Source organism: Phoenix dactylifera, chromosome 3 (assembly GCF_009389715.1).
Source record: "Phoenix dactylifera cultivar Barhee BC4 chromosome 3, palm_55x_up_171113_PBpolish2nd_filt_p, whole genome shotgun sequence".
NCBI classification, from domain to species: Eukaryota; Viridiplantae; Streptophyta; class Magnoliopsida; order Arecales; family Arecaceae; genus Phoenix; species Phoenix dactylifera.
Window position 1 is genome coordinate 18,185,514 of NC_052394.1, and position 142,528 is coordinate 18,328,041.

At 41.5% G+C, this 142,528-nt stretch overlaps 9 protein-coding genes and 2 pseudogenes across 16 annotated transcripts in view; 4 read left to right on the plus strand and 7 right to left on the minus strand.

The window, feature by feature from the left end:
- Positions 1–9,130: 9,130 nt before the first annotated feature.
- On the plus strand, positions 9,131–12,815 carry LOC103717905 (probable leucine-rich repeat receptor-like protein kinase At5g49770). The gene is made up of 13 exons (XM_017845386.3): positions 9,131–9,676; positions 10,326–10,449; positions 10,524–10,595; positions 10,984–11,058; positions 11,141–11,212; positions 11,328–11,489; positions 11,646–11,720; positions 11,805–11,876; positions 11,999–12,070; positions 12,166–12,234; positions 12,323–12,397; positions 12,487–12,558; positions 12,677–12,815. The coding sequence occupies exons 1-13, from the start codon at positions 9,592–9,594 to the stop codon at positions 12,813–12,815; spliced, it is 1,164 nt and encodes a 387-aa protein (XP_017700875.2). The 5' UTR covers positions 9,131–9,591.
- A 7,817-nt stretch (positions 12,816–20,632) lies between these two features.
- LOC103717903 lies at positions 20,633–21,899 on the minus strand (annotated as a pseudogene).
- Positions 21,900–27,183: 5,284 nt separating this feature from the next.
- On the plus strand, positions 27,184–30,354 carry LOC120110121 (annotated as a pseudogene).
- Positions 30,355–35,589: 5,235 nt separating this feature from the next.
- LOC103717890 (protein KRTCAP2 homolog) lies at positions 35,590–43,914 on the plus strand. Of its 4 annotated transcripts, none has more exons than XR_005511160.1 (7): positions 35,590–35,717; positions 36,473–36,638; positions 39,244–39,295; positions 39,383–39,449; positions 41,861–42,519; positions 42,642–43,123; positions 43,590–43,914. XR_005511160.1 is itself a non-coding variant. In XM_008806445.3 (5 exons), exons 2-5 carry the CDS (start codon positions 36,483–36,485, stop codon positions 41,949–41,951), a joined length of 366 nt encoding a protein of 121 aa, XP_008804667.2. In that variant the 5' UTR covers positions 35,590–35,717; positions 36,473–36,482; the 3' UTR covers positions 41,952–43,312. The 4 variants fall into 4 exon arrangements, 2 of the variants coding, with proteins under 2 accessions (XP_008804667.2, XP_008804668.2); XR_005511161.1 differs by having other exon boundaries at positions 42,652–43,123; XM_008806445.3 differs by lacking the exon at positions 43,590–43,914 and having other exon boundaries at positions 41,861–43,312.
- A 1,784-nt stretch (positions 43,915–45,698) lies between these two features.
- Positions 45,699–52,136, plus strand: LOC103717891 (probable leucine-rich repeat receptor-like protein kinase At5g49770). Its single transcript, XM_008806448.4, has 19 exons — positions 45,699–46,179; positions 46,818–46,941; positions 47,016–47,087; positions 47,454–47,528; positions 47,611–47,682; positions 47,795–47,956; positions 48,083–48,157; positions 48,242–48,313; positions 48,436–48,507; positions 48,603–48,671; positions 48,760–48,834; positions 48,924–48,995; positions 49,114–49,248; positions 49,350–49,822; positions 49,896–50,051; positions 50,604–50,743; positions 50,837–51,056; positions 51,150–51,385; positions 51,633–52,136. Exons 1-19 carry the CDS (start codon positions 46,095–46,097, stop codon positions 52,134–52,136), a joined length of 2,889 nt encoding a protein of 962 aa, XP_008804670.3. The 5' UTR covers positions 45,699–46,094.
- An 8,506-nt stretch (positions 52,137–60,642) lies between these two features.
- On the minus strand, positions 60,643–70,004 carry LOC103717892 (methylenetetrahydrofolate reductase 1). The gene is made up of 12 exons (XM_026808768.2): positions 69,610–70,004; positions 68,586–68,768; positions 68,151–68,211; positions 67,977–68,059; positions 66,354–66,527; positions 65,616–65,789; positions 65,441–65,541; positions 65,221–65,332; positions 63,782–63,862; positions 63,453–63,630; positions 61,217–61,551; positions 60,643–60,971 (listed from the first exon to the last, which is right to left on the minus strand). Exons 1-12 carry the CDS (start codon positions 69,826–69,828, stop codon positions 60,888–60,890), a joined length of 1,785 nt encoding a protein of 594 aa, XP_026664569.2. The 5' UTR covers positions 69,829–70,004; the 3' UTR covers positions 60,643–60,887.
- A 2,915-nt stretch (positions 70,005–72,919) lies between these two features.
- Positions 72,920–75,590, minus strand: LOC103717889 (L-ascorbate oxidase homolog). Its single transcript, XM_008806444.4, has 4 exons — positions 75,477–75,590; positions 75,053–75,396; positions 73,569–74,681; positions 72,920–73,493 (listed from the first exon to the last, which is right to left on the minus strand). Exons 2-4 carry the CDS (start codon positions 75,295–75,297, stop codon positions 73,196–73,198), a joined length of 1,656 nt encoding a protein of 551 aa, XP_008804666.2. The 5' UTR covers positions 75,298–75,396; positions 75,477–75,590; the 3' UTR covers positions 72,920–73,195.
- Positions 75,591–76,929: 1,339 nt separating this feature from the next.
- LOC103717888 (probable galacturonosyltransferase 7) lies at positions 76,930–88,724 on the minus strand. Of its 3 annotated transcripts, none has more exons than XM_008806441.2 (10): positions 88,232–88,724; positions 87,863–87,891; positions 87,710–87,769; positions 87,465–87,521; positions 83,946–84,066; positions 83,788–83,843; positions 83,173–83,468; positions 79,192–79,549; positions 78,561–79,106; positions 76,930–77,876 (listed from the first exon to the last, which is right to left on the minus strand). In XM_008806441.2, exons 1-10 carry the CDS (start codon positions 88,371–88,373, stop codon positions 77,595–77,597), a joined length of 1,947 nt encoding a protein of 648 aa, XP_008804663.2. In that variant the 5' UTR covers positions 88,374–88,724; the 3' UTR covers positions 76,930–77,594. The 3 variants fall into 3 exon arrangements, with proteins under 3 accessions (XP_008804663.2, XP_026664568.2, XP_038980804.1); XM_026808767.2 differs by having other exon boundaries at positions 87,721–87,769; positions 88,232–88,454; XM_039124876.1 differs by lacking the exon at positions 88,232–88,724 and adding an exon at positions 86,082–86,226 and having other exon boundaries at positions 87,863–87,892.
- Positions 88,725–114,958: 26,234 nt separating this feature from the next.
- Positions 114,959–120,063, minus strand: LOC103717887 (pentatricopeptide repeat-containing protein At4g21190). The gene is made up of 9 exons (XM_008806439.4): positions 119,644–120,063; positions 118,427–118,448; positions 118,196–118,330; positions 117,515–117,628; positions 116,829–116,972; positions 116,483–116,695; positions 116,084–116,294; positions 115,765–115,871; positions 114,959–115,667 (listed from the first exon to the last, which is right to left on the minus strand). Exons 1-8 carry the CDS (start codon positions 119,715–119,717, stop codon positions 115,831–115,833), a joined length of 954 nt encoding a protein of 317 aa, XP_008804661.1. The 5' UTR covers positions 119,718–120,063; the 3' UTR covers positions 114,959–115,667; positions 115,765–115,830.
- A 4,298-nt stretch (positions 120,064–124,361) lies between these two features.
- LOC103717886 (calcium uniporter protein 6, mitochondrial-like) lies at positions 124,362–128,004 on the minus strand. Its single transcript, XM_008806437.4, has 2 exons — positions 127,396–128,004; positions 124,362–125,129 (listed from the first exon to the last, which is right to left on the minus strand). Exons 1-2 carry the CDS (start codon positions 127,867–127,869, stop codon positions 124,641–124,643), a joined length of 963 nt encoding a protein of 320 aa, XP_008804659.2. The 5' UTR covers positions 127,870–128,004; the 3' UTR covers positions 124,362–124,640.
- Positions 128,005–132,268: 4,264 nt separating this feature from the next.
- Positions 132,269–142,528, minus strand: part of LOC103717885 (TLC domain-containing protein 4-like) — a 10,714-nt gene continuing 454 nt past the window's right edge. For 2 of the 3 annotated variants that reach the window (XM_008806434.4, XM_008806435.3), the window contains 8 exons: positions 142,279–142,391; positions 140,689–140,777; positions 140,418–140,556; positions 134,722–134,796; positions 134,399–134,520; positions 134,247–134,322; positions 133,813–133,872; positions 132,269–132,756 (listed from right to left, as the gene is read on the minus strand). In XM_008806434.4, the coding sequence (XP_008804656.2) occupies positions 132,619–132,756; positions 133,813–133,872; positions 134,247–134,322; positions 134,399–134,520; positions 134,722–134,796; positions 140,418–140,556; positions 140,689–140,777; positions 142,279–142,356 (777 nt within the window). In that variant the 5' untranslated portion in view covers positions 142,357–142,391 and the 3' untranslated portion in view covers positions 132,269–132,618. Of the gene's footprint in view, positions 132,757–133,812; positions 133,873–134,246; positions 134,323–134,398; positions 134,521–134,721; positions 134,797–140,417; positions 140,557–140,688; positions 140,778–142,278; positions 142,392–142,473 lie in introns of all 3 variants that reach the window. The other variant, XM_008806436.4, reaches the window with a different exon arrangement.

Here is a 142,528-nt window from a genome sequence, read left to right on the forward strand (position 1 = left end):
CAACAAAGGCCTGTCAGAATTGTGGATAGGCTGCTGGTTAATCCAGCTTATAATGGTACTAGAATCACCTTCCAATATAATTTTTTGTGCAATTAAGAGTGACCACTGCGGCATGGATTCCCTCGCAGGCTGCTCTTAACTCTGTTGTCATCATCAAATTGGTAATAAAAAGCTTTGTTCCAGCAAGAATAACGGCGTCATTATGATCTCTTATAATGAATGCTCCACCTCCTGAGTGGTTGCTCACGGAGCCATCAAAATTAATCTCCAGTACCTAAAAAGGAGAAGATATAGCCATATAGGGGGGCAACATCCATAGTGCAATCAATAAGTTTAGGAGCAAATGGTACGTTCACCCATGGAGGTTGGATTTCCCTTTTACCAGTGCTGCCCGTATCGAAGCAAAATTAAGCACCAATTTGGCAGCCGTGCGAGCAAGGAAAGTGACACACCTGGTTCTTAAGTCATATGGCCCAAGGCCTCCTTGATTCTTGGGTTTATAGAGAGCATTTCATGATACTAAATGTAGACCCTTTCGATCCAGAAAGGATTTGAGCTATTGCTGAATTTTACCTTTGAGGATCCGTGCGAGCGTGTGTTTAATCCCACATTAGATAATTTATATTAGAACTCAAAGTAGTTCTACAGCGGTTTCAAAGAGAGAGAGAGAGACACACACACTTGCTCATGAAATAGTACTGAAAGATGTTTTCGATGCCTTCTTTTGAATCAACTCCCTCGCCACTTTCATTTACGATCTTGCTGATTCTATTCCTTCCTCTCCGTATAATACTTGACTGATGGAAAAAAAAGTAGTGCTCATGTCACCCTCTCTTAGCCATAGAACCCGGGACTTTCGCCTCCATAGATTTTCCTTCTGTCTTGGGATATTGTTATGCCCCTGTAGTTTTTTTCAATATTATGACACACCTATAACCATCAAGTCCATCACATATAATGTCCTCCTCTTGCAGATCTTGAATTTCCTTCTCAAGAGCCTCTTTTCCAATTAAGATTTCCAGCTTCCTTTTTGTCCCAATTAAGAAGAGATCTTAACAACTTCATAATTCCGAGGGCTGAGGATAAGCCCAAATAACCCCTCCAAGCTCTCTTGACATCTTCATGAACCCCCCAACAGCTGAGCCAAAGATGCTCAAACCTAAAAGGAGCTGGTCTTCTATTCCTATCATTCTGCAATTGAACTAGAATAGAGTAATGATCCTATCCTAATCTAGGAAGATGTGACACTTGGATTTCAGGGAACAAATCTAACCAAGTGGAGCTGGCCAAGCCCCTTGTCCAATCTTTCCTAAACCCATGATAGACCTCGCCGATTATTACACCAAGTGAACGGCATATCAGTAAAACCTAGATCCATAAGGCCATTACCAACTATAAAATTCTAGAATTTCCTAACATCCCTATTAAACTGAAATGATTTGCCTCCTTTCTTCTCAGAAGAGTCTCTGATCGCATGAAATCTTCCAATAGCATTAATGGAATCTGCAATGATATCACTTTAGAAGCCATTTCAGTCCACTTGAGATAGGCCCTTTAATTAAGATACCACCTAGTAATCTGTCAGCCGAAATAGCGAAGCATTCCATCCTTCACCAATCATACCGTGGGCTCGACTCAGCAAATCACCAAAAAGACGAGTCTCCAAAATCCAGCAAATAACTGGATTATAAGTCCGAACTATCTTCTTAAAATTATTTACAAATGAAGGCTTAGCAGCACCTCGACAGTTCTAGGATAAAATTGACATGAATAAGGAACATAGGGAGAAACAACTGAGCTGACCCAAGCCTGATTCTTCCCATCCAATCTAATCGCCAGTGCCTCAGATTCCAGCTGTGGGATGTTCCATGGGATTGGAGAATTTATGAAAAATGTACCAGAAAATTAAGATACACCAAGATCTTTGGTCTTCACTTGGATTTAATTTTCATGGATTTGCTGTACCTACCTTTTTTTTTCTATTTTCACTGATCTAATTATAATAATATTTAATAATAATATAATATAATCTATTATTAGTTTAGATTCTAATCAATTATATTCTATTATATTGCTATATTATATTACAGTATTATTATATTATATTATTATATATATATTATGTTATAATTATAATAATATTATCTTATATTGTAGTAATATTGTACTGCTAATAATGCATTACTATATCATATCATCTCATATCATATTGTGTTATTTTATTATGTTGTAGTATTCAATATTATATTGCATTCTATTATAATAATATTATACAAAATAATAATATTTTCATATATAATAATATATAATTTTATATTACATTATACTCTACTATGCAATACTATGCAATATCCTTTATTGTCATTATATCATACCAAAAGTACTTTCTTATTTTGGTTATCAAACATATGTTAAAGTTTCATAATATTTTAGAAATATAGTTACCAAACAGTAAATAGTTTTTAATAAAAACTCTACTTCTAAAAACTCTACTATCAGTAGCAATCCCGAATACGGCCTATGTTGTTATTTTGGAGATTCCTGGGAATTTTGCACATATTCTCATGGTTAAATAAGTAGTCTCAGGTTCATTTTGTTTGGCATGACAATCTTTATTTCCAATCAGTAGTTAACTAAGAGACAAATAAAAGTTTATGAACCACTGACCAGATTCATTAGAAAATATGAAAACTTTCGGCCAGCAGCAGCCGGAATGTTTAAGTAATAACCTAATTAAGCTTCAGCAGGACTCTTTATAAATATAACCATATTCTGCATTGATCTTTCGTCCAATAAGAACTTGTTTAACCATGACATACTTTTAATGTCTCTTAGTTTTTCATAACTAACAGAAGTCATTTTAAACTATTATGAAGGGATGAAAATGTCCATCTCTATATGTCCTGTCAAACACCAACACTGATAAAGCCACCAATAAATCTAATAGTAAGAAGGCATATAAACCTATACTAAAATTTGACCTTGAAAGCTGTAAATTATTTATAACAATACCATGCTCAAAATAGGTAATATAACACTCCAACTAGAAAATATTCTTTAGTAAACATCTACGTGAACATTAGAGTTCTTTTTTTTTTCCATCCCCTTCTTGCTTCTGTGAAAAGTGATACTTAAGATGTGATGTGAGAAGTTCCAAAGGTGAGAATATTGCATAGCCAAGAGTCCAAATGATGGTGATAACAGCAATCTAGGTTGCTCCTTGATGTGCTCATCTTTGAAGGTTTGAAGATCCAGCAAGAAAATAATTACTCGAATTTGACCATATTGGTCTTAGCACAACAATCCTTTGCTTGCTGTTTAAGAACTCTTTTTTGGAACCAATAGTGTTAGCTTAATTGGTGAGTACCTTCATCTTCAAGTAAGAGAGCGGCCGTGAATAACCACCATATTTTATGAAATATATGTCACAATTTTGTCATCATAGGAAACCAACATCATGAAAGTTGGATTCTCGCATCCCAAGTTTTTTCTTTAATCCAATGAATACTCATGGTAGTTTGGTGGTCCAAGAACTAAGAGAAATTACGGGCTTCCTGTAGAGTGGCATCTCCATGGAACCCATGAACAAAAATCTGGTTGTTCTTACGCCCTTGATATCAAATCTCGCCTTCGGAGCTCCCCCCTAGAGAAAAGATTCCTATTAGTTTACACTTCTTGTTGTCCTTGGGCTCCACCAACAATTGGTTACTGCATCTTCATGCTTTTCATCAGAGCTGAGAACGACTCTAGTCCAAGAATGGGTAAATGAAAGATCCCACATTGGCTAGATTCGTTTTAGAGCTCGGGCATATGAGGCAGGTGTCTCCAAATCTTGCAGATGCGTTTTGATGGAAAATAAAATCAGGAAGGAGTCTGAGCGGCGCGTGTGTGCGCATGCGGACCCCAGAATCGAACAATATTTGGTAGGGGAGTCCCATGTTCCCCCCTAATATGGCTCCCACGTGGGCACTCGGTGCCTCACCTGCCCCGCGCAGGCGGAGGCATGATATTTGGTATCAGAGCCGAGGACGATCTAGTCCGAGGATGGGTGAATGAAAGATCCAACATCGGCTAGACTCGTTCTAGAGCCTGGGCATATGAGGCAGGTGTCTCCAAATCCTGGAGACACGTTTTGGATGGAAAACAAAACCGGAGAAGGGTCTGAGCGGAAAAAATTGGTTAGACCTGAATCAGGAATTTGACTAGACCTAAACCAGAAATTAAAATTAAACCAGGTTAGGAACCCGATAATGAAATTGAGTCCTATGGATGGGTTGTAAACAGGTTAATTAATAAACTAAACTGGAATCAAGCTTTAATCCAAAATTGAACCAAGCTTGGACTAAGCTTGCATTTATTTTCAACCTATTTTTTAAAGAATTTTAAGCTAATCAATTAGGCTCATTTCCAGCTTTGTTCGAAATTAAGCTCAAATCAAGCTCAAAATAGCAGTAAAAAAAATCAAGTTTGTTCTCAACTTTCGAGCTTAAGATTAATTTTAGTCACACTCGATCAAGCCCAAGCTCAATCAAGTTTAGTTTGATTACACCCTTGTCACATGGTTGGAAAAATTACCTCAAATTTTCTAGTTGAACATTAGATTTACTAAGAAGCTTCTAGATTGCAAGCTTCATAGGAAGTTGATAGTGCCTTGTCAACTTCGCTACATAAGAAAACATGTTGTGAAAAATTTGTAAGAAAAAAAATTTGTTCAAGCAAATCTTAAATTACATCTAAATATATCTGACATGGCCATAAAAATTATTATAATTGTGCTGCTTTTTTAACAACCCAGGACCTCACCTAAAATGGCTAGCCGAAAGGTATTATTTGGGTTCATTAATCCTGTATAAGTACCTAAAATCTATTCAGTGAATAACCGATGTGAGACTAAACACACGCCCACACGGATCCTCACATACTCTCCCCGTTCAAGCTCTGACGTCTTCATGAGGCTAAGGGTTCAAATCCATTCAAATCGAATCCCAAACACCATGATAGGCCCGTGGTCAGCTTCCATGAACCCGGTTGCAGTGTCTCCTAGTCCGCATAGGTTATGAGCTGGGTCCACTCTGAAGTAACAATCCAGGACCTCATCCAAAATGGCTAACCGGAAGGTATTATTTAGGTTTTTCAATCCTGTATAAGTATCTAAGATCTACCTAGCGAATAACCGATGCGGGATTAAACATACGCCCGCACGGATCCTCACAGCTTTCCTTGGTCGCTCTCCCACTTGGAATTGTAGATTATCTACTGCAATTTTCGTTGGTCTCTTTTACTAAAGTAGATCGACAGTAACCTGGTGGAATTTACTTGGTTCAGCAGAAAAATCTCTTCATGCGCTTCCAAATACCGAACCTGGTAGTGGCATTAAGAGATCGACAATCAGATGGCTTTAAGACCAGACAGTTTATTTGAACAAATCCTGTCTATGTACAAGCTTATACACATCTTATTATAAATCATATCATTAAAAAAGGTTACTCCTAGAGTAAGAAATATTGTTTGGGAACTTTCTCAGAGAATCTTCATGGCCGAGTGTGGCTGAATAATTGACACCTCTACTCTGATGTTATGTGTTTAATTCATAATTTAAATATTTAAACTCTTAATTATATATTTTTGGGATGCAGGAGGTCGGTTCATACCTTAGATCTGTACTGGGTTAGAATATGGTGGCCCAAACGGACCCAACCTAGGCTCATGATGGGATCGGTTTTAGAAGATAACTTTCACAAGGACCATCCAAATTATAAGTAGGGGCAAATCTTGCTTGATACTACGCCATGGACTATTTGGAAGGCGCGAAACAAAACTTCCATCAAGGTATTTGGTGTCCAGATGGCCTGTCATGTCTCTAACCTGAGCATGCGACATGGCCACATATTCCGAGACTCGGGAGAATATATATGACCTACAAGTACAAGTTGAATGCAACCTTAATATTATTCGACGGTGCGGTCCTCATTTCAAAATAAAATAAAATAATTTTATTATTAATAAGTAACAAAAATTATCTAATTGTAGTTTTCAGTTATTTGATTGGTATAAGTGATGCTCTAACTATTTCCCCTCTTACCTGTAAATCCCAACCAAAACTGAGTGCCAAGTATCCTCGACTCTAAAAAAAAATATAATAGAACAGTACGGGCTAACAAAATAGTAAAAATAGTATTAATGCTAACATAATAATAATAATAGCAACAATACTAAAAATGGTAACAACATAATTATAGTAATAATACTAATTATCGTAATCATATTAAAAATAGTAATAGTACTAAAAATAGTAATACCACTAAACAGAGTAATACTACTAAAATAGTAATAATACTAATAATAGTAATAATACCAATAATAATAATGATACTAAAATAGTAATAAAAGTAATAATACTTTAATAGTAATAGTACTAAAATTATGAAAATACTACATATAGTAATAATACAAAAAATAGTAATACTACTAAAATAGTAATAATACTAATAATAGTAATAATACCAATAATCATAATGATACTAAAATAGTAATAAAAGTAATAATACTAAAAATAGTAATAGCACTAAAATTATGAAAATACTAAAAATAGTAATAATACTAATAATAGTAATAATACCAATAATCATAATGATACTAAAATAGTAATAAAAGTAATAATACTAAAAATAGTAATAGCACTAAAATTATCAAAATACTAAAAATAGTAATAATATTAAAAATAGTCATACTACTAAAATAGTAATAATACTAATAATAGTAATAGTACTAAAAATAGTAATAGACTGCACACCAACGTGCTACTTGCTAAAAGAAGGTTAGACTATTAGCTTCCGTTGCCCATTATGCAGTTTCAAGTGTCGAAACTGCAACTCATCCTCTTATCAGATGACTATTGACTTAAGAGATATTTGGTCTTCCATGATCTCTTCTCTAAACTTGAATGGAGAGGTCCTGGAATTTTCATAAGATGTGGACAACCTGGAGGAGGAGGAAACTCAAAAAGGGCAGCTGAGGGAAGCATGGGACAAACCATGGCACTATGTTGGCAATTTGGCACGAAATAAACTGGAGAATTTTTAGGGAATGTCTCTATTTGCCATTGCTCTTTGGCTTATATGCAAGGCCGGTAACTGTTTTCTTTCTGAAGGCACCTTGTCCTTAGCCCCTTATGTGCTCTGAATTTTTAGGCCATGGATTACAAGTCCTCAAAAATGTGCCTCCCACACAGGGAAATGAAGAGGATTCTTGGTTTAGATGGTAGCCTTCAGATGACGCATTCTTTAACTTGAACACCGATGCTTCTTTCTTGGATGTTGACAGATTTGCGAGAGCAGGTATTATTTGTTCAAGGCTGAAGCCATCAAAGCCACATCCTCACTAATGGCTGAAGCATGAGGAAGCCTTACTTCAAAGCAAAGCTTGATGGGTACTCGACACCACATTATCATTGAGAGTAATCATGCTGCTCTCTAATACAGCTCCTCAACAACTATAGCAGATGCTATTAGTTCTATTATCACATACCATGTATGGATCCCTATTTAAGAAATTTCAAGCTATAACTTTTGTACGGGAAGGTTTTTATCCTGATCAGTTGAGGGAGCTGCTTGTTTTGATGTTACTCTTGGTTTTTATGCCCAGAGAAAATTTTGTAACTCCGTGGTATATTTTAATCTATATTAAAAAAAATCAAACAGCGTTTCTTTTGGACGATTTATATGCTTCATCCAGTCCCGTGTAGGCCTGTGCATGCCACCGAGGCCCCGACCCTATAAAATCCGCTTCGTCTCCTTGTTTTCCTCTCTATCTCATCAATCGGATACGATAGAATGTTGGAATTAATACATGATTGTACTCGTTGACAGGAGCTTGAATTAAGATTTTTATAATGCAATATTTTTGTCGTAATATCCTATTCACCAATGGGAGTGGATTTAGATCACAATACATTATGACCGTGATCTCCTCCTTGATGTCAAACATGTGGCTACAAAAAAAATATCCAATATTCTCAAAAAAAGAAAAAACTCCAGTAGTTCATAAAGTTAATAAGGGATTAGCGGCAAACATGGAATAGTTGTGACTGAGAGAGTCATAGTATTTTAATCCACCTCTTCATCTTACCATCCACCACATATTGGGATGACATAAATTATTAACTTGCCTAGGGGGAAGAAGAATGATCAATTTGATAAAAACGACTGAAGTTTTTTTTTTTAATCCTTTTTATGTGATTTTATTAAGTAGCTAGTGCTTTCTTGAGGTTGCTCAATACGAGAAGGAAGAAAAGGTCAGAAGAAAAATTATAATTGTTTCCCTCTTGCCCCTTCTCAGGGATTTCCCTAGTTCACCTGGCGTAGCATGTGTGACAAATTCAAAGATTAACACCCGAAATCACAGAACTGCTGGATACCTGGGGAGGACAAAAAACAGCAAAAACAAGGAGAAAGATGAAGGGATGCTTGACTGCTTGTTAACCAAGTCCTAATTCTTTGCCCCCTCTTTTCAAGGACAAGATTGGCCGGCCCAAAGAGACCCATGCCATGTAACCGCTATACTAAATCTATATTACTGTTGAAATATCCATGTAACATGCCAATTTGATATTCAGCTGATGTACTCGAGCCAAGTTCGCCATGCATGCAGTTTGCATCCATGTTTTCTTTCTGTGAATTTGCAGTTAGTGATATGAGAACTGAGATTGACGAAAGTCTTAGCATATTTTCTGTTGTTTCTTGTAATCACCAAGTTAGTTCCTTTTTATAGTCACATTGCGGATCGAGCAGTTAGTTAAGTTAGTTCTAAGTTTTGTTTCGTAGCTATCCATGAACAGCTGATTCCTGCACCTGTTGCCAAGCCTTGACTTTGTCGCCTGGTATACCAAAGAGCTCAACCGGCAGTTCCTTCAAATTTTCAGATTCAATAGAGTGAATGACTCAAAAAATTAATATATGATACAGAAGAACAGCTCGGGGTCCACACAACTGCCTACTAATAACATTTATTAGAAGCTAAAATAATGGCAATAAACACTGGATCAATTCAAACACCCTTGCAATTTGATGTTTTTTTTCTGATTTCTTTATTCGCGTCCTCTTCCTTGATTACATCCAGCATGATCTCCTACCGAGGGACGGCAGCAATTCAAACACCCTTGCAATTTGATGTTTCTTTTGATTGCTTTATTCTCGTCCTCTTCCTTGATTACATCCAGCATGATCTCCTACCGAGGGACGGCAGCAATTCAAACACCCTTGCAATACGATGTTTTTTTTTATTTCTTTATTCGCTTCCTCTTCCTTGATTCCATCCAGCATGACCTCCTACCGAGGGACGGCAGCAGCGTATCGATGATGACGAGGAAATGGTAAGAAGATCCATGGGCAGACTACCTTTTTAAACCTCCATCCTCATGATTCAGCATCCCAGACGCATTGATGAGGGTGAATTATGGCATGTTAGTTGCTAGCCTTTTCTCTGCCAACTAAACAGCTTCTAATACAAGGTGCTGATTGGAATAAGCTGCTCTGGTGGTTGGCTTTGCCGGCGAGAGACCGGGCGTGTTCATTTTATCTCCTTCAGGCTACCATGGGGACGACCCTGCGGTTCTTGCTGTTGCTCATGTGGCTATCAGGTCTTCAACTTTGTTCATGCGACACCGATCCACAAGATGGTAATTCTCATCCTGCTGTTTGTTTGTCCACTGATTTGAAATAGATTATAGGAAGAGATTTCTTCTTTGTTGGATGAAGCAGTTCATAGAGACGTGAGGTGGTCCCATATAAATGCGTTTTGATGAGCTTTGTCATGAGTATCATCATATTTTGGGCCGAAAAATCAGTATGTGGAATGAAAATCTCAAGTGTACGGATAATTTCCCAGTCTATCTAATCTAAATCAATATTCAGCGTCCTTTCTCTGCATATTAGAACCCCCAAGAAGATTAAATTCCACTTAATATTTCATCACATCTCTAGTAATATTATGTGAACCACAAATTTTCACCTCTTGATGCATAAAAGTTTAGCAGCAAGATATTTCTTTCCATTCTTACATTCTGAAGGATTGCTGATAATAGAGTTCTGTTTTGGATCTTTCATCGTAGAGTTCTCTTCCGAACTTTTTGTTATCTCATCAGATTTCTAGTCCCTTGATTATGAATAACTGCGTTATTGTTTGCTGTTTTTACTGTCATCAGTATTTGTTTCTTCCAATCTGTACGAGGAGGAAAAGAACTGACTCAGAAGACAGAATCTAAAATTAATAAACAGAGTTAATTATATTATTATTGGGCTAACAATGAAGTGATTTAACGCTGACAGCTGCTGCACTGCGATCGCTGATGAATCAATGGCAGGCTGCGCCACCAAGCTGGGGGCAGTCAGATGATCCCTGTGGGATGCCCTGGAATGGAGTTATCTGCAGCAAATCCAGGGTGACAATACTGTAAGTATTTAATCTTCTCTTCTAACATGTTCACTCTCATGCCATTCTCTACTTAATTGTTTTGGTGTTTGCAGGAGACTATCAACAATGGGCATCAAGGGAACATTAAGTGGTGACATAGGTCAACTCACCAAATTGCAATCCTTGTAAGTTTTTTCCCTTTCGAGGTTTGCTAGAATCTGGACTTCATCATGATGTAGGCATGGCAATGCCACGTAGGGGAAACTTTTTTCAGGATGACAAAATTTAGCTGAGCATCCCCTTCACAGTTACACACAGCACTGAAACATCTTAAAAAGTATCAAAAGATGTCTCCTATACCTGTATGACCAGTTTATCTTTCTCCAGTAAAAATAATGAATTAGATAAATCAAGAACTTTACGAAACACTACACCGTCTAATCTACTTGGCAAGTCTTGCTACTCATGTCTGAACTGCCAATGGATAAGCATAGTGGAATCATGCATCATGATGAATATGAGGTTTGATCGTATTTTCTGGATCCGGTAGAATCTAAACCAAACCACCTGCAGGGACCTGTCCTACAACAGTGATCTTGGCGGTCCACTCACTCCAAATATTGGGAACTTGAAGGAGCTCACCACCCTGTAAGTCCAACGGCATTATTACTTGCCCATCTCTCTCTTACTAATTAACATGACCAACAATACTGGCTGTTGTACTTCTCAGAATCTTGGTTGGTTGCAACTTTAGCGGTACCATTCCATCAGAATTAGGCAATTTAGCAGAACTCTCATTCTTGTAAGTCTTGCTCGATAGGGCTTAACAAAATTGCATCTTGTCGCTCCAGATCTTAATTTTTCATTGGTAAACAAGGATCTGATGATTTTTCTTTTCCACCAACCATAATTTCCAGGGATCTGAACTCAAATCAGTTCACTGGAAACATACCTGCCTCGCTTGGGAACCTCTCCAATCTCTACTGGCTGGACCTGGCAAACAATAAGTTGACTGGGATGCTCCCCATTTCAAAAGGAACAACCCCTGGTTTGGACCTGCTAATCAATACGAAGCATTTGTGAGTGCTCCTTTCGAATCTCTTCATCATCTCTCCAGAAAAAGAGGGAAGAAGACAATTTATGTTGCGTCTGTTCGAGTCAACCAATCTAAGCAAGTGCTATTATATGCTTCCTTTCACATGAATGATTCCTCTCTTCTTTGGGTGATTTGACAGCCATTTCAACAAAAACCAGCTATCAGGTCAAATTCCAGAACAACTGTTCAGCTCTCAAATGACACTGATACACATGTAAGCTTGCTATTTCTCATTGTTTTTGTCAGACTTACCCTCTTAGCTCTTCATTCCTTGACTGCTTTTAGCTATATGTTGCAGACTCTTTGATGCAAATCAATTTACTGGGCCAATTCCGGAGTCCTTAGGACTCGTGAAATCGCTCGAGGTTCTGTGAGTATCTTCTAACCACAAAGTGGCATGGCTCTACTGTCCTAGTCACTAGAATGTTTCTATATATTTACCTCTTATCATAAAGGAAAGGTTCATAACTATAATTTACCATGTTGCAACAGTCGTCTTGATCGGAATTTCCTGTCGGGTTCAGTTCCTTCCAATATTAACAATCTTACAAACATCAATGAATTGTAAGCGATCCCTATGCTAATCGCAATCAACACAGGTCCATAACAAGTGTTTGCAAGTGCCATCTGTACTAATTTTCTATTGCCATCATTTTCAGGAGTCTAGCAAACAATAAGCTGGATGGGTCAATGCCAGATCTGACTGGAATGAACAACCTAAATTATGTGTAAGAAGCCGTTCAAACTCCACTGCTAGTTAAAAGCTTCAAATTATCATATGACTGGTAACAGGAAATTCCTTAATCTGGTCTACAGGGATTTAAGCAACAACACTTTTGAACCTTCAGAAGTTCCAGCCTGGTTTTCAACAATACAATCTCTCACGGCCCTGTGAGTTCTCTCAGTTTTCACTAGAAATACGATGCACTTTTGTTTAGTATCAAGTCGGCTCATTTAAAATGTGTTTGCTGGTTATCCAGAGTCGTAGAATCTGGAGGTCTTTCTGGGCAAATCCCAGAGAAGCTATTCAGCCATCCTCAACTGCAGCAAGTGTAAGTGTGTTGCAACAATCTTTAATCAGAATATGAGAGGAAAAAGAAAAATTCTATTGATGGACCAGTGTAAGAAGGATCCTCTTATATCTATCTCATTGCTGTAAATCTTTCACAGGATACTGAAAAACAATGAACTCAATGGCACCCTTGATATGGGAAGCAGCATCAGCTCCCAGTTACAGATTGTAGATTTCCAAAACAATTCTATTGCTTCGTTCATACTGACTTCCAAGTACAACAATACTGTAATGTGAGTTCTTTTCTCATTCCAATTCACTATACACTAGAATCCACATTGCATTTCCATCCTGCACATCCTCATCTATAAATCATTTGGTTTTTCCATCGTAGACTTGTTGGCAATCCTGTGTGCAGTTCTCAGCTATCAAATACCATCTACTGCAGCCTTCAGCAGCAGAACTTAACACCATATTCTACCAACCTATCTCAATGTGGCTCCAAATCATGCCCCAGCGATCAAAGTCTCAGCCCTCAGAGTTGTGCTTGTGCCTATCCATACCAGGGGTCGATGATTTTTAGAGCACCTTTCTTCCGGGATGTGACTAATAGAACCCTGTTTGAAGAACTGGAGAGGAGCTTGTGGACAAAAATTAACCTTACTCCGGGTTCAGTATATATTGCAGACCCCTTCTTCAACAGTGATAACTATCTACAGCTGCAACTCAAACTCTTCCCATCCACTGGAATGTACTTCAACGGGTCAGAAGTTCTAAGAATCGGGTTTTATCTTAGCAACCAGACTTATAAACCACCAAGCATATTTGGACCGTATTATTTCATTGCATCTCCATATCCCTTACCAGGTATCTGCTCCATCCTCATATCAATATACGAAATTTCCTTGAGAAAAAAACTGACAATAACCACTGCATCGCAGGTGGGGCTGGTGGGAAAACCTTGAAGAGCACAGGCGTTGACATGGGTGCCTAAGAAGAGTCTTTTTCAAATGGGGGAGCCAAAACGAAATTTTGTTTATAGCGATTTTGACACGGGTGCTTAAGAAGAGTCCTTTTCAACTGGAGGAGCTAAAAATTTTTTTTTTAATGGTAATTTATTTTTGGTTTATGCCTAAGGAGAGGCAAATTTTGGAACGCCTATTTATGGTGTTTTTCCCCCAAGTTTAGGATGCTTTTCCTTACGTTTTTTGTTATGATCTTTTTTGTTATGGTGTTTTTCTTTCTCTTCACGTTTAGGATTATTGATTATAATTGCTTGAAAAGCATTCCAAACGTGCCTATATGAAGGCATGCCTTATGTTATGTTTTCAGAGAGAATTTAATTCGAGTTTGAGTGAATTAAGGAATTAAGTATTTGGCTTATTTTTTGTCTCTTGAAGTGCTTCATCCTCAACTCAGTTTTGAAAATCTATACATTGATTGAAGGTTAAATCATTTTACAAAATGTGCCCAGTCCGTCATTCTCATGTTGATTGCGGCTACATGTTGGACATGTTGGAAGGAGCGGAACACCAGAATTTTTCTAAATAAAGATCTTTAATTGCCTCAATTACTGTAGAAGGACTTAGAATTTTTAATGATTAGTCGGGGCTATGCGATCCTATTACGCAGATAGAGCTGGAAAGAATTTGGTCCAAAGTGAAGAATACTGACTCTAAGCTTATAGATGACTAATGCAGTTGATTTTTTTTCTTTTATTTTTTTTTTCGGGGAATGTTTTCATTTCAGATTGCTCGAGCAGTGGGTCTTGTTTTTCCTTGTCAGCATGGTTCTGTCTTGGTTATATATGTTGAAGTTTCAGCCAGTTATATCTTCTCTAAGGCCTTCCAGCAGATTGTATTATGCTTTAGAGGAGGTACCATACATGTCTCATTCGGATGTGGAAAATGGTACAACAGCTTAGTTTTCGAAGATCAACAAAACAGAGCTCTTCACGTTCAAAAGAGGATGGTATAGCAGGAAAGTGTTGGTTTGGAAATTTTTGTAAAATCACTTGAAACTTTCAGGCAATGAATGCTCCTGCTTATAGGTTTGGATGAGGTCCTTTCCTTCACTGCTTGTTCTTATGAGGATTAATATTTTCTGTTTTGATTATCAGACACTTGGTTTGGGGCCATTTAGCTTCTTTTTATAGCATTTGTTCCTCTCCTCTCTCGATAATTTAACTCATCTCTGCCCCTCATCTTTGTTGTAAATATGATTAATCTTCAATAAAAGTTGGATGGCTTCTTTTTGCCTCCCTTTACATCAAAAAAAAAGAAGAGAGAGTCCAAATGATGGTGATAACAGCAATCTAGGTTGCTCCTTGATGTGCTCATCCTTGAAGGTTTGAAGATCAAGTAAGAAAATAATTACTCAAATTTGACCATATTGGTCTTAGCACAACAATCCTTTGCTTGCTGGTTAAGAACTCTTTTTTGGAACCAACAGTGTTAGCTTAATTGGTGAGTACCTTCATCTTCAAGTAAGAGAGCGGTCGTGAATAACGACCATAATTTATTAAATATATGTCACCATTTTGTCATCATAGGAAACCAACATCAAAGTTGGATTCTCGCATCCCAAGTTTTTTCTTTAATCCAATGAATACTCGTTGTAGTTTGGTGGTCCAAGAACTTAAGAGAAATTTCGGGCTTCCTATAGAGTGGCATCCCCATGGAACCCATGAACAAAAATCTGGTGGTTCTTATGCCCTTGATATCAAATCTCGCCTTCGGCCCCCTAGAGAAAAGATTCCCACTTGTTAGGAAAGACCTCTTTACTAGATGAAAACTTTCCTATCTTTGTGTGAGTAGAATGAGAATACCACAATAATTAATCAATGTAAGAACCACCAAAAACAAACTACAAGAAAGAGACAAGAATTTTTAGGTGGAAAACCCTCCAATATGAGGGGAAAAACCACCGGACCTAAGTCCACCACAAACCTCCACTATCAACAATAATGGGCTTACAAAGTATCTTCTCTAGGCTAAGCTAGAGAATCACATACATCAAGGATCTCTTCCTTGGATCACAAACAAAGAGTTTATATGAAAAGAGTTTAGGCTCCAATAATAAAATGAGAACAATCTCACCGAGTGTAGGTTTGCACAAGGTTCTTCTTCCTCTTGAAATGCCTTGAATAAGATCTTCACCTCCTCCTTGAGATGGATTCCACAAGCACTTCTCCCAAGACGGCTACCCTCTTTTGTTTTCTTCTCATCCACCCTCTAATAGAATAATTAACCCTAACCCCTCTTTTCCCTCTTTTTGTTTCCTTTTTTTTTCTTTTTTTTTAATTTAAATTGCTGGGTCCCACCTCACATAAGGTGGGACTCGGCCAACAATTCTCCCCCTCCCATCTTATGTGAGAGGCTCCACCAAGCTTGCCTTAAGCATACAAATATCATGCTTCTTCTTAAGCAAAATTTTAGTCATCATATCCGACCCATTCTCATCGGTATGGATTTTCTCTAGATGCAAAAGTTTTTCTTCCAACACATCCCGAATCCAATGATACCTCACATCAATGTGCTTCGACCTTGAATGAAAGCTGGGATTCTTGCTAAGATGAATGGCACTCTGATTATCACAAAAGAGAGTATACTTTTCTTGTTTCAAGCCCAATTCTTGGAGGAATCTTTTCATCCACAACATTTCCTTACATGCCTCTGTCACCGCAATATATTCGGCCTCTGTAGTGGACAAAGCAACACATTTCTGCAATTTGGACTGCCATGAAACAGCTCCCCCTGCAAAAGTCATCATGTATCCCGATGTAGACTTTCGAGTATCAATATCACCAGCCATATCTGCATCTGTGAATCCTTCTAGCATAGTTTTTCCATTTCCAAAGCATAAGCAAGCTTTGGAAGTACCTCTAAGGTATCTAAGTATCCATTTGACTGCAGCCCAATGTTCTTTGCCAGGATTCGAGAGAAATCTGCTCACAACACCAACTGCATATGCTATGTCTGGTCTTGTACACACCATGGCATACATCAAACTTCCTACTGCTGAAGCATAGGGTACATTTTGCATCTCCTCTTTCTCCCTTTCATTTGTAGGACATTGCTTGTTTGTGAGTTTGAAATGATTTGCAAGTGGAGAGGAAATCGATTTAGCCTTTTCCATATTAAACCGCTCGAGCATCCTTTCAATATACTTTTCTTGTGATAGCCAAAGCTTCTTGATCTTTCTATCACGAGAAATTCTCATGCCAAGCATTTGCTTTACGGGCCCCATATCTTTCATGGCAAACGACTTGCTTAAGTCTTTCTTCAACCTATCAATTTTGTTAGTATCACGGCCAATAATCAACATATCATCTACATAAAGCAATAGAATGATAAAATTACCATCACTAAACCTTTGTACATAGACACAATGATCGGATTTTGTCCTCTTGTAGTCGTGGCCCATCATGAAAGAATCGAACTTTTTATACCATTGTCTTGGTGCTTGTTTAAGCCCATATAAGCTTTTCTTCAACTTGCAAACAAGATGTTCTTTGCCCTTAGTTTTAAACCCCTCAGGTTGCTCCATATAAATTTCTTCCTCTAGGTCTCCATGCAAGAAGGCTGTCTTCACATCAAGTTGTTCAATCTCAAGGTCCATACTAGCTGCCAAACCCAATATAATCCGAAGAGATGACATTTTCACAACCGGAGCAAAAATTTCATCAAAATCTATACCTTTCTTCTGACCAAAGCCCTTCACAACTAATCTTGCTTTGTACTTAGGTTTTAAGCCGCTCTCATCCTCCTTTAATCTGTATACCCATTTGTTCTTGAGTGGTCTCTTACCCTTAGGAAGCTTTACCAAATCAAAAGTATGATTTTCATATAAGGATTTTATTTCTTCTTGCATAGCTTGAAACCATTTATCTTTGTCCTTATGATTCTGCACTTCTTGTATGCATTCTGGCTCCCCCTCATCTGTAAGAAAAACATACTCTGAAGCAGGATATCTAGATGATGCTCTGTGCTGTCTAGTAGACCTTCTGACCTCTGGTTCTGTCATTTCAGACTGACTTGATAGCTCACCATGTTCTGAAGCTTCACTGTGACCATTATCACCTGTAGAATCCTCACTAGCACCTGTATCACTATGCTCACTGTCATCCTGCACATCTCCTCTATCATCATCATGTACCATAGGTGGAGGAACTGGATCAAGATTAATTGGAGAACTGTTCAAATACTTCGGCTTCTCTTGCTTTCCAAAGTCTTCAATAAATTGATCTTCAAAGAAGACAACATCTCTACTCCTGATCACCTTTTTGTCTTTTGGATCCCACAACCTGTATCCAAATTCTTCATGGCCATAACCTAAGAAAATACATTCTTTAGACTTTCCATCAAGCTTAGACCTTTCATCTTTTGGAATGTGAACAAATGTCTTGCATCCAAACACCTTCAAATGACTATAGGATACATCTTTTCCTGTCCAAACTCTTTCTGGCACATCACCATCCAAAGGAGCCGATGGAGAAAGGTTGATCAAATCCACTGCAGTCCTCATAGCTTCACCCCAAAATGGTTTTGGCAACTTTGCATGAGAGAGCATACATCTGATTCTCTCTACAATTGTTCTATTCATTCTCTCTGCAACTCCATTTTCTTGCGGTGTTTTAGGAACTGTCTTTTGGAGTTTAATGCCATAGTCTTTGCAATATTTTTCAAATGGCCCTCTATACTCACCTCCATTATCTGCCCTGATGCACTTTAGCTTCTTGCCTGTCTCTCTTTCAACCAGGACATGAAAGTGTTTAAATATATCCAAGACTTGATCCTTGGATTTCAAAGCAAAAGCCCATACCTTTCTAGAATGATCATCAATAAAGGTAACAAAATAAAGTGCACCACCAAGAGTTCTACTATCCATCATGCATACATCACTATGTATCAAATCTAGAATGTTAATTTTTCTAGATATAGGTGTTCTATGAAATGCAACTCTATGTTGTTTTCCGGCTAAACAATCAACACAAGTTTTCAAAGACACACCTTTGGTATTTGGTAGCAACTCCTTCTTGGCTAGAATTTGAAGTCCTTTCTCACTCATGTGCCCAAGCCTTTTGTGCCAAAGCTTTGTAGAGAAATCATCATCAATTGTATTCACCTCTCCTTTCTTTAGCTTTGCTTGCATCATATAGAGAGTATTATTTTTCTTTCCTCTTGCTATCAACAAAGAGCCTTTTGTGAGCTTCCATTTTCCTTCACCAAAATGATTGCTATAACCTTCATCATCAAGCTTGCCGGTGGAGATTAAATTGAGGCGGATATCCGGAACATGTCTAACATCTTTGAGTAGCAACTTGCACCCTGTATTGGTCTCTAAACATACACTCCCCATGCCAACAATTTTGGATAAACCATCATTTCCCATCCTAACACAACCAAAATCACCAGAAGTATAGGATGTGAAGAAACCACCATGTGGAGTGATATGAAAAGAAGCACCAGAATCAATCACCCAGTTACTATCTTCATATGCAAGGTTGACACAACCATCACTAACAACAATGACATCTGCATCAGCTGCAACTGCTGTAACATCCTTTTCCTCTGTCTTTGCTTCACCTTTTTCTGTGTTCTGCTCTCTTTTCAATGCTCTGCACTCTCTTTTCATGTGTCCTAGTTTGCCACAATGATAGCATTTTATGCCTTTCCTTGACTTTGACCTGCCCCTGGATTTATCTCTATTGTAAGGATACTTGCTTTTGCTTCTACCTCTTCTTTCTATCATAAGAGCCTCAGCTTCAGGAGATATTCCCTGTTCCTTTCTTCTAACCTCTTCATTTAGCATGCTATCCTTTACCATATCCAAAGTGACCTTGCCATCAGGTGCAGAATTGCTTAGAGACACCACAAGAGTCTCCCAACTGTCTGGCAAAGAACTAAGAAGTAACAAAGCCTGCAACTCCTCATCTAGGACAAGCTTCATAGTAGTCAACTGATTCACCAAGCCTTGGAAGTCATTCAAGTGTTCTGTCACACTTTTCCCATCTTTATACTTCAAGTTGACAAGCCTCCTAATCAAAGAGGCTTTATTCTGTGCAGTCTTTCTCTCATACATGGCCTCTAATTTCTTCCACAAAGAGAAGGCATTGATTTCTTGAGCAACATGATGAAATACAGTCTGATCAACCCATTGTCTAATTTGTGCAACTGTCTTTCTATTCATTATCTCCCATTCCTTGTCAGTCTTCTCTTTTGGCCTAGCCTCATCTCCATGGATAGGTTCATACAAATCCTTACAATAAAGGATATCCTCCATCCTAGGTTTCCAAATGGCATAGTTGGAAGATGTCAATTTAATCATACCTCCCATAGAATCCTCCATTCGAGTCACACAAGAATTTTATCAAACACCTTGTAGGCACAAAACCTTGCTCTGATACCACTTGTTAGGAAAGACCTCTTTACTAGATGAAAACTTTCCTATCTTTGTGTGAGTAGAATGAGAATACCACAATAATTAATCAATGTAAGAACCACCAAAAACAAACTACAAGAAAGAGACAAGAATTTTTAGGTGGAAAACCCTCCAATATGAGGGGAAAAACCACCGGACCTAAGTCCACCACAAACCTCCACTATCAACAATAATGGGCTTACAAAGTATCTTCTCTAGGCTAAGCTAGAGGATCACATACATCAAGGATCTCTTCCTTGGATCACAAACAAAGAGTTTATATGAAAAGAGTTTAGGCTCCAATAATAAAATGAGAACAATCTCACCGAGTGTAGGTTTGCACAAGGTTCTTCTTCCTCTTGAAATGCCTTGAATAAGATCTTCACCTCCTCCTTGAGATGGATTCCACAAGCACTTCTCCCAAGATGGCTACCCTCTTTTGTTTTCTTCTCATCCACCCTCTAATAGAATAATTAACCCTAACCCCTCTTTTCCCTCTTTTTGTTTCCTTTTTTTTTCTTTTTTTTTATTTAAATTGCTGGGTCCCACCTCACATAAGGTGGGACTCGGCCAACACTATTAGTTTACACTACTTCTTGCCCTTGGGCTCCACTAACAATTGGTTACTGCGTCTTGATGCTTTTCGTGCACTTGCAGTTCACAAAGGTTAAGACAGTAAAGCTATGGCTTATTACTGCATTCCTTTCATTCACAGTATAATAGCTATTACATTTAAGGTATCTACTCTGATACATTAACTGGGATCGAAATCAAGTTGGAGACAATGGCCATTTTGCGTTCATTTATTCCCTTTTGCTAAGGAGGTTTCACGCAGTGCTTGATACCTGAGGAGCAACTTCTCTCCAGGTGGCAAGCTGTCTTTGACGACTGGAGAATTTAAGAACTCTTCCATCCATGCAGAAAGTAATGGAAACCTCTCGGTGTCGATCATTTTCAGCTTGGTGATCTCCTCATAGATTGGGATCACATATGCAAGTGGACCAAATGATATATCTGCAAGTCCAATTGTTTCTCCACAGAAAAATTTCTTTCCTTGAAGCACTTGTTCCAATATTTTAAGGTTCTCAATAGCTAATGCATATGCTTCCTCTTGCTCTTTCCCTTGTGTGGTAAAAAGATGCCAAATTGGAGGCGACAACTGCAGCATAGATCGAGCATCATTTCACAATAGTGATGCAAGCAAAGAAAAAAATTGAGGATTGGAGGCAGAAATCGAGCTTAAAAATTGTTAAGTTTGAATCATTCTTCCATTCTTCGTAAAGTCAATCCTAACGAGCAGGTAGAATGAAGAAATAATGCAATCAATGCACACTTCTAACAAAACTTTCGGTGTTCAGTTATGAGCTGTTTTTTACTGTCACCATTAGTGCTAAATTAACTAGTTTCTATCTTGGTATTCTATCCAAATTTATGGAGTCTTTGAAATTTTTTCTGCGAATGTTATTTTCTTGTTCTACTGTATAGCAGCTTGAGAAGACATCTCCAGCTGAACTGAGAAGAATATCAGGAAGGAGATGTCTCTTCTACGTATTGGAAACAAAAATCTACAAGTATTGGAAACAAAAATCTACAATTATTGGAAACAAAAATCTACAAGTACTGGAAACTGCAAGCGGTCTGTACCTTGTCCTCGCCAAATTTGCACCAGAAGCGGGCCATGGCTTTCTCGTAAGGATCTTCAGGCAAGATGGGATTGTTCTTCCAAGTTTCTTATATGTATTCAAGGATGACAGCTGATTCAGCTATTGGTTTTCCATTGTGCACAATCACTGGTACCTTCTTATGCACAGGATTGTATTCCAAGAGCAAATTGCTTTTGTTGGAGAGATCCTCTTCTATGTATTCGTATTCCACTCCCTTGATTCTCAGCGCCCATTTGATTCTGATTACAAACGGGCTCGACCATATCCCAAATAACTTCACCTCTCCCTTCTCCATTGCTTTGCTGAAGGTTCCAACTGTGCTGGTAGAGTTTTACAGAGAGGAACGCATGTTCGTAGGAAGCTTCTTTCATGGAAGTCAGTCTTGCTTGCTTGTTTTTTCTGATGACTGCTAGTTTGGTCCTTGCCCATCTCTGTCAGAGAGGAGTTGTTTTGGTTTGCTTCCTCATTTTTCCGTCACTTGCAGGGGTGGCAAACGATTTGGACAGTTTAAGCTTGGCACAGAAAAAACTTTATTTAGGCTTGGTTTGGAATTAAACTAGAGTAAGAAATATTGTTTGGGAACTTTCTCAGAGAATCTTCATGGCCGAGTGTGGCTGAATCATTGACACCTTTACTCTGATGTTATGTGTTTAATTCATAGTTTAAATATTTAAACTCTTAATTATATATTTTTGGGATGCAGGAGGTCGGTCCATACCTTAGATCTGTACTGGGTTAGAATATGGTGGCCCAAACGGACCCAACCTGGGCTCATGATGGGATCGGCTTTAGAAGATAACTTTCACAAGGACCATCCAAATCATAAGCAGGGGCAAATCTTGCTTGGTACTACGCTATGGACTATTTGGAAGGCGCGAAACAAAACTTCTATCAAGGTGTTTGGTGTCCAGATGGCCTGTCATGTCTCTAACCTGAGCATGCGACATAGCCACATATTCCGAGATTCGGGCGAATATATATGACCTACAAGTACAAGTTGAATACAACCTTAACATTATTCGACAGTACGGTCCTCATTTCAAAATAAAATAAAATAGTTTTATTATTAATAAGTAACAAAAATTATCTAATTGCAGTTTTCAGTTATTTGATTGGTATAAGTGATGCTCTAACTATTTCCCCTCTTACCTGTAAATCCCAACCAAAACTGAGTGCCAAGCATCCTCGACTCTAAAAAAAAAATAATAGAATAGTACGGGCAAACAAAATAGCAAAAATAGTAATTACACAAAAAATAGTAATAATATTAATAAAATTTAAAAAGTAATAATATAAAAGAGTAATAATTCTAAAAATAGTATTAATGCTAACATAGTAATAATAATAGCAACAATACTAAAAATGGTAACAACATAATTATAGTAATAATACTAATCATAGTAATCATATTAATAATAGTAATAGTACTAAAAATAGTAATACCACTAAAAAGAGTAATACTACTAAAATAGTAATAATACTAATAATAGTCATAATACCAATAATAATAATGATACTAAAATAGTAATAAAAGTAATAAAACTAAAAATAGTAATAGTACTAAAATTAAGAAAATACTACATATAGTAATAATACGAAAAATAGTAATACTACTAAAATAGTAATAATACTAATAATAGTAATGATACCAATAATCATAATGATACTAAAATAGTAATAAAAGTAATAATACTAAAAATAGTTATAGCACTAAAATTATCAAAATACTAAAAATAGTAATAATACTAATAATAGTAATAATACCAATAATCATAATGATACTAAAATAGTAATAAAAGTAATAATACTAAAAATAGTAATAGCACTAAAATTATCAAAATACTAAAAATAGTAAGAATATTAAAAATAGTAATACTACTAAAATAGTAATAATACTAATAATAGTAATAGTATTAAAAATAGTAATAGTACTTAGAACAGTAATAATGCTAAAAATCGTAATAATACTAAAAATAGCAACAATACTAAAACTAATAATACTTCTAAAATAGTAATAATACTGATAATATTAATAACACCAATAATAGTAATGATACTAAAATAGTAATAATAGTAATAATACCAATAATAGTAATTGTACTAAATATAGTAATAGCACTAAAACTAGTAATAATATTAAAAATAGTAATAATACGAATAATAGTAATAATACTAAAATAGAAATAATATGAATCATAGTAATAATACTAAAAATCTAATAAAACTAAAATAGTAACAATACTAACAATAGTAATCATAATAATAATCCTAATAATAGTAATAGTACTAAAATAATAATACTAATAATAAAAGTAATAATAGTAATAATACTAAAAATAATAATACTACTAAAATTGTAATAGACTGCACACCAACGTGCTACTTGCTAAAAGAAGGTTGGACTATTAGCTTCCGTTGCCTATTATGCGGTTTCAAGTGTCGAAACTGCAACTCATCCTCTTATCAGATGACTATTGACTTGAGAGATATTTGGTCTTCCATGATCTCTTCTCTAAACTTGAATGGAGGGGTCCTGGAATTTTCATAAGATGTGGACAACCTGGAGGAGGAGGAAACTCAAAAAGGGCAGCTGAGGGAAGCATGGGACAAACCATGGCACTATGTTGGCAATTTGGCACGAAATAAACTGGAGAATTTTTAGGGAATGTCTCCATTTGCCATTGCTCTTTCATCTTTGGCTTATATGGAAGGCCGGTAACTGTTTTCTTTCTGAAGGCACTTTGTCCTTAGCCCCTTATGTGCTCTGAATTTTTAGGCCATGGATTACAAGTCCTCAAAAATGTGCGTCCCACACAGGGAAATGAAGAGGATTCTTGGGTTAGATGGTAGCCTTCAGATGACGCATTCATTAACTTGAACGCCGATGCTTCTTTCTTGGATGTTGACAGATTTGCGAGAGCAGGTATTATTTGTTCAAGGCTGAAGCCATCAAAGCCACATCCTTACTAATGGCTGAAGCATGAGGAAGCCTTACTTCAAAGCAAAGCTTGATGGGTACTTGTAAGGACCTGAAATTGGGCCCATTCTTGGGCCCAATGAACTGAAGTCGGCATCCCCATTCTTGGGCCCAATGAACTGAAGTCGGCAATGGATGCCGACTTCAGTCTGTTCATCGTGGTCTTCCCACGATGAACACGCCGGCCGAACGGCCAGCGTGATCTCCGCAAGCCCCCCCCCCCCTCTTCCCTCTTCCCCTCCTCCCTCTCCCTCTCTCTCTCTCACTCTCTCTCTCTCTCCCTCTCTTTCTCTTTTCTGAGAACCCATCCCTTCCTCTTCTTTTTCCCCTCTTTTGAGAAGATCGCCGGAGCCCCGTCGTCGCCGGAGCCGCCATCGCCGCCGGAGAAACACTCGTCGACGACCGGAGGTGAGCAAGACAACGTAGGCCTATTTTTTTTGGATTTAAGGGGAGAGAAACGATGAGAATCAATGGGTTTTACTTCCCCTGTTTCGGGGAAGTTCCTTTTTGGGAGATTCGGCCGGCCGACGGCGGCCGGCCGGGGTCAATCCGGCCGAAATGGGTTCGGCCGGAGGTGGGTGAACGGGGGCCGGGCTTCCAGCCCCGGTTTCCCTCTCTTTCCTCCCTTTTCTTCCTCTCTCTCTCTCCTTCTTCTCTTCTTCTTCCCGTTCGGTGCCGCCTGTGAAGGTGGGGTAGCCGACGGCGGCTGGCCGAGCACCGCCGCCGAGGGCCACGGTCGGCCGCCGAGGGCCGACCGGAGCCACCAGCCACCCCCCCTTCTTCCTTTCTTCTTCTTCTTCTCCTTCTTCTTCCTCTTCTCCTTCTTTTTCTTCTTCTTCTTCTTCTTCCTCTTCCGGCTGGGTGCTTGTCCTTGCTTTGATTTCCGTGCCTCAAGTGGGGATCAGACCATGAACCGGTTTAGATTATGAACCGGTTCCACCTAATCCTTGTATTGGGTTTGATCTGAATTTGAGTGAATAGGTTTGGGTTATGGTTTGGATCTGAGTCAGAAATTGGGGTTAGCCTGATTTGAGTGTAATCTGGTTCGTCAAGATTTAATCTAATCTGGTCTGGTCAGACCTGATTTGGGTTGGGCTAGGGACCTGTTTTTGGGCTGAGTTGGGTCTGATTGGATTTGTGGGCTGGTTTGGTTTGGGCCCGAGATCTGATTTGGACCTGTAATCTGGTTTGGTTCATTTGGGCCTAATCTGTGTTGGGCCACAATTGGTTTGGGTCTAAAGAATTCTGATTTTTGGGATCTAGTTTACTTATTCTTGGATCTATGAACTTAGGAGTTTAGGGGATTGAAATTAGTTTAAATTATGTTTCTTAATTAATTAAATAATTAATATTTATGTTTAATCAGGGGTTCGTGATATCTGTGGCAGGGATTTTTAAGCGAGCCCAGGTAGGTAACCTTGCTCAAAGTATGATTTACATGTATTATGCATATATGTATGATTATTTCCAGCATATTGATATGTTTTATATTCTTGGCATCATTATTATTTAGAAGCATGTTTTTGACTGGAAATCGATCATCTGAAAATCTATTATGTAGATATTGGTTTTGAAAACTTATGTTTATATTAAGTTTGATTGTTGGAAATTGTGGATGTGATTTTGGAGACCGCGTGACTATTGTCTAGGATTCCCGCCAATGGGGTGGAAACGTTGGCCCTGTCGACTTGTATGAGGAACTAGTTCCGGCACTATGGGGTGTTTTGGCTCTGCGGAGCATGCTCTGAGGAGCAGAGATTGGGCACCCTGGGGTGCAGCACTGCGGTGCAGGGCTCCATTAGGAGCAGAGTGTTGACACTTCGGTGTGACCATGCCACTGGGTGATGTGGCCGTAGTCATGCAGTTTGATCTGTGGATTATGTTATGCGTGATGTGATAGACTGAGATGGTATATATATTACTTGAGTATCGGACTGGTTTGCGGATCATCATATTTATTTTGTGCACATGACCTGTAGTTACATTGCATATGCTTTAATACATGTTATCGTGACTTTATGCATGTTGTTACCTACTGAGCTGTTGTAGCTCATACTTGTTTTTGACATAATTGCAGGAGATGATTGATGGGGGATTCGGGAGGAGAGGACTTATGACACTGGACATAGATAGATTTAGATTCATTTTGTCATAAGTAATTGATCTTGTAAATAAATGTTATCAACTTTATTTGAGACATTTGAAATTGAATTATTGATTTGATTATCATAAATGATAGATTTTTAGTATTGATATTGTGATCTGATGTTGTGACTTGAGTGTCTGATTATTCAGCCTTGCACGCCCGTGCGGTCCGCCGTGCGGGTGTGCGGCGTCTGGCGCGTCCCGGGCCTAGGTTCGGGTTCGGGGCGTGACAGATTTAGTGGTATCAGAGCTTAGGTTAACGATCACTAGGGACATCAGAACAAAAGAACAATAACTAATGAAAACCCTAGGAGCATAGGAACACATGTGAGGAAATGAGAGTGGGGTAGTAAACTCATAGGATGATTTTTGACTTAACCCTAACTTGTGGTATTATGTCTGTATCAGGATGCCGCCCCGCCGTGCTCGTGTACCACCTCGTCGTCTGATTGAGACGATGGGAGATGATCCGGCGACTCCTCGCCCAGCTGAGCGAGTTCAGGAAGAGGAGATTGCTCCGACAGTTTTAGACCGACCAGAGCAGGATCAGGCGGGAGGATCGACCCCAGTATTGGAACTGGTCAGGGAGGTGATTGGGCTGGTCAGACAGCAGAGGGACCCACAGCCACAGCATCCCTCTGCTAGCTCGTCGGATCAGGGGAGGAGCATTGCAGAATTCCGGAAGTTGGCTCCTCCGGCCTTCAAGGGAACCACAGATCCCCAGGAGGCCGAACACTGGCTTGACGAGATGGAGAAGGCCTTCAGGGCCATGGGATGCACCGAGGAGGAGAGAGTCAGATATGCTACTTATATGCTCCAGGACCGGGCACACCACTGGTGGGAGTCAGTGGAGCGGACCATGATACAGGATATCGGGACTGTGACTTGGGCTGGATTTCGGACGGCTTTTTATTCCAAATATTTTCCGTCCAGCCGTGTCAGAGAGTTGGAGAGAGAGTTCCTGAGTCTCTCTCAGGGGAGTATGTCAGTTGAGGATTACGAGGCAGAGTTCGATAGACTGTCTCGTTTTGCACCCTCCCTCGTCCAGGACCCTGTAGCCAGGATGAGTAGATTTGAGGAGGGATTGAGACCCCACCTGCGTCGAGGCTTGGCTGCTGTCCATTGGACCGACTATGATGATCTTGTAGACAGAGCGAAGAATATGGAGATTATCTGGAAAGAGACGCAGGAAGCACATAAAGGGAGGCTGAAGAGGGCCAGAGATTCTGATTCGGATAGTGAGCGGCATGTACGCCGACCCGTGCAGATCCGTCACGGAGCAGGACAGCGAGCTCCACCTGGGAGGACTGCACCAGAGCACCGGGTGATATCAGGAGCCTGTTATTTTTGCAGTCAGATTGGACACAAGGCCATTGATTGTCCCCGGAGACGGCTCAGGGTTGGAGCATGTTACAGATGTGGCCAACAGGGCCACAAGATGGCTCAGTGTCCTCAGACCCAGTCTAGGACTATTGTCTGTTATGGGTGTGGTCAGCCGGGCCACAGGATTTCTAGTTGTCCCCGGGCCGGATCTGTGCAGAGGCCACCGAGCGCTAGGGCTCCTCAGCGACATATTCCCCCTGATCCAGCACAGATTTCTCAGCCAGCCGCTCCCAGACAGCAGACAGGAGGAGGGTCTCGCACCCAGGGACGGGTATATGCACTGACACAGCAGGATGCTCAGGCATCCAACACGGCAGTGATAGGTACCTTATTAGTACATTCTACTTATGCATATGCACTATTCGACTCAGGGGCCACACACTCTTTTATTTCATCTACATATGTGCATAAGCATGATATATTTTGCTCACCCTTGGAGAGGGAATTATGTGTTAGTACCCCAGCTGGGGGTAAGATGATCATCTCACTGATATGCAAGTCTTGCCCAGTAATTGTAGAGGGTAGAGACTTGAAAGCTGACCTTATTGTCATGGACTTACATTAATTTGATTTAATTCTGGGTATGGATTGGTTAGCTATATATCACGCTACCATTGACTGCTTCTCGAAGCGGGTGACTTTCCGAATCCCTGACATTGAAGAGTTTTATTTTGTGGGTGATGGAGGGTGTGTCTCCCCTCAGATAGTGGCAGCCTTACAGGGTATTCGGTCTCTCAGGAAGGGGTGCTCTGTGTATATGGCAGCCGTCATAGATTCTGAGCAGTCGGAACAGAAAATTGAAGACATACCCGTGGTCAGGGAATACCCTGATGTTTTTCCTGATGAGCTTCCTGGTTTACCACCAGTTAGAGAGGTGGAATTTGCCATTGATCTAAACCCTGGTACGGCACCCATATCTAGACCTCCTTACAGAATGGCCCCTGCTGAACTAAAAGAACTGAAGGAACAGTTGCAGGAGCTATTGGATCTGGGTTTCATTCGACCCAATGTCTCTCCTTGGGGTACACCAGTGTTATTTGTGAGGAAGAAGGACGGCAGTATGAGGCTATGCATTGATTTCCGGGAAATTAACAAAGTGACTATCAAGAACAGGTACCTCCTGCCCCGGATTGATGACTTGTTTGATCAGCTTCAGGGTGCCCAGGTGTTTTCAAAGATTGATCTGCGATCTGGATATCATCAGTTGAGGATAAAGGAGTCTGATATAGCCAAGACTGCCTTCCGCATCAGATATGGCCATTATGAGTATCTGGTGATGCCTTTCGGGTTGACAAATGCTCCAGCTGCATTTATGGATCTGATGAACAGGGTATTTAAACCTTTCTTGGACAAATTTGTAATTGTGTTTATTGATGACATCTTAATCTATTCCAAGAGTCATACTGAGCATGAGCAACACTTGAAAATTGTTTTGGAAATTTTGAGACAGAATCAATTGTATGGAAAACTGAAGAAATGTCAGTTCTAGCTGGATCAGGTGATGTTCTTGGGGCATGTGGTATCTAAAGAAGGAATTATGGTTGACCCGAAGAAGATCGAAGCTGTAGTTGACTGGAGCAGACCGACAAATGTATCAGAGATCCGCAGTTTCCTTGGATTAGCCGGCTATTACAGAAGATTTGTAGAAGGCTTCTCTAGTATTGCTGGGCCCTTGACTCGACTCACTCGCAAAGAAGTGAAATTCGAGTGGTCGGATCAGTGTGAGAAGAGCTTCGAGGAATTGAAGCGCCGGCTAGTGTCAGCACCTATTTTGACTCTGCCAGTCACGGGTGTTGATTATACTATTTACAGTGATGCCTCCAAGAAGGGTTTGGGCTGTGTGCTGATGCAGAATGGAAAAGTTATTGCCTACGCCTCTAGACAGCTCAAGCCTTATGAAGAAAACTATCCCACACATGATCTCGAGCTTGCAGCAGTTGTATTTGCTCTGAAAATATGGAGGCACTATTTGTATGGAGAGACATGTCAGGTATATACTGATCATAAAAGCCTGAAATATCTCTTTACTCAAAAAGAGCTGAACATGAGACAGAGGAGGTGGCTGGAGTTGTTAAAAGATTATGATCTGACTATCCACTATCACCCTGAAAAGGCAAATGTAGTAGCAGATGCACTGAGCCGGAAATCTTCAGGGAATATTGCAGCCTTGATTACTACTCAGAAGGATATTCTGGAAGATCTGAGGAGAGCAGAGATAGGGTGTATCTACATGAGGCTACTATGAAATTGGCAAACTTGCGAGTCCAGCCTACACTTATTGATAGAATTAAGGCAGCGCAAGTTGATGACCCTCGACTCTAGAAGATCAGGAGGGATATCGAGTCTGGTACACAGTCAGATTTCCGTATACATGAAGATGGCTCTTTGAGGTTTATTAATAGAGTCTGTGTTCCAGATAATCCTGGTCTGAAGAAGGAAATCATGGATGAAGCTCACAGTACGGGATATACAGTGCACCCAGGCAGTACCAAGATGTACAAGGATCTGAAAGCAGTGTTTTGGTGGAATAACATGAAGAGGGAGATTGCCCAGCATGTATCTCAATGCTTAACTTGTCAGCAAGTTAAGATTGAGCATCAGAGACCAGCAGGTATGCTACAGCCTCTGCCGATTCCAGAGTGGAAACGGGAGCATATCACTATGGATTTCGTATCAGGGCTACCTCGTACCCTTAGAGGTCATGATTCAGTCTGGGTGATCGTAGACAGACTGACCAAAACAGCTCATTTTCTGGCAATCAAGACTGGGATGACACTGGAGAAGCTGGCAGAATTATATATCGAGCAGATAGTACGGCTGCACGGAGTTCCAGTATCCATTGTATCAGACAGAGATTCCCGGTTTGTGGCACATTTCTGGGGCAGCTTGCACAGAGCTTTGGGGACCACCCTTAGCTTCAGTACAGCCTTTCATCCACAGACAGATGGACAGTCTGAGAGGACCATCCAGATTCTAGAGGATATGCTGAGAGCCTGCTCTATTGATATGAGGGGCTCTTGGGATCATCACTTGTCACTGGTAGAGTTTGCTTATAATAATAGCTACCAGGCAAGCATACAGATGGCTCCTTATGAGGCTCTATATGGTAGGAAGTGCAGATCGCCTATCTGTTGGGATGATGTGGGGGAGAGGAAGATCTTGGGCCCAGAGATGGTGCAGCAGACAGTGGAAAAGATTCAGTTGATCAGAGAACGACTCCGAGCAGCTCAGAGCAGACAGAAAAGCTATGCAGATATCAGGAGGCGGGAATTGGAATTTCAGGTCGGAGATCATGTGTTCCTCAGAGTATCCCCTTCTAAAGGGATCATGCGGTTTGGAGTTCGAGGCAAGCTCAGTCCGAGATATGTGGGACCCTTCGAGATTCTCGAGAGAGTTGGATCTATTGCTTATAGACTGGCACTTCCACCTGCTCTATCGGGAGTTCATTCTGTATTTCATGTCTCCATGCTGAGGAAGTATATTGCTGATCCAAATCATGTGATTGATGTGGCACCTTTGCAGCTTCGCGCCGATCTTACATATGTGGAGCAGCCTGTCCGTATAGTGGATAGGAAGGGCCAAGTCTTGAGAAGACGCACTATCCCATATGTCAAGGTCCAGTGGAGCAATCATAGTGAGAGAGAAGCCACCTGGGAGCTGGAGGAGGAGATGAGAGAGAAGTATCCAGCCTTGTTCTCGGATTGAGGTATGTTTTTAATTTCGAGGACGAAATTTTTTTTTAGTTGGTTAGAGTGTAAGGACCTGAAATTGGGCCCATTCTTGGGCCCAATGAACTGAAGTCGGCAATGGATGCCGACTTCAGTCTGTTCATCGTAGTCTTCCCACGATGAACACGCCGGCCGAACGGCCAGCGTGATCTCCGCAAGCCCCCCCCCTCTTCCCTCTTCCCTCTCCCTCTCTCTCTCTCTCTCTCCCTCTCTTTCTCTTCTCTGAGAACCCATCCCTTCCTCTTCTTTTTCCCCTCTTTTGAGAAGATCGCCGGAGCCCCGTCGTCGCCGGAGCCGCCATCGCTGCCGGAGAAACACTCGTCGACGACCGGAGGTGAGCAAGACAACGTAGGCCTATTTTTTTTGGATTTAAGGGGAGAGAAACGATGGGAATCAATGGGTTTTACTTCCCCTGTTTCGGGGAAGTTCCTTTTTGGGAGATTCGGCCGGCCGACGGCGGCCGGCCGGGGTCAATCCGGCCGAAATGGGTTCGGCCGGAGGTGGGTGAACGGGGGCCGGGCTTCCAGCCCCGGTCTCCCTCTCTTTCCTCCCTTTTCTTCCTCTCTCTCTCTCTCCTTCTTCTCTTCTTCTTCCCGTTCGGTGCCGCCTGTGAAGGTGGCGTAGCCGACGGCGGCTGGCCAAGCGCCGCCGCCGAGGGCCGACCGGAGCCACCAGCCACCCCCCCCTTCTTCCTTTCTTCTTCTTCTTCTCCTTCTTCTTCCTCTTCTCCTTCTTTTTCTTCTTCTTCTTCTTCTTCTTCCGGCTGGGTGCTTGTCCTTGCTTTGATTTCCGTGCCTCAAGTGGGGATCAGACCATGAACCGGTTTAGATTATGAACCGGTTCCACCTAATCCTTGTATTGGGTTTGATCTGAATTTGAGTGAATAGGTTTGGGTTATGGTTTGGATCTGAGTCAGAAATTGGGGTTAGCCTGATTTGAGTGTAATCTGGTTCGTCAAGATTTAATCTAATCTGGTCTGGTCAGACCTAGTTTGGGTTGGGCTAGGGACCTGTTTTTGGGCTGAGTTGGGTCTGATTGGATTTGTGGGCTGGTTTGGTTTGGGCCCGAGATCTGATTTGGACCTGTAATCTGGTTTGGTTCATTTGGGCCTAATCTGTGTTGGGCCACAATTGGTTTGGGTCTAAAGAATTCTGATTTTTGGGATCTAGTTTACTTATTCTTGGATCTATGAACTTAGGAGTTTAGGGGATTGAAATTAGTTTAAATTATGTTTCTTAATTAATTAAATAATTAATATTTATGTTTAATCAGGGGTTCGTGATATCTGTGGTAGGGATTTTTAAGCGAGCCCAGGTAGGTAACCTTGCTCAAAGTATGATTTACATGTATTATGCATATGTATATGATTATTTCCAGCATATTGATATGTTTTATATTCTTGGCATCATTATTATTTAGAAGCATGTTTTTGACTGGAAATCGATCATCTGAAAATCTATTATGTAGATATTGGTTTTGAAAACTTATGTTTATATTAAGTTTGATTGTTGGAAATTGTGGATGTGATTTTGGAGACCGCGTGACTATTGTCTAGGATTCCCGCCAATGGGGTGGAAACGTTGGCCCTGTCGACTTGTATGAGGAACTAGTTCCGGCACTATGGGGTGTTTTGGCTCTGCGGAGCATGCTCTGAGGAGCAGAGATTGGGCACCCTGGGGTGCAGCACTGCGGTGCAGGGCTCCATTAGGAGCAGAGTGTTGACACTTCGGTGTGACCATGCCACTGGGTGATGTGGCCGTAGTCATGCGGTTTGATCTGTGGATTATGTTATGCGTGATGTGATAGACTGAGATGGTATATATATATTACTTGAGTATCGGACTGGTTTGCGGATCATCATATTTATTTTGTGCACATGACCTGTAGTTACATTGCATATGCTTTAATACATGTTATCGTGACTTTATGCATGTTGTTACCTACTGAGCTGTTGTAGCTCATACCTGTTTTTGACATAATTGCAGGAGATGATTGATGGGGGATTCGGGAGGAGAGGACTTATGACACTGGACATAGATAGATTTAGATTCACTTTGTCATAAGTAATTGATCTTGTAAATAAATGTTATCAACTTTATTTGAGATATTTGAAATTGAATTATTGATTTGATTATCATAAATGATAGATTTTTAGTATTGATATTGTGATCTGATGTTGTGACTTGAGTGTCTGATTATTCAGCCTTGCACGCCGTGCGGTCCGCCGTGCGGGTGTGCGGCGTCTGGCGCGTCCCGGGCCTAGGTTCGGGTTCGGGGCGTGACAGTACTCGACACCACATTATCATTGAGAGTAATCATGCTGCTCTCTAATACAGCTCCTCAACAACTATAGCGGATGCTATTAGTTCTATTATCACATACCATGTATGGATCCCTATTTAAGAAATTTCAAGCTATAACTTTTGTACGGGAAGGGAAGCTTTTTATCCTGATCAATTGAGGGAGCTGCTTGTTTTGATGTCACTGGTGGTTTTATGCCCACAGAAAATTTTGTAACTCTGGGGTATATTTTAATCTATATTAAAAAAAATCAAACAGCGTTTCTTTTGGACGATTTATATGCTTCATCCAGTCCCGTGTAGGCCTGTGCCACCGAGGCCCCGACCCTATAAAATCCGCTTCGTCTCCTTGTTTTCCTCTCTATCTCATCAATCGGATACGATAGAATGTTGGAATTAATACATGATTGTACTCGTTGACAGGAGCTTGAATTAATATTTTTATAATGCAATATTTTTGTTGTAATATCCTATTCACCAATGGAAATGGATTTAGATCACAATACATTATGACCGTGATCTCCTCCTTGATGTCAAACATGTGGCTACAAAAAAATATCCAATATTCCCAAAAAAAGAAAAAAAACTCCAGTAGTTCATAAAGTTAATAAGGGATTAGCGACAAACATGGAATAATTGTGACTGAGAGAGCCAGAGAATTTTAATCCACCTCTTCATCTTACCATCCACCACAAATTGGAATGACATAAATTATCTTTCTGTCGATGATTAGTGCTTGGTTGATATTTTTTTTTGATTGTTGTTGTTGTTTGCTGTTATTATTGTTAAAAAATTTGAGAAAGTTGAAAATAAAGAATCTCCCCCAATAGATAAAAGGGATGACCATTTGTTATAACAAAATCTAGTTCATTATTTTTTTTGTTACAACAATAATGATTGTTATTACAACCATTCTTCATTCAATTCTATTCGAATTGAGATTTTATGAAATATAAATATTAACTTGATGATGTTCTTCATCTCTATCTCTATACTTATTAAATAAACGGGAGAAAAAGAAACTTCACCCTTTCTAAAATTCAAAAATAATCTAACAAAATCATAGAAAATTCTAGCACGACAGTAGTTTTAAAACTAACTGGAACCTTACCAAAATAATTTTTTTCTAATTTATCTTTACTTATCTAATTTTTTTTGTTCTTATTTAGAACTAAGCTTCTATAACCTGAAAAAAAATCATGGATTAAAAATATAAACTAATATATATTATTTTTAAAATTAAAATATATTTTATAAATTTTTTTATCATTGCATCGCACATGTAGAATTAAAATGGAAAAAAAAAACAAAACATGTTAGTAATTAACAAACGTTGTCCAAAAAAAAAAAAAATCATCGCATCTTTGCATCTTATCAAGCCATTATACATTTATTAGTTTTATATTTTAAAGCAGGTTGCGTCGAGCCAGGTCAAAATTCAATCTCCGGCCCGCTAAGTCCGCACTCGGGGTCCGGGACGTAGTCACGTAGCAGAGTCACCGCTGTTAGGGTTCCGGGAAGACATTTTTCTCACGCTCGCTGCCGCGCTTCGTTCTGCCCCGGCAATTCTTCCGCAGAAGGTCAACGAGATCGAATCGTTACTCCATTTTCCTTCTCCTCATCTCTCTCTCGATCTTCGCTCTATTCGATTAGAAAAGTGGCCGTTTCTCGTGTTCGAGGAAGGCGAGCTGTGGTTTCGGTATTCTTTCTTTACCACGGGCATCTCCATCGATCTGGTAGCTCTTAGGATCCGAGGATGCTATTGTTTACCATTGATCGATGCATTGCATGGACTTTTACGTCCAAAAAACTCGTTCATTCATCAATTTCACTCACATAGGTGTATATCGTTCAGCCTTGATGGCACCTTCGCTCGCATTATTGTAGATCAGTCATGCTTTATGGTAAAATAACTAGGGTAAGGGGAGGCTGGGGTTTTTGGGTAGAAATGAGTGGTGCCTTTTACTCTGATCCATTTATTCCGAACACAATCTGATCTTTCGACAAGAAAGGTGCCTTTTTCTTTCAGTATGTTTGAAAAATTGTAACTTGGTGGGCATGCAACAACCTTAGACAGCGGCACCTCAATCTTTGTCAACTTATAGACTAGAATTATATACTGGTTTCCGGATGGAAGGTTTTCGTGCTGCCTAAAGTTTTTTTGGTCCCTTCAACTCTTTTAAACTTTGTTATGTTCATGATTTCTGGAGATGAATGCGTTCTTACGTATCCAATTGCTGTTGGTTTAATGCAGTTAATATGTGTCACTATTTTTGGAGAATTCGTTCTTTTCATTTTAGAGTGGATCTATGTCTGACATTCTTTTGTTAATCAGGCTTGAAGTCATGGCGGGTCCTGGCAGATCCATGCTGTATTCGCTCCTTCTATTTTCCACTATTCTCTCACTTCTTGAAATGTATAGAGGGAAATTGGCATCTTCTGAGTTGCTGACGATTTTTGGTGGCTTTATCAGCTCCCTTTTATTTCTCGTGCTGCTAACAGTGAGTTCTAAGTGCCTTAGTTGTTATTTTATCCTCTGTATGCGACTCTTTGCTCTGATGCTAAGTGCATGCCATTTTTTTTCTTCAGTTGTACAATACTATATTTTTCTAAGTTTGCCATCATTCCCTTCTTTTATGTGAATCACCTCTCTTTGCTCATGCCTATAATCTATGATCTTTTACTGCAGAGCATTGTAGACGAATGTATTACCATGAGGCCATAATAGAACCTCCTCTCGTCAAGTACATACCTGAATAACTGATAAGGTCATTCAATGTCAAGAGTGGTCAATGACAAGTATATCTTAATTCTTGATTATAAAAGTTGTTTTATAATCAAGAAAATGATAGCTCTTGATGGAAAAGAGGCTCACCATGTATAGATACATTTGCATGTATATAAACATACATACCTTTTTCTTTAGAGCGTACCAGGCCCTTTTTTTATTGCTGCATGGATGGAGCTGTCAAGGAGGGATTACAGTTTGAGACAACTTGCTTGAACTCCACAGCTGTTATTGATACTGTAGAGAATGTGATAGGATGGGCTACAAACCATTCTCTTTGAGTTGGAACTCTATTGCCTCTTCTTGCACTTGGAGAGGCAATAGCCATTACATAGAAATATATTGTTTCTGTTTTTGGTACTCAGTTTGAGTTGAATGTATCCGATAATACACCAACTTCCTAGTATAACTAGAGGCATTTGAATAGAAAGAAGGTTAAATGATTCAGCAAATGACATAGATTCTCATGTGCTGTGATTTCTAGCTATCCTATTACCCTTAAGATTTATATTCTCATTGGAAGCAGGAAATTCTTTGAAAGATACCTCATTTCAACAAGACAACCACTCACTTGTTTTATTCTTATGCACTGTTAGGAATGCCTTCGGTTTCATCAAACATGACCAGATGACTACTGGGTCATAGGTACAGTAAGGCAAAGTAGTTTGAATATCTTACCTAGGGTGCCACACCCACCTTGGAATGTCTATTTGCAATCTTCTACACTAGCTTACTAAGTGCTTGTTACACAATATTTTTGAGAGCACTCTTTCCCAACTATTGCACCCAAATCCATGCACATAGTCCAAGTATCATAGTAGATCAACATTTTGGCATTCTCCACAAGAAGACCAACATATGGTCTAAAAGTTACCTAAATAACAATATAATGTCATAATAATAGACTTAGGCCTACATAGTCTCAAGTGTCAAAGTAGATCATTGTTTTGGCATTCTCAACATGAAAACCTTCATAAAGTCTATATGTTCCGAAACGGCAATATAACTTTATAATAATATACTTAGGCCTAAGGTTGGCCCCCAAGATTGTAGGATATTGATATGGATGCTATCTAAGAAGATTAATTAGAGATAATTATCCTATCATGAAGCTAAGAAGCGATATCAATAGAGGATAATGAGAAGAGAAAATGCTTGAGATGGTTTCTGCATGTGCTACAGTGGCTAGATACTAGCTGTGTCTGGAAGGAGTCTCTAACATGGGCTGTCTGGAAGGAGTCTCTAACATGGGCTGCATGGTTTTCAACTGAAAACAGGAGAAATGTCATATGGATAAAGGCTTAAGGCTGATCTTGCGTGCAGACCAACCTTGATTGGGGATTGACTTGCTAGAATTAATTTTTGTCTCTATCCTTTTCTCAATAATTTTAGTTTCTCTTATCAACAATGTTTTTGTTTTTGTTCTGACCCTTTCTGCAATTTCCTAAAGCTTCTGTGATCAACCTTTTGCAAACATCTAGGTTGTGTTAGAGATTAATGTAAATTATCCAAACATTTATCAAATCATCCTCATATAGTATTGCTCTTAAGTGTAGTTCTATTAGTTTGGGGTCATTATGACTACTATAATCTTGGGATAAATCTGGAGGGAAATGGAAGAAGAAGCAAAAAGAAGGAATAGAAGAAGGGAGGGTGAACGAGGGTGTCTCACGATTGCTATACAAGTTGGGAAGAGTAAGCCTGAGCCGTAGCTCCCTCCATCCAACTTATGAGCTTACTGATTTGATGAATCTCTCTGGTGTTAGATAAGCTAATAAATGTGTTAATTTTGATCTATCATTTTCTAATAGCCTTACATAAGAGTCACCTAAACCAGGTGTCAGATAGCCACAGAAGTCTTGAAAATAGGATAATATGGAGCTTCCATTGGGAAACAAATATGCCCGTATAATCAATTTGCTTATGCAGGCTAAACTAACATACTTACGTGTCTAACCCAGCTCTGTACTTTCTAGTTTGGATTGAATTTTATACAAATAATAAATATGAAAAAAATGTGTATGACATGCAAACCGAATGTTATGGTGATGCGTTTTTCTGCTGTCAATTATCTTAGAATTATAACCTGCCTGACTTGAAGAGAATAGTAGTAAACTTCTAACACATTTTTTTTTGCAAGAATGATATCCTTATTAAAAGATCTGGTAAAGAACTTTTTTTCTACTGTTATAAAATTTCAGAGGCCAACTCCTTTTTTAGTATTTGTTATATACATAAAAATTTCAGGAGTCAAGCAATGTAGCCTTAGCTAAAGAGCAATGACTTATCAAGTTATGTTGACTTCACTTTTTCTGCAGTTCATCGGGAATTATCAAGAATCAAGTGGGACAAAAACAGGGTGGAGTGCTGGTAAGTATAATAACATTTTACAGGCATTTCTGTTTAGTGACACTCTATTCTTCTTTTTTTTAAAGGAAAATTGCATTTTTTTGGCAGTTGCACCGGCAGAAATTGTTGCTCTTATTGCTGCTAGTACAGTTCATCGTGTTTGTGTCACAACATGGTATTGAATTATCCTATCTCTCATTGCAGCACTTTTATTTTTTAATATTATGATGACGTTAGGGTTATAGGATGGATAAATCTCTGACAATTCTTTTAGATGTTTGCATGATAAACAAAACATAGATACTGACAGATTGTTTAGTTTTAGTTGTCAAGACACAGATAAATGAATTCCTAGGGTGTAACTTCATTTCCATATAAGGAATTTCTGCCTGGAATTTTATGATTGCTCTACAGTTCTAACTATTCCTGGCTGATAAGGTTGGTCCTGTTCCATAATGCTGAAGTGGATTAGGTTAGCGATGTTAAAGAAGGAAGAGGAAGAAGAATATCTATTTGGATTTTGAGCCCTGGGAATCTACCCTATTCTTTCTTTTAGATTCCCCCCCCCTCTTTTTTTACATTCCTTTGATTGACTGCTTTTGTCATTTAATTAATCTACTTTCATCGACAAATTCTGAACCTTTATCATTTTCAAGAACTTCCGTATCCGTACTGTTGTGTAGTCCGGGGCCCCGAAAGTTCGCTTTAGTGATGCCACCATTATAATTTCACTCAATTTTAAGTGTTATCTACAGCTCACATTCAAACAGAAATTTCTTGTCTTCACCATTATGCACCTTCACAGAAAGATAAGATTGCCATCATGCCATGTCATTTGAGCTGGTTACTTCCATTCAAATAGTCCTCCGGTTGTTTGTGAACTGAGGTATGTCCTACTGCTCTACATGTTATAGACTAGTCACAGGTACCCATCCTTGGTGGCGGTTCACCTAATAAGGTTTCTAGGAGGGGCTTCCATCTACTCTTGTCATCGAGCTTTAAGATGATTATGGACATTTATAGTGATAATCCTTCATAGCAGATGTGGTTGAAGAGCAGATTACTATTTTTTCTTGGATGCTGTGAATCTGCACAGGGTTTTGCTGCTTTATTATTCAGGTCTTGACTTTAGAACATGTGACATTTGATGAAGATTATCCTCTTTATCCCACCTTCATTTTAGACTATTACTAACAGATAGCACCAACAGAATCGTGAGTCAGCCAAGCATGACATTATCATATCATCTAGCTGATAGCACAACTCTTCACAAGGCCTACGCAGTTTCAGCTATCGGCCCCTGTGCTGACTTCATGACAGCTCCAATATGCTTTTAGCTCTATCAAAATTTTTTGTTTAATAACTCCCATCATGATAGTGTTTTTTGATAAAGATCATGATGGTGCCATTACACTCCTTTTGCTCTAATGATGCTCATATAAATAAACATATGTAGGCAAAAGCAAATTTAACATTTCGCACACCTACTTGAAAGGACTACTTTTGCACTACATTAAAATCAAGGCTTAGAAGTTAGAGCCTTGTTCTCATCCATCAAATAGAGCACTACCAGCTGCAGATGGGTGTACATGATCAGATCTATGTTTGTTGCTTCTTTTGGGTTGATGGAATACAATAACAGTTCTACTTGAAAATTTCAGAATCAACCTTGCAAAGAAGTCCTATACGTATTTCTAAATGGCCCTTTTTAGCTTGCTGAGATGAATATGTCATTTTGTTAATGGTGTATCTTAGAAAATTTTGATGGTCAGCTCCCCAGTTTTGCTGAAAATGGTATCTGACCTTGGTCGAACAATTTATGGGTTAAACAAACTTCACAGGCATTATTGATTGTATGGAAAGTTGTGGTGATCAAATAAGCCCTAGTGGTCATCCCTTTCTTCAAGCAAATGCATATATTTCTTCTATTATGTATGGATATGTTGATGGTGTTATGATTATACTGCAAGTGGATCTTATTGTTTTCGCGGTATCAAGGTCCTTTAGACTTCTAAGGATATCAAATTGTCTGAACTCAAAAAAAAAAAAAAATAGTTTCTGAAAAGATCAAGCTTGCAGAACAGCTTTTTGGAGTACGAGTCCTTAAGCATCATCTTTTTTACATATTTGATGGTGACTGATCCACAAGCCGAACAGCAAGATTCTGCTATATTTGTATCTATCTCTTGTCAAATAACTTAACCAAATGTCAGACCAGCTCTGACCTTTTTAGAGATCGTCGCAGGTCATGTGCTGTCAATCATTTTTTTCTTGTGAAAACAACCATGTATGACTTTATCATGCTATAACCATGACTTGCATTTTCAGGTCAGTTGACCCAGAAAAATGTCAAGTTGAGACATCAGCTAAATGTTCTTACCATTTTATTTTCTTTGTTTATATGTATATATTTCTCTCTCTCTAAAAAAAAAGGAAAGGAAAGAGAGGAGTTTTTGCATCATATCTTTTAAAACATACCGCTAGTTGTTATTGCTAGTGTACTTATTTGTTTTGGTATACATCACAGGGTTGCGAGATTTAACCTTAAGCTTAACACTGTCTTTCCTTTATTCCCGTTGTTTGCAGTTTCTTATTTTCGGCTGGACTTCTATACAAGGTTAACAAACTTTCGGGGATGATGCTTGCTAAAAGTGAATCAAAAGTGCGGCGCTATTGAATGAGTGGCTCATCAATTGCCTATCAGTAGAGTGGAAAGCCTATAATTGTGCAAATATGGGGCTTTGTTAAGATTAGACTCTTCAACTTTACATCTGGATACACAGATTATTGAGGATGATGCCTTTCACAAAATGATGTTTACTAGTCTAAAATAGGTGAGATTTGGTACATTGTTACTGGTCTGGGTTGATGCCCTCATTGAGGGGAGACCATAAAGAGGGCACGCATTTCTTTCCATAAAGATGGATCTTGATGTTTTTTTTTCGACCGGATGATAATGTCATGCTTGTGATTTGAAAAGCCGGGTTGTATACTTCTTATTCAATTTTGCAGCAACTGGGACATCAATGCTTTTTCAGAGAGAGCAGGTTGTGATTGATACATGGAGCGTGGACCCAGGCTATGGCCTACTGTAGTGCACGGGTGATTCAAATGACAAGGCCCTTGCATGCCAAGTGGCAAGGGTCGACATGAGGACATTATGCCGGCACTGTAAAAATAGCTATTGCATGAGTCATAGGTTAGGGATTTTCACATACAGACACTGTAAAAATCCTCCCTTTCTGGTAATTACATACATGCACTTTAAGATTTGTGGCTGGATTTCTATGTAGCATCTACCACCTACAGTTGATAATCTTTTAAAAGGATCTATTTGCTGATTTTTTTTTTTTTTTTTGTTGCCAAGCACATAACAGCTTCCAGTGGACTTTCGTCCTGAGAGATATTTTGGTTGAAGACAGACAAGGCATGATGGTCATTTCATAATTTATGGCGCAGATTGGGATTTGTTATGCTTGTGCATGTAGCTGTCGGAAGCTCAGGTTTTGTTTGTAATAAAAGCTCGACGATTATAGACGGGAAGGCTCTTGGACTTACAAAGGGCCGAGCTGGTCGTCCCTATCTCTGTTCTTTGGATGCTGCAGTCCAGGTTCAGCCAAATTTTTTTGGAATCTCCAACGTCCACATCTGCTGGCCTCCTTCCAGGATCCTCCTCAACCCATCCATGGAGAAATTATAACCTGCACCATGAGCATCACACGACTGAGACAAGGTGTGCAGGGCGGCAATCCAGGACCTGGTCTAGTGGACCTGGTCCATCACCATGCACGCCATGTCAACGGTCCAAACCGGTTCTTTCTGCAGGAGGAGCCAATTTGGACCAATATGGTAGATGAACTGCCCCCTTTTTTTATCCAATTCATTTAAATTATTAAAGTGCAGATGGACCTTCTTAATTTATTTGAATTACATGATGCTTGCTTTGAAACCCAACAATTTAAAATATTTTGGGTTTCATTTGCGCATGCCTTTGACATCTTCAATACTATTTTAAGAAAACTTCTTGAGTGCGATATCGGTCAGACGTGCAGGAATAGGAAGGCTCTTGTGATATTTTATGTATTTGGTGAAGCCCCGTTCCTCTCGCATTGACCATGCACAATGTTTAGGCCATGCCAAACTTGCCTAAGGAGGAGAAGAATGATCAACTTGATAAAAACGACTGGAGTTTTTTTTTTTAATCCTTTCATGTGATTTTATTAAGTGGCTAGTGCTTTCTTGAGGTTGCTTAATTCGAGAAGGAAGAAAAAGTCAAAAGAAAAATTATAATTGTTTCCCTCTTACTCCTTCTCAGGGATTTCCCTAGTTTACCTGGTGTAGCATGTGTGACAAATTCAAAGATAAACACCCCAAATCACAGAACTGCTGGATACCTGGGGAGGACAAAAAACAACAAAAACAAGGAGAAAGATGAAGGGATGCTTGACTGCTTGTTAACCAAGTGCTAATTCTTTGCCCCCTCTTTTCAAGGACAAGATTGGCCCAAAGGGACATATGCCATGTAACTGCTATACTAAATCTATATTACTGTTGAAATATCCATGTAACATGCCAATTTGATATTCACCTGATGTACTCGAGCCAAGTTTGCCCATGCATGCGGTTTGCATCCATTTTTTTCTCTCTGTGAATTTGCAGGTAGTGATCTGAGAAGTGAGATTGAGGAAAGTTTTAGCATATTTTCTGCTGTTTCTTGTAATCATCAAGTTAGTTCCTTTTTCTAGTCACATTATGGATCGAGCAGTTAATTAATCTTGTTGCGATGACGGAGAATGTTATTCTTAAGGTTGGTTTTTAGTACCACTTTGGAAGTTCATATAAAATGTCAATAACTTTCTGCATGTATTATGTACTTGTATAGCTGAGGATGGTTGGTGGCCTTGTCAATTCGAAGAAAATGCACCAATCTTTTTCATCCGAGTTCGGTGAAGAAATGTCAGCTATGAGTTGAGGTTGGATAAGAACCACACAACACATCCAGTTTTTCTAGTGGTATCTGTCACCAAGCCACCAACCATCACCCCGTCAACTTGGTACAGCTAAAATGAATACGGAAAGGACGCCGTACATTTCTAGACTCTTTATCCCCTTTGGAAAGATTTTATAAATTGCTAACGCCTAACCAAGACCCCGGAGGGATAACCAGGAAAACACATAATATATTACCCGCCTTCGCAGATAAATTTCAACATAGATTTTGGTTGTTCATTTTGAGGACTGACTCTTTTTGGCATCAAGACTCATTTGGTTTGTAGATTTTTTTTTTTCTTTCGAGAAGTCCATTCTGTTGACAATAAAAAAAAGTGGTACATTGCATAATGATTTATATTTAATTAAGCATCTGCTTTCTAAAAAATTTTGGTCAAATATATTTATTATACCCTGAATAAAATAAATTGATAATTTTAATGACTTAAAGTAGTTTTGAAAAAAAAATGATGTCAATTCTCAAGTGATGAAAAAATAAATCTTTTATGTCCCTTATTAATTTTTTAATAAAATATATTTATCTTATTCCAATATAAATATTATTTTTTTATCGATCTCTTGAAAATTTTAACTAAGCTGGTTTTTTTTTTTTTTTTTTTGGTGGCGAGCCATTCAAGTCCTGAGGCCTCATAGCTGAGAACCCGGGATAACAGTTAGGAAACCGTATTGGATTGGATGGGAGCTTGTAGCAGACTAAGATACGACGTCCATCAGCAAGTTATTCGTACTGACCAGCCAGGGAGGGATGGTAGTTTTTTTCTTTATGAGAGAGAGAGAGAGAGATGTTACGTTTTCTTTTTGATGAGAGAGAGAGATATGGTACTTTAATGTGAACAGCTTCTGACATCCTCCATCTTTAATGGAAGGGCTGATTTTGATAGGTGGTCCAAGCTGTTTGAGTATTCTCTCAGTCAGACCCTATCAAGAATTAAGAGGTGGTTGCATAATCTAACCATCCAACAGCAGCACTTCAAAGAATCAGGCACACTTTTGTGAACCAAACAGCAAATATCACTCCTCTGCAAATGGGCAGACGGCATATAATAAGAACTCATGATAAAGTCCAGGGGTATTCGCCGGAAAAGCTTTGCCTTGTGATGGCACCCCTCTCCTTTTCTTTAAACCAACCCTTGATACCCTTCTAGTTCTAAGTTTTGTTTTGTAGCTATCCATTAACAGCTGCTTCCTGCGCGTGTTGCCAAGCCTTGACTTTGTCGCCTGGTATACCAAAGAGCTCAACTGGCAATCAAAAATTAATATATGATACCGAAGAATAGCTCGGGGTCCACACAACTACCCCTACTAATAACATTTATTAATTAGAAGCTAAAATAATGGCAATAAATACTTAATCCTGGATCAATTCAAACACCCTTGCAATTTGATGTTTTTTTTTTGATTTCTTTATTCGCGTCCTCTTCCTTGATTACATCCCGCATGATCTCCTAAAAAGGACAAGGTAGGAAGTCTACTCCGGTGCCGATTCAACGTATTGGCAGCTGAGGAGAAGCAACCAACAAGAGATGAGTGATTGCCGCATCATGGTGATTGCTGCATCACACCGATCCATCATTGTTTGGCTTCCAAGATAAGGCAAGTCCTTGGGCAGGCTACCTTTTCTAACCTCCATCCTCATCATTCAGCATCCCAGAAGCATTCATGAGGGTGAATTATGGCATGTTAGTTGCTAGCCTTTTCTCTGCCAACTAAACAGCTTCTAATACAAGGTGCTGATTGGAATAAGCTGCTCTGGTGGTTGGCTTTGCCGGCGAGAGACCGGGCGTGTTCATTTTATCTCCTTCAGGCTACCATGGGGACGACCCTGCGGTTCTTGCTGTTGCTCACGTGGCTATCAGGTCTTCAACTTTGTTCATGCGACACCGATCCACAAGATGGTAATTCTCATCCTGCTGTTTGTTTGTCCACTGAATTGAAACGGATTTCTTCTTTGTTGGATGAAGCAGTTCATAGAGACGTGAGGTGGTCCCATATAAATGCGTTTTGATGAGCTTTGTCACGAGTATCATCATATTTTGGACCAAAAATTCAGTATGTGGAATGAAAATCTCAAGTGTGGATGGATGATTTCCCATTCTGTCTAATCTAAATCAATATTCAGCGTCCTTTCTCTGCATATTAGAATTCCCAAGAAGATTAAATTCCACTTAATTTTTCATCACATCTCTAGTAATATTATGTGAACCACGAATTTTCACCTCTTGACGCATAGAAGTTTAGCAGCAAGATATTTCTTTCCATTCTTACATTCTGAAGGATTGCTGATAATAGAGTTCTGTTTTGGATCTTTCATTGTAGAGTTCTCTTCCAAACTTCTTGTTATCTCATCAGATTTCTAGTCCCTTGATTATGAATAACTGCGTTATTGTTTGCTGTTTTTACTGTCATCGGTGTTTGTTTCTTCCGATCTGTAGGAGAAGGAAAAGAGATGACTCAGAAGATAGGATCTAAAATTAATAAACAGAGTCAATTATATCATTATTGGGCTAACAATGAAGTGATTTAACGCTTACAGCTGCTGCACTCCGATCGCTGATGAATCAATGGCAGGCTGCGCCACCAAGCTGGGGGCAGTCAGATGATCCCTGTGGGATGCCCTGGGATGGAGTTGTCTGCAGCAAATCCAGGGTGACAGTACTGTAAGTATTTAATCTTCTTTTCTAACTTGTTCCCTCTCATGCCATTCTCTACTTGATTGTTTCGGTGTTTGCAGGAGACTATCAACAATGGGCATCAAGGGAACATTAAGTGGTGACATAGGTCAACTCACTAAATTGCAATCCTTGTAAGTTTTTTCCCTGTCCATGTTTGCTAGAATCTGGACTTCATCATGATGTAGGCGTGGCAATGCCATGTAGGGGAAACTTTTTTCAGGATGAAAAAAATTTAGCTGAGCATCCCCTTCACAGTTACACAGAGCACTGAAACATCTTAGAAAGTATCAAAAGATGTCTCCTATACCTGTATGACCGGTTAATCATTCTCCGGTAAAAACAATGAATTAGCTAAATCCGTCCAATCTACTTGGCAAGTCTTGCTACTCATGTCTGAACTGCCAATGGACAATCATAGTGGAATCATGCATCATGATGAATATGAGGTTTGATCGTATTTTCTGGATCGAGTAGAATCTAAACCAAACCACCTGCAGGGACCTGTCCTACAACAATGATCTTCGCGGTCCACTCGCTCCAAATATTGGGAACTTGAAGGAGCTCACCACCTTGTAAGGCCAACGGCATTATTACTTGCCCATTTCTCTCTTACTAATTAACATGACCAACAATACTGTCTGTTGTACTTCTCAGAATCTTAGTCGGTTGCAGCTTTAGCGGCACCCTTCCATCAGAATTAGGCAATTTAGCGGAGCTCTCATTCTTGTAAGTCTTGCTCGATAGGGCTTAACAAAATTGCATCTTGTCGCTCTAGATCTTAATTTTTCATTGGTAAACAAGGATCTGATTTTTCTTTTCCACCAACCATAATTTCCAGGGATCTGAACTCAAATCAGTTCACTGGAAAGATACCTGCCTCACTTGGGAGCCTCTCCAATCTCTACTGGCTGGACCTGGCAAACAATAAGTTGACTGGGACGCTCCCCATTTCAAAGGGAACAACCCCTGGTTTGGACCTGCTAATCAATACAAAGCATTTGTGAGTGCTCCTTTCGAATTTCTTCATCATCCCTCCAGAAAAAGAGGGAAGAAGACAATTTGTGTTGCGTCTATTCGAGTCTTCTTGCACATGAATGATTCCTCTCTTCTTTGGGTGATTTGACAGCCATTTCAACAAAAACCAGCTATCAGGTCAAATTCCAGAACAACTGTTCAGCTCTCAAATGACACTGATACACATGTAAGCTTGCTATTTCTCATTGTTTTTGTCAGACTTACCCTCTTAGCTCTTCATTCCTTGACTGCTTTTAGCCATATGTTGCAGACTCTTTGATGCAAATCAATTTACTGGGCCAATTCCGGAGTCCTTAGGACTCGTGAAATCGCTCGAGGTTCTGTGAGTATCTTCTAACCACAAAGTGGCATGGCTCTACTGTCCTAGTCACTAGAATGTTTCTATATATTTACCTCTTATCATAAAGGAAAGGTTCATAACTATAATTTACCATGTTGCAACAGTCGTCTTGATCGGAATTTCCTGTCGGGTTCAGTTCCTTCCAATATTAACAATCTTACAAACATCAATGAATTGTAAGCGATCCCTATGCTAATCGCAATCGACACAGGTCCACAACAAGTGTTTGCAAGTGCCATCTGTACTAATTTTCTATTGCCATCATTTTCAGGAGTCTAGCAAACAATAAGCTGGATGGGTCATTGCCAGATCTGACTGGAATGAACAACCTAAATTATGTGTAAGAAGCCGTTCAAACTCCACTGCTAGTTAAAAGCTTCAAATTATCATATGACTAGTAACGGGAAATTCTTTAATTTGGTCTACAGGGATTTAAGCAACAACACTTTTGAACCTTCAGAAGTTCCAGCCTGGTTTTCAACAATACAATCTCTCATGGCCCTGTGAGTTCTCTAAGCTTTCACTAGAAATACGATGCACTTTTGTTTAGTATCAAGTAGGCTCATTTAAAATGTGTCTGCTGGTTATCCAGAGTCGTAGAATCTGGAGGTCTTTCTGGGCAAATCCCAGAGAAGCTATTCAGCCATCCTCAACTGCAGCAAGTGTAAGTGTGTTGCAACAATCTTTAATCAGAATATGAGAGGAAAAAGAAAAATTCCATTGATGGACCAGTGTAAAAAGGATCCTCTTATATCTATCTCATTGCTGTAAATCTTTCACAGGATGCTGAAAAACAATGAACTCAATGGCACCCTTGATATGGGCAGCAGCATCAGCTCCCAGTTACAGATTGTAGATTTCCAAAACAATTCTATTGCTTCGTTCATACTGACTTCCAAGTACAACAATACTGTAATGTGAGCTCTTTCCTCATTCCAATTCATTATACATTAGAATCTTTATTGCATTTCCATACTGCACATCCTCATCTGTAAGTCATTTGGCTTTTCCATTGTAGACTTGTCGGCAATCCTGTGTGCAGTTCTCAGCTATCAAATACCATCTACTGCAGCCTTCAGCAACGGACATTAACACCATATTCTACCAGCCTGTCTCAATGTGGCTCCAAATCATGCCCCGGCGATCAGAGTCTCAACCCTCAGAGTTGTGCTTGTGCCTATCCATACCAGGGGTCGATGATTTTTAGAGCACCTTTTTTCCGAGATGTGACTAATATAACTCTGTTTGAAGAACTGGAGAGGAGCATGTGGACAAAAATTAACCTTACTCCGGGTTCAGTATATATTGCAGACCCCTTCTTCAACAGCGATAACTATCTGCAACTGCAACTGAAACTCTTCCCATCCACTGGAATGTACTTCAACCGGTCAGAAGTTCTAAGAATTGGGTTTGATCTTAGCAACCAGACTTATAAACCACCAAGCATATTTGGACCGTATTATTTCATTGCATCTCCATATCCCTTCCCAGGTGTCTGCTCCATCCTCATCTCCATATACGAAATTTCTTTGAGGAAAAACTGACAAGAACCACTGCATCACAGGTGGGGCTGGTGGGAAAACCTCAATGAGCACAGGCGTTGTTGCTGGTATAGCAGTTGGTTGTGCTGTTCTTGTCGTTGTACTCGTTGCTGTGGGGATCTATGCCTTACGACAAAAGAGAAGGGCTGCAAGAGCCATGGAACTAAGCAGACCCTTTGGTAATGCTCAAAATATATAACAATCATGAACAGTGCATGTCTAGTTTGATAAATTCATTTAGCATTTGAAATAGTCTTCAGAAGAGAATGCAGGAAACATGAAATGCTGTCCACATATCAATACCACCAAGAATATGCATATATGCTAGCTATATAGGTTATGGTCATAATCAAAATTTGATATCTCAGTACCGGACCCCGTACTGGTGCCACACTAATATAGTATCGGTACGGTATGGTATGAAGCTTTTTTTGGCGTATAGAATACTCGGTACGTCACCTGTACTAGATACCGATACCGAACACTCGGTATGCCATCCGTACTAGATACCGATACCGAACTAGTATAGTACGGTATATCTCGTACCGTCTAGTTCAGACCGGTACGACATATCAGGGTCATAACTTCTCTCCTTCCTAAAGAATTGATTGAAGGGAAAAAAAAGGAACATAGAAATCAAGAGAAAAAAAAAACTTCATAATGCACTGACATGGAAAAAAAGAGTGAAAACATTTCTGAGTTTCCCTTTGGTATTTTTTTCAACTTTTCAGCTTCATGGGCACCCAGTGGCAAAGATAGCGGTGGTGCACCACAGTTGAAAGGAGCAAGATGGTTTTCATTTGACGAACTCAAGAAGTGCACTAACAATTTCTCAGAAACAAACGAAATTGGATCCGGAGGCTATGGAAAGGTAAACAAACTGGCAGGTCATCCATTTATTAGTGCTTCTAGGAAGAAGAACACGAAGTGCTGAGTGTTGTGACTTTATCTTTTCCCTCTTAAGGTTTATAGAGGAATGCTACAAAATGGGCAAATGGCCGCAATCAAGCGAGCAGAGCGAGGATCCATGCAAGGTGGAGTTGAGTTCAAGACTGAGATAGAGTTGCTGTCTAGGGTTCATCACAAAAACCTTGTAGGCCTTGTCGGTTTTTGCTTTGAGCAAGGGGAGCAGATGCTGGTATATGAGTTTATTCCAAGTGGAACATTAAGGGAAAACTTGATAGGTCAGTACTCCATCGGCATCTCAAAAGGTTTCTGTTCCATAATGTCTTACTTTACATTAAGATGTATGCTTTTGTTGTTATTTCCAACTGCAGGAAGAGGTCGCACGCAACTGGACTGGAAGAAGAGACTAAGAATTGCTCTAGGCTCAGCTAGAGGATTAGCTTATCTTCATGAACTTGCTAATCCGCCAATAATTCACAGAGATGTCAAGTCTACCAATATCCTTTTGGATGAATCTTTAAATGCAAAGGTTGCAGATTTTGGTCTCTCAAAGCTGGTGTCGGACAGCCAAAAGGGGCACGTTTCTACTCAAGTTAAAGGAACACTGGTGAGTATCTTTGCTCCACTAATCAGCATTTACCAGTGCTTCTTACTTCTTTTGCAATTATTAGATGGCACTTCTGCATGTAATCACTCATTTGAGGGTATTAGAATATATAATTGATGATTTGCATCAAGATCCATTTTGATCTCAATCTAGTGCAACTAAAATAACTACTTTGAATATTAGAATTGGCATCTTTGGCGATGAACGTTTGCTGTCTTTAAAAATTTTCTTTGGTTCTTCCTTACAGGGTTACTTGGATCCTGAGTATTACATGACCCAGCAGCTCTCAGAGAAGAGTGATGTTTATAGCTTCGGTGTGGTCATGCTAGAACTGATAACTGCCAAGCAACCAATAGAGAAGGGCAAGTATATTGTTCGTGAAGTGAGGACGGCAATTGATAGATATGATGACGAATACTATGGCCTAAAGGAGATGATGGATCCTGTCCTCCAAAATACAGCAATTCTTACAGGTTTCAGGAGGTTTGTAGAGTTGGCAATGCAATGCGTCGAAGAATCGGCTGCAAACCGTCCCACAATGAGCGATGTGGTGAAGGAAATTGAAATGATATTGCAGCAAGATGGATTGAACACAACCTCAAATTCAGAATCTTCATCTGCCACAGAATTTGGGAACACAAAGGGTACGCGTCATCCTTATGACAATCAAGTATCAAGAAGAGACGAAGGCGGCAACGCCTTTGAATACAGTGGTGGATACTCGTACCCTGCAATAATTGACCCCAAGTAGCTGCCATTCTTTTTATTTTGTTTGTTTTGCCTTTTCCATATTTGTTTGATACATTTTTCTTTATGCCTATACAAAATCTAAATGATATTTAGAGTTATTGTAACTTGCAACTCTAGAAGATATTTTTTTTGCTCTTTGTTCTTTAATATGTGCAGGGTTTCTTGATAGCCCAAATGACCAATATTGTGTTGTAAAGGAAAGCTTCTGATACACTAAATAAGCACCAAATCATCGTCATAGCAATGATAGATCACAGGCTCAGGGAAAAAAAGACTTCTTTTTTGTTTCAAAATATAGACTTTTCAACCTATTTTACCAGAAGATTTGTAATAATCCAGAACCTCACTCAAAATGGCTAGCTGGAAGGGATTATTTGGGTTTCTTGATCCAAGATCTATCCAGCGAATAACCGATGTGAGACTAAACACACGCCCGCACGAGTACTCACAAGATTCACTTTTTTTTCCTTTTTTGATACTAAGGGAGGGAAAATCCACCCAAGACTTTATTAAAAGAATTGGTAATTACATAGCAGATGAGTTAAAGGAAGTAGAGAGTCTACCAGATCAGAACTGCAGGTATCAGTTGTAATCGAACAAACCCATTAGAAAGGGAAGAGGATATCTACTCTATCTTTTAGCTAGCTGTGTATAAGCTAAAATAGAAACAAAAAGAAAGGATTGTGACATTTTTTGAAGAGCATAGCAACCACTTCAGCAAAACCAAGGAAATCTTGTTGATTGCAAAGTATAGATCAATCCTTAAACAGATGATGCATCACCTTCCAAAATACCGGTTCTTCCATCAAGCTTTTGTTGAGGAACATCCTAGATTTCCTTTCCTCCCAGCAACACCACACAATTTGCTGCCGCCTGCATAAAAAAAGCCTAACGAAGATCTGATTTGAAATGTTGTTTGCACCATGAAGAACATATGTCAGCCAAGCTAGTATGCACAGAAGGGACCCTTAACTTGTTTGCAAAGCCAGACCAGGCCTGGGACATCAATGGATGGTTAACAAATAAATGGTCGGTTGATTCATTGGCATATAGCACTAGGAGATTTGTGAGGACCCGTACAAACATGTGTTTAGTCCTACATCGATTATTTGTCGGATAGATCTTCGGTACTTATATAGGATCTATGTAAGGACCCATACGAGCGTGTGTTTAGTCCCACATCGGTTAAAAAATACTTAGCTCATAGCTTATGTGGATAGGGGACACTGCAATACTGGTTCATAGAAGTTGACCACAGGCCGATCGTGGTGCTTGTAAATAGATTTGAATGAATTTGAATTCTTAGCCTGACGAGAACGTCAAGGCTCGAATGAAGGAAGTATGAATGTGTTTAGTCCCACATCGCTTATTATGACACTATGATGCTTCTAATATGTTCAAAGGAACATTTGGTAAATTCTGCTGCTGTTAAAGTCCAAAACGTCTAAAATTTCCCAGCCCTTTGTAACGATGTATAATACTAAAATGGTTCACATGCATGTAGTTAGGTGTTTCTTTGGTTCACAAGGCTCATTTGTTAGTATATTACAAATTAGGAACTAAATGAAACGCTACTGTATGATAACTAAACATAAAAATGTACCAAAGGACAGTGTGTTGGCCCATGCGTTGCAACGATATTTTCATGCCAAGGACAAGTTTTGTAACAGTGTGGCCCCAATGACAATACTCCAAACCAAATACAGGCGGAGATTACGAAGGTTCAGAAACAACAGGCGGAACTTCTTTGATGGTTCCCTGTTGTTTAGTGAGCGGCGAAACCTTCTGGAATTAAAATCACGAATCCTCTTTAGATATCCACACTGCGTCCATGTCCTCTAATAGATTTTACCAGGCTGCTCTTGTTGACAAAATAATGGATGACAAGGTTGGATTGGCATAGGTTACCTGTCAGCCCACAGTTACCGGTGAAAATGTGGAGAGTAAAAGCAGGGTTGCAGGCGTGGGCCTTGGGGGAGTAGGGGAGAGCGGGTGCATCAATGTTCGCGCTTTCGGGTGGGTCTTTGGGGTATTGTGTCGAATAGGTTGAGGGTGTGGGGATGTCCGGCGTGGGGGGTGGATCTGCGGCCCGAGGATCGACGGGAGCTGGGACGGATTCAGGCGAAGGGAGGAAGGATTCAGGCGCTGGGATCGCGGAGGTGGGCCGCTCTTGGGCGGATGTGGCGAAGGGTGAGCAATGTCGGCATGATGGACCCCCTAACCGCTCCTCCCCTCGGGTGCTGGAACTGTTGCAGAAACGGTTCTCCGAGGTGGTCGACGTCCCGGAGGAGGAGTTAGAGGGTAACCGGTCGGAATGGCGGTCCTCCACGATTCTGGTGAGAAGTCTTGGGAGGTTCGTGCCGGCGGAATGGGTGGCGAGGGAGATCAAAAGGGTGGGGCGTTTGGGATACGAAGTGGAGTGCTTTACCTTGATGGATGGGTTCCTCGCCGTCCGGTTCGCGAACGAGGCCGATCGGGAAGCGGCGATGGCAAGCGGGCCGTGGATGGTAGCCGGTCAGCTCCTAGCTGTAGACCGGTGGCGCCCGAACTTCATTCCGGGCGATGTCGGGCTGAGCCGAGTGGTGGTGTGGCTGCGCATGCCAAGGCTTCCCTTGGATTACTGGAAGAAGACTACTATCATGCGGATTGCTGCCTCTGCCGGCACTCCTTTGGCCTTGGATGGGGTCACAGAGCAGGGGAGGCGGTGTGGTTTCGCCAGGGTGAAGATAGCGATGGACTGCTCTGCTCCTCTCAAGCCGGGAACGCTAGTGAGGGGTTCATCGAAGGGGGTGGCGGAGGTCTTCTGGCAGGATTTCGTTTACGAGAACCTGCCGGCTCCCTGCTCCAGGTGTGGGCGAATAGGGCATGGGTCAACCGGCTGTGCTTTTTCAATGGCGGAGGCCGTGGTGGCGGAAGAAGGGGAGGTTCACGGGGATGGGACAGAGGCATCGAGGTCGCCGTCGGTCCAGGAGAGCAGGGGCAGTGATGTTCCGGAGGACGTGGCTATGTTCGGCCCGTGGATGGTCACTGGCCATTCGCGGGCGCCGCGGGCGGCTAATGTGCCGGCTCGGAGGAAGACGACGGGCAAGTCGGGGGCTGGCCCGAACTCTCCGCGATCCTGTATGAAGCCAGGCGCGACCGGGACTGAAGCGGAGTCTTCCCCGGTAGATCTCGATGGATGGCAAAAACCCTCCAAGGTCGCTCGCCGTCGAACGCCGGAGAAGGATGTCTCCGAAGCCGGCGGGGGCGGGATCAAGGGTGGGCCGAGTCACTCTACTCAGGTCGCAGACGCGCCAGCCGAGTTGGAATCGAGTCTGAGTTCTGGGGGGAGTGATCCAGGACCGACTCGGGCTGGTGTCGATGGTGTGGGTGAGGCGGGACCTGACCCTGTTCGGGTGGTGGCTGAATGTGATGTTCCTGTTCGGTCTGCGGTCAGGGACGTCGCCGTTGCTCGTGGGGGAATGGGTCGGAGTCAGAAGCGGAGCAGAAGCCCGGCAAGACAGAAGGGGCTGATCCGTTCGATTTCCCCCGGGGGAGGTGCTGGGATGTTGAGGAAGGAGCGGCCGGGGGGAAGCCATCGCTGGAGGAGCAAGAGCTCCCCTCCGCCTCTCTCGGCGGTGTGCGGGCGACCTCCCCGGGCGGAGCGGGACTCTAAAGGAGGCGGTCCATCCCGGTGCGGGGTCGGGGGGCGACAGTGAGGACGATGGCCCGGTCTCTCTCAGGGGCGGCGCTGGTCTCGGAATCGGGGGTTGACTCGGGGGTATGGCCGATTGGGTCGAAGGGAGAAGACAGCTGTGTGGTGGGGTTGGGTGGTGCGGCCGGGCTGCACGATCTGCCATCGAAGGTGGTGCCCGTAAAAGTGGTACCGGAGGCAAGGGGGGAGCCCTCTCTGCCGCCGGCTGCAGAGTCTTCTTCTAAGCCTAGTGGAAGGGGTTGCGGCCAGAAGGTGGACTATGGGAGTGGGCAGTCTAAGGGTCGGGAGAAAGGTGAAGCTGACCAGGGGGAGGTGGCGGGACAGGGGGCCTTGCCAGTGACTTGTGATGTTCACCTCCGTGCCTTGGATCAATTGAAGGTTGCAGTGGGGAAGGTGAACACTGGAGGATTGGGTTGTGATGGTGCTGTGAATGAGGTGGTGTTTCATGATTGCAACCCCGGGATGGCGGGTTGTGATACTCCCATGGGTGAACAATGAAGGTTCTCCTATGGAATTGTCGTGGTGCGGGGAAGCCCTCTTTTGCCCCGGCGTTCCGAAGGTTTGTGCAACAGAACAGACCGGATATTTGTATTTTGTTTGAGACCCGTTTATCGGGTATGGGCCTTCAGAAGGCAAGGAGGGTGCTCCCTCGGACATGGGGTTTCTATGCTGTGGAGTCCCGTGGGTTGTCGGGCGGGATAATTGTCACGTGGAGGTTGGAGTCGTGCAGATTGGATACTTTTCATGTTTGTGGCCAAGAGGTGATTCTGGTGATCTCGGAGGGCACGAACGATCCCTGGGTTCTTGCGGCGGTGTATGCGAGCACTGACTTCAGGGAGAGGCGACGGCTGTGGGAGGAGGCTTCACAGTTGGTTGATCAGGGTCTCCCCTTTCTGATGGCGGGTGATTTTAATTGTATTGTCGACCCTCAGGAGAAGATGGGGGGCAGGCCTTTCTCCCATGAGAGGAAGGTTAAGGAATTCCAGGATTTTATGACTACAAATGGGTTGATTGATTTGGGCTTCTCTGGTCCAAGATTCACATGGTGCAACAATCAACAGGGTCCGGCTAGGGTCTGGGAGAGACTTGATAGAGCTTGTGCGACAGCGGGGTGGGTCCAGAGATTCCCGGATCATCGTGTGTCTCATTTACCCAGGATTGCATCTGATCACTGTCCCTTGCTGTTGAGTACTGATGCCTTTGTTCCGGTGCATCCCCTTTCAGGTTCGAGAAGATATGGCTTTCTTACCCTCGTTCATGGGAGATGGTTAGGGAGGCGTGGAGCACTCCAGTGAGGGGTGATGCCATGTATCGGGTGTCCCGGAGATTGGAGTTGGCGAGGAGGAGGCTGAGGAGATGGAATCGAGAGGAGGTGGGAGACATCTTTAGGAGGATTGAGGAGTCTGAGGTGGCCATTGTTAGGTTACAGGATCAGGAGGCTCGAGGGGGGGGTCTGTCAGATGAGGAGGTTGGGGAGCTTAGATCCTTACTTGCTCTGCATGATGGTCTACTTAGACAGCAGGAGATATTCTGGAGACAGAAAGCGAGGGTACAGTGGATCATGGAGGGGGATAGGAATACCAGATATTTTCACCAGGCGACAGTGATTAGGAGGAATCAGAACAGGATCAGAGTTATTAGGGATGAGGAGGGGCAGCAGTCGGAGGAGCCGGAGGTGATACAGAGGATTCTGGTGAGCTTCTTTAGGGGCAGATGGACAGAGCAGATTGGAGGAGCGAGTCTAGCAGAGATCCCACTGCCAGGGGTGATGGTCACAGAGGAGGAGAATTCTGTTTTGATTAGTCCGGTATCAGAGAGGGAGATTAGGGAGGCGGTGTGGTCCCTCGGAGGGGACAAGGCGCCAGGGCCGGATGGGTTCCCACCGGTGTTCTTTCAGCGATATTGGTGGATAGTTGGACGGGATGTGATGGCAGCTATACAGCAGTTCTTCAGCACGGCTGTGATGGCTGCTGAGTGGCAGAGGACCTTCATTGCCCTGATTCCGAAGCGGCAGGATGCTACGGAGCCGAGTCATTTTTGTCCGATTAGCCTCTGTACGACTTTGTACAAGGTGACGGCGAAAATTCTCACTATCAGATTGAGGGGGGTTCTCCCTAGACTTATTTCCCCGGAGCAGGGGGCTTTTTTGGAGGGACGGAGTATATCTGACAATGTGCTCATTGCTCAGGAGTTTATGTTTGATCTTAGCAGAGCACCGATGAGTAGAAGCTTGATGGGGGTCAAGCTTGATATGGAGAGGGCTTATGACAGGATGAGGTGGGACTTTGTGCAGCAGTCCCTGCGGATGTTTGGGATACATGAGACTTGGATCAGGTGGGCGATGGGCTGTATGAGGGTGCCCTCCTTTGCTATTTTGGTGAACGGTACGCCCTCCCGTTTCTTTTCGTCTTCTGGGGGTTTGCGTCAGGGATGTCCCCTCTCTCCTCTGTTGTTTATTATTTGTGCGGATGCATTGTCTCGATTATTGCGGCAGGCAGTGTCGAGTCAGGAGCTGGAGGCTTACAGACCGGTGGAGGGAGCAGTGGCGATCTCCCATTTGCTATTTGCTGACGATTGCTTGCTTTTAGCCAGGTCCTCGAGGCAGTCGGCTCGAGCTATTGATCAGACTCTTCGGGATTACTGTGCTCTTTCTGGGCAACAGGTCAATTTGGACAAGTCTTCTGTGATCTTTAGCCCGAAGACGCGCGGGGCGCTGAAGCTATCTATACTGGAGGTTCTAGGTGTGGGAGAGCAGGGGGGCATGATGTCCTATCTGGGGGTGCCTTTATGTGGACGACGACTGAGGATTAGGGATTGTGTGTCCCTTGTGACTAGAGTCAGATGCAGGCTGGAGGGCTGGCAGTCTCATTCATTGTCTATGATGGGGAGGATCATTCTGGTGCGCTCTGTACTTTCATCTGTTCCTATTTATCTTCTATCCCATGTCGATATTCCGGTGGCAGTCTTGAGGTCCCTTGAGCAGCTGTTCAGGGAGTTTATCTGGGGGAGGAGTAGCGGCAGAGGCGGGATCCACCTGGTGGCCTGGGAGAGTGTATGCCAGCCGACCAGTGCCGGGGGGTTGGGAGTGCAGTCCTTGATGACGAGACGGGAGGTGTTAGCGACTAGGCATGTAGTCAGATTTGTGCTTGAGCCAGAGAGTATGTGGTCCTCACTGATGAGGGCCAAATATGGTGTCTTGGTGCCTGGAGGGCGGGTGGAGCGTCACCACTCTCCGATATGGCGTGTGATGTGTGCCAGGGCTATGGTGGTGCTTCCGGAGATTAGATGGGTGATCGGTGATGGGTGCTCGATAGATGTGCTGGAGGACAGCTGGGTGACCGATTGGCCGATATGTCGTCTGCCGACCATGGTGGACTCTGCGAGATTAGCTGGATGCAGGGTCAGGGATCTGCTGGATTCTGAGGGGAGCCATTGGAGGGTGGGGTTGATCAGGGAGGTGTTTGGTGAGCAGTTGGCGGAGTTGATTCTGGCCCTGCCTATTCCCTCTGGAGGGTCGTCAGATAGGCTGCTCTGGACACCGACGGGGCGGTCGCGGGTGAGGGCCAGGGATCTTTCGGCGTTGTTATGCAGGACGCCAGCGCGACAGATCGTGGGAGGATGGATATGGAGATTACGGATTCATCCACGGGTGGCACTTTTCATCTGGAAGGTGGCTTGGGGATGTCTCCCGACTAGGAGTTTGCTTGTTCGGCGTGGGATGGGGGTTTCTCAGTTTTGTGAGACGTGCGGTGATATCGTGGAGACCACCGAGCACGTTCTCCTGATGTGCCCTAGAGCTCGACAGATATGGCAGTGCTCTTCGTTCCCCATGCTTGATGTGGCAGTCTCGACTCAGGATCTGTTGCGGATGTTGGAGATTCCATGGGTAGGCCCGGGCTGGCAGCGGAGGGTATATTGAGGGCGTACCTGTCTTATCACATTTGGTTGGATAGGAACGCACGCATATTTGAGGGGAGGCGGGTGCCTCCGAGGATGGTGGTGGACAGAGCGGCACGACATGCGAGGGAGGTTATGGCGGCTGCCACTGAGATTTCTTCTGGGATGGTCAGGGACACTTGGGGTACTTCTTACGCTGTTTCAGCGCCCCTTTTCGTTACTGTCTCTTGGGTACCCCCACCCCTTGACTATCTCAAAATAAATTTCGATGGCAGTAGGTCACTAGACGGTTTGACTGGAAGGGTCGGCTTTGTGATCAGGGATCACGGTGGTAGGCTGGTGGCTGCAGGTGGGCGTCGGACTCCTGGGATCACAGTGGTTGGTGCGGAGCTGCGGGCTGCTTGGGAAGGCTTATCCTATGCCAGGCAGGTCCTTGGAGCCGAGCGAGTGTTCCTCGAGGGAGACTCTGCGGTGGTGATCGATTGGATCCGGGGAATGGACAGGTACGGTGACGGTCACCCTCTGATTCGGGAGACTCGGAGGATGGCTCAGATGATGGTCGGTTTCCAGATTGGTCATGTGTTTAGAGAGGCGAACAGGGCCGCCAACTGGGTCGCCTCTTTTGTGGCCCGGCATTCCGGAGATGTTTTGTGGACGTCTACTATAGACGCTCCTTCTCCTTTGTTGTCTTTTATTTCTTCGGACATGGCGGGTTGTACTCATGTTAGATCTATTTGAATGAGTAGCCGTTTTTACCCAAAAAAAAAAAAAAAAAAGCAGGGTTGCATGGAAATTTTTCGTGCCCTTACGAGTATTTATTTATTTATTTTTCAAATAAAGTCTGTAAGGAACAAAAGCACCTGTCTCATGAAAAGAAATAAATATTCACAACATGCAGCAGATGGAATGACATAAGAGACCAAAGTAGCAGACATGAACTCAACGGCTCATTGAATTTATTAATGAATTAAAATAGCATGACTGACATGAACTTGCATGTTCTGAAAAATTCAATTCATTCCATTTGCAGAATAAAACTGGATATTCAAAGCCATGTGCTGAGCGACTTCTGGCTCTTGAACTGCCTTTCAATCTGTTTTAACTGTAACACGCCGTAAATGAAGGAAGTTGCTAGGCCTTGAGTAAAAGAATTGTCTTAGTTCATATATCCTTGAAAGCAGCAAAAAGATCTCCATGAACATAATCATTGTCGACAAGACTAACCAAAAAGTAATTACTCTGCACCTGAAAACATGAAATGATCAACTTGTTCAGCACCTAATGAACTTCCAAAAGAATAACTAATAAATGAAAGTGTGTGTGTGTGTGTGGAGAGAGAGAGAGAGAGAGAGAGAGAGAGAGAGAGAGGCCTGCTGAACGTCTAAAACTGCCACTTGAAAGTAAAAAAAATGGAAGGTGTTTAGGAAAAAAATCTACACAACCTTCAATCTAATATCTCGTATACAAACATGATTGTGTGTCCAACGTACCTGCTCTAATAATTCCCTAGATGGGTCACCGTGAGGAAACAAGCATGCCCATCCCTTCGTCCAGATCTCAAATGCCTCATCCTTCCAAACCATAAAGCTTGCAGGATCAACAACAGTTGGTTGGACGATCTCTTTGGCAGGGAAAACGCCCCATGTCACTGCATTGACTGCATTTGGGGCAACATTGGAGAGACATTCCCCTTCTCTGTTCACAGCAATATATGTGAGAGATGGAAATCCCTTGCACTTTTCAATCAGTAAATTTATCTTATCTTTTGAACAGAAGAATTCAAGATAAGCCTTCTGATAGACGTATCCCCCTGGTCCACCCCACCCTGACAAACACAATAAACAAAAGCATTATTAGAATGTGCCACGGAATAGTAACATGTATGGGAAAAAATGTTACTCAGAAAGCAAGGACTTTGCATTGAAACAAAAATCCAACACCAGATCTAAAATTCACCTTCTTACCCAACAACCCCCCACCACCACGATGAAAAAAAAAGAAGGAAAGAAAGGAAAGGCTTAAGAATGAACAGTCATATATGTTACTAGAAAATAATTTATATATACTCAACTAAGTCTTAATCCCAAACTAGTTGGGTCAACTACATGAATCATTTTCCTCCATTTTGATATGTTTAGGATCATAGTTTCCTCCATGAATCCTTTATTAAAGCAGGTTGGATAAAATGAAAAAATAATTAATGCACAACCCAAAATTCAGAGTGATACTTCTAGTGCTTCATTCTGAAACCTTGACAGTAGCTCAAGGTTTAAAGATTTGCAGAAACCCTTTCTGTTGTAACTAATAGGAGTCTCCAAATTATTGCTGTTAGTTATATAAATTTGCCTAGCTACCTCCATGCTCATAAGCTCTATAAGTTTAGCTATATACAGTTTCCCTCATTCCCAACACTTAACAAATCCAATCCCCTTCCTCAAGTGGGGCCTCTTCTAATCTCACAAGAAAGCGATAATGCATGAATACGACAAAAATACAAGCATTAAACAGGAATATGTGAAAGTCCGAGCTACTTAGTAATGATAACTTTGCTCTCTGGTTCTTCCAAGTGAAAACTTCTAAAAACTAAAATTTTACCACATACTAGCCTTTATATTCTAATTTGTGTTATGTTAATAATAATGTCATGCAATCTATTCATTGCCCACCTTCTTGTACATATAACAAGTTTCAGTCCAATGTCTGGTGAATTAGTCTCCTTGGTTGCCATTATCTTGTGGTTATCCTCAAAAGCACATGGGCACATCTCCTCTGCCATCAGTGCTGATCTGCATATGTACCATATTTTTCGCTTATATTTTCATTCTTTATGATACCAAATCCAAGGTGAAAAAAATAACCAGTCAACATCTTAGAAGCAAGGATCACTAAAATTGCCATCGATCCTCATTCTTGAACAAGATCCCATTCTCTCTTCTGCTCTGTTTTCTGTCGCACACTGAATTTTGAACAACATAATCATTTCCTCCAAATATCATTCCTCTTTAGGCCCTAAATTCTAAAATCATCCCTCTCTAGGTCCTATTTTCACAATGCACATCTAAGAGGAATTAAGTATGAAACCATTCCTAATCACGAATAGCAGGTTTAGTTCATCTATGATAACTAATAAGTGCAAGGAGAAGGTGGCTTATGCCCTAAAATAACTTATGGCCGTGACTTATTCATATTTATAATTATATGTTAAAGGAAAGTTAGAACAAAGTGCAAACATTTACATGTTTATATTAAGAACTCAAATTGTAGTAAGAGCCATCCATATGCAATTTGAGCATGCATCATTGCTTTGAACAATATGCAAAATTGCCTTGAACAATTTAAGTTGAAGTACCATAAGTGATATCATTTCATAGAAAGCAATAATGCATTTTCCTGCAAGCAATTCAAGTCCTCTGACAAATTTATATTGAAAAAATAACAGAAAAAATGGTGTTTGGCCTACAGTCGTTAATCGTTATCTATTCTCTGGCTAAAAGAGGTCACAGGTCACATTCCAAAAAAAACCATATTAAATTTCTCATTTCTCAAGGTCCTTAAGATAGATGAAAACAAGTCTGATCAAATAAAATAAATTGAATTTTATATGCAGAAACATGATTTCATTTTCAAAAAGGAAGTCATGCTTTCCAAGTCAGGGACCGGCTCAGAGGTCATATAAGAACTAACAAATACTTGACCTTGAAGACGTTTAGAATAAATCTCACTTACCAACAGTGGGAGAATCAGATTTCTCTCCATTAATTGCAGGTTGGCTATTGATGGTGAGAAAACCCTTTAAGATGATTTCTCCCAGATGTTCATCAATTATCTTTGTCTCTGGCTGAAGCCCATCTAGCTCCGACCACGGGCTACTTCTAAGTTTTCCCAGGCAGAAGTTCATGAACCTCTGTCGAATGTATTGTGGGAAAAAGAGTAAGATCAGCCTTTCATGTCCACAAATATGCAGATATTCTTCAAGCAAGAAAGATGTAAGAACCATCTGAAATAATTCATAAAGAAGTGTTCCAGAGCAACAATAATCAACTATAGAGGAATACCTCTTTGATGTCATTCAGAGATTTCAATGGGATTGCCCATTCCTCTTGAAGCTTCTTGTCCCGTGCACGTGGGCGCATGAACTGTCAAACAGATAATAAGTTTTAGATATAATTACCCTGACACTGACATACAGTGTGAGTAAGCAGACAAAGCAAAATATTAATCATTTAAATAGCCCTCGGGAAAAAAATAAATTTAAAAATAATAGGTTAATCTAACAGCTAAAGAGCATTACCATCTACCATGAGCTAAAATAAAGAGACGGTGTCTTGAAACAAGCTTTAGCAATGGTTTAATATCTTTCACTTATACTTTGAGCTAGTGTTGTTATCAAATCCCCAACCAAAAACGCGAAGAAGAATAAACATTCTGAAAAAAAAGGACTACTCTAGAAGGGGCTATATGCCAGTTCGTTCTTCTTAATGCTAGAAGGGGGAAAATTTGAAGGAAATAAAAGAACCACCTAATAATAGTACTGTAAGTCAAGCAAGTGAACAATTCTTTCGAGAATGGCATGTCCAGAAGTTTCTGATTTATAAAATTCTAGAACATTTAAGTTTAGCCTAAGTTAGACGATTCACAGGCTTTGATCAAGACTGTCAAAAGTTCTAATGGTAAACCATGAAAGAGATGACAAATAGTGGAGAAGATAACCAGGGGTTGAGTTGTATATGGTTGGTGTCTGCCAGAAATTTTAGTGCTTGATGTGGGCTAAATTTAGGACATATGAATACTGTCAGGAGCAGTTTTTCAGCATGGCTATGACTGATCTGCGTAAGATCTCTCTAATGCAGATAAGAAAAGGAAAGCATTAATGGGAAAGGGCTTTTGGCAGCTAGACATGATAAATCATACCGTTGGTGGACTTTTATTGGGTTCTGGAGAATCTAAGGGGGTTTCAAAAGCCAGTTAAAAACAGGTCCACTTTTCAATTTTGTAACAGCAGACATGGAGAAAAGTTGGGAAACAAAGGAAAAGTTGGAGAAGAGAAAGAAAGAACATGAAAGGAAATAAAGAAGAGATTATAGGACTCCTACATTTATCTTTATCTGAATCAACTGAACCAGTCTATATTCTAGCCCTCATCTTATCTTCGATGGGGCTGCATTGGCTAAACTACTTCAGTCCATATAGGACTAGAAAAACGGGGAACTAATAAGCAAATATAAGTTATTTCTTTTAAGGTTACAATTTTTTCTAAAGACTCAAAAAGTCCTCATCTGGTAAGTTGAACCCTGCATGAGGTCAACATTTTAAGTTATTTTGGACCCTGTATGAGGTCAATATTCGAAGTTTCCAGCACCCAATCTATTGTTGGCTGCACTATATTCCTATTTATCACATATCATTTTGACAAGGAAAAGTCAAAAAATACTATACAGATACATTCTAAAAGTGCAAAATGTTGTGATTGGAAATTTAGAGATAATTTGGTGACCTGGTAGTCTGTAAGGGCTCCATATGATGGGTTATGAGAATCTCCCCACCTCCCATGTGGGTACTGGTCCCAACCAAGAGTCCTTGCAATGTAGCTTTTTGGACGATTAGCCCTGATCCATGGTACAGAGAAAGTTAGAATGCGATCATGACTGAAGAATATCATTATTATAACATTCTCTGTTTACAACAACCATGAAACTCTGAAAAGGAAAGCATACCAAAAGATAGGTCGAACATCTTCTTTAGCACGAAAAACATTTGTTGGTCGCCTCCATGGTAAGGACCTTGAAATCTTAGATTCCTCAATTAATCCAAGGTTCTGCAAACATATTTTCTTGAGTAACTCAAAAGAAAAAAGGGAACATGAAACCGTGATATCAAACAAAATATCACCATTAATATGGCCAATGCAGACTTCTCCATGTTTAGCGTGTAAAGATGCAATGTCTTGATCCCGTGAGCTAAAATCTTCTTGCACATCTCGGTTCCAAGGTGGATTCCATATGCCTTGACAGCCTCTTCATTTTCTTTAATAGGCTCTAGGGCAGCTGTAATCTCAGGTGGTATCTGCAGAATACCATTAGTCATATCATCACCCAACAAAAATGCAAATTTACATGTACCCTAAAGGCATTACTCATATATGTTGAACTAGACCACTTAAACATATGATTAAAAAGCAACATCAACAAATTCAGATATCATCCAATAAAAGATAGAGACAGCATGTTTAGGTGCAGAATGTGAACTTGTTGGCTTGGCTTAGAAAGAAGGCAAATGGAATTATCTCTAAAACTCAGGACTCTGTGAAGAGGTTTATTGTGCAAAACATTGGTTAGGTTATTATTTTCTTTATGTGTGCAAACCAGTCACCTGACTCCATCACTCAGCAAGCCCTCCGGAAAATGTAACTTTGTAAACTTTGCAAAAGGACTAAATTGTTTAAAGTAACAAATAATGCAGGAGTTCAACTATTAAAATGAAAGGAACATCTACAAAATCCCATTGATGAGCATAAATGACACTGATATACCAGATTCAGCAACTAATATCATGTAACTTGATATCTGTATGTCCAAGAATAACTTAAATTTATAAAGAAATAAGTAAATTCTGTAAAAGGGAACTTACCCTAGTTTTACAAAAACCAGTCATACGCAAGAAGCCCTTATAGTTGTTTATTGGCATTATACCAGGAACGATGGGACAGGTTATCCCAATTTGACGGCAATCATTCACAAACTTCAGAAATATGTCAGTATCATAAAACAACTGGGTGATAATAATATCTGCACCAGCATCCACCTGTCAAAGAGAACAAGGGAGTTGGGAGAGAGCAACAAATCAATGCAATGAAAGAACAAAAATGAAGCAAATAGAAATAAATTAACAATTCAAAACTTGAAACATGATTAATAAGTATCTTGAAGCATTTAGACAATAACTATATATTATATGAGTGTGTTAAATTTCTTGATGCACCATAATATAAAATGGTTGTGATTCCACAAGGATTATTTAGCCTCTTGGTTCCTTACAAGATTTAATGATCTAACATGTATACAAATTTAGACAAATTTTACACTCTTTCATAATAAGGATGTTCATAAAATGACAAGAACAACATAGACATGGTTATGTTGGAGGCATGCTAGAACTTGGATCAATATGATCTTTTATGCAATGACAGTGGCAAAAGAAATAATTGCAATAAAGGAATTGCATGGATATACTATGTAACAATGCAAAGCCTCACCCAAGCTAAACACAGACCTGCACGAGTCCTCACATACTCCTCCCGTTTAAGCCTTGACATCCTCATCAGGCTAAGAGTCTAAATCTAGTCAAATCCAACTACAAACACTACGATCGGCCCATTGTCAACCCCAAATTGGCATGTGCTGTGGTCCACGTAAGTCATGGACCAAGTCTGCCCCAATACCATTTGTAATAAACCAAGACCTCACCCAAAAAAGCTGGCCGATGTGGAAGTAAACACACGCCGGCACAGATTCTCGCATCCTAGCCATTGCATCACCAACCAGACCCAACCAACATCATAATGGCATTGCAATAAACAATATATCAATTTTTTTTCCTACCAAACCATGAGAGAGTTACAAGCGCTGAGACAACCATAGGCCCTAAACACTAGCCCAAATAAATGACAGCACTGTTGATATTTCAACAAATCACTTGTTATTATTATAGCCCCACTAGCACCAAAATTACACCAATCTATTAGCAGATTCGCTATATTGACTTCTTGAACACTACTAATCTTTGTCATGAAGCTAAATTACAACCATCAGTATTTACAGGACCGCAGAAACCACCTGGTGCCACAACCATAAAAATAAAGCCTCTCACTTAGGAACAGCCTAGTTACCCAAATACTGCCCGGGCACCATTTAGTGTCCCAGTTGCCTGCATACAAAAGGATGCTTTCTATAACCTCATTCATCTAAAATAAGAATAATGACTTCCAAGTATGAATGCGATGGCCAAACATAAGCAACATGAAGAATACTTTTTTAGCATGTAATAAAACCACAGCTGATCTGTTTTCATATCCATTACAACTCTAGCCTTGTGTTACATCATAACTATGTTTCTCGATAGTATCTTGCTATCATGCCAGATTGTCAAATGCATTTAATTTTGCAGCTTAAAATAGCAAAAGCATTTAACAGTCAGTTGAAGACAAGATAGCATATGAACCAAATGAGGAAACTGAAGAAGGAGGTAACACACCTTTCTCTTCAAATAAGCAAGATCATTGCTGTAGGCTTCTAATGTAGCACCTCCTTCACCTTGTATCATGTCGGGGTGTGCCTCTGAGATGCAAGATTTGTTTTTCAGAACAGCTCATAATTAGCAATGCAACAGCATGTACTGATTGTAGTAGTTGAATCTATAAACACTCACCTGGATAGCCAGCAACAGTTATGCCAAAATATTCACCATACTTAGATCGAATGTGCTGCACCTGCAAGTTAATTGAAGTGACCATGCTTTAGTACAAGATTTTCTTTCTGCAAGGCAGCTCGAAGAACTAGGCAGCTAGTACAAGTTCTAAAGGGAAAAACATCATAAGATGTCAAAGCTCAGCCTTATAGAAAGTGAAGTAAATATTTCAGAAGTCCACAAAGTGCCGGTAACGAATAGAATAGTTTATAAGTCGAAGCTATAGGCGGTTTGGCACCAACGGTGAACATGGATTTTTTTTTCCTCTACTAAGGTAATGTCTCCAGAAACCAAAATTAACTACATATATGAGACAATTTCCATAATTGAACTCTCACTCCAACAAGATGGAATAGCTTTTATAAACAGAGACTGAAGACGATAAAGGAGCATTACCAGATCAAGGGCGCAGGCAAATCCACCAGCAACCTGAACAAACTTATCCTGACCATGAGGAGGATCCCCTCTTAGAGCCAAAACATTCTGAATCCCATTGGTCTTGATGGTGTCTAGGGCATGGTCGATCTTCTCCACCGGCATGTTAGTGCAAGTTAAGTGCATCATTGTTTCCACGCAGATCTGGAAAAAAGAATCAGCAAACTCATAAATGATACAACATTAATCCTCATCCGTAATATTTATGTTCAGTACACATTAGATTTCCTCTATCCTTTTAACAAGTAGCCAAAAATTCTCTCAATATTTTAATTGGATATATAGATTTTTCTTTAATTTGATTTTCAGGATTCATATCTCAGTTTCGAAAGTATTCTACATAAATGTCTTAACAAGCACTGATATTAGTAACACTGTAACACCGTTAGTAGTTATTTAGTGGTGCCACTCCGCATCAAGCAATCAAACCCCCTTATCACATATGCTAAGTAGTCCAAAGACAAAAAAAAGACTTTAATTAAATGCAGCTAATAAAAGCAAGCCATGATAAGCATCAAAAAACAACAAAACAGAACAGAGGAAGCAGCAAGATATCTCCAGTTCAGAGTCCTTCATACTCAGATCTGCAATTCAAACAATAAAATGGAGCGAAAAGAACAACTTCCAAGAGAAGGTGGCAGCGAAAGTTCGGAAGCGTGAAAGACAGCAAAATTTGAACAGCTTAAGTTTCAGATCGACGAATGCCAAGAAGCAAAAAGTCCAGATCTGAATCTTATCCACCATATCTTGAAGAAAAACACCGTTAACTACAAAAAGAAGCAACTTTAAGCTACAAAATTTTCTGAGAGATCCGAGCAGAAGGCAGCATCAAATCACCTTCAACTACCCGATCAAGAATGTATCAAAAAAAAAAAAAAAGACGATCAAGAACAATAACAGATCCAAGGAAACAGGATCCTGACGAGTAATAGAAGAGTAGCAAGAGCTAAAGAGAGACAGGAAAATGACAGGCAGGATCTGATACCATGTTCTGCATGCGGTTGGCGATATCGAGGGTGAGATCGGCGGTGGAGCCGCCGGCACCCCAGGTTATGTCGCAGAACGAGGGGTTGTGGGCGACCATGCGGTCCATGCGATCGAAGAGGTTCTCCACCCCTTCCTCCGTCTTCGGGGGGAAGTACTCGAAGGAGAACACCGTCCGGCCCTCCCCCTCCGCCGCCCGGATCTTCTCTATCACCTTCATCTCTTCTTCTCTTCTGAGCTCTCTCTCTCTCTCTCTCTCTGCTGCCGTTAACGGCGTTTGGGCGTCGTCCGAGAAGCGAGGGGGCGCGCAGGCGAATACCTACCGATGATGGCTTTATAAAGCCGAAATTTAGAAGGCCGAAAAAAAGAAAAAAAAACAGAGAGAGAAAGAGAGAGAGAGCCTTGGATTTGGATCTGCCTGCCTCCAACTACTGCAGTGGATGAACAGTCTCTCTCCTTTCGGCGTCGCAATCACACACCAACCCACTCTAGTTTCCTCCATCCATTGGACAAATACGAAATGGGGTAGGTCAAGGTCCAGGGTGGGTTTGGTTGGGGAGCCCATGATCACTGACCCGTTGTTACTTGTGGGTTAAGTGCAACTGCATCGGTGTTACACTTGAAAGGCTCAATCTGCATCATGTTAGGTGCAATTTAGCTTCTACATAACTATGATCATCCAATCTTTTCTCAGCTATTTGTAGTTTAGATTCTAGCTTTATGAAAAATGCTAAAAGATCATTCATCCTTTCTTATGTGACAGTCAAATGACTGACCAAATATGCTCTCCAAGTATTAATTTATCTATGATTGTTGCATAATGAACTAAGTTGTGACTAGACAAATGATCTATGACGATATGACGATGTTCATGAACTCAAGCCTCGAATTAATGGTCATACCCCTCTTCTTGGCAACTAGAGATCATAGATTCGAGTCTTCAGTATTGCATCTCAAGTATTTAAACCTAGGTAATCATAGTGCAAGCAGGTCTCTCTTGTTTTCACCCGGAAGAATTTGTAATGACACTAGCTTTACATCAATCAGCTGAGGGAGCGAATATCAAAATTTATGGAAATTCATTGTTCACCTACCCAGGTTGACTAATTTTTTTTCCAAGGCGAAATTTGAATTGATAATTAATTTACTAGTGAGTACACGATCTTTTGACCTTTCAAGGCAGATCATGAATATATATAGTTGATTTGGTCCTGACCAATAGCAATCATTTTCATGTCACTATAGGTAGTAGTTTGCAATAAAATGGTTCCTACTATATATTTTCTTAACTAATATTATAAGCTGCCCTTCATAGGTGCGATCCATGGGCAGATGATCAATTATAACGTTTTGGTCATGTAAGCGCATTAGTTGGTGCACATAATTGGATATGCGTGCGCACCATCTTTATATTACTTTATTTTATACACTGAAAAGATTGAGTCGTCTTTGCATGATGATTTAAAATGCTCATGGACTCCTCTTTACTAAACCTGTAAACCATAGCCTTGATCCACTCTAGGGACAAGTGCAGTATCAAAGTAACACAACTTGGAAGACCTTCAGCACCGATCTCTCTTGCTGCAACCTGCTTTTGTGGAGGTTGCCACCTAGCTACGTGACACTTCCATCCAAACATGAATCACTTAAGGTGCCAATAAATTTGTCTGGTTATGCTTGTTATCCTATTAATAATCATCCTTAAAAGTAGACGGCTTTGTCGCAGCCACTGTAGAATTGTCATTGGACACAGATTTTTGAAGAGTAAAACCACTCCATTACATGCCCACGAATAATTTCATCAAAACTCGAACTGACTAAATCTATTGTTGCCATGCGTATGTTGTTGGTTAATTATGAAGTTATCAAATCAGTATTAATATATCCTATAGACCTAAAGTATTCTCTTTAGGAGGTTGTGTGCTGAAGTATGATAATCCGAAAAAATTAATGGCACCTAGCTAGCAATTGTAGAACTGGTGACATTGGCTCAGTATCTTCTTTGAGCAAAACATGGTCTCAATATATATCGTTTTCTATGACAATTCTTGGGCTGCCAAACCTGGAGACTTCTCCCCTAGCTCGCTCACCAACCGCAGGGCGACTTTACCATGCTTTTTGGCTTAGAAATGTAGGGACTTGGTCGTCATGTAAGCGTCACTTTTTTCACTGGCGAGTGATGCGAACGTTGCTGAAGACTATACTTCTATTTGTTTGCTCATAAATGGGTGAAAGTAATAGAGTAATCCAGCTATTTATTCTCAGACGGAGACCCCATGCTGAAATTTTTTTGTTCCGGTTCACCAGACCTGCTTGATCACCGAAAGATCTGCAGATGTGTCCTCCAGCATGGAACCGTTGCATGGGGTCATTCTTTTTTCCTCACAAAAGAACGAGACCCCACATGATTTGGTGTCGGCGTAGAATTAGTTCATTAGAGCCTCTCAAAGTGTATGCATGGAAGAGCGACATCATAGTAAATTTCATTTTGAAGTCACTTTTTGCAGTCTAAAATTAGCCAACTATTGTCAGATCAAGTGTTTCGATAGATAAAAAAAATGTGTGTTGATTGGTTTATGGACAAATAGTCGATAGATTCAAATAGCCAGAAGGGCCAGATGCATGTATAATTGTCAATTTTTAAGTATCAAAATATTTCGGTCTGCGCAGTTTTGGACAAATAATAGCACTTAATAGCACTTGACAACAGTTTTAGTGGAGCTCGGTTATAGTTATATATGAACTGTTCTTGTTGAAATTTCATCCTGTCAAGATAACATGGGCATTCTGGTGCACCATCCTTTGTGTCTTATCTTGCTGTAAATAATGTTCCTGTCGGTCATTTTTCAGCAGTTCAAGTCCTCTCGATCGATCCCCAGTCTAAATTTTACAAAATTCGTGCAATTTAGTTGCATGAAATGTTTTCAGAGAAACCAAGCACCCGATCCTTTGGGTCCTTGGTTGCCATGTTATGTTTGATCCCAGCATCAGAAGTCTATTTTAAAGCTGTTCTAAATTTGCACACCGCATTAAATATGGTCATGATAATGCAGGTAGTAACTCTCAACGATCGATCATGGAATTCAGCTAAGGTGAACAGTTTGGGAAGTAAAATGGGAGATGTAGAACATCTAGCGATCCCGTTCATCATGCCTTCACCAACATGCAGAAGGCTGACTAAATCTACGTCCCTACCATGCTTGGCATGCAATAACGCAAATAAAACCTCAAGCGCGCGCACATATTCATACGTGCATGCATACATACATCAATTCAGAGCAAAGATATCTAAACCTTCAAGGAAACACAGATTGTAGTCACAAGTATATACTATTTTTATTTTGATGAATGTGCATATTATTCATATATGAACCATAAGTTAGGAGAGAGCTTTGCTTATATAGCACACGACCAGCAAACCCAGAGAAAAAAGAACCACGAGAGGAAGAGAAGAACAAGCCCAACAGAACACCCCATAGATAGCACTCAATCTTACCCCCTTTCAACACCACCCTTCCCTCCGTCCTCTCCTCACCAAAGAACGGGGCTCGCTGGTCGGCGGCGGCACAGCTCACCGGCCGCATGCTTTAGGTGTAGGATGGCGGCAGGGGAAGCCCAACCACCGCCCCGCAGCGGAGTGCATTAAGAGGCATATTGTATTCATCCCTTAACGATCGTTCTGGCGAGGTCACACTGACGTACAGCTGCTGCCCCAAGTATTTATTCTCCCAATTCATGGATCTCAAATTCCACATTCCAGCATTGTCGAAGGTCAGCAAGATCGCCGTCCATGACTTGGGGAATACATGGACACTGTGCCGGCTCACGGTGTCCAAAAGATTGTAGCGTTTTCGGCTCTCCGGCGACCACTTACCTGGCCCCATCCTGACATCAACATTGATATGAGAAGCATCAGTAGCTGCATATAAGTTTCATAGCATCAACATTGTGTACACTTACCCGGCAGGGAAGAAGGCGTAGCCATCCAAGTGGTAGGACTGGATGCTCTTCTCCGTGTTCTCGAAGATGATCTCGATGAAAGTCCTGAACTCGACGGCGATGACATTGGGTGCAAGTGTCACCGGAGTATCAGGGGCCGGGGGAGCGTCGCCCATGAGACTGTACTTGAACACCGGGTTGCTGAGGTTGAAGTACTCGGCGAGCTTGAGCGGCGTGTCGGGGTCGACGTGGGAGACGCCGTTGATGAAGTTGCGGCGCTTGCCGTCGACGATGCTGTGGCCGTTGACGAGCCTGATGGAGCGGGTGATGTTGATCTGGCCGTAGTGGTAGGAACCCTGGGGGTTGGGGCGGGCGGCGCTGGCGGTGAGGTTCCACCGGAAAGTCCGCCACTGGTTGAAGGACCAGGCCCAGCCGGTGGGTCCCTCGGGGATGACCGGGGATGGGGGGGTGTTGGAGCCGGCGTAGCGGAGGACGGCGGTGGCGGTGAGGACCTTCTTGGTGAAGCGGGTGGAGGCGACGAGGTAGTAGTCTCCAGGGGCCTGGTCGGCGGTGACGAGCACCGACAGGCACTGGCCAACGTGGACGTCGAGGGAGGTATAGAGATTCTGGACGGTGTGGGAGCCCTCCATCTCAACGAGCTTCAACGGATGCTTCTGGATGCGGAAATTGAGAGACGTTTTGAGGCCAACGTTGCAGAAGCGGAAGCGGTAGACGTCGCCGGCCTGCATGGTGAACATGGGGGGCTCGTCGTGGCCGGCGGCGTCCTTGCCGCGGCGGCCATTGATGAGGACGCCGGCGGGGTGGCCGACGCTGCGGCCGGCGTCGAGCTGGCCGGCGAGGACCTTGTGGCTTTTGGTGAACCAGTCGCCGGCGAGGACGTTGAATTCTTCGGCCGGGGGGTCGAAGGGGACAGGGATGAGGAGGCGGCTGTGGACGCGGAGCATGCCGAAGCCACCGGCCGCCTTCTGCATGCCGAGGGAGGGGAAGTAGAAGAAGCTGCCGATCTGGTCCTTGGGCTGGAAGTGGTAGGTGAAGTTCTGGCCCGGGAGGATGGGGCAGTTGGTCCCCGGAGCCCCGTCCATCCATGAGTTCTTCCTGTGCTGAATGCCGTTCCTGCCCAATATGGCATGGTTTGAACATAAACAAATTCTGATTAGTAGTATATCAGCTTATCCAAGGCGAATTATATTTAGTGCTCTATGGGTTCTACTTATGAAAGGAAGCATTGAGGGTTCTATAAAACTAGCAATGCTGCCTAGTAGACTCTAATTTAAGATGAAAATGGAACAACTTATGTGATGCCTATACTAGCTCTTTGATTTGTAGGGATAATTGGTAGGTGGTGGATCCTCTAAAAACCAAAGTTGCAGGGAATTCCAATAGATCAAAACAGGACACTTGAGCTTTAATTGCCGAACGACTAAAGGAAAAAAAAAGCGTAAATTATGCATGAGAATGTTGTGTGTGAGAGGAGAGGGACGAACCATGTGAGGAGGAAGGGCTCATCGAGGTTGTTGAAGACGTTGATGACAATGTTGTTGTTGGAAGTGCAGTTGATTTCGGGGCCCGGGAACTGGTTGTTGATGAGGATGACTTGTTGGGGAGTGCCAAAAGGGGCGATGGTGCCGTATGTCACGTTCCATGTGAAGAAGAGGTATGGGTCTTCTGCCCGGACGGTCGACAGGCCCAAGAGCGAGAGGAGGATGAGCACGGCGGCGACACGCGACATTTCTTTACCCACTCTTCGCGTCTTTTGTTTCTCTGGTTAATGCTTTCTCTATCTAATCTAACTACTAAAAGCAAAAAAAAAAAAGGGAAAAAACAGTGCCTGTACAATATTATGGAATCAGCACAATGCCTGAACTCCTAGAAAGAAAAAGAGAAGAATTGATAGGATGCGGAGCTTACGGTAATGAAATTTAACCGGTGCCCATGGGAAGAGCCCGGCTGAAGTTTATTTGGGGTTCCTCTGGGTTTAGCCGGGGGGTGCTTCAACCGGGGCAGGGAGAGGCAAGCCCCATTTTATAGTAGGGATGTGTTTTGACTTCCAGCGAGGATGGACGGATTTGGATGTCAATGGCCGTTCCAAGCCCCTCTCTCTCCTTCACTCGTTCTCCATGCGTTGCGGTTTTTCCCTTGTAGGCAATGGATGGGTAACTGAGAGAGGGGAGAATTAACTGCAATGCCGGAGGGAGGAACAGCTTGGATCTCTGTTTTGTGTCTGTGAATCGTGATGCTTGAATTTTGACCGATTCTTGATCGGTTTTTAGGCACAAACGGTTCAAACGTCCGTTTAAAATTTTGCTAATCTTAGTTTCTGCTACGTTTCCGCAAGAGCCTCCACAATGGGTGCGGACCTCGTTGTCAGTGCGCCACAGGGTTTCCAGAACAAATTTTGTGCTAAAATGCTAGCCTCATCGTTTGTGGTTCTTAAATGCGATGGTCAGTGGCGTCAAGGAGCATTTGCGAGAGCCATAGCATGTTCCATCTTTTCGATACAAATAAGCAGTCAACCATAAGTATTGACGATACAAATAAGCAGTCAACCATAAGTATTGACGATACTCTCACCATGCAGCAGAATTTAACGCATCAACTGATTGCAAGACTTCCATGTAACCATTCATGATGACATTCTCTTTTCATGTAAATGTTACCAATCCTTCTTGCATGTGTGCCAGAGTTGTACGAGAATTTGTCGCACATCATCTGATTGCAACTATGGTTGCAGAGGATCACACCATAGAATATCTATGGTACCTAAATGAAAAATAAAAAGTTCCTTCATGTCACGGCATGCACCTGATCACTGAATGTAGTAGGTTGAATTCAATAAGGCTATTGTTTGGCACATGAATCACAATAGCGTAGGGCACCAGCGATGCACCTGAGAGTAACCTTGGATAGCTGTGACAGCATGAAGTGCATACTAAGACTGGAGGATGGTTCTGACAGTAAACGTGTTTTGCATGTCAAACAACGTACATATTATTCAATATACAGAGTAGTCCCTAGCAAAAACATTGTGGCCCGTCCAGCGATGACCCGTTTGAAAGCTGTGCCACGTACTTCTTCCTACATAGCCAACAAAACACACCAGGTCTTTCCATAATTACCATCCTAAAAATCCATAGAATGGCTCTATTATAATATCTACCATTCAATCAAAATATAATTCCAGATACAAATGCCAACTTGAAACCACTACTGATCTTGGTTACGCTGTAACCAACTACCTAAACATTTCCCCACATATTACAATCTTACAAGCAAATCAATGATTAATTCGATTCAAAAATAATAACACCTTGAACAGAATATAGTTTTACTACATACAACTCTAATTTTCAGGATCATCATGTAGAGCAACACGTACCATTACTTCACCGTAGGGTGGAGAGATAAGAATTCTCATCAAAATTAATAGACATGCATGGTCCTTGAACTAGCAGCACATCTTGTGAAAAACATATTCCATTACATATGCAGTACTTGACATTAAAGAATCACCAATAGAGAGATCCCAGCTATACCCTTATTGTGACAGAAAACTGATCAACAAGGGTCAAAAAATAGAGGAAAAAATCAATCTACATCCAAGGTATGATGACAGCAATCCAATTTGATGTGCCATCTCAATAATTGTCCAACTATATCACAAATGAATGATGCAATCAACTAATACCTGGACTTACCTGCAATACCGCTTTGCAAAATCAACTCTCCTAACCTGTCCGTTGTACATCTCTCCTGCTGCCATTAGGAAGCACAAAATTAACATCCAAATTTTTTCTGCTGAAGCGCCTCTGGCTCTTATCAGACATGATCAACCCATAATGCTGCTTCACCCATTTATTGCCTTGACATCTCAACCATCTCAGTACCTGACAAGCTGCTCTTCTTGTAGAGGAATCTTCTTCAAACCTAATAATGGGGACATTCATCAACTCTGAAGCAACAAAATTGTGTTCATCCCCTTGTCTTGAATTTGCATAGTCCGAAGTCCTACACCTCATACAAGTGCCGCTATGGATTTACATTGCACTCATCCATAAACCGCTCTTCTTTAGTGAGAAATTTCTTCCAGTAGCTCTTGTATTTAGGTATACCTAGTTCTAGCCATGGTTTCATATTGCCATTATAATGCAATGCGGCAGCATTCTTAATGGCATCTGCACTAACTCCATAATCATGACCCAGTCTTGACTGAACCCAGGTATCATCTAGTGCATAGATCAATTCTTGAAATGCAAGCAAGCTTATGGGCAGTGCTGAAGCTCTCCATGATGCTTCACTCCCGTTTTGAAACTGACATTGGCAAAGCATGACAAAACACTCAGAAAGTCTTAAAATTAATGAGGCAATTCCTCATTGCTTATCTGCCAAACTTGAATAGCATAGTTTTTCTTTTCATTTCATTCATTGAAAAAAAAAACATGTGACTCAAGCCTCAAAAATCTCATATACACTTCTGAAAATTCAAAACTGCATAGCAATAATAGAAACGTAATACAAAGCCATTTATAGGTATTCCAATATGGGGGCAGAAGCCACTAACCAAAACTTATATCCAAACAAGCTGATAGTTCAAGAACAGAAATTATATTTGACAAGGTACCAAACAGCCAACACAGGTCAAAGAAAGTCTACAACTACTCAATTCTGACAACCAATCAAATTGCAGCTGAATTATTAATTATCAAGTTCACGATAGTTTTGTTAATAACTATAAGTAAAAATATTCATTTTTCTATATATATGTATATATGTGTATATGTATATATATATGTATATGTGTGTGTGTGTGTATGTATGTATGTATATAAGTGTATATGTATATATATATATATGTATATATGTGTGTGTGTGTCTATATATACATATATATATGTATGTATATATGTGTGTGTGTGTGTGTCTATATAGATACATATATATAATCCTTGCATACTGCAAAATGACAAGACAAGACTAAAGATTAATGCCACTTACCTTTTGGAGCAGGCCTAGGTAATTTCCAGTAATGTTGCGGTCTCTCCACCTTTCCAAATCTATAATGTTCAGTCCGGACATCCAGGCACAAGAATTTCCGTTATAGTTATATCCTCTCATATACGTTTTCAACTGACCCAATCTAATTCCACAGAACTGAACAGCACCATTCACCTTGCCTTCCAAGTCAAGGTTCCATAAGGATGACAAGTCCTGTTGAACCACGACATCATCATCCAAAACAATCACCTTTTTCAGACTTTTGAATATTTCAGGTACAAGAAAGTGTGAGTGACCAAAAACGGATATATACTCAGTTCTCATCTGCATAGGAGATGACTGAGCAATGTCGCGGATGGAAACACGGAATTCCTCAGAAGGTGATAGCTGTCGTGGGCCCAAATTGTAGACGTTGATCAGCTTAAGATTGTCAAAATTCAAGACACGAACAGTTGCCTCCTTGTAAGAATTTCTGGCAAACCAGTGTTTCATGGCATAAAAATTTTGCCCATCAGTGACCAAATGGAAAATCATCTGTCCACTTTTCTGTGAAATTACAAGACAAAAGTCAACGACACCAGTCAAACATGAAATTATTTTGATATCCAATCATTACAACAAAACAGTTTACCTCAGCATTCATCACAGCGGAATTGATGGTAACAGATGCTGCAAGTACGTTTCTTGAGAAGAGCACATAGTGCCGAAAGCTTGGGTTGTTGAGCTTCTGAGCATGTAATTGCTCTATATCCTGCAATGATGTTTTGAAATATTCGACTGTCAATCTCATTGACAAGCAATGGAGACTTCTGGGCATGGTCTGAACACCAAGGTGGTACAGGAAAGAACTCTGCTTCATATGGAAATGAGCTTCATCCTCGGTCAGATCAAGTATCTGTCTAAGTTTCTTGTCAACATTATTGCAGTCTACAGCACATGATTTGGCTATTGCAATTGTGTGATCCATTTTCTGTATCTTCTTTCCAACACTGAAAGGTGAAAGTGAAGTTGATCTTCAGAACCAATTCCTCATGATCCAAAAAAAGGAAAGAGAAACTTCAAATGATTTTAGTAGATTTCTGAAGTAAAATCCAATGAAACAAAAATGCATGCTGACCTCTGTAGCCCCAGACACATGAAGGCTAGGAAAAGAAAATTTCAAAATGTTCATTATAAGTCAATAGTAAGCATAATCAGAAGTCCTCAATCAAGGGTTTTCCCAGATCACAAACTCTTATGGTAAGTATGGTTCAAATTTTGGTTTAGCTAGCTATGAACTAAAAAGATTTTGCTAACAAACAACATGTTCCAGGCAGTTCTGGTCACAGATAAAACAGGACACAACTGATCAAAGCCATAATGATTATTTTAAGTCATTCGCATGGACCAACAGTCTTGGGCAAAGAAGCACATTTAGGTGTTTCATTAAGAGCTTCACTTGAAATGCCTAGAAACCACCTCAAATAATCCAATGTTCGGTGTCAGTTTTGCTCTGACTTCTCAGGAATCTTGATCATTTTCATTACAAAGGAAATGTTTCGACCGCAACTTTTTAATCTACAATTGTAATATGAAACTGTTATAAATCGTACTTGTAATGATCTCTCAGAAATGACCCAATCAAAGTAAGCCACAATGAAGAGAAAGGTTCAAACTCTAGTAGTTAACAAATATGAAGATGACAATGGCCAAAAATAGCTTCCAGAAGTTCTTTAAAACAGCGAGAGAGAGAGAGAGAGAACTAAATTGTAAAAAGGATACAAACAATGTTAAGAATCAATCTAGGATCACACTTTAGATGCGGGTCTTACTTCCTCTCCCCAAAGTAGCAAATTAACCCCGTATTGCACCACTCTATATCAAACACTTGGCCAGGTTCTTGGATGATCCTCATACTCGTTTCTTTCGCACCTCTACAGTGCTCACTTCATGTTATGCTCCATCCTATTTAATCATTAAGGTAGCTTGGATGTTTTTACCAACAAGTGCCTAGACACCACATCATCCGTATAGGATTCTCCTAGGGCACATCTGTTTGAACCAAAAGGATAAAATGACACCATATGTGGTGAGGAAAATATTCCATATTTCATCAAGAGAAAAATAGCAGACAAGTGCTTTTTCTAAGTGTTCGCTTTCATAAGGATCCTCCACAAGATGATAGTAAAACGTTTGAATAATTTTTCTTTTCATATTAGTGGCACAAGCTCGGACCATAATTTTTTTTTTCTAACAATAAAAATTACTTAAGAAAATAAGTAAATGGAATTGATAATACAAAATCCAGCTCACTTTGCATCCCCAAAATCTAGATTTTTTATAATAATTTAGAACCAATGCATTGGATATATGCAGTCAACTTATTAGCTTTTATAGTTTCTTTTTGTGGAAAAGCTTTCATAGTTTTCTGAATGACCATGGACCTCCAAGGGCTCAACCTCCCCCATCCTGGTATGATTCCTAAACAGACAAAAGGATCATTCAAAATTCAGAGCCTCTGAGAGAAGATGAAAACCAACACTCACTCCCAACACCAAAAGATGTTATCCAGAACTAAACCATCTGAATGAATTCAATCTTAAGTCAACAATGTAAGTAACAACTCCTCTATTGCCTTTCCATTCGACTCATTTGAGATACAAGTAGGACGTAACAATGTCCAAAGCTTTTAATTTGCATGGATGGGATTTTAAGCTAAATAGGTTGTATATGTAACTCCCAAAGATCTTGGGAAACAGAAATTTGAAGGATATGAAGAATAAATATAGTAGTATTAGATCACATAAAAGAAACCTATTTGGCACAACAAGGTGTCAATACATCAGTCTTTGCTCAGTTACGTGTAGGAAACTACAGATATGATTATACATATAACAGGTAGTAATTCCAGAACTGTTACGAAAAGATAAATTGCAGATCCACAAAGACACCTTGTCCACTAGATAATTTGATGGTCATCTATTATGATTAAATGATCCATGTTGATGGGTTCATATATAGACTTTTGAGTTGGGTCCGGTACAAGTCAAGGTTTCATAAGTTGTTACCCACACTTGACCTAAACCAACCCATTGTCACCCCTAAGCTTACTCAATGTTGCTACTTGCTTGACACCCAAATCAGAAACTGATCCATACAAAATCAAAAACCAGCGAGTGTTGGGTTGGTTAAAGGTCCAAACATATCTAGACCTAACCTATAAACCTGATGGGTCTTATGAAATCTCTACCATCTAGACCTAGACCAGACCTAATTCTTGAACAGTTAGTCTGATTCAAAATTTGCAGGTCCAGGTTGGCGATAACTGGACCCTACCTGACCCAATAGCACCCCTAATAGGAACAATAAAACCTTTACCCATCAATTTGGTGAGGCATTAGTTCAAATCATATACTTGAAATTAATTTGGATCATGCATAGGACATATTGGATATAGACCTAGACAAAGTTGAACTCAATCAATAGATGCCAAGAAGCATGAGTTTGCCTAATGCCCGTTTGGCAGATCTTTTGGAGGGTCATAAAGCACTTTCTTGTCCTCCAAAAGCACTTTTAAATGGAATAAGGGTGTTTAGTAAAAAAATCAAAAAGTTGTTTTAGCTTTGCCAGAAAACTAAAACAGCTTTTTGGAAGAGCTGTTTTGAGTTATAATATTTTTTTCTTTTTGGATCAAAATACCCATGATAAAATATAATAATTACAAAAAATAATAATATTAATATATAATGATAATAATTATAATATTTTATACCTTTATTATTGTATTATACTATAAATATTATATTATATTATATTATATCATAATACATTGATATATTATGCTATATAATATCAAATTATGTTATATTATATGCTATAGTATATAATATTATATTTCTATATTATAATAATATTATATTACATTACAATAATATTATACTATATTACATATTTATGTATTAATATATATTATATTTTATTATGCTCTGTTGTATAATACTATGCAATATCCTTTATGGTCATTTTGTCATACCAAAAATATTTTTTCAGTTTGTTTACCAAACACATTAAAGTCTCATAGCACTTTAGAAATGTAGTTACCAAATAGCAAATAGCATTTTATAAAAGCTCTACTTCAAAAAGCTCTACTTTCGAAAGCTCTATTGCCAACAGCTCTGCCAAACGGGGTCTACGTTGTCCATGATATCCTGCTACCACCTTGTAGCCTCTACGTGTTGACACTAATCATCTAACTCGGCCCAGATGGCCTTGCCTCATTTGAACGCTGCATAATAGGCAACCCTAAAGGACCTTAACATGAACTCATCTATATAATGCAACAAATCTATGATCTAAGTACCTCAAATTTCGTTTGACATCGGAGGCCACTAATTAATAACATGATTGCATAAACATAACAAATATTTAAATTTAACTATCCTAATGCATTAACATTCATTATATTTGGCACCAAACAAGTTCGTGATAATATAAATTTTGTAGTCTACAATGATTTCTCTCCATAATGTCACTTGCATCATGCATGAGCCCTTTTACTAGCAAAATGCAATGCTTTAAATCAATTGATGCATGAAGAAAGGAAGATTAGATACGTCTAGAAGACATCACTTACAATGATGGAAGGTCAGCATCTAAAATAGCTTCACTAAGCATGCGCTCATGTTCTTGAATATTCTGTTTCAATTCACGTGACAACTTCTCCTGTCCCTGAAGCTTAGCAATGCTTGGGTAATAAGCTCTAGCCACAAATAACTGATCTTTGAGTCTTTTCACTATAGAATCTTTCATCGTTTCTTTGTGTTCCATGGACCAAATGCAGTAGCTTCCAAATTCAAGCTGACATGGTCTCTCCATCTCATCACCAGCTGCACTTTTGGAACGGATTTCCTTTTGATCTCCCCCATCATTCTAAGATAATTAACACAAAAAGTTATTTTGGAAAACCTACAAGTTGAACCCAAGGGGATCAACCAAACAAAATCACTATGGTATCATACACCTCAAGATCTAAAACAAGGTCAAACGTGAAATCTAATGCACATATAAAATCTGCCTATTTTCAAGGCAAAAGAAGCGAAATGATTTTTTTTAAAACAAGTTATTTATCAAGGAATTAAGCAAGAACTGCCACTGGGTCAAAGAAGGCAGTAGGCTGAATCAGTTCCACAATTTTATATGTGCTTAATATAGTGACGAGCATTTGCTAAAACATGAGATTAAGTCTTACTCTTGCATTCAGAGATGAAGGTACTTTTGGTGCCACTACTTGTTCTTTTGGTGGACCTGCATGCATGATCAAGAGTGGGGTTTTAGTTTTAACTTTCCTAGATGCAAAAGAAGGGGGAAAATCAAGACAGTAAACATAGATGAATTTGCAATGCTTACCTCCATGGGTAATATTCTTGGGTTTAGAGTAGGGCAAAGCATCCTTTGGATGCGAAGTGGATTGCATGCCAGCATAACTGGATTCAATCAGAGGTTTCTTTGTGAAGTTTTCAGGAACATCCTGATATATAAACAATTGAAAATGTTCTCATATTCTAATTTGCCAATTTGACGTAGCTAACAAATAACTGGACACTTCCAAAAATAATATAATATTAAAGACGTTTCAGGCTATAGGTTACGTGGACTTGATCGGATAAAATTAATATAGGTGCTCATTATGGCCTAAAGATTGTGTAGAATACATAACAGAAGAACAGAAGAATCAGTAAAGCTAGATATTAAATTTAAATTGGTCAAACAAGAAGAAAAGCTGATCAGTTGAGGAATGACCAACAATTGAGGAATGGCAGAAAATTTTCAGAAAGAATATTTATCAAACCAAAAGAATATATAAAAACGAAAGACAATTTTCAGAGAAAATCATGCATGCAAAATGAGATGACAATACCGTCACTTAAAGCAACTTACAGTATATGATAATAGTCGAAAAGGTTGCGCTAGCTACCAAAAGCTTAGAACATCGTGCTAAAGTACATGAACCTATGACATCTAATAGGCAGATAAGGAAGCACCTTGGCACATCCATGAAATATAAAAACTGGATCTCATAACTTAATGAGCACAGTGTGAATATGGTAACTTGTTGGGACCCTTTGAAGTTTGAAAAATTAACTTGAAATCAGGCTTCCTCTTTTTCTCTTTCAAAACGAAAGAAAAGAAGACCTTTGATTTTGCTCATGGGCCTCGACACGACATGTTTTCCAGGAGCCTCAATATATGACAATTTTCTCTTGAAAGGAGATATCCAGAGAATTTGGAGCACTTATCTTCTGCCCCACAATGACAAATCATGTAAGTTTGTTAGGTGCTCATGGGGTCATCATACAAATTTGGGACACAACTATTTATCCAACATTTTCTTGGGTAAACAAATAATAGATAAGGCAAACTTGTGGCAGCACTAAATTTTTGTTTGTAGCAACTGTTCTCTCAAGATTTTCAACTATGTTCTTGCTGTGACAATTAATGAGAAGATTAGGCTTTAATTGATGAAGAGATAATCTATAAATGTTTTTAACTGATAAAAGTATATTATTATAAGTTTGATGAAAATCTAATTTTTTATGTGAAACTATGAGCATATAATATTTTTTAATTATTTTTTTAAAAGAACAAAATCAAGGAATCCACATGTTATCAAGAAATTTACCTAAAATTCAAAAAAAATCGTGATAGATTTTCAAGATTTCTGAAAATTGTAAACAAAGATGATTTATCTGCAACATCTATAGAAGAGTGTTAATTAACATAGACTTGAGTTTTGGAACCCAACAACCTATAGAGAAGATCTGAGCTCATATCTCACAATCCAAGCTAAATTTTTCAAATCCACTATCCATGTGATATGATCCACGCAATAAATTCCTTCTCTTCTTTCTCCTTAAAAATCTGTTAAGCAGCCTCAAGAGACCTCAAAAGTTTCTATGGAACCAGGAAACCACATGCTTCCAATATTCTCAGAACCTGGCAATTCAATCTCAATCTTGACAAGATGCTTCTTGAAGACTTGCTTTATCACCAAGGAGTAAGATGTCCCTATCTTGATTTGGAGGGGGGGGAAAGAATGGCCCTAAGGACATCATTTACCTCACTATGATGTTAAAAAAAATATGGTCATAATCCAAAATGACACATTAAAATACATAGATACAAATTAAAATACATACAGTGTGTACATACAAATCTACATCATACACATACATATATGTGTGTGTGTGTGTTACTTAACCCCCTCACCAAAAGTCAGATGTAACGAATTTCAGACAAAACCAGCCAAAATTGGACCATCAATTTCAGTTAAAATGGACAGCAACTATTGCAGTTTTAAATATGTAATATCTTAAAGTTTTAGCCACATGTAAAATTACTGTTATTTAACTGGCAACAGTTTCTATACAATGAGGTTTTTCAGCTGCGGATTTGTTAAGGATCTAATATCCAACTTAACATCTGATTCAACTGATTCAATCTAATCAAGGTCAGCAATCTCGGTACCGGGTAGTGTTTTCGTACCTTATCGATTCGGTATGGTACGGTACGGTATACTCCTGTGCCGAAATAGCTTTCTGACCCATTTTCTCAATTTCTTTACAACCCCTCATACAAGGAATCTTATTGATCATTACATTGCTGTGGCTTCCAATTCAATTTGGAAATCCTGAAACCAAAGAGTGCAAATACGTACTCAATCCTCAAATCAACTTCATAAGGTCTCGCAGCCCTCTCGTGTTAACCCAACCCCAGAACTTATGGACCTCCCCATCAGGTTCATATGAATAACCGACACTAAATTAACTATTATTGGAGTAATAAGAGGTGACAAAATTGCTTAGGAATAAAAAATTATGAACTAACATAAGGTGCATAAGGTTATAAAAGGAACAACAAACACTGCAAGCAGGTGCCCTAATCAACCCTGCTAGGATTCGAAAATGTCTGATGGGATTCTGGGAGGAAGAACTTGCCTATAAAAGGGAAAAAAATAAGCAGGCAGTAATACATAATGATCTAGAACATATTTCATGATGAACACAAGGGGTAGAGATATGACAATGTGGAGAAATCTCTCAAAGGTGCATGTATGGGAACAAGCATTTAGAGAACATGATTAGTTTTAAAAGGAATTACTATGTAAAAAGGCCTGCCCTGAGATTTCATGAGTCACATATAATTTTTGTGGAATTGAAAGAATGAAAAAAGTTAAAATCTGTCTTCATATATTCATCGTTAAACAATTTTTTCTATCCTTGTCAACAAGCACTAAAAATAAAAGGTTATATCCCTTAATTTTCAAACATAAAATTATGGGAAAAGCTCTCAGTTTAACTCTCAAACTCTTACATCCGGAGTTAGATTCAACAAGATGTAAATAATAGATGCTATACAGATCCAGGAATGCGTAGCAGCCAATATCAGGTAAAATCCTTATGCAAACAAATTTCAAGATAAGCCCACACAACCCCATCAACAAGTAATTGTTTAAATAATCCTTCGCCTGCCGCCAGAAGATTAATATGCATTTAACAGACAAAAACAAGTGCCTGTCACAAACTCTTTCCACATCTGTCACTTTCGTCAAGTTTCGGGCATATGAAAATATATCAATGAAAAGCTGATGCCTTAAGTAGAAAAAGGGTAGTGCTGTAGAAATTCATTCAAGCAAAAAAATTCACGATGAAGTGCTGGAGAGCTACGTTGAACAATTAACCCATAACATACGGTAAGAAGATCTTGAAAGAGGATGACTCCCACTAAATTATCAATTAAAACATGCACTCTCAACTATAGCTATTTTGACTTATTTAGGTGCAACTAGAAAGAAAAAAAATAACGCAATAGAACCCATCCTCCAGATGAATCCAAAAAATGCAAATATACAGTTAGCATAGGGCAAACCTTTGGAATTGCTGGTTTAAATCTATCAATAAGATCATGAACCCTCGACTCACCCACCTGCCAAACACCAAAAGCACAAAACAGCATAAGTTATTAAAGACATATGGACAAACTACAGCTTTTCCGGATCGAATCAATCAGTTCAACAACCGATCTACCAAAATGGAAGTGACTTGAGCAAATCCAGAAATCCACAATAATAAACTCCAAAAGAAATAAAAAGGAAAAAAAAAAAAGAAAGGGACCTCGGACTGACTCTGCTCCAGACCAGCATCCACACGGGCGTAATTCTCAAAGACAGATTCCTACGCAACGATCAGAACCAAAGCAAGCTATAAGAAACAACCAGCGAACAAAAAAATTCACTCCATCAACAACATAATAATAACTTCTCTCACCGAAGACGAGCGCTCATCACTCAAGTATCCTGCACGAAAGACAAGAAACAGCATGAGAGATCCCGACCACATAGCAGTAAAGAACAACCAAATGCAGCTAGAACTCTCCATTCCCCCTAATTCTCGAAACAAAACAAAATCAACCCCACAGATCTCTCCATCTCGAGGCCACCGAAAGCATCCGAGCCAGATCCGGAGCAGGGCGCTGGAATCGGAGTTCCAGACTACAATGCGGCCGGAAACCAGGATCTCGCTGGCCAGACCGCATCGAGAACGAAGGCAATGCCGAGGCCGGGGCGAGATCTGAGAAGATCTTAGGGTTTAGAGAGACAAGAAGAAAGGAGGGGGGGGGGGGGGGGGGGGACGAACCAGAGGGGAAGCGGTTGTGGAGGCCGAGGAGGAAGGCGAGGGGGACGAGGAGAGAGAAGAAGACGAGGGCGAGGACGGCCACGGCGTGTCCCTTCCATCGCCGCTTCGCCGGCGGCGAACTCGCGGCGATGTAACCCTTCATCTCCTGCCCTCTCGCAGAAAAGCGCACACCCTCTCTTTCTTCCCTCCCCTATTCCGCCCGTCCTTTATTTATCTGTCTATGCCTCTGGGAATCGCCGCTGCCTCTCGTCTCTCCACTCCAAACCATAACTGAAACGTGGAAGCCCTCCTCTATCTCTCTTTCTCTCTTTGATTGATACGTAGAATGGAATAATAGAGATAGATTCTTTGGATTTTTTTGCTTTTTTTTCCTGCTGTCACTGAGAGGACTATGGAAATAGAAAAAGAGAAAAGAAACGAAGGGAGGGTGAGAAAAAGTTTTGAGAGAGACGAAGAGGAGTTTGGAGGGTATATTGGTGCAGAGAAGAAAGTGACGGCCTGGAGGATAGGAGCGTGGTTTGTGAAATTTGATGTGAAGGGGGAAGTTTTGGGAGGTGATTGTTCACCGGGGCAGTAAGCCTAGCGGCATGGGCCATCTTGGTCTCTTGGCTCGTGATGTGCTGTATTTCTCTCGGATCCCACGCGGGTTTCCCAGTGGGGCCGACTCGAATAGGAAGTGACCGCTTTCTATTTAACGGGACAGGGTTGTGTCACTCACGCGAAACAAGGATGCACGCTCCTTCGCTCGAATCAACCGTTGGATCGCGCAAGGGTTGCTTCGAGATCTGCATAGACGGATGAATGGAAGTTGCGGGGCGCTTTGAGAGATGTGCGGAGCGCAATCCGACGGATGAGATCGCGAAAGATGATCGATCGTTCTTTCGCGCGAAAGATACAACCTGAACCTCCATTTAACCAACCCTTGTCGCTGCACGTGGTATGCACGTGAGGGGCGTTGATGAGGGAGAAGCTGGGGCAATCCTAATCCGTATTAATTAAAAGTAGCAGAAATAGTTAATAAGGCGATTGTGAGTTAAAAACTACTGCTAAATATATGTGGTGCAGGACACGTAAATGAAAATATAAATAACTGTACTTACGTGAGAAACGCGTATATATGATTATTTTGCGCATTTATTTTGTTTGAATGTTTATTAAAAAGAGGGGATGTGTGAACGGCATCTTAATTTCTGACTATATCAAAAGTTCGATGTCACAAACCTAGCCTTATGGGCATTATAATAGAAAATTTGTTTGCATTCTATATAATTTCTTCTCGTGATTTCATTTTATATAATAGAAATGGAAGTAAGTGAGGGGTGTATTTGTTTAAGATGGGACTAGCTTTGGAGGAAAGAAGGTTAGGGTGCCACGAAATCAAACTTCTAAGGTTTTCTATGCCACGCAACAATATAGATCCAACATATTTATGATAAATGAGGAAAATTCATTTCACAGCTTTGAAAGATTATAGTTGATCTGAAAAGGCAACTCAAATGTTTCATTAATTGACAAAACTGTCATGTTTTTAGAATCTACAAAATTATCAACCTAGGTTAGATGAAAATATTAGACCTTTCTTCTATTTGCGTGGAACGAAAGTATTTTGGCTACATCTCGATCAAGATTTGAAATACTATGAAACAGGATCATATTAATCACATATCAGCATAATATGTAAAGTTGCCGTTGCTTCATGGTTCATCATTATACCTTAATATGGCATGTATTACATATTTCAATATGTTTTAACATGGAACCCAATCTCTTGAGCAAGAGATAACATCTATATGAGCAAGCGCTTGGTGGTTGTTTTCAAGTACATAAAAGTGCATTCCAAACTAAGTCCAAACAAAATTATAAATAAATTATTTGCATAGAATTTCATTTGAAGAGTGGTGATGCCTTTAAAGCAGTTAGCAAAAACAGGGGTTTGCACAGAATTTCTTGTTTCTAAATTATGCTTGTTGACATAATTTATATAATAGGTAGTTTTGATAAACAAATTATTTATTTGCAACATAGACATATTTAATAGTTCTAAAACCTCAACTTGTGCTTCTTAATATATCATAGATAATTAAGAAAGAGGGAAAAAAAAGTAGTTCATGAACTAAGATAGAATGGATATTTATTAGAGCTATACTAGATAGCTAAGATTCATGAGATCACAACTACCCATCAAATGTTCTTTCCCTCAGATAAACCAAATGAATTGGACGTGTCCAATATAGCTGAAATGAATGTGTTCATACATATTACTTCTCCAAATGCCATGTCGTTGGGTGTGTCCTGATGAACTGGAAATGGTGTGCATGGATGCTAGTAGCTGTTCCTCGTGAGAGTTCCCTTCAATTGATTCAAAGTTTGTCCTCCTACTTGCAATGGCTATCAAACTTAATAAGTACAAACCACATGCACAGTGTTCTTCTCACTCCATTCACCTCCATTGGTTTCACTAGTGTTGGATCATCAAATAGGCGCCACAGAGAAACATGGAAGTTATTTTAATAAACCGAATCTTAGCAACATCTAATGCACGCCGCGCAATCTCCTAACCTCATTATTTTTCACCTGGATTTTGCTGTGACAAACTTCCTAAGTGGCATATTAAACATCCTCTTTATTATATTAAACAAGATCTGATGCATGCCTACATCAACCATTTAATACTATAAAACTTTCAGCACTATTAAACAAGAATACCGTGCTTTGTGTTGTAAACTCAAAGCAATGCTTTAAAAAAATCAGAGGCAAAGTACCGCCCAAATCAAACTATTCACAAACATGCGGGACCACGTCGGGTGGGGTTCCTCTGTCCCAACTGGTGATGACCTTTGCGTACTGTGGATTGCGAGCAATGAGAATTTTTAGGCATGCATGACGTTATATTATTTATTGGCAGGGACAGACGACACGTCCGTCTTAGCCCTGCATTTGAGGAGCTTTGCCGACATTGGTCCCCCTTTTTTTTTTTTTTTTGGTCAAAAATAGGAGGGGAGGGGGAGGGACCAGCCCACCCGCGTAGCAGCCCCATTACTGAGCCCCCCTTCCACTAGGGAATATTCGATACAGGTCGCAGGTTTCGCGTGCCTTCCCCGACCCGTGGGCTCACCCCACTGGGTTCACCGCCTCACGTGTGGGTACGTCACCCCAGTGCCACCTTGGTACAAGTGGAAGGAAAGCATAACCGCCAACAAGCCAGCCGAGCGTGGGGCATCCGGTCCCCTAATTTAATCGACGCCCGTGCGTTTCGAACCCGGGCAACTTGGGCGGAATTATCGCCCCCTTACCACCAGGCTACTACCTTGGTGGCACATTGGTCCCCCTTTCCACTTCTTGCATGGTGAACGTTTGATGGAACCGGTTAGCTGTAACATGCTTCAATAGTGTGCTCCAAGAAAGGGGATACGTGCTTATCAAAAGTGTTACAATCCACGATCTCACTCAAAAAAATTAACTAAAAAATATTATTTAAGATTCTTGGCTCTATATAAGTAATCAACATCTACTCGGTGCATAGCTAATATGGGACTAAATATATGCCTACATCGGTTCTCACATACTTTTTCTGTTTATGTCTCGACAGCCTTACCAAACTAAGGGTTCAAGTCCATCCAAATATAATCAGATGCATTACGATTGGCCCGTGGTCAGCTCCAATGGGCCTATACTACAGTATTTTTTAATTCACATGGGTTGTGGACCGAGTCCACTTTGATATCATTTGTCATAATTCAGGATCTCACCCCCAAAAACTAGTCAGAAAGTGTTATTTGGATTTTTTGACCATGTATAAATGCTAAAGATCTATTCAGTGTATAGTTGATATAGAGCTAAACGTATGCCTGCACGGGTCCTCGCAAAAAAGAAAGAGGGGAATACATCTGTTGTTGCTGATCCCACTAACTTCAAATATGGACCACGGCGATACTTCTTTCTAAGTGATTAGGGGAGCAGCTCCAACCTCAACAAACACAAGTTTTGGTTCCTGAAGTTAATACTTGATTGTCCCTTGAATTTTAGAGGGCTAGCTGCTAATCTCTTCCCTAAACTATGGAAGGTGCATGTTGAGAACGAAGACTAGTATAAGAACGATTAGTCGATTTCATGGCGGCTCAACATCATGTTTCTGTTCTGGTCGCATGTTACCAACCAAATATGCATGGCTCCCTTGTAATGGATACCTCAGGACTTGTTCGTGTTGGGAATATACTGTCCCAGAAAATTTTAAATCTATAATACTCTACTTCAACAAATAATAGGCAGAAATAGGCTTATAGAAAATAAATAGAGAAAGTGGAAAAATGGAACCCGAGATGCTGAGGCGTGGTATGTTGGTCACTTTCCTTGAAGTAGATTTCGCCGCCTTACAGTGCACTAGGCTTGGATGGCGTTCTACTCCTGAGATACAACAGCCTCTCGCACTGTTCCTTCTGCCTCAATGATTTGCACGGATCAAAGAAGCTTTCGAACCCAGAATCAGTATGCAGCAAGCCCGTTGATTGAAAGAAAAACAGCAAAACAGGAAGAATAGAAGTTCTCCGTTTTCAATTTTTATATATACTGTCTAATCCGAAGAGGTCTATTTATAGACTTCTTCGGGACAGACGCGACCCAAAAACGATCCAACGGTCGAAACCGGTAAGAAAGTTTGAAAAAACACTGGGAGTATGGCCAGCGGATGCGAGGTCGGTTGCGAAGAGGTGCTATCGAGGAAGCGACGTGGCTCCTCGTGCTAAGGGTGCGAAGCACGACTCATGCGCCTCTTGGCTCATCGCACCTGTTGTTCGACCTCGGCTCCTCTGGGCTCATTGCACCTGTGGTCCGACCTCAACCTCGGCACCTCGGACGAGCACAGGCACAAGGAACCTCGGACGAGCAGGGCCTCAGTCTCTTGGACGACCTCAGCTCTGGGTCGCACAGGTGCAAGGAACCTCGGACGAGCAGGGCCTGTGTCGGACGAGCAGAGGCACAGAACCGAGCCTTTACGTAAATAAATCCTCCAAATGAGAGATTTAAAAAAAGGAGGGAACAGAGATTCGAACCACCTACCTCAAGCACCTCAAGCGGGCACACCAACCATCCACACCACACTCCCTTCTTAACATATATACATAATATATATGTTTTAAGTATGAAAACTTTTAATTATTATTTAATAAAAATCTAACATTCCCCCACCTGATTAAAATGTTTTCAAAAACTATATAAAATAAAAAATAGTCAAACTGGGCTTGTTTATGTCACGACTTCAATAAAGGTAGCTTGCGGCTTTGAACCTTTACCTAGTGAAAGTATATTTTCATCTGAAAGGTATAGTGGTAGCTAAAAAGCTTTGAACCAAATCCTTTGGTTCAGATTTCTATATACTTCACCCATGACAAATGCAAATACTGGGTTCATTATAGGTGGTGCTTTTTCTGGCCTTATGCACCAATATCTCAGTTTCATGAGTGCTCTAGGGGTTAAACCCTTATCCCCATAGACTGCGGCCACACAGTCACACTCACATAGGTGAGTCCTCTAAGGGTGCTCGCAGCACAGCACCTTGCCATAGTCTCGGACTCATTCAGAGTTTTAAACTCTTCCGTATACCTCTGCTGTATTTAGCACTCACATCACAGGGAGAGACCAAATGACATAAAGTCATTTTATTATAGTGCTAACTAATCATTAAACAACTTGTTTTTCCCGTTGAACCTTTCGTCTTGGGATCTCCAGTCAGAAAAGGTTGGGTTGCCATTGTCAATGATTCCTTATGGGTTTCAGTCCCATCCCCTTTGATGTTTCTATGACTTTGCTTCTAGCCAGTCCTTTAGTTAAAGGATCTGCTAGGTTATCTTTAGATCCAACAAATTCCAAAGTTATGATACCATTTTTAATTAGGTATCTAATAGTCTTATGTCTCACACTAATGTGTCTTCTGTTTCTCTTGTTATACTCAGTATTTCTACAAGTATTAATTGCAGCTTCATTATCACATAACAAAGAGATAGCAGGTATAGGCTTTTCCATAATAGGTATTTCAGACATAAGATTCTTAAACCATTCTGCTTCTTGACTTGCAGAATCTAAGGCTACAATCTCAGCCTCCATAGTGGATCTTGTGATCACAGTTTGTTTGGATGATCTCCAAGCAACAGCTGCACCACCCAACATGAATATGTATCCACTAGTTCCTTTTCGATTCACTGAATCAGTGATCCAACTAGCATCACTGTATCCTTCAAGTACAGTGGGAAATCTTGAGTAATGTAAACCATAATATATTGTACCTCTCAAGTATCTAAGTACTCTATCCAGTGCTTCCCAGTGACTAAGACTAGGGCAACTATTAAACCTACTGAGCTTTCCTATAGCATAAGAAATGTCAGGTCTACTTGTATTTGCAACATACATCAGTGTCCCAATAATTTGAGCATATTTCTCTTGGGCCACTGGATCACCTTTATTGCACTTCAAGTTCAAACCATGCCCATAAGGTGTACTCACTGGTTTACAGTTGTACTTATCAAATTTCTTCAATATTTTCTCAATATATTGTGATTGATCAAAGATTATACCATCAGGTATTCTGGTAATTCTGTTACCAAGAATTATCTCTGCCTGACCTAAATCTTTCATATCAAAATTATTAGACAAGAAAGTTTTGATATCAGTCACCATATTCATATCAGTACCAAAAATTAAAATATCATCAACATATAAACACAAGATAATACATGAATCATTTTCTAACTTTGAATATAAGCACTTATCTGATTCATTTGCTTTAAAGCCATAAAAAACAATTATTTTATCAAATTTCCTATGCCATTGCTTAGGAGCTTGTTTTAAACCATAGAGAGATTTGACTAACCTACAAACTTTTCTTTCCTGTCCTTGAGCCACAAATCCCTCTAGCTGATCCATATAGATCTCTTCCTCTAAATCACCATGAAGGAAGGCAGTCTTGACATCCATTTGATGAATTATCAAATTATGGATTGAAGCCAGTGCAATTAAAGTACGAATTGTGGTTATCCTAGTCACAGGAGAATATGTATCAAAGTAGTCAATACCCTCTTTCTGAGAAAAACCCTTAGCAACTAATCTTGCTTTATATTTTTCAATAGAACCATCAGGTCTTAATTTCTTCTTAAATATCCATTTACAACCTGTTGCTGGTGGTCCAAACCGAGAACGATTGACACAGCGGTGTGAACGGAGTTCCGTCTGAGTTGTCTTGGTTGGTGTTGGTTACGCTCCACCTTCCACCGGGAAACCTGCAAGCAAGCCTCGCACCACCACTGGGGTAGTGGGGGCCCTCCGACGATCAAGTCAGAGGAGATTGGAGGAGGAGGAGAAATGATAATCGCAAGCAAGAGAGTGCTCTCGAAGATATTGCTTACCCCCCTCCTTCTCCCCCCAGCCGCATATATACCTGGCTGGGGGGTCTCTGAGGGGGGATTGTCATCGTGGGCGCGGCGGAGTGGCCACTGACATGGCCGTTACAGGGCGTCGTGGAGCAGCGCTGGGTACGGCCATGACAGGGCGTAGTGGAGTTCCGCTTTGTACGGCTGATACAGGAGATCGTGGAACAGCATCGGATACAGCCGTTGCAGGGAGTAGTGGAGCAGGAGGCCTCGGCGTGCCTCTGGGAAGCAGCCTGTCGTTATCAAGAGATCTCCGACTCGGGGTCGGAGTGCTGGATCAGGGGGCAGCCGACTCGGGGTCGGGCTGCGGTGCTGAGGATATCCGACTTGGGGTCGGATTGCTAGATTAAGGGACAGCCGACTCGGGGTCGGGCTGCGAAGCCGAAGATGTCCGACTCGGGGCCGGACTGCTGGATCGAAGGGCAGCCGACTCGAGGTCGGGCTGTGGAGCCGAAGATGTCCGACTCGGGGTCGGATTGCTGGATCAAAGGACAGCCATAGTCTTCATGGGCGCGCGTGCCGGTCACGTGGAGTATGGCGGCTTAGTTCCCCCGTAACAGTAGCCCCCCACTTCCGAGCCTGGAACCAGAAGGGGAACGGGTGAAGGGAGTGATGCTTCAAGATTGCCGCCATCCCTCGGAGAGGCGCGCGCGCTTCGAGCTTCCCGCCTTCTTTATGGCGTATGGCGGTTGTTGCTGACCTGGCAGTCTGAGGATTTCGGCGGACATCCTTCCTTAATGGTGTCGATTCGCCTTTGGGGCGCGAGCGACCCTTCGGCGGCCAGACGTCCTCTGGCGTCATCGAGGCATCACCCGCCTTTCCGCCTATTTAACCGGGGGCCCTCCCCCGTCCGTCTTCCTCTTTACAGACATTTTCGAGTTTCCCCTTTGCGCTGCCATTGTTGCCGTCGGACTGTTCGCTTGCTTCTCCTTTGACGCTCTCGGAGCCGTTCTTCCTTCTCTTCCGGTGAGTTACCCCATTCTTCTACTTAGGGCTCTTCGTACTTTCTCCTTTTGTACTAGTGTACCCCAGTCGTTCCGGTCTTTCCCCCCTTCTTGTCCCCGTCCTGACCGTAGGTTTATTGGCCATTAGGAATGGGCGAAGTGAGAGCAGACCGCATTAAGTCGGAGCTGGTCGCCGAGGACTTAGACAAACTCGTGGCTCGGTACCACCTTCCCGAGGCCTGCAACGTTACGCTCCCGGGGCCTGAGGAGAGGATGTCCCATCCTCCTCCAGGGAAGATCGCCATCAATGAGGGCATCCTCCAGGCCGGGTTCCGCTTTCCCCCTTCGGACTTAGTCGTGCAGGTACTCCGGGGTTTAAGGGTTGCGCCGACGCAGCTGGTGCCGAACTCGTGGCGTGCCCTGACGGTCTTCCAGGTTCTCTGCCGCATGCACGAGATTTCCGCCACTCTGAATGTTTTTTGGGAGTTCTACAGCCTGAGTGGCCACCCCCAGGACAAAGGGTGGTGGTGCTTTGCGGCGCGGCGAGGGTGCGGCCTCGTCAAAGAGGCTCCTTCTTCCATTCACGGCTGGAAGGAGCGTTTCTTCTTCATCGATGTAGATCCCTCTTGGGAAATCAGGGCGACCTGGGAGATGCCGATGAAGTCCCCGATCGGCCTATCGAGACTGTCGAGGGAGGAATCCGATGGCTTGGCTGCCTTGAAGGGGTTGGTTGCCGAGGACTAGCTCCCCCTGGTGGCCCGCCTTATTTCCGAGGATACCTTGGTGAATGTCGGTCTGAGCTCGGTCCCCACCGACCGTGAGCCCGCCACCATTTCTTTTTTGACTCTTTTCTCCTCTTTCGTCTCGTTCTTTCCTTTGGTTTCTCAGCCCTCGACCATCTCGTTCTTGTTGCAGGGATTGACGACGTCATGCGGTCGGACAAGGGACCGGCTGTTGGTAGGTCGTCCCTACTGGAAGCGGTCCGGAGGAGGAAACGAGCTCCTCCGAGCGGGGCCCCGCCGGCGAAGAAGTCCCGCAGGGAGGTGCCTCCGACGCCGACCGACGAGTCCGGGCCCACCGATCAGGGAGACGCCGTGGGCACGGACCGGCAGCTGACGCTGTATCAGCCCTCCGGTGGTGAGACTGCCGCTATTCCGGAGGTATCATCCGAGCCCGCTCGAGACGGACGGGTCGGGCGTGATCGGTCCCCGGTCCGGCCTTCGACTCAGCCGGCTCCTGATGATCCGAGGAGGGACGCGCCGAGGCCCCGGCCGAGCGGGGCCCTATCAATTCCTGGAGTGACCCCCGCCCCGAGCACAATCAGCAGGACTCTTTCCCAGGCGATGGATAAGGGTAAGGCTGCAGAACCACCATCCGGCTCCGGGGAGAAATCGGGGTCGGCCTTCACTACCGATGGCGCCCGAAACCTCATCGAAACAGTGCTGCTGGAGAAGGACCGTCGGCGGGTCCGGGAGTTGGGGGTCTCTGACGTCGGGGCTGCCAGCTGTGTCTGTCTCGTGTCGGTGAGTGTTCTTCTGGCCGCTTTTCACCATTTATTAGCTCTGTTGTTCTCCGCCTGACGCCCTCACTTTTCCTATCTCTTAGCTCGCCCAGTACATGATCCGTCTAGAGGAGTGCTACAAGGAACAGGCGGGGCTTCTGGCGAAGGCCGAGGACCGACTGAAAGCAGTGGAAGAGGGAGGCCAGGCCGTGGCGGGCAGGACGACCGGGGACCTCGAGGCGAGGCTCCGGGAGGCCGAAGAGCGGGCACTCGGCTTCGCCGCCCTCGAGAAGCAACTGTTGGAAGCTCGGGAGCAACTCAAAGTCGCCTCGGGCCTCGAAAGCAGGGTTAAGAAGGCGGAGGAACGAGCTGAAAAGCAGCCCCGGAAGGTCGCGGACTATCGAGAGAGGTGGGAGAAGGCTCAGCGGTCTGCCGACAGCGCCCGCAACCGAACCCGGTCTCTTGAAGCCAAACTGGGCGAATTGGAGTCAGCCTTGGAGAGGTCCCGCGCGAACGACCAAGAGCTCCGTTCGCGCCTGGAGGAAGCTGAGGCCGCTCGCACTGCAGCCGAGGCGGAGCGTAAGGAGGCTCAGGCTAATCTGCTGAGGGTCTCCTCCGAGGCTGAAGACCGGATTGTGGCGAAGGTCTTGGAGGCTAAGGCTCAGATTACGGAGCGAGCAGAGGCTGCGCTGGCTGAGAAGAGTGCGGAGATCGGGCGCCAGGCGGTACAGGCTTATCGTCAGTCCGCCGAGTTCACCCGTGATATGTCGGAGGCGGTACGGGCCTATCGTCAGTCTGACGAGTTCGTCCGTGACGCGTCGGACGCGGGGTCCGAATCCTTCATCTTAGGCTTCGAGGAGGGCCTGGCAAGGGTGTCGGCTAAGTACCCCGAAGTTGACCTGAGTGGGATTTCCCTTCTCGACTCCTCTCCGGCGCCATCGCCCGCTGATTCTCCTACCGCCTCCCTACCCCATGCGGACGAGCCCGACGCTCCCGACCCGGGGGTTTCTCCAAGCTGACCTCTTGTACCTTTCGTTGTCCTCCTTTTTTTGTATGTCGGCATTTTGCCAAATTGTATGGGCCTTGGCCCTGAAACAATGAAAATTAATACAAGTCGAATGTTTCTTCATCTCGCTTTCGTCCTCCTCTTTTTTTCTTTTTAACTCTTGGCGGCGTCTTGCCGACTCCTAACTCTCGAAGTTCTTCCGGCCCTAAGCCAGGCATCCGAGGGTTAGGCCTCAGGAAATTCTTCCGGCGCTAAGCCAGGCATCCGAGGGTTAGGCCTCAGGAAATTCTTCCGGCGCTAAGCCAGGCATCCGAGGGTTAGGCCTCAGGAAATTCTTCCGGCACTAAGCCAGGCATCCGAGGGTTAGGCCTCAGGAAATTCTTCCGGCGCTAAGCCAGGCATCCGAGGGTTAGGCCTCCGGAAATTCTTCCGGCACTAAGCCAGGCATCCGAGGGTTAGGCCTCAGGAAATTCTTCCGGTACTAAGCCAGGCATCCCAGGGTTAGGCCTCAGGAAATTCTTCCGGCGCTAAGCCAGGCATCCGAGGGTTAGGCCTCAGGAAATTCTTCCGGCACTAAGCCAGGCATCCGAGGGTTAGGCCTCAGGAAATTCTTCCGGCACTAAGCCAGGCATCCGAGGGTTAGGCCTCAGGAAATTCTTCCGGCGCTAAGCCAGGCATCCGAGGGTTAGGCCTCAGAAAATTCTTCCGGCACTAAGCCAGACATCCGAGGGTTAGGCCTCAGGAAATTCCGCTCGTTGGTCGGCCAAAGTTGGCGCAAGCCGAGGCGACCGGTCGGGGCTTCAGGCTAGTCTGGTCCCGGGATGGTCATCGGGTTAGCCTGGCATCCGAGGACCGAGCCTCGGGAGATTTCGCTCGTTGGTCGGCCAAGGCTGGCGCAAGCCGAGGCGACCGGTCGGGGCTTCAGGCTAGTCTGCTCCCGGGATGGTCATCGGGTTAGCCTGGCATCCGAGGGCCGGGCCTCGGAAAATTCCGCTCGTTGGTCGGCCAAGGCTGGCGCAAGCCGAGGCGACCGGTCGGGGCTTCAGGCTAGTCTGCTCCCGGGATGATCATCGGGTTAGCCTGGCATCTGAGGGTTGTCAGGCCTCAGGAAATTCCGCTCGTTGGTCGGCCAAGGCTGGCGCAAGCCGAGGCGACCGGTCGGGGCTTCAGGCTAGTCTGCTCCCGGGATGATCATCGGGTTAGCCTGGCATCCGAGGGCCGTGCCTCGGGAGATTCCGCTCGTTGGTCGGCCAAGGCTGGCGCAAACCGAGGCGACCGGTCGGGGCTTCAGGCTAGTCTGCTCCCGGGATGATCATCGGGTTAGCCTGGCATCCGAGGACCGAGCCTCGGGAGATTCCGCTCGTTGGTCGGCCAAGGCTGGCGCAAGCCGAGGCGACCGGTCGGGGCTTCAGGCTAGTCTGCTCCCGGGATGGTCATCGGGTTAGCCTGGCATCCGAGGACCGAGCCTCGGGAGATTCCGCTCGTTGGTCGGCCAAGGCTGGCGCAAGCCGAGGCGACCGGTCGGGGCTTCAGGCTAGTCTGCTCCCGAGATGGTCATCGGGTTAGCCTGGCATCCGAGGACCGAGCCTCGGGAGATTCCGCTCGTTGGTCGGCCAAGGCTGGCGCAAGCCGAGGCGACCGGTCGGGGCTTCAGGCTAGTCTGCTCCCGGGATGGTCATCGGGTTAGCCTGGCATCCGAGGGCCGGGCCTCGGGAAATTCCGCTCGTTGGTCGGCCAAGGCTGGCGCAAGCCGAGGCGACCGGTCGGGGCTTCAGGCTAGTCTGCTCCCGGGATGATCATCGGGTTAGCCTGGCATCTGAGGGTTGTCAGGCCTCAGAAAATTCCGCTCGTTGGTCGGCCAAGGCTGGCGCAAGCCGAGGTGACCGGTCGGGGCTTCAGGCTAGTCTGCTCCCGGGATGATCATCGGGTTAGCCTGGCATCCGAGGGTCGTGCCTCGGGAGATTCCGCTCGTTGGTCGGCCAAGGCTGGCGCAAGCTGAGGCGACCGGTCGGGGCTTCAGGCTAGTCTGCTCCCGGGATGATCATCGGGTTAGCCTGGCATCCGAGGACCGAGCCTCGGGAGATTCCGCTCGTTGGTCGGCCAAGGCTGGCGCAAGCCGAGGCGACCGGTCGGGGCTTCAGGCTAGTCTGCTCCCGGGATGGTCATCGGGTTAGCCTGGCATCCGAGGGCCGGGCCTCGGGAAATTCCGCTCGTTGGTCGGCCAAGGCTGGCGCAAGCCGAGGCGACCGGTCGGAGCTTCAGGCTAGTCTGCTCCCGGGATGATCATCGGGTTAGCCTGGCATCCGAGGGCCGAGCCTCGGGAAATTCCGCTCGCTGGTCGTGCGCCTGTCGCTTGCCGCCCGACGGGATTTCTCCGTGGCCAGCTGCGATCGTGTTTCTCCTCCTCTCCAAGCGTCGCCTGGGGAACACCAGGTGGGCATTAAATGCTAATTGAGGGGTTACCTGGAAAATCGGATCGCCAGTTGCTGCTTGCGAGGAGTGTCAGTTAAGCGGCCGCGATGCGCGCGTTCTTCGAGGCGGATGCGGCCTGGGCGCGGGCGGAGATACGTGGACCTAGGGGTACAGGGCATCCGGAGTGTCCTGCACAAAAAATGCGATTAAGGAGAATGACGCTTAGGAAATCGCGGGAAGATACGCCTTGAGAGCCGGATCGGCTCCGGATTCAATGCGCCCGCATTTATTGGAGCCACCCGTATCGGAACGACCGGGGGGCCGCAGTTTGGCTATAAATATAGGTGCAGGTGCGATGGAGCCTGCCAAGCCGGAGCTGTTCAAGTTGCCGTGGATCGTGGACCTTCTCTCTGGCGCATGGCTGAGAGACTCCTGCCGAAGGAACGGGAGGCGCGCCCCTCGCGACTTCAGCCAACTGCCGTTTCATCTGGGATCAGCAAGGAGGGTCTCCCCGGCGGAACTCCGCTCTAGGCGTTTCATCCGGGATCACATCTCCCCTCCTTGAAGTTCAGCCTCCCGATTGAGCTCTGCACCAGACGCCTGATCCGGGACCGCGCCTCCATATGCTCTTCCCCCTCGTATTCCTTCTCTCCCCTAACACTGGGGAGGACCGGAATATCCCTTGGAGGTGGCGTTCCTCTGGAGGCAGCGGGAGCTTCGTCGGCGGCGGCTCCTCATCCTCTTCGTGGGGCGTGGATGGCGCCTCCGGTTGGAGGCAGTGTGGACTTCTCCTTCGTCCACTTCTTCTTCATCCGCGCCGGCTCTTCGTCTCTTTCGTGAGACGCCGATGGCGCCTCCGGTTGGAAGCACCCACTTCCGACGGGATTGCAACCGCTTCAGATGGAGGTTTCGGGATCCCAGATCTTCAGCTCCTCGGAGTCTCCACCTCTTCTTTACTTTCTTTACACCCTAATTCCCCCCTGGGAATTTCTTGTAATCACACGAGCACGCCGTTGTAACCAGAAATTATTGAAATGCAAAGCGTTATACATTTTTGAACTGTCTTTCTGGCATCGTCGTTCTACTGGTAATACATCCGCAGGTTAGCGGAATTCCAGCTCCTTAGAATTTCTCGACCATCTAGGGCCTCCAACTGGTAGGAGCCAGGTCGGTTTACCCAGCGAACCTTATATGGGCCTTCCCAATTTGGCGCTAGCTTCCCACCTTCCGCAGGTCGAGATGCTTTAGCTCGCCTTAGCACCAGATCTCCGATTCTGAAAAGCTTCGGTCGGACCTTGGAGTTGTAATATCGGGCCACCCTCCGCTGATACATCGCCATCCGAACCTGCGCCATTTCCCTCGCTTCTTCCAAGAGATCCAGGTTCCCTCGGAGTTGTTCCGAATTGGCCTCGGGTCGGTGCGCGGCCACCCGAGGTGAGGGGAGTCCGAGCTCCACGGGGACAACGGCTTCCGTGCCATAGGTTAGGCTGAAAGGCGTCTCCCCGGTAGGGGTCCGATGCGTGGTCCGATACGCCCAAAGGACATTCTCGAGTTCTTCGACCCAAGCTTGCCCCGTCCGACCGATTCGCGCTTTGATTCCTTGGAGGATTGTCCGATTTGTGACCTCGGCCTCGCCGTTGGTTTGGGGATGCGACACAGATGTGAACCGATGCTCGATCCCGAACTCCTCGCAGAAGTCACGGAAATGCTTGTTGTCGAACTGTCGCCCATTATCCGAGATGAGGACCCGAGGTACCCCAAATCGGACAATGATGTTCTTCTTCACGAACTTCCGGACTTGCACCTCCGTGATAGTGGCCAGCGGCTCTGCCTCCACCCACTTGGTGAAGTAGTCGATTGCAACAATCAAAAATTTCCGCTGAGCTGAAGCGACGGGGAATGGTCCGAGGATATCCATTCCCCACTGGGCGAAGGGCCAGGGTGCAGTGATTGGTGCCAAGGGGACAGAAGGGACTCTCTGGACGTTGGCGTGGCGCTGGCAGGCGTCACATTTCCGCACATGATCCTTCGAGTCCTCCAACAAGGTAGGCCAATAATAGCCTTGCCTCATGATCTTATGCGCCAAGGACCTAGCCCCCAGGTGCGATCCGCAGATGCCTTCGTGGACTTCGCTGAGGGCGTAGGCCGCTTCCGAGGGGCGGAGGCACCTTAAGAGGGGGGCGGTGAACGAGGTCCGATACAGCCTCCCTTCATAGAGTACGTAGTGGGCGGACTTCATGACGAGTCGCCGAGCTTGATCTTCGTCCTCTGGGAGGATTCCTTCGGCGAGGTAGGCGACGAGCGGGTCCATCCAAGATGGCTCCGGATCAATCGCCATCACCGCTCCGGCCTCGCCGATGCTCGGGGCATCCAGGGTCTCCAGGTAGATCGCCCTCGACAAGTTGTGCGCGTCTGCGCCCACCAAGCGGGACAGCCTGTCGGCCCTGGCATTTTCGCTTCTCGGGACCTGCTGAATGTCAACACTGCCGAGGTCGGGAATGAGTGCTTGCACCTTCCAGACATAGCTCTGCATGGTCGGGCTCCGAGCCTCGAACTCCCCTCGGACCTGCCCGACCACCAGCTGGGAGTCGGTGAAGACCTTCAAACGCCGGATGCCGAGCTCCTTGGTGAGTTTGAGTCCTGTGACTAGGGCCTCGTATTCCGCCTCGTTGTTGGTCACTGGAAATCCGAACCTCAAGGCATACTCGGCTATCACTCCATCGGGACTGGTAAGGACCAGCCCGGCCCCTCCACCTTCGGGGTTCGACGACCCATCAATATGAAGCGTCCAGATTGGGAGGTCGAGGCTGGGTGTTTCCGGCGGCCTAGGTTCCGCCTCCTGCACAGTGCACTCAGCGAGGAAGTCCGCGAGCACTTGGGCCTTGATGGCGGGTCGGGGCTGGTAGCGGATGTCGAACTCACCAAGTTCTACTGCCCACTTCACCAGCCGTCCCGCATTTTCAGGATTGCTGAGGATCTGCCGCAGTGGTTGATCGGTCAAGAGGGTGACAGGATGAGCCTGGAAATAGGGGCGAAGCCTCCTGGCCGCAGTAAGCAGCGCGAAGGCGATCTTTTCCGCCTTCGCATACCGCGTCTCGGCATCCCGTAGGACCCGGCTGATGTAGTACACAGGCTTCTGGAGCTTTGCCTCTTCCCGAACCAGTACTGCGCTGACTGCGGTTGGGGAGACCGCCAGATAGAGGTAGAGCATCTCCCCCTCTTGCGGCTTGGACAGTAGGGGAGGAGACGCCAAGTACTCCTTGAGTTGGTCGAATGCCACTTGACATTCGGCCGTCCAAAGGAAGTCTTTCGGGCGCTTCAACACCTTGAAGAACGGTTGGCAGCGTTCGGCCGATTTTGCCACAAATCGTCCGAGCGCGGCGACCCTTCCAGCGAGCTCCTGAACCTCCTTCACTTTGGTCGGAGGGGACATATCTTGGATGGCCTTGATTTTGTCAGGGTTGGCTTCGATCCCCCGCTGGTTGACAATGAAACCGAGGAACCTCCCGGCCGAAGCGCCAAAGGCGCACTTCGCTGGGTTCAGCTTCATGCGAAACTTCCGCAGGGTGGCAAAAGTCTCCTCCAGATCCGCGATGTGCTGGTCGGCATGGCGGCTCTTCACCAGCATATCGTCCACGTACACCTCCATGTTCCGGCCGATTTGCCCTTTGAAGATTTTGTTGACGAGGCGCTGGTAAGTGGCGCCAGCATTCTTCAGACCAAAGGGCATTACCTTGTAACAGTACAGCCCCCGGTCTGTTATAAAGGCAGTTTTCTCCTCGTCCTGTGGAGCCATCATTATTTGGTTGTAGCCGGAGAAGACGTCCATGAAAGACAGCAGCTGATATCCGGAAGTCGCGTCGACCAGTTGGTCTATCCGTGGAAGCGGAAAGCTATCCTTGGGGCACGCCTTGTTCAGGTCGGTGTAGTCGACGCACATCCTCCACTTCCCGCTCGCCTTCCGGACAAGTACGACATTTGCCAGCCATTCGGGGTAGCTGACCTCCCTTATGAATCCTGCCTCCAAGAGCTTGTCTACCTCCTGGTCGACCACTCGGATCCGATCCGGGGCACAGTGTCTCTTCTTCTGCTTTACTGGTCGGTGGGTTGGGTCGACGTTGAGGGCGTGAGAAATGACCTCCGGGTCGATCCCAGGTACATCGGCCGCCGACCAGGCAAATACATCAGCATTGGCTCGGAGGAATTCTACTAACCTGAGCCGAGCTTCCGAGTCGAGGTTGGCACCGACCCGGACCGTACGGTCCGGGCGACCCTCCTCAAGGGGAACTTCGATCACACCCTCGGCCGGCTCCCCGTGCCGCAAAGCCACCTCGTCTCTGGCGTCAAGGGACTCGACGCTTAGGGCCTCCACGGGCTTCTTCCCTTTGAGAGTTGCTAGGAAACATTGCCGTGCGGTCGGTTGGTCACCTCGGACCTCTCCAATCCCGGCCGCCGTGGGGAACCGCATTAGCAAATGGTATGTAGAGACTACCGCGCGAAGGGCGTTCAGTCCGGGTCGTCCGAGGATAGCGTTGTAGGCCGAGGGAACACGAACGACCAAGAACCCGAGCCGCACCGTGGCTTCTGCGGGTGCAACGCCCGCAGTCACAGGCAGCTCAACGACACCTTCGGCCGAGATAGCGTCTCCAGTGAATCCTATGAGGGGGGTGGATGTTTTGTGCAACACTTGTCGGGACAAGCTCATCTTTTGGAAGGCCTTGTAAAACAAAATATCAGCTGAGCTTCCACTATCCACAAGAACACGCCTTACATCATAGTTCGCCATAGTGAGGGAGATCACCATGGCATCATCATGGGGGGTCTGAACCCCCTTTACATCCTCATCACAAAAAGTGATTACATTTCCGACCCGCTGCCTCTTCGCGACGGCCACCCCTGATGCTTCCACCGAGCCCCCTGCGTTCCTCCCAGGCCGAGAGCAGCCCCCAGTGATGGTGTGGATCACGCCCGCGACGGGTCGATTCTGCTTCCGAGGCTCCTGAGGGGCCGGGTCGGCCGGGCGCGGGTCTGCGGGGGGACGTCGGTCGTTTACATATCGACCGAGACGCCCTCGGCGGATGAGAGCCTCGATCTCGTCCCGAAGCTGGAAGCAGTCTTCGGTGTCGTGGCCGTGGTCTCGGTGGTACTCACAGTACGCTCGAGAGGGCCTCCTCCCAGGGATTTTCTTCATCTGCCTCGGGACCGGGAGGTTCTCCCGCCCCTTGACCTCCATAAGGATCTGGGCCCGGGGGGCCAGGAGTGGGGTGTACCGGTTGAAGCGTCGGTGCGGAGAACGAGGGCGTGGGGCGCCGTGGTTCCTCGCCGGTGACGGGCTTCTGCGCCGATGTTGAGGCGTCGGGCTCCTCCTCTGGGGTGCCTCTTTTCGCCTTTTCTTCCCGAGCTTTAGAGGGGCCTCGGCGGCCTCCTTGTTCCGGTGGGCGGCTGCCTCCTCGGCGTCTGCATACTGGTTCGCCCGAGACAACAGCTCCGGGAAGCTCCGCGGCAGGCGTTTGTCCAGGGAGAAGGTGAGTCTGCCCTTCCGGAAGCCACGCTTCAGGGCTGAGAGAGCCACCTCCTGGCTCAGGTTCCGGACCTCCAATGTAGCCTTGTTGAAGCGGGTAAGGTAATCCCGCAGGCTTTCTCCCTCGTTTTGCCGGACATCAAAGAGGGAGTCGGAAACCAATCGCCGCTGGCTACTGACGGCGAAATGGCTGATGAAGAGGCGAGTGAACTGGTCAAAGGACTGGATAGAGTCAGCCTCCAGGCCGGCGAACCACGCCCTGGCTGGGCCACGGAGGGTCGTCGGGAAGGCCTTGCAGAGGAGGGGATCTGATGCTCCATGGAGGAGCATAAGAGTCCTGAAACTCTCCACGTGATCCCGTGGGTCCGCCGCCCCGTCATAGGGCTCGATCGCCGGCATTTTGAATCCCGGCGGATTTGGGGTCCGCAGGATCCTCGAGGCAAGCGCCGGTTGGGAGGAGATCTCCAAGTCGGCGAAGGGATCTTTAGAGTGGCCCTTCAGGACCTGGAGTTGTCGGTGGAGATCGTCCACCCGCCGGTCCAGGGAGCGCGACCGGTGGGTGGGAGACAAGGAGCACCGAGAGGGGGACCGACTGGAGCGCGGGTTCCTTGAGGACTGGGGGGTCTGGGAACGCGCCCGGGCCCGCCTCTTGTACCCCGCGCAGCTTCGATGGGACGGTCCTGGCAGAATGGACCGTGCTCGAGAATCTTCCTCGCGCCGGCGCTCCTCCCCATGGGAGAGGAAGGAGCGCGGGTTGAGGAAGACAGGTGAGCGCTCGGGGGGCAGCGGCTCCTAGGCCCGCTGTGGCGCTCGAGACATCACACCCTGCAGGTTCTGCACTACCTCCGCGAGGGTGCGAACCTGCTGGGCTAACTGGTCGAACTGAGCGGCTTCGACCATCTGAATGGGGGGTGGAATGGTGGAGTGTTGCTGAGAATGTGTTGGAGACGCAGCGGCCTCCCGGCCGGAGGCGCGAGAGGCCCCGCGACCGGAGGCATTGGAAGCTCCACGACCACCTCGCCGTGCCATTACGATCGCTCTGAGATCAGTCCCTTCCTCTAGCGCCAACTGTTGCTGGTGGTCCAAACCGAGAACGATTGACACAGCGGTGTGAACGGGGTTCCGTCTGAGTTGTCTTGGTTGGTGTTGGTTACGCTCCACCTTCCACCGGGAAACCTGCAAGCAAGCCTCGCACCACCACTGGGGTAGTGGGGGCCCTCCGACGATCAAGTCAGAGGAGATTGGAGGAGGAGGAGAAATGATAATCGCAAGCAAGAGAGTGCTCTCGAAGATATTGCTTACCCCCCCTTCTCCCCCCAGCCGCATATATACCTGGCTGGGGGGTCTCTGAGGGGGGTTTGTCATCGTGGGCGCGGCGGAGTGGCCACTGACATGGCCGTTACAGGGCGTCGTGGAGCAGCGCTGGGTACGGCCATGACAGGGCGTAGTGGAGTTCCGCTTTGTACGGCTGATACAGGAGATCGTGGAACAGCATCGGATACAGCCGTTGCAGGGAGTAGTGGAGCAGGAGGCCTCGGCGTGCCTCTGGGAAGCAGCCTGTCGTTATCAAGAGATCTCCGACTCGGGGTCGGAGTGCTGGATCAGGGGGCAGCCGACTCGGGGTCGGGCTGCGGTGCTGAGGATATCCGACTTGGGGTCGGATTGCTAGATTAAGGGGCAGCCGACTCGGGGTCGGGCTGCGAAGCCGAAGATGTCCGACTCGGGGCCGGACTGCTGGATCGAAGGGCAGCCGACTCGAGGTCGGGCTGTGGAGCCGAAGATGTCCGACTCGGGGTCGGATTGCTGGATCAAAGGACAGCCATAGTCTTCATGGGCGCGCGTGCCGGTCACGTGGAGCATGGCGGCTTAGTTCCCCCGTAACACAACCTATAGCCTTACTACCAGGTGGTAAGTCAGTTAAAAACCATGTTTTATTAGTCATAAGTGAATTCATTTCACTATTAATAGCTTCCTTCCAAAACATAGAATCTAATGAGTTCATAGCATCTTTATAAGTTTTAGGATCATCTTCAACCATAAAAGTATAGAAATCAGATCCAAAATCTTTCTTTTTCCTAATTCTTTTCCCTTTACCAAGTTCATTAATATCATTAAGTTCATTTTCATTTTCATTATTAGGAATAATTAGAGAATTAGATGGCGAACTACAAGATGCATCATTAGATCTATTTATTACATGCTTTTCTATTTTATCCTTAAATGGAAAAATGTCTTCAAAGAAAGAAGCATCTTTAGATTCAATTATAGTATTCTTTTCTATGCCATTAATATCAGAACTAATGACTAAGAACCTATAAGTAACACTATTAAGAGAATAACCAAGAAACACAGCATCAAAAGTATTAGGTCCTAATTTTCTTTTCTTGATTAAAGGAATATTAACCTTAGCCAAACAACCCCAAACTTTTACAAAGTTTAGGTTAGGTTTTCTTCCTTTCCAAAGTTCATAAGGAGATTCATTAGAACCTTTAAATGGAACCCTATTAAGCAGGAAACATGCAGTAAGCATTGCTTCCCCCCACCAAACCTCAGGTAAACTTGAGTTGGCAAGCAAAGATCTTACCATATCTTGCAGAGTCCTATTTTTCCTTTCAGCCACTCCATTAGACTGAGGTGAATAGGGAGGTATAACTTCATGTAGAATTTCATTAACTCTACAGAATTCATTCAAGTCATTAGAGGTGTATTCTCCTCCTCTGTCTGACCTGAGAATCTTTATTCTCTTGTCAAGTTGATTTTCTACTAAAGATTTATAAGTCTTAAACATCTCAAATGCTTCATCTTTAGATTTCATTAAATAAACTTGACAATACTTAGAATAATCACTATGAAGGTAATGAAATACCTTCTACCCCCTTTAGTCAAAGTTCCATTTAGATCACATACATCTGAATGTATTAATTCTAATAAAGTTGAATTTCTATTTACTATTTTAAATGGTTTTCTAGGTTGTTTAGATTGAACACAAATTTGGCACCTTTCCTTTTCATTTAATGAAACATTAGATAATAAACCAGAGCTAATCATTCTTTTAATAGTATTATTATTCACATGTCCTAATCTAGCATGCCAAAGAGATGAAGAACATATTGAAAGCACAATTTTATTATTATTATTAGAAGAAAAATCCAAAGATACATTATTTATTACATACAAGCCATCACACTCATAACCTTTGCCTACAAATGTTCCATTCTTTGTTATAATCACTTTCTTAGATTGAAATAACAAAGAATAACCACTTCTATTTAGAAGAGATCCACTGATCAGATTCCTCCTTCCATCGGGCACATGGTACACATTAAATAGTGTAAGCACATTCCCAGACGTAAGCCTTAGAAGTACTTTTCCAGTTCCAAGCACTCGTGCCGAGGTGGAGTTCCCCATAGTTACTGTTAGGCCGCTCCGGACCTGATAAGTAGTAAAAAGGGTATGATCAGTACACATATGAACATTCGCACCTGTATCCACTAACCAATCGGTAGAGCAAATTGCCAAATTTAATTCTGGACTTAAAGTTACATACCGATCATCAGTACTAGTAGGACCAGCACTGGATAGCACCATGTTGGTTTGTGGATTTGCAGGTTGAGAAGGCGCATGTTCATAGTTCTGATACTTCTTCTTCTTCATCCGGCATACTCGAGCCATATGACCGAGTTTCCCACAATTGTAGCAAATCGGCTTCCGATCATTCTTATTGATATGGTGTTTTGGCTTCATAGGTTTTCTTTTGTTTCTAGGTCCACCCTTTTCAAATTTGGAGTTCTTGAACTTATGGGTCTTATTTTGACTTTCTACAAAGTTCACCTTGGTTAGAAGCTCAGGATTCATGAGTTGCTCATTATCTTTCTCAAGGTGTTGTTCTTGGATCCTAATGGCAGACAATAGAGTTTTCATTGTCATATCCTCGGTTTTATGTTTCAGGGATAACCCAAAGTCTTTCCAAGAAGGTGGGAGCTTGTCAATGGTACAAGCAACTTGAAGGCTCTCAGTTATTCCCATTCCCCTTAAGCCTAACTCATGATAAATCACTGTTAACTCATGGGCTTGGTCAACTACGGGCTTGGTGTCAACCATCTTATAAGACAGAAATTGACTAGCAGCATACTTGTCCATTCCGGCATCTTGGATACCATATTTCTTATTAAGATCATCCCAAATCTCCTTGGAGGTTTTAAAAGTGCAGTAGACATCAAAAAGGGGATCAGTAAGATAGGACAGAATCCTTCCCCTACACAGGTAGTCTTTCTTCTTAAATTCCTCCAAATTACAAGTTCTAGCTGGTTCATTCTCTTCCTCATTTGGAGGAGAGTCAAAGATTATGGAAAATAACCCAAGTGTGGTTAAGAAGATTTCCATCTTCTGTCTCCAACGCTTAAAGTTATTTCCATTAAATTTTTCAGGAGGAACCGGGTCACTTGCATTGGCCATTGGGGTAACTCTAAGTACTAGCCTATTATATGTAGAAAGAAATCTACTTCAAGAATGTTGGGAATATACTGTCCCAGAAAATTTTAAATCTATAATACTCTACTTCAACAAATAATAGGCAGAAATAGGCTTATAGAAAATAAATAGAGAAAGTGAAAAAATGGAACCCGAGATGCTGAGGCGTGGTATGTTGGTCACTTTCCTTGAAGTAGATTTCGCCGCCTTACAGTGCACTAGGCTTGGATGGCGTTCTACTCCTGAGATACAACAGCCTCTCGCACTGTTCCTTCTGCCTCAATGATTTGCACGGATCAAAGAAGCTTTCGAACCCAGAATCAGTATGCAGCAAGCCCGTTGATTGAAAGAAAAACAGCAAAACAGGAAGAATAGAAGTTCTCCGTTTTCAATTTTTATATATACTGTCTAATCCGAAGAGGTCTATTTATAGACTTCTTCGGGACAGACGCGACCCAAAAACGATCCAACGGTCGAAACCGGTAAGAAAGTTTGAAAAAACACTGGGAGTATGGCCAGCGGATGCGAGGTCGGTTGCGAAGAGGTGCTATCGAGGAAGCGACGTGGCTCCTCGTGCTAAGGGTGCGAAGCACGACTCATGCGCCTCTTGGCTCATCGCACCTGTTGTTCGACCTCGGCTCCTCTGGGCTCATTGCACCTGTGGTCCGACCTCAACCTTGGCACCTCGGACGAGCACAGGCACAAGGAACCTCGGACGAGCAGGGCCTCAGTCTCTTGGACGACCTCAGCTCTGGGTCGCACAGGCACAAGGAACCTTGGACGAGCAGGGCCTGTGAGGCGCAAGTAACCTCGGACGAGCAGGGCCGAGCGAGCACAGGCTCGAGCGCAAAGACCGTCGGGTCGGACGAGTACAGGCACACCAACCATCCACACCAACCTACCTCAAGCACCTCAAGCACCTACCTCAAGCACCTCAAGCGGGCACACCAACCATCCACACCACACTCCCTTCTTAACATATATACATAATATATATGTTTTAAGTATGAAAACTTTTAATTATTATTTAATAAAAATCTAACAGTTCGCAGGGTGAAGAAGCAAATCAAGAGTATTATGGCTCAACCACAGCCCAAACACATGATTTCTTAAAGATGCATATCATGTTTAAAGATGTAAATTTCTTTAAATATCCTTTTACAGCTAGCCAAACATTTGGAATTGATAGATTTTTCAGTAGCCCATCACTTATGTTGTATGATTCTGGTTTTCCTCCAAAACTTGGTATGGGAAAATTTAAAGCTTTTCAAAAGTCTGGAGCCAATTTTTTTTGCTCCCTTTTGCATATACTCTGATCTTATATATTTGGTTGCACCATGATTATTCTATATAGCAATGTTCCCAAATCACTCTCTCCTCAAATCACCGCCCAACCCAGTAATAGGATGCTCGTCCTTAAGGTCGGATATCCAAGATCACCTCATGCTAATGATTTTGGGCTGAAATTTGAGAATAAAAATACTCTTCAGTCCAGCAAAAAAAATTATATATCATATCAATATTATATATTATATTAACATTATTATTATATTTATGATATATATTATACTATAGTTTTTATTAATCATATTATTGTCATATTATTTTTCAATAATAATTTTAAGTTATAATAAAATATATTATTGTATTTTGTATTTATACATTGAAATTATTTAATATATTACTTTTTTTTGTCTTATTTTCCTAATCAAAATAAATATTAGTATTAAAAATATATATTTAAGTATAAGTAAAAATATTAATTCTATAACAAAATTAATATATATATATAAACTTTTATGCAATATATTAGAGATAGTTTTGATATTATATGGTTAATGATTTTGGATTCTATGAAATACCAAATAAATTACTTATGGATTCTCGAAAATTTTTTATCACTGGAACATAGCGTACCAAATGCGGCGATCTCACATTATCGAGGATCAGGTTGTCCCGAATAAGGATCGCCTAAGATCATTCCAGTGATCTCATCAGGGTCACCAAAAGTTACCCGTGTTTTTATAGAGGGTACATATTTCTTTACGCGCCTGCGTTTATTCTAGGTGGGCCATGACCCATTCGAGTAATTATAGAGTTACGAGCCTCTCGTAAAGAACAGCAGCAATAGCAGAGCACTTTGGAGTTGAATTTTTCCACTTGACTTTTGGTTGATCTGAAGTTGGGTGATCTAAAGGTCTTCTGATGAAGGAGAGTGAGTTCACCGAGGAGCTGCAGCAAGTCCCACACCACCGGCAGATCAATTGCGATCTCCTGCCATTGCATGTCCTCTTGGTTTGGCTGCTATGATCGCCTTGGAAGCACCAACTTTAGCTTCTTGAAGCTTACAATTTACACCAAAAGAAGTGACCCTTGCAAACTTAATTGGCATCTATATCATGAGCACATTGGAATTTCAGTCTTTGCACTAGACGTCGATGGTGTTTATTTCAAGGCTGCCAAGTTTTTTCCTTCATCATGTCCCTTATCAGGTGCCGTAGATGTACCATCCTTGTCTGTGTCGGCAAAATAGGTCGCTTTCAACTGTTGGATTCTTCTATGCGCTTTCTTCCACGGCTGTGATGAGCCCGACACCCACCAAAAGGCTTGGTGAGTGTTTTCAATCCCCGTCTAAATGCTTTCCTTAAGAAAGAAAGTAGAAGATGACATCATGATAAGTTTGCAAGAGCCTGGAATTTGCCATGTACCACAGGTCGAAATCAGCAAAGAAGCGCTCCTTTTGTTTTGCTTCGAGGCCAATCCGCTCAACCTTTGGACGCAAAAGCATCGGTCCAAAGGCATGAGTCTTAATTTTTTTCCTCTTGGTATTGCGATGACATGGACAGCAGGGAATGCAGGAAAGCAACAGGGATCCATCCAAACTGTATGCCGTTTATTTTATTATGTCGAATTCTGCTCTATATTAGAACACTGATGTTATTTTCTAACAGTACACAGGCTGATTCTGTTTCCAATGTCTACAACGCTGTGTTAGGGATTGGAAGTTCCTAGATTAAAACATAAAAACCATGAGGAATGATGCAGTATTCCATTTACATGCATAGGAGACCAATAACTACTCTGTAAGCAGATTCAGATTGTAGTTCCTGCGCAAAAACACTGATGTAGTCCTATGCAGCCTTCCAGAGGCACCTTCCATAGTTGTTGGCCCATCGTATGCTCTTTTCTCACCAACATCATCCATCAGACTGCAATAAACAATCGTTGCTGTGCTCTCTTCATAACATGCCACCACTCGCGAAATGAAGCCAGCTACAATTTGCTCTAATTCATGTTTTCCGACTGTGAGATTCAATGAAGGTAGATCCAGAGTCCAACTCACAGCTAAGAACATAGGACACAATTTAAAATCAGAGGAATGGAACAAGCTGCAGTCAGAATGGCCAACATTGCAAGGGTGCAAAATATCCATACCCAATTTAAGAGGCCAGCTATTACAGACAAATAACGATAGTTTAATAATTAGCAGCACTTCAAAGGGTTGCTGTACCCGAGTTAAACTGGCGATGTCCTGTTTACAAGAATTCCAATATTCACTGCGAAGAAAGCATCTTCACCGTACTTGCTTAGATGATAAAAATAAGGATCAGTTTTCTCTTCACCATGTATAACAAAAATGTGACATTATAACCATGCAATGCAAAATTGTTCGCAAGAGGCCATTTTGGCTAGTGCTGTGAACAGAACTAATATTTTTGTAACCTAAATGAAAGTAGAGCAACTTTTGGTCTGACCGGTAATCACCTACGCCTTGCTAATATGTCATTCTTGTATCAAAGGGATGTGATACTGCAGAAGTTTCAATGTTTCTCATCAGGGAGATGATGATCCATGTTGGGTGAACCAACATATCGACCAACATATCAGCTGTCTATATTACAAGCTATACCATGGCTACATCACGCAGCAAGTGGTTGTGTTTAAAAGGAGGGATGAATAAGTGCGCAGCTTCAAAAAGAATCCAGCACCTGCTTCTCCCGTCCCAATGAGTGACATCCATAGACCAATCATCAAATAGCGAGTGAGATAAAAGGGGAAGACCATATGATTAAGAACTTCAGCATTTTTTCAGAAAAAAGGCAACTGATGCACATCAAGGAGTGTCATGTCCGGCTTCTTTTTGACATTGTTGGTTGCTCAACACTGTGCCAGGGTATGGTAGAACAGAGTAAATTGTTAAACTAGAAGAATGAACAACAGCATATATATAACCTTTACAATTTTCTAGTGGCATATATACCTTTATAATTGCGTCTCCACTCTAAACAGCAGCAGCATCATTGTCTGTAGGTCCAGACTCACTGGCCTATTTATCTGAAGATTCTATACTCTCATTTGTTTCTGTACCTAAAAACAATATAATGATATAATTCAACCAAAGGTTTAAGAAAGAGGAACAAAATTCCAATATACTGCTTCAGTCCATTTCTGTCATCCATTATAAGAAGACACACTATGCCTACTGGAGGGGGTGGAGATATTTAATAAAGTACTCAGACCAAGATATATTTGGAAAGTTACCGCTTGTTATCTAAACCATAATCAACAACATGTTTCACCTGTTTTCTTATCATTCTTCCGTGAAGCCTTTTTAGATTTTTGAGATTTCCTGGAGCGTTCTTCGGATGACTTGATGAATAAATGGCTATATTTTTCCAGTAATTTATTCTTTTCTTCTAATAAGCCAAGTAATTCGTATGCATCTGCTACTTTCCGGACAATTGATTTTTTCGGAGGCTTACGGTCAAATTCTTCAAGTCCCTTAAAAAGCTAGCCAAGTGGAATAAGAAAAACACATGATCAGCAGAAATAATATATACTGAATATAATTTATTTAATTCTACATGAGATGATAATAAGATTTTACTACGTTCATGAAATTTATCGGAAAGGTGAAAAGATTGTAACACCAAGCTATGATAAAGATATTTATTTATTCACAAATATATGTGCAGTACCTTTACAAGCCTCTCTAGCATGTTATTTCGATAATAAATAGAGAGCATAAGATCACAGAACCGCCAAGGCACTGAATGCAGATCATGACCGATCTTCTTCACCCAAATTTTGTGAGCTTCCTCTGCCCTATTGTCTTTTTCTAATGCACGTATTAATTGCTCATATGTTCCCATAGTTGTTCCTTGCCCTTTGCTCAGCATCCATTTTACAACCTAAATTGAGAATATGCGTCTTGATCAAAGTACTGGGGGTAAAGAACAACATGGAATAAACAAGTAAAAATAGGGAAGCTGGGGCACCACCAAAAAACCAATTAGACATTGGATATTTGTTACACGGTTATACCTGAACAACTCGATGCCATTGCTCCTGCTTTTCAAGAACAATAAGTGCCCTCTTCAGCATGGCTAAAGGAAAGTTCTGCTCCCATGCAACCCAAGCATCAAGAGTACCATACACAGCTTCTTTCGAATTTTTGAGGTCAAGAAGCTGCAAATTTTGAGAAGTTTTGCCAGTCAACTTCACACAACAGGTAACAGCAAGCCAGCAACTGAGCAAGCTGATAAATCCACCAATCTTTTAACTGAAAAAGTTGCAAAATTCCCTCTAAAAAGATAATGAAACTATTTAGTCAGCCAGCTATGCTATCTAGGCTATCCCAGCTGATGCATTAGCTTTCAATTTTCATTTCATGAATAAAAAAATAACCAATAAATCACTTTGCCAAGAAAATTTGACTAACCAGACATGGTTTGATTATATTACCATGTTACATATATATAATCAATACTAATTAAAAAGTCAAATCCCCAGGACTTATATAGTACTGTAATATTAATACCATGCTACATATAAATAATTGGTTAAGATTTCCTTTTTAGACTTTTTAGATTATACGTACCACATATAATCTATACCATCTATATAACTTTTGCTTTATTTTCAGACTTGAACTTTATAAACATTGAACTAAAAAGAAATCCCTCTTTGGATATAACACACACATAAAAAAAAAAAGTCCAAATACATACTGTGTTAATGAGGAACTTTGCTTTCTCCGCTGATGAAATATTCTTCCCAATTTGTTGTCTGGGTAGTGGCTCTATGTCACTCCTCTGTTTCTGATTGACCATACTATTATCATGCTGTAAATGGAAATAAACAAGTAACTTCAATGACCTGATTCTACCAAAGAAAAATCTACAATAGTTTATTTCTACAAAACTAAGTATTCATCCCATTCTATACAATTAGAAAATGCTAATGTAATGCCTCAATCTTCTCTGGAAAAGTTGAACATGAGCTAAAGATCTTCAGAGAAAGGGAAAAGGAGTATAACAATAATAAAAAGAGGAAAGCAAACAATTTTACATTTCCTAAGATCCATGAAACATGTTCGCATAACATGAGAAGAAATAATAGCAGATAAAATTTTCTTTTAAAAAGACCAACAAATACATTGATTATAAATTTAATTACCCCTTTTTTTACTAATAACGCCTATGCAGAGATATGAAAAGGTTAAAGATGACCCAGAGACATCCAGATACAATTCTCTGGCTGTGTCATGCCTCAAAGAATTTTATCAGAACTGAAGTAATTTTCTGAAAATATTTTACGTAAAGAATGTCCTTTCAGATGATTCTATAACATGAAGAACAAACATATTTTGTTCCTAGTTCTTTTAGAAAAGATCTTTAGTTGGAAAGAACCTCTGATGGAAACTTTGCTTTCAGACCACGTTGCTCAAATACTTGATCTTCCACAATTCTGCTATCATTCGAATACCTAGATTGAAAACCAAAAGTGCTGGTGGCATAACTGCTGCAGCAATGTCCTGCTACAAGCTACAGAGAAAGAAAGTTGGATGGTTAAGTCCATTCAGATATAGCAAATGATTTCTATAAAAATGGCCAAACAGAAGTGACAATAATGGGAGATACCTCTGTCCTTGCACTCCAAAGCCTGTATATTAAAAAAAGAAGAAGAAGAAAGAAAAATGAATTAGGTTTAAGGAACATAGCATAAGGTGGTTAAAATGCCGAGATAATCTTCATCTACAAGAGGGTTTCCATCATCTGATATTGACATCTTTTACAGGATGTTCTATTTAGTTTAAATCAAATGGGCCATAAAATGCTTCAGAGAATCTGGATTTGGGACGTTTTTAGTCACTAACTTAGAGCTGAAGCTAATTAGTCTTTTAGGAGTCTTTGATATGGATACAAAACCAGTAAAGTTGGATCCTGGAAGGTAATAGACGTCAAAGGGAAAGGGGAGAGACAAAGATTACAACACCTCAAGATGGAATATTGGATGCCGAGAGAAATATAAAATGCAACATATAATAATAAAATAAAACACAGATTTAGGCTAGTTAACATAGTAAAATGCCAAAAGATAATAGGCAAAACGCATAGTTGTGCGTCATGTATCAGCCTGTATCAGTGTTTCCATCAACCGCACAGCAGCATATCGCAATGATAAACTATGATACAGTTAAACATGGATCAACACTCTGTCATGCTCTACTCATATTACTGGATTATCTGTGCATCCCAAAAATATGTTGTTAGTTTTGTTTAATATAACGTTTATCAAAATAAGCTTTTGATTAAAAAATGTAGGTAACTCAGTAAGTTCTCACCCTAAAACTTAAGTTTTTTAGTTTTGGATCCACAATTTTATATCATGCCAGTTAGTTGGCGATTCACTGGTCAGATTCAACTAAGAAACATGTATGTTTACGTTAATTAGCAGCAGCATGTTCATTAGCCAGTAAGGACCAAGACGGCAAATGTTGAATCGGAACAACCAAACCAACTGATATTGAAACAAGAAAATATCAGCCTACACGAAACTGGGAGAAGCTTGGCTCATTCAGAGTTCTATTTATTAAGCAGCTAATCAATTGGAAATGCAACAGATAATAATCCAATACTACTTATTTTCCAACCATCAGCAACGGAAGACAGCTTCAAACTCATGGTTATACATTGCAAGCATGTAAACTAGATCAAAATGGAACCTTTCTAAAGGGAAAACCGAAGAATGACTTCCAGGTTCTAAAAAGCGTTGTGTGGTTATAATATGAGCTAAAGATTTTCAAAGTTATAAACTTGAAGATACCAGGAAAGAAAACAAAAAAGGGAAAATATACCAAGAGTGTTCTCCAATATTAGATTTGATTATGAGTTGAAGAGACCCAAGGGATCGCCGGAAAGCACCCGCCATCTGTGTCCACTCTTCTTCTCCTCCTCCTCTGATCCAATCAGTAGAAAGAAAAGCAAACAGGGGGCAAAAATTAGGGAAGAAGGGGGAAGATTCAAAGCCCTATTCCTCTTCGCTGTTCTACTCCCCTTAAACCCTAATCCTCCGCGGCTGGCGTCCCCGTGCCTCCGTCCTTCTTCAATTCCAGACCCCAACCACCAGATAGCTTCGAATTCTAAGACCGGTGTTGCGAGGGGCCAAGCAGCGGAGGCGGCGGAGATGCAGCGGCGGCGGAGGAAGGACGGCGGGGTTGAGTTCAGTGCCGGGAAAAGAGGGGAAGGCGAGTTCGGGTGGGGATCGGTAAGTAGGGTGATGCTCTGGTTGCACATTTCGGTCCACCAATCCAATAAGCCCACCCGGCCCAATAAAAATGTATGGGTTCGCCAATAGGAGCAACAAATTTGATGCAAATATAGTGAGCATGCAAATAATAAGGTTCAATTTCTCCCCCTACCACGTAATCATTTGAGGGTCATTACACGAAACATCAAAATAAAATTTTAGTAATAATTTTATAATATAATTAATTATATTTAAATCTGAATTTTATGTTTATATATATATATATATATATATATATATATATATATATATATATATATATATATATATATATATATATATATATATATATATATATATATGGTGAACATAAACTCATAAAAGTCTCACTATATGAAAATAAAAAATAAAATTTGATCACAAATTCTTATATAATTTATTAGCCAATAAATATATAATTTGATCACAAATAAATATATAATTTATTTATATTTTATATTTTCTTATAGTAGGTATAGAATTAATCTATGAGCACTATATGAAATATTAGAAATGAAAATTTCATATAAAAATTCTATAATTTTTTATTATTATAATAAGACTCATATTTCATATTTCTATATGGTTGTTAGAAAGATACTCCATAAGAATTAAATAAAACGTAAAAAATATAATTTGACATCAAATCCCTCTGTAGTTTATTGATTATATAAAAATCTAAGACTTTGTTCTATCATGAAAATTAAAATCAATGATAAGTCTCTTCATAATTCATTAATATATTTTTAAGAAAATAATTTATTGGTTATATTAAGATAAGAATTTTTATGTTTCTATAAAATTTACTTCGATGATGAATAAAATATTTAGTGTTGATGTATAGCAGCTGGTTTTAGTTGACATTATTTATGTAGGAAGTTTTTTTTTTCTGCCAAACCAGATGTATCATACAGTATGGGTACAGATACAGTCAAAAAAAAAAAAAAAGTCGAAAAACAAGGCACCATATGTTCAATGCAAGTTCAACAACTGATATGCTTCAATGAAAAAGCTAATTTCCTAAAAGCAATTGAAACTGATTGAAGGAATAAAAAGAATAACAACTAAGGAGAAGAAAAATTACATGACATGGACATCAATTTGGCCTGACTGACTGACCAGTAAATTTGGCCGTGTATCACGCCCCGTGATTGCACAGGCCCCACACGATACATGAACTTCGCGTACAGCGCGATGCTCGCACGAGGCAACAGGGGAATAATAATGAAAATTAAAAACAGTCATAATCATATTTAATGAATAATAGAAGGCAAGTAGAGCAATAACATATTATTTTTCAAATTACCATTCACTCAATAAAAAGAATAATTTCCTGCTTGTATCATTTTATTGGGAGGAAACTTGAAACAAAATTTTGAATTTTAAAATTATTATTTATAAATGACAAATAGAAACAATTATATATAAAATGCCATTATAGCGAGATTGATATAATAGTGCTTGTTGATTAAATATCTATGGACAATATATATAACATCATGGACTCCCTAGTGTGGAACACATGCATTGATTGCTTATAATAGTAATGACTATTACAGTATTATGTGCGAGCGTTATCTATATAAAAACAATATTTGTTGTTTACTCATCTTATTTACAGTAATTATACAGATAAAAAAACAATCGGCGTCTCCTTTATAGCAACTTTAATATAAAATAACCTGGTATAACAATCTTTATCTTTTTCATTATATGTATATATGTATGTATGCATATGTAATATGATGGAAAAAGCCTAGATTTGTTACGATGTGTACAAGAAAATACATGACTCATTTAGTTATTATTATATAGCTTTTAGCTTGACAACTACTAACATGCTCCATCGATGACTTATGATTTGTATTAATATCACAAAGTTAATTAGTTACTTTAGGTGCAGTTCACTAAATTGATAGCTAAAATCTCTATATTTTCATCTAACTATTTGTGATTTAAATATATAGATGGATTATGGGACCAAACTTCTATATTAGTTTTTATATTTTTAATATATTTTATTCATACGATTTTTTATGATTTTTTGATATAAATATTAGAACAAAAATTCAACTTTGTCATGATAATTTTAATATTTTTTTTTTTTTTTTTTAGAAATAAAAACAAAGAATGCTACATCTTATTGTTGTCAATTTTATCAATGCATTTATAAGTTTTTCCTAATTTGGTGATATGGACTAAAGACAATGTATTTGTATTGTTAGGATTCGTTATTCTTGGCATTATTTTAGCTGTAAATTTAGCACTTTTAACGACACACATAAAGAAAACAAGAAAATAATAATACGTGCAACAATACATCTCTTTTTGAGTAATATTCAAGAAGCAAAAAGTTTTTGGTAGAAGTATGAGACTCATATGTTTTTTGTTTCTTATAGTTTTTGTATTAAATTTCTTCTACAAATTACGTTGGTCTATTGTTACCTATATGTAGCAAATCAAGCAAGTCTAGAAATTTTTTTTTTTTTTGATTTTTCCTTCGAGCGATGCTTACAATAATTTCGTTTCTAGGGTTTTTGACAGTCCTGCATGACAAGCAAAGGTTTTGCTATTTTCGCATGAAGGCTTACAAGCAGTGACAAGATCTCACACAGTTAAAAAGAGTGCTAGCTTCGTTATTATAAGTGCTAGTGACTCAGATTATTTAAAATTATGTACGAATGGCAGAGTTGCATGCCGTATGAGAATGTTTGATACAAAGGCTTCTCATATCATTATTGTGGGAGATTCTTTGACTGACATTCCTCTTATTCAGAATTACTGGAGAATGGGAGCAAGCCTACATTCACACGAGGCGACACATGTTTGTAGAGAACGTGGAACTAGTGTGACAGATATTTCTTCTAATTTTGTGCATATTTTATTTCTTGATTTCTACCGATGCATTTATATTAGACTAGTAAATAAATTCAATTTAACAAAAAAGCAGTGCCGATCTCTTAATTTGAGAAATTATTAAGTGGACTAGATCCACCGGCGAAATCATCTTAGATCGATTCATTTCATCTTAAAGTAAAATTATTTGATGAATTTATTTCATCCTACACTCATGGTGAATCGCATTCGTCTAACAATTTCTTCTTGGGCTTGTTTGGTTTGCGGAAAGCATTTTTCCTCCTAGGAATATGATTCATCGGAAGCAGGTTTTAGGAAAAGGATACATGGGAAAGTACTTTTGGCATGTTTGGTTAACTATGGAAAAGTGATAGATTTCCAAAATACTTATGTTTGGTTGACCATCCATTTTTCTAGAAAAGTTATGTGTAATTTTTATTATACCCTTAACAAAAATTAGGTCTTTAATGCATCTTTAATGCTGACGGACCTTTTTGGAAAAAAAAATAAAGGTAGAGTGATTCCCGCCTCATGTTTCTCATGGGAAAGATTTTTCCATGAAATGTGAGAATCATATTTTCATGAAAATATAATTTTTTCATCTCTTTTTTTGAAAACTCTAATCAAATAAAAGACATTTTATTACTTTTCCGTTGATCATAACTTTTCCCCTCCTGTGATTCAGCACGTGAACCTTATCAGACCCCCGAAAGGAACATTGTCCTGATTCGGCACGTGAAATCATTCATCCAGCGGTCCTCTTCATGCATTAAAAGTTGACAGCCTGCCGTTTTAACTTGGCAGAACATCACTTTCGGTGCTTTGAGGACTTTTTCTTGGCGAGTACATAAGAAACTTCGTGCTTCACATCGCTGCCAAGATGGTGTTCCCACTAATCCACCATTGTCGACCTTTCTTCACTCCGGGACCAGGTCTCTGGTTAGCAAACAGAGCCCCCCTAACAAGAATCAATTTTCAGGCTGCCAACTCCCAACTTTGACTCATTACAGCCATAATCTGATTCATTACAATTTCTGGTTTCCAACTGTTACAGTAGCAGAGATTTCTTCCATGTCACCATGTCTCATTTTCTTTGCATTTCATTGCCAGGCACAAACAAATAAATCAAATTAGTTGACTAATGTTCCAGCTACCCTTGACATACAGTCACATGCAAACAGAAAGAGCTGAAGAATGTCAAAGCACGAATGTTTCGCATCAGAGTTTCCCTTTAGTTCATCGACTAATCTTCCGCCGGCCGGGGCAATGTCTACACTTTGAACAGATAGTTGGCGTAAAATATGGTTCAAAGTCCAAACTGCCAATTTTGATGCTTTAAATTGATTGATTTGAGGAAATAATGGACACTGTGATTCAGTAAAAAGAAAAGAAAGTGCATTGTTACCAACAGACAATTCACAAAGGCAACAATAGTTCAGTATGAGAAATTTAGGACTGCATTGATTGCAGGCAGGTTACAACAGTTCTGTATATAAAATCTTTCTGTTGGCTACAAAACTGATACGCTGCCTTCTGTAATCACATAGCAGTGGAGAAGGGGCAGCACACAGGAATTTGATATTAGAAAGTTGCCAAAAAAAGGCTCTGTTAGCATCTCTAGAATAAACAGCAATTTGCTTGTCCCAGCAGCAATTTTTTGTCATTGCCCAGAAACAGATAATAGGCCTGGGCGTTAACACGACGAATTTATCACTTGTAGGCTGAGAAATATTGAAGATGAGAGACATCAGACTCATTAATATGCTCGACCCCTACGATTTTATCCAAAGGACATTTGCAATGTTTCTGCAATTCGACATATCTCCCCATGTCAAAATTCTGCCTCTGCGACAATTTTCTTTGTCTGGATAAGAAGAGCCTCTTCATCAGATCTTGATATGTTGGATCCCTTGATGTAAAAAGGAAGTAGGCATATCCAATGATTATGCCGGTTGTAGTGGTGAAAAATGCTATCGGCTCCATGACATCCCATGAGAACTCCCAGAATGTTAGACGAAAGAAAAGACCAACTTGAACAATGAAGAACCCTAATCCTGACCACAGAACGCGACGGACCTGCTTGTGAGCAAGCATATCAATTTCTTCCTTTCTTCTCTGCAGTTGCTTTAGCTCTTCTATCCTTGGATCATCCTGAGGTGCCAGCGCAAGGGGAACAGCTCTGCTAACGAGATCAACAACCTAAAAGAATAGGCAAATAGATCAAGATGATAGGCCTCTAGTCTCCCAAAGTCTCTCCAGGTAGACAAAATAAAAAATAAATATGATCACCAACCAAGGAAAAAAAAAATAACCTCTGGGTTTAATTCTTAAAAGTCCCCAAGATATAACAGTTCATTCAGCGCCGTAGGTTTCTTGAGAACTGATAAAATTTAAAAAACACACCAATTACATGCCCAATTGCCAAACTTAATCATCTTTTTGGGAAAATGCCAAACTTATTTATCATTCATTGCTTAAAAGAATTTGTGAGCACTTCAAAAATTTCATTGCTAATCAAACAATTCAAGTGAAAGAAAAGGAAGCACGGGAAATATTTTAACATTGAATTGCATTTCGAAGTTGTGTGAACTGCTCTCTGCCACTTCATTGAAATGAATTAAAAGACAACCAGGCTTTCAACTATGCTTTGGGGTGACAAATTTAATTTTTTTTGGAAAAAAGAAACTTTGCAGTAAATGCATTAAATTTTAAATCTATCATGACAATGCAATGGCATCAAAAAAAAAAAAAAAACAAGCAGTAGAATATTCTTGAGAATCTTTAGATAATAATTCATATAGCATATCTATTACTTGCATGTTCAATCCAATAGAACTTATGCAGTCAATGAAACACACGCACACAAACAAAAAATCCTCATAGGATTTTGCATCCATTCAACTTTCCAAGTTCGCAGGAAATAATATGACTGAAAGTCCAACGGAAATTGACAATCCTCAAATGAAAAGGGAGCTAGAATAGATGAATGATTTCCTTTTCTTCCATTCAAGTATATATTAGTCAAGAAAATAACTCAACTGGAAGCCAAAGATAAACATGGAAACCTCAAACCAAGGAAGAAAGAGAAGCTTAACGAGGGAAAACCAAAAGTTCTGCCAGTTTATTCTTTATATACATCATTTGAATGATCAAGTACTGAAAGTTAACCAATGCAATCTTCTAACCTTTCACAACAACAAGAAGACAGCGAAGCCTGAGTTGCACATTTTGAGAAAAATAAAAAAAAGAATGGATATTATTTTCAAACTGCTGTCCTAATTCCAGATACAACTGAAGCTTGTCGAGATAAAGGCTTAGAAAATCTCATTCCTCAAGAGTCCTCATGGAAATCATTTCTTCCAATCCTCGAATCTCATTTCCAGAAAATTCAAGCCTCACAAGAAGCAACAATGAACCTTTTTGACCTGTCCCTTATTTATTTGAGACAGCACAACATCTTTGCAGCAATCACAAGCATGGTATTTTGTTCTTTAACCTCCTCTTCTGATATCAGGTATATCAGAGATTAAAAAGTAACACCAATCTAATACCTAAGGGCCAGTTTGCATACCTACTTTGCATTTTGCTTGATACTTCCTATAATATGAGAGATGAGAGTCTGCTGATGAGAGGTGGCAGTGGAAGGGAGAAATTGGGAGAACCAGGAATAAGAAATCAATCCTACAATTCCAGGATATCTTAAATATCAGATATTACCTAATCAGATTGATCTAGCTAGTCCATGGGTCTCCCTGTTTCCCTAGCTGGTGCCCCCTGCCTCCTCTTCTCAGCTGATTCCAACTCTTGCTGAAACTGTCCTTGGATTCATACATCCCCTACTGCAAATACAAACCAGCCCAACAGGAAGTCTAGAATCAACACCTCCACTATCCAAATCTAGAACAAAAACCTAAATGGCAACCGGCCGATAAAGTGAACCCCAAATGTTCAATTTCTCTCCCTAGAATCATCCATTTCATTTACTTTATAGGAATCTCTTCATCAACTGTGGAGCCAGGAATCACCAAAAACCCACAATAAAATGGATTCATCAGCAATCAAAGAAGGACATCTCTTTGGTCCAGGAATCCTTCATCAAATCCATCATCCACATTTTCCCTTGTTCAGCCACCACATGAAACTTTTTCTACTCGGAGCAGGACAAAACACCCATACTTAATAGAAATAAATGATTGAAATCTAACAAACACCTATAAATAAGAAAAAAAAACCCTTCCAACTATCCCATAATTCTTGAATTCAGATAAATAGCTAATTCAAATCCATCCATCGCTAAATACCGAAATCCCAATCAAAATTCAAAGATCTAAAAACACGACAGGAGGAGCAAAATCGAATTTTTGTCTTCGCCCTCCTCATGTCGAATAAAAATAGCAATAAACCGGAAAAAATCTCACTTTAACAACTAAAGAACGAGAATTGCGAACTGAGATTGCTCAATCACCTTATCCGGGTGGAGATAGACCTTGTCCCTAAAGAGGAGGAGGACGCCAGCCTCGTCGAGGACCCGGGAGAAGGTCACCGCCTCCTCCCGCGTCCGCGCCACCCCCATCTCCTCGCACACCTCGAGGAGCTCCGAGTACCCGATCACCTCATCCCCATCCCTCTCCAGCTTCCGCTTGAGTGCCTCGACGTTCACCAGCCGCATCAGCCGCTTCGCCTCCGCGAAGGTTATAGCGTCCAGGGAGGCACCTCTGCCGAATCTGCGGCGGTCCGCAGGCCCGGCGGCGGCGGCGGGCGGGGAAGGCGGGGACGGCGAGGCGGGTGGGTAGACGGACGAGTAGGAGGAGGAGGAGGAGGAGAAGACGTGGAGCCAGGGACGGCGGATCGGGTGCTCCGCCCACCGACAGCCGGTGGGCTTCACCCCCCCGCCTAGGAGGGTTCGGAAGAGGAAGCGAGACGAGGAGGATCGCCACATCGTCGAAGAGCGAGAAAGCGGGAATGGAGGGAGAGGTGGGGTTGGGATTTCGTTGGAAGGGTTGGAGTGGGGGATGAGGCTGGCCGTAACGGCAGGTCAGCGGAGAGAAGTCGAGACCGGGATGTCCGGAGACTTAACGGAGTTATAGGCTCCGCCTGGCAAACAGACCGTAATAACCTATCCAAAAATAATAATAATATTTAGAATATTTATACAGAAAATTCAGCCCAAACCAAAGTCAAATTCGCACGTGTTGCAGACCATGACTTTTTTTTTTTTTTTTTTTTTTAATGAAGGCCACCAACATTTGATAATGTGCAGTACCATGCATTACAGTGATTTATTGACAACTTAGTGCCTCATTTTTTATTTAACTTTTTTTCAGGCCTATTTAACTCTTCATGATCAATTCTTGCAATGACTAATATGTTAGACCTTGAGTTTTATGAATATTCTTACTCCATATATCATGAACGTATGCCTTCTCCTTAATATATAAATGCAATATAGTAGCTTCAAATAATCTTCCCATCATGGCTGTTTTTGTAAAACTGGTTGTCCTTTACTTTCTCAGAGGCAGGAAGGCAGGACAAAAGATATTGCCTATGACAAGCTTTTGTGAAATTTCAGTGTTATTTTTATTTCTTCTTAAGTTTATATTTTTAATTAGGAGCATTATGAATATTTGCCAAAATTCTTACAATGTAATAGTCTGGATTGATCCATGAACTAATGACAATAGTTTACGACACTGTCAACAGCCATATTCAAAAATTAGGCAAGAAGATTTATTGAAGAATCCTACAATCTTGTTCTAGTGTAATTGGCAACATAGCTTGCCATTGAATCGGTATCATTGTTAGCATTCTTGTAAATACATAATACTTTAATTGGAAGCAAACTAGGCATTATCCGTCTAAAGTGAATGAATTCTAAAATTAGTCGAAGATGAATTTGAAAACAATTTAACAACTACCGAAGAATCATCCTCTAAATAAATGCGAGAAACTCTCAACTTTTGCATAGTATAAGACAAGTCTTTGCACGCAGTTCTTAATTTCATCATCAGTATAGTTGTATCAAAAGCCTTGACACCTCTAACAGCTAATAGGATTCCACTAGCACTTCTTATAACAAAAGCCCGCTCCACTAAAAATAACTCTTTCTTGTATACTGCCATTAAGGTTGATCTTGAGAAACCATGAAGTTAGTGATTCGCAAAAAAATAAAGATATATGGAGATGTAGAAATTGCATGAAAAAAGTTACATATTTTTCCTTCTATCAAAGGTTTCTTTGAATCTGACATCTAGGCAAATTTTTAAGCTCGGATAAAAGCTTTTAGCAAAATCAGCCTAGCACCCAATCTCGTACTCTAAAAAAATTAATCATTTCTAACCAACCAAATTTAATAGGCAATATAGCTCGTCAAAATTGCTTCAAATATTTTATCTTTGCCACGAGACTTTTCTTTAATAATTTGAAGAAACTCGTTAAGAAAAATAGTTGACAAAATAGGAGAATCATGAAATGGGACCATCCTCTAAATCTGGGCCATCAGTCTGCATTGAATTAGAACATGAGTTATAAAGTCCTCGATCCAAACATAAATCACAATGACTCAGGATATGAAGGCCTCCTTGATGCAATATATCGCGACATGGTAATCGGCTCCAGGCCGCTTTCAATACAGACTGTACAATCATAGGATGTACGCCCATCCTTCAGGCCCAATAAACAACATGATTTGGCTGAGATTTGACCAAAAAAAGTTGATTAAAGTCAAATACTTTAATTGTCAAACGACCCCAACCTAATCCATCAAAGTTGCCATCATTGGTATTGGACAAGAAAATATTTTTTTTTTGTTAAGTCGTTTCCGAAAACCTGATAGATAAAACGCCGATTCCATCTCTTTTCTCCTTCAATAAATAAGCCCTTTACTACCAGTCCTTTAATGAAATAAAATCAACATGAGTAAGCCACCAATAAAAAAGTCCTTTGCTAAGGTAAAGTCAACATGAGGCGGCCACCAAGCTAAAAAAATTGGAAGAAAATGAAGGATCTTGGAGCATATTTACAGATTTACTAGTATCAACAGTCCATGAGCATATCTTCTTTCAAATTCCACCAGTTTGTTTTTAACTTGCATTATTACATCATTACACTGATTAAAGTAGCTGTGCAAAATGGTGATTGGCTAAGGATGAGCAGTGGATCCAAATTCTAAATTGTACAGTATTGTTTGGCCCTTATGATCACAAGGAATTTCCAGGGTCATTTTTATTTCTTCTTAATTTTTATATTTTTAATGAGGAGTATGACGAATATTTGTCGAAATTCTTACATTATAATAGTCTGGATGGATCCATGAACCAACGCCAAAATTGTTCGATACTGTCCCCGTATTTAAATCCTACTATTTTTGGAATGAACCTGAAATGGCACCACCTGTTTGTCTTTAACTTGCATCACTGCGTCATTACACGGGTTAAAATAAGTTATTTGGACCCCAGTATCTGTGCAAAACGGTTGATTGGTTAGGGATGAGGACCAAATCCAAGCCACCAAATCTCTCCCATGCACGCTAAGATTGGGTGGTCCCCACGATAAAACGCGCGATGGCTCGAGTGGATAAGGACAGTCATAAAAGAAAAGGATTAAGAGTCTCGGGAAACCGAACCCATCATCACCTTAATCATGCCAGCTAAGCTGTGGCGTGGCGACTAGACGCCGTTGTGCTACGTCAGTGGCGAAGACCCATCTTATCTTCGTAAATATTAAATTTTGTCGATAATGATCAGTTATTCAGTTAACACTACTCCTAGATCGTATCATTCTTTTTTAATGACCGGGTGAGTGTCAATCTGAATGCAATGTTTGGTTTTTTATTTTTCCAACTTCAGCGTTCCAACATCATATCCATATGGATAAGGTGGAAGTTAGTGTTGGTTCGTTATAGGTGTCGATTTGCTATTGAATTTTTTTTATTTTTTTATTAATTAGTTTTTAAAATCTTTCATATTTATATATAAATTATCTTTCTATATTTGTATTTTTATTTTTAAAATCTTATAATTTATTACTTATATATTTTTTGGATTAAGTTAACTGGATGAGAACCAAATATTCTGTTCTTCAACTAATTTGTTGACATATAATCTTCCATAATAGAATACTCTATCGGGCATGGCCTAAATTAGAAGAGTGCCGCTGAAGGCAAGGTGAGCAAGAAGAGGCCTAATCATAACTAGGGCTCAGGTTGAAAACTAGGAAAAAATCTAATTTATGCAAATGGAAAACTCTATAAGGATTTTTATATAAATAAAAAAAAGATAGCAACTAATACATAAAAATAAAAGACTTCAGGGATTAATCTGCTAACGTAAATTAAATATTAAATTTACACTTTTATTTGTATATTATTTTAAGAAAATGAATAAGAGAATTTTTTAGACTTTTTATTTGCATATCAATACTTGACATATATATATATAATACATATGAAAGAAAATATGAATAAAGAATTACGCATCTGATGCTTTTTTGAGCATAATTATTATGTAACATTTTATTTCTAAAATATTTTTATCAAGCAACACAACTAGGATGGACAAGAATCCATGTAATGTTGAGTTATGAACATGATTAAATTAGATGGATATAGAGAAAGAAAGGATGAGCAATATTTTTGAAATTTTGTATGTTTGTAGATATGTCTTACTTGATAAACATATTTTCTCTTTTGACTAAAACACTTTTTTGGTACAAATTTGACTAATACACTTCTACTGCTGGTCTCTTGTATCTAGAGCAATAAGTAAGAAAATAATATACATACATATATATATATATATATATATATATATATATATATATATATATATATATATATATATATATATATATATATATATGTATATGTATATGTATATGTATGTATGTATGTATATGTATTTATGTATGTATGTATGTATGTATACCCTGTGGAGTCATTTAAAATTGTATAATATATTGGACGACAAATAAAAAAGATATGGGAATGCCGTCCGATTCTTTTCCGTCTCGGAGGTGAGAAAGAAGCGATTCACTTAATGACAAGGGAAATGACTCGGACATCCACAGGAGAGCACAAAAGCCTTTTGGACCCAAGGCATTGCTTTCTGCAAGGAGGAAACTATGGTCGAACCCATTCGGATAAAGCTGGTTACATGGCCCGGATTTATTGAAACCAAACGAAGTTTAGTGCTTGTTTCATCCCCTAAAAAGAAAAAAAACAAATTACCTGGCCTAGATGTTCCATTTTGGCAAGTCATAAGACTAAAAGGATGGATGTAATCCAACTTACTCTTTAAATAGTGAGCATAAATGATTTTGCTGGGTTCTTTTTCAAGACAAGATTGTATAGAACTCAATCAGCTTCATTAAGATAAGAATATTGTCTAGTATATCTGACATACAAAGGCCCAAAGAAAGATCAAAAACAAGCTAATCAATGTCTTTAACATTCACTAACTTCACAGCATGTGGCATGAATTTCTTACATTCTTCTGAAACTTCTTCCCTAGAATCACCTGTTACTGAATCCTCCATGAGACTTGGGAGAACAGGTAGACAGTTCTACCAGGATACATGGTGGCTTGTCTTACCAAAAAGTGAAAAGAATTACAACAATAGCATGAACATATGCAACAATAAAAATACTACATGGGAGGAGAGCGGAATTGAAAGGCTAAAGGCAATACTACCATCACTGGGTGTGGCTCATTTTAGAGAAAGTCTTCATCATGCCTCTGAATATTTTCCAAAACCAAAATACATTCATTAATGCCAGCATAGGTGGAACAGTCACCAAACTATATCGCCCAAGAGGAAATATTGTCTTCACCTGAAACAGGAGGATAAGAAGATATATCTTTGTTGTTGAGGGAAGATGGCCTATTCATCTTGCCGAAGAAAATTTTCAATGACAATATTTCATATGGTTCCTAGAATTATCAGCTAACAAATGCTAAGTTCAGAATTCCATGTTCTGGCATTGTGATGGTTGCTTACAAAATAACAGTAAAAGAATTTTTTTTAATAGAATTCATTGAAAAAAATTCAAAGGAATGACTTGAACCTTCAGGAGATTCATTATGACAAGCCACCAGCCAACCAAGATTTTTTTTTTCACAAAAAAAAGAAACAACAGGAATTTGTTAAAGATTTTGCATAAAAATTTCACTATAACCATTAAGAGGGGGAAAAAACCACAACCAAGACAGATTGCTAAAACCTGGAGAAGATAGCCTCACATATCAGTACATCACAAACATGATGGCATAACCTAAGCAAGCCCCAAGATAGCAAAATATAGTAAATATCCAAAACCACATACTGTCTCTAATCTGTTAAGACGAGCTTGAAACAAATGATTAGGTATATAAAAACACTGACGGAGAATTACATATACATCTCTGGAAGAATTTTTTTTTTCATGTGCATGTGGGCGTATGTGTGTGAACTAGAAGGAGAGATTTTTGTACCTAGAATCCTGCATCCCAGCTGAGACTTTTGTACTTAGACACAAGCAGCAATATAATACTGGCCTCTTTAAGCCTATTGAGTCGCCCAGTTATGTGTCCTAGCAATAGTATAATAGCCTATTCATGTGTATGTAAAACAGAGATTAGCATTCTTATTATGTTGCCCACTTCTGTTACTTTACACTTCAAATGAACTGTTTGGACGAAGAAGTAGACTTTCAATATCCCCTATCCCTAGTCTGCTGCTATGTACCTTGGGTGCAAGTCATATTGCGTTATATATTGGTTGAATGCTTTAAAAGGATAATGTGCATTTCGCTGCATGCTGCTTAAGTTTCAGCGTCAACAGCCAATAAGTCAATCTCACATACTGAGTTTCCTAATTAGCTTTTTAAAGAACATAATCGGCAGCATACCTGATCAAAATGAAGATACATATGGGTGAAAAAATAGATGAACAGAAGGATCCTTGCAACCTATAAAACAAACAATCCACAGGTCAAAGAACAGGATTATAGACAGCAAAAGCTTAGAAAACATATTAGTGGCATCGAATGACCATTTTGTGTTCATTTGAGTATGGACCCATGTATTCATCCAATTTTGAATGCTTTAGAATGTTGAATGTTTTCAGATATATGATTTAAAAAATCTAGTTGATGATATAACAAGTCAATCATTAGAATCCGGACTATGTCATTAGAGCCCATCTATACTAATTCAAATTGTAAAATATCCTTTCTGGAAAATGACATAACACTGAGACATGTGAATATATGCTTTGATTTGAGGTTAACAAGTAATATAACTCCCCTATCTAAAAGCATTGTCTATATGAACTTGATCATACCAGCCACCCAAGGAACAAGGCCACGCCATTGTAAATGTACAGATTAGAACTTTTCTGCCCAGCAATATCCAAATACCTGCAATCATCCTTCAGGCTTTAGTTTAAAATATAAAACAAAAATCAAATGTTTGGAACAGGAAGTCAAATCATACCATCTGAGATTTACAAAGGGAGTCGTAGCTTCAGAAAATAAAACCATGAGTATATAAACATGTGCCTTGCCACTTATCAGGGAAAGCAAAATTGAATACATGGAAAGCCCATGATGCAAGACCTGGAATGAAAACTATACAGGTTTAATCTACAAAAGGAAAACTCAATGTGCCATGAGCATGTAAATATGTGGCTTGTCACTCTATCAGAGAAACAAAGATTGAATAAATGGAGAACCCATGATGCAAGACTTGGAGTGAGAACAATATGGGTTCAACCTACAAGAGAAAACCTCAATGTACCAATGCATTGAAGTACTTACATATTCCTTGCCACCCAAATAAGGGAAAAACCATAGAAGCATTGCCAAGTCTGAGAGAAAGTAACCAATAGAAATCTGTAAAAAAAATAATAATAATAATAATCAAACAGTTGGATACATGATTCAACAATTGGATTAGAAGAAGCTGTCAAATGTAAAGCCAACAACAATTAGCTCAGCTGGTTGGCACCCTTCTCCTCATCCCACGCTCCTGGGAAAAGGTTCTGGATTCGACCACAGAAGGTGGCATTAACATCACATTAAAACACAAGCAATCAAGGTTGAAGAAGGGTTTCATTCAAGATAGCACTTGTTAGGTATCTAAATATATCTTTATAAATAGACACCATAGCAAGATAGATTTATATAGTTGTAAAATACTAAAACTCATAATCACTTCATTGATCAATAAAAGCCAAGTAAATAATGGTAAAACTGAAAGGTAAAAGAAATTATGATAACCAATCCCATAATACAATTGTTGTTATCATCATTGTTTTTCACGAATTAATCCCCTATTACAAACTCAAGTAGATGGCCTAGCAAAGTACATAAATTTTCATCAGAATAATTATTGCAAGTTTTTAAATTGCAAAATCATTTTCTTATCTAAGCTTCATGTTGACATACTCCCTTAAATTTTGTGTCACCACCCATTAAGCAATCAATTGCCTCCTCCTGATGATCCAATTGGTGAGGAGTGAATAGGGAAGATGATGCCCATATCCTTAGATCAATGGAATCATATTTACTGTTTTTATTACTAGTGTTGGAAATTCTAGGATCTCTCCATATGCAAATCGCAGCTCCAAATCCCATTAGATGCAGACCGAGTAGCATGCGCCCATCATTTGACAAAGGAAAAAGCAAAAATAAACTACCAAAAGACCTACAGCTATTTACTCAGCTGGCTGGCACCTCTCTCATCATCACTTGTGTTGAGGATTCAAGTCTGACTAAGGATGGCAGCAGCCCCACATTTATTCTTGAAAAAAAATAAAAATAATAACTCTGAGAAAACATGTATGGTGTTATGATGTGTCTCGTACTTGGAGGATGCACAGGCACAAGGCCTCTCCTTGGGTCTTGTCTTCATTTTTTCCATAATATAGGGATGCTGGATGATATAAACAAAGAATCAACATTTTCTTCATTCAATAATGACTGAATTTTTCTCAAGCATTAGCCGAGCAAATAGCTTGAGAGAAGAACCAACCATCAAGGAGAAAACATGCATCAAATGAACCCAAAAGAGAACCCAAAGCTTAATAGTGTAAACATCCATAGTGCCTCTCTTGCCTAACTCTGCCCCACAATTTGATTTTCTCTACTTGTGCAGCACCACGGCCAAAGTCTCTCTCCCTCTCAGTGTGCGTCTCTGGTGCTCCTTACAGTCATAACTCCATCATGATAGAGAAATTCACTCCTATTCAAATCAAACAAGAACAACATTTAAATATACAGCATAATAAATCCCATATATTGACATAATTTGTTTGTCCATCTTGAAGAATAAGCAGAACCTACTGATCATCATTCTTACTTTCCCATGATCCCTTCCTCCTCCACTTGGAGAACTTGCTTGCTTATCTTTTCATAGATCAAGCTCTGATCATTAAATCCTTTCTTCCCTTGCATGACATCATTCTAGAGAATCATTGAATTGGTGTCTCTATCTCATGTAACCCTAATTATTCCCCTCTTTCTAAAAACTGTCAGTTTGAAGTAAACAAAGTGAATCCAATATCTTGCACTTCAAGCAAGCATCTTTTACCTGCTTGAACGAAATGCTTCTCTATCCAATGCATTATTTATAACCATCCCACAATGATGAGACAATATTGTAGAGTATAACACCAAAAATGCTGTCAAAATTTTTCTTCTATTCAAGGAATTAGATCTTTTTATCCGAGTTATACATGATGAAAACAAACAAAATATAAGATCGACACAATCGATAAAGATCACACAGCTCATGGATCCTATGAAAATGTTTCCAACTTTCCATCATCATCAGTCTATGTTATCATGCATCAGCAGAAATCCTTCACCATCCCCTGCTCCTGCACATGCCACACTTGCCGAACCATACTCAAAATTAAGATAGAACTTTGCTTTCTATTCCCTTTAAATAAGAACTAATTTATCTGAATTGAATCCTTCGACTAGCAATCCCTATCATTCTCCGGATGGAAAATTAACAATTAGAGTCGACAAAATCTTATAAAAGATGTGAAATCATCAACTTATATTGTATTTGTCCTATAGGAACTGAATCATCACCACATAGGATTCTTCCTTAAGCACCCTTCTTTCCACCAAAAAAAACATACATTAAGAAAAACAACAAGTTCATTACTGATTCTTGCAAAGGGCATTATAAAAGTGACATCTAGCATTTCACAGGGAAGTTATTGTTCACAAGTTGTTGCTCATTCTGATAACATTAGGATTGCTATTTTTGATTTAACAGTTTTAGGTTTCTTGTGAAATTAAAGCACAACTCTAAGAGGTCAATGAACAAATATTTATTGGCTGTGGTAGAAACCGATTTGCTTAGTGTTAGTTTCAATCAAGGTCCGCCGTACCGGTCCGGTCCGGCGTACCGGTCGCCGACCGGACCGGTACGGTACCGGCCGGGCTCCGCGAGCCAGACTTTTTTTTTTTTTTAATGTTGTCTCTGTTGGATCTTAAATTAAATGAAAATTGATGTTTTTTTATTACTTTTTTCATGATTTTTGATATTTTCATATTTAAATTTAGGGTTGAAATTTGAAACATATATGATGCATGATTGCATGTTATGTTTTCCTCCCGTTCGAAATGATAAAATCATACACATAAAATATCTTCGAATTAAGATACAATCATTTACATACATTTAAAGTACTCTAGGATATCTAAAATCGGGACGAGTGCCGATGGCTCTCGTAGATATCTGGATCATAAGTATAATCAGGAGGAGGCAAATCAACCCAATCAGAAGGAACACGCGCCAGGTTATAAGAACTGTCGGATCTCTCGCTCACGCTCTGGCTCTGAGAGGTGTCCTCTGATTGTGTAGGGGCCCATCCAAATATGGCGGAAGCAAAATCCAATGCACCATATCCGTATTCGTCAGGCTGAGGCTGTGGATAATAGAATCCATATCCGTATGTCCTCGGATCTGCAGTCGTATCCTGTCTTCCTGAACGACCTCGAGGAGCCCGTCTTCTATATCCAATAATATCCTCACGATCTCTATCAGGTGGTCGACCGTGGTCCGTATCCTATGTAGCACCCATAAATTGGGACTCACCGGTGAAATAAAGACCACCCTCCGTCTGTGTCTCATGAGTACCATACTGTCCTCCGCTCCCTCCATGGCTAGAAGATCCATCACCACCAGAACCTTCATCGCTACTAGTCCAAGTCTCTTCCTCGACACTCTCCATTGGGATTCTTTGTTTTCCTTTCCTGGCCCTCTCTGTCTGGCTCCCCTGTGCCTGCGGCTGATCAGCTCTGGGAGTGCGTGGAATATTGCGCTCAGCCCATTGCTCTGGATCGACCCCAGCTTCGGTGGCTATGAAGGTAGCTGGTCGTGGAGGCGATCCTGGCTCGTCAAGCTCGGGCTCCTGCTGCTGGCCTACAAGCCAGCCGAGTAGTGGATCATCATCATCAGCGGTGAAGGACCCGTAAATCGGATCTGTATACTTGAGCTCCACTTCCTCCTGGATGCACTTTAGCCTCAACCGCAAATTGTAATGCACATAAACAAGGTCGTTGAGGCGCCGCGCGTGGTTTTTGAAACCACAGCGCGAAGCTGTGGTTTCGTAAAAAAAAAAAAAAACCACCCGTACCGGTGCGAACCGGCCGGTTCGCATCGGTACGAGTCCCGTACCGGCCGGTACGGGGTCCGTACCGGCCGGTACACAGATGAAAACCGGATATACCGGTTTTCATCGCTCTCCGGTACCGGTCAAGCACCGGACCGGTTTGTACCGGCCCGTACCGGCCGGTACGGACCGGTACGGCTTTCCTTGGTTTCAATCTTACTGTATTTAAGAAAAGTTAGTCTTTTGCCTTTTGGGTCGCAACACCAAGTGGTGCTATAGTAGTTTGGGTGGAGTAGGACCTTTGTCCTTATTGTGCTGAGATACTATCCACATATAGTATATAAAGTGGTCATGAGTAAGATTTGCCGTTTCGGTATCGGACCTCGTACCGGCACCATTCTATTATAGTGTCGGATCCCAATACAGCAAACCTTGGTCATGAGCGTTAGGTTATTAGTTAAGATCCTGTAACATGGCATCCCTTGGTCTCATACTAGAGTAAGTTGGGCATCTTCCTGTAGTAGAGTTGAGAGGTTGCGTGTCCTCTCATCTTGGAGATAATTGCGTCAGCTTCCAGCCATGAATGAGTTTTGTTATTATTATTTTATTAGTAAAAGTTTTTATTTGTCCAAATTTATTCTCTCTTCAATCTTATTTCTTGTCAGAAATCTAGTTATTGGGGCATATTCTTGTAGTCTTGGTCATGGACAGTCCTCTTACGTAAGATCGTGCCGTTCTACAGTTATATGAATCAAACTCATATGAGATGGTTCATGGGCAATTGACATATGTCGAAACCAACACTTGAGCACACAAATTTTCAGATAAGAAGATATTCATATCTTCACACATAACTAATCATCTGAGTGACATAAAAAACTTCAGGGTTTTGAGAAGGAAAGCAACAAATCTTAAGTTATGGAGGATTAAAATTTCCATCAATTAATTGTGTTTTCTCCAAATCTAACAATGTCACTTCATTCTGCTAAAATCACTCATCGTTTTGTAATGCACTTTATTAAGCAGTTAATACATAGCATGAATAAAGGGGTACATGGGTGTCTAGACATTGTTGATTTTTCCTTAAACATCGTGCTCCATCAAGCACAATCTTCAAATAAGATGCAGCATTGGAGGCAAAAAGTAAGAAGGAACAGGCAAGCAGGATGTAGTAAAGCAGACCAGAAGCACTGTAAGATCATGTAGCTAGTCCAATCTGATACTCGACAATGTAATTTAGCTGGCAATTTATGAACAACTCATCATCTCTGAGAATCATGATCTGCCGTACTGGTCCGTACCGGCCGGTACGGGCCGGTACGTACCGGTCCGGCCTAGGACCGGTACCGGATCAGCGTAAAATCCGGTACCGGTAATTTATTGTTGAAGGACCGGTACGCCACCGGTATGGACCGGTACGGGACCGGTTCGGACCGGTACGCCACCGGTACGGACCGGTTCGGATCGGTACGCCACCGGTTCGGACCGGTACGCCACCGGTACGGGACCGGTACGCCACCGGTACGGGACCGGTACGCCACCGGTACGGGACCGGTACGCCACCGGTACGGGACCGGTTTCGTACCGGTCCGGGCCGCCACCGGTACGCCAACCGGTACCGGTACGGCGGACCTTGCTGAGAATACTACAATTTGCACAGTGCCATTATGATTTCATGTCTATTTCCTATCTTTTATCAATGGTATATCGTAGGATAATGTTAAAGACACATCTAGGAAAGCAAATGAACAGAAACAAAAATTTCTTCATTCAATTTCATTTCAAAAGCATTTTGAAATGATCATAATACAAGCTTATCAATTTATTTCAAAAAAAAGGGGAAAAAAACTCATAAGTACAAATTGACAACCAACAACTTACCCCAAATAGGGTGTCAGATAGCACTGATTTTCTATTTATCATTAGCTCTTCATGAGGACCATCCCTAAAAAGGTCTGAGATCACGACCAAATAGAAAGAAACTGTTGCAGCTAGCACTGCATGAATTGTGGAGAAACCCCTGCGTGAAAGAGCTGTTAAGGAATCCGGGAACTATATTTTTTTGAGGAAGGAATCCTGGAACTATAAAAATAGCTGAACAAATTCACTGAATCATCTTACTAATACCAATGTACATGTCAGAACGTCTTACCTATTGTTCCATTCGACCTTTTGTAATTTGCTTAGCCTGTTATAGGCCTTAAAGTACCTCAAGCTGAACTGACATGTAATTTTGTATACCTTCAAAAAGAAGCTTTGTTGTAAATAAAATTAAATAAAATAAAGAAATAGATGCTCATCTAAGAAAGCACCTACCCACTCCCCCAACCCCCCTCAAAACAACCAAAAAAAAAAACCTTCTAAATGCAGCAGTATATTCCTAATTGGCAGTGAAGAAATTTATTACCGAGATCCTATCTCTTCTCCTCAAGAAGCAGCAAAAGACTAGCATTTATTCCATTATAAAATAAATCATCATATATAGTTAATTTTAATAACAGAGGAAAATATCACAAAATTTTCTTTTTTGTCAATGAAAGAAAGAGCTTCAAGGGAGATATCCAAATGAAAACCTAATCATGGGTTCTATTTTAGAACCTAAATTTACTGGCTACAGATAGTAGTTTATCCTTTCATCTCAAATAATTTCTCACTGAATGGCTGATATTAAGTTTACATGTCAGTTATCACTAAGAATTTGTTAATTTTCAATTTCGGATTTGTATGAAAATTTCCTTGGTATTTTATAACAGAAAAAAACTACATTATTTGGTTGTATAGCCTAGTTTGGTGACTTAAAGGTTTACAGAAGTAGGAAAAAAGGAACTAGAAAAAACATGAACAAATAAGAAATGAAACTCCATCTAAATCTTGGATAAGTGCTTTTCTCACATGCTCTAAAGACAATTATATTCCGATCATTTTTAATATTTTTTCTCATGTATATGCAAAGATAACCAGGCATATAATAATAGGTCCAATAAGGTTATAAACAGCTAAAACCATTAACTGCTTGGTTTTGGTTTATGACCCATAACAACAAAATTTTCATTTAGATGTCCACAGGTTTGATGGATCCACAAATTTATCAGTGTTATTCTCATTTCTGAAAGCAACAAGTGTGATGTACGTCGAGCATGTAGGGGCAAAAAAAGAAAGAAAAGAGTTTGTCCCCTCTGAAGCACAACTAAGAGCCTTTTTGCATCATGGTATGAGGATTTCATGGTGAACTGTACAGCCAGCTGTGCCTAAGAAACTTGAATAGCCATGACTCACTATCTCAACTACAGAAAAAAAAATGAGATACAGTTATGTGTATGTTAAATGACTTTGTTCAATCTATTAAACATTCAAATCTTTATTCAGGATGCCTTGCATAGTAGTCCTTAGACTGACAATGGTGCTTGCAATTTATAATATGTTTTTGGAGTTTCCATACATGAAACAATAGCACTCAGAACTCTGGTTATTTCGTTCTATGGATTTCAAGTGCTTCCCCAAATAGCAAACTTTATCATATATTGCCACCATAGAACAATCTGATGAGAGATGACTACATATTGCTCACCGGAACTACCACTAATCTCTGAGGCAATTACAAGCATAACAATGACGCAACGTTTAAAAGACACCAGCATAAACGTTGTCATAAACAATTAAAGGAATAATTGAACTTAAGCATCAGAATCCATGCCGGAAAACATGATTTTTTAAGATCAACAGAATGATAGAAAATGCTTACGATCTTGCACATGATGATACCGGAGAAGACCGATATCGGCCAAAGAATTTGCTCAGTGGGACCGAAATTCCCATCCATGGACGCCTTCCTTCAAACAATCTCCAGCCCACAGACTGAAACCCATAATTCGATTTCCATCAGCCTCAAACAGATCAAAAAGCTGCTTCTATTAAGCAAAATTGAAGGGTCTAATACTTCTCCAAGAAATCCATTCTCCGTGCATAAGCTCCAAAGGGAAAAGTAAACAAAA

Excerpts from the sequence above, each read along its gene's own strand:
- LOC103717905 (XM_017845386.3), top strand. The coding sequence starts at position 9,592 with ATGGGGACGACCCTGCGGTTCTTGCTGTTGCTCATGTGGCTATCAGGT. Across the intron at positions 12,071-12,165 it reads CTTACAAACATCAATGAATT|GAGTCTAGCAAACAATAAGC; the intron begins GTAAGCGATCCC and ends CATCATTTTCAG. Across the intron at positions 12,398-12,486 it reads ATACAATCTCTCACGGCCCT|AGTCGTAGAATCTGGAGGTC; the intron begins GTGAGTTCTCTC and ends CTGGTTATCCAG.
- LOC103717890 (XM_008806445.3), top strand. The coding sequence starts at position 36,483 with ATGGCGGGTCCTGGCAGATCCATGCTGTATTCGCTCCTTCTATTTTCC. Across the intron at positions 39,296-39,382 it reads AAAAACAGGGTGGAGTGCTG|TTGCACCGGCAGAAATTGTT; the intron begins GTAAGTATAATA and ends TTTTTTTGGCAG. Across the intron at positions 39,450-41,860 it reads CGTGTTTGTGTCACAACATG|TTTCTTATTTTCGGCTGGAC; the intron begins GTATTGAATTAT and ends CGTTGTTTGCAG.
- LOC103717891 (XM_008806448.4), top strand. The coding sequence starts at position 46,095 with ATGGGGACGACCCTGCGGTTCTTGCTGTTGCTCACGTGGCTATCAGGT. Across the intron at positions 47,683-47,794 it reads TTAGCGGAGCTCTCATTCTT|GGATCTGAACTCAAATCAGT; the intron begins GTAAGTCTTGCT and ends CATAATTTCCAG. Across the intron at positions 50,744-50,836 it reads GATCCGGAGGCTATGGAAAG|GTTTATAGAGGAATGCTACA; the intron begins GTAAACAAACTG and ends TTCCCTCTTAAG.
- LOC103717892 (XM_026808768.2), bottom strand. The coding sequence starts at position 69,828 with ATGAAGGTGATAGAGAAGATCCGGGCGGCGGAGGGGGAGGGCCGGACG. Across the intron at positions 66,528-67,976 it reads TTGCTTATTTGAAGAGAAAG|GTGGATGCTGGTGCAGATAT; the intron begins GTGTGTTACCTC and ends TCTCTTTGACAG. Across the intron at positions 65,542-65,615 it reads CTGCATTGGCCATATTAATG|AACCTTGGATTAATTGAGGA; the intron begins GTGATATTTTGT and ends ATATGTTTGCAG.
- LOC103717889 (XM_008806444.4), bottom strand. The coding sequence starts at position 75,297 with ATGTCGCGTGTCGCCGCCGTGCTCATCCTCCTCTCGCTCTTGGGCCTG. Across the intron at positions 74,682-75,052 it reads GAGCCCTTCCTCCTCACATG|GAACGGCATTCAGCACAGGA; the intron begins GTTCGTCCCTCT and ends CATATTGGGCAG. Across the intron at positions 73,494-73,568 it reads TACGCCTTCTTCCCTGCCGG|GATGGGGCCAGGTAAGTGGT; the intron begins GTAAGTGTACAC and ends TGTTGATGTCAG.
- LOC103717888 (XM_008806441.2), bottom strand. The coding sequence starts at position 88,373 with ATGAAGGGTTACATCGCCGCGAGTTCGCCGCCGGCGAAGCGGCGATGG. Across the intron at positions 87,770-87,862 it reads GTGATGAGCGCTCGTCTTCG|GAATCTGTCTTTGAGAATTA; the intron begins GTGAGAGAAGTT and ends ATCGTTGCGTAG. Across the intron at positions 83,844-83,945 it reads CAAGAATATTACCCATGGAG|GTCCACCAAAAGAACAAGTA; the intron begins GTAAGCATTGCA and ends TCATGCATGCAG.
- LOC103717887 (XM_008806439.4), bottom strand. The coding sequence starts at position 119,717 with ATGGCGGGTGCTTTCCGGCGATCCCTTGGGTCTCTTCAACTCATAATC. Across the intron at positions 118,449-119,643 it reads AATATTGGAGAACACTCTTG|GCTTTGGAGTGCAAGGACAG; the intron begins GTATATTTTCCC and ends TTTAATATACAG. Across the intron at positions 117,629-118,195 it reads AAGCAAAGTTTCCATCAGAG|CATGATAATAGTATGGTCAA; the intron begins GTTCTTTCCAAC and ends TTCCATTTACAG.
- LOC103717886 (XM_008806437.4), bottom strand. The coding sequence starts at position 127,869 with ATGTGGCGATCCTCCTCGTCTCGCTTCCTCTTCCGAACCCTCCTAGGC. Across the intron at positions 125,130-127,395 it reads TCTATCTCCACCCGGATAAG|GTTGTTGATCTCGTTAGCAG; the intron begins GTGATTGAGCAA and ends CTATTCTTTTAG.